Source organism: Rhinatrema bivittatum, chromosome 8 (genome assembly GCF_901001135.1).
Source record: "Rhinatrema bivittatum chromosome 8, aRhiBiv1.1, whole genome shotgun sequence".
Classification (NCBI taxonomy): Eukaryota; Metazoa; Chordata; class Amphibia; order Gymnophiona; family Rhinatrematidae; genus Rhinatrema; species Rhinatrema bivittatum.
In genome coordinates this window covers 181,269,163-181,370,808 of record NC_042622.1, presented here as the reverse complement: position 1 = coordinate 181,370,808, position 101,646 = coordinate 181,269,163, and the positions used below count along the sequence as shown (strand labels likewise).

The window sequence follows — 101,646 nt, the reverse complement described above, 5'->3', positions numbered from 1 at the left end:
CAATTGACTATGGGAATTCCTTATTAATTGGCTTACCGAAGAGTTGTTTAGGAGCAATTGAATTGCTCCAGAACACTGCAGCTCAGTTAATTATATTGACTTGAAGAGACAAACACATATCTCCTATCCTGTCTCAACTACTTTAGCTACCTGTTGAGCAGCGAATAAAATGTAAGGTTCTAGTTCTCGTTTACAAAACCTTTGCAGGTGCTGCACCATCATATTTATCCAGCCTTCTTATGCCATATCAGCCTTCCAGAACCTTATGTTCTGCAAATGATCTTTTAATGAGCCTTCTTTCCTTGCAACATAATTGACAGGTGAAAACTCAGTCATGGGCATTCAACAGTATTGGGCCAATAATATGGAATTCATGCCTAAAGATCTGTGTCACATTACAGATTTAAAAGATAAATCGGAAACAATTAAAGGTACACTTATTTCAGGAAGCTTATAAAAAATGCACTTTTTACATGATTTCTAACATTCATGGTATTATTTGGTATTTTATTTATAAATGTGAAGTTTGTTTTTATTTTATGCTATATGTACAATTGGAAACCACGAGAACCAAAACTGTGAAGGATTTCAAAGGGGCATGGGATAAACACTGTGGATGCATAAAGACTTGAGGATGTGAATGAAGAGTAGAGGCATGGGGGTGGCTGCGGGAGTGATGGCTACTACCTGGAGATTAATAACCGTATTCAATAAATATACACACAGTTAATGCGACTCCAACATTGCTCTATGCTTCAACGGCAAGAGGAAATGTGGTAAAAAGGATTTGCATTCACAAAAAAACAGGGAATAGCTTGCTTGTTGCGGCGGTTACTACCCCAAACCAAATTAGCCCGCTACTTCACTTTCAATGCATATCCAATCAGCTCTCTGCTTCAATGGTAAGGGGGATGAAGAAAAGAGGATTTATATTCAAACAAACAAAAGGACTGAATTGCACAGGCTGGAAAAACAAATAAGCGTGGGAATAGCTTGCTTGTTACGGCGGTTACTACCCTGAACCAATCAAGCCTGATACTTCACTTTGAATACATATACAGCACAGCTCACTGCTTCAACGGCAGGGGGGAATGAAGAAAGGATTTATATTCAGACAACAACCAACAAGGACTAAATTGCACAGGCTGGGTAAACAAATAAGCATGGGAGTAACTTGGTTATTGCGGCAGTTACTACCCCTAACCAATTAGGCTTGGTACTTCATTTTGATGCAGCTCCAGCACTGCTCGCTACATCAATGGCGGTGGCGGAAGGACATTAGAACCAAAAAGTTACCAATAAGGGCTCTGAACTCAGCAGTCAGAGTAACAGATAAGTATGAGAAAAATAAGTGTGAAAGTTTGCTGGGAAGACTGGATGGGCCACTTGGTCTTCTTCTGCCGACATTTCTATGTTTCTATGTGTCTATGTACAATGTATTTTATTAAGCGGTATATAAAAATTTACAAATAAAATAATATCCATTAGCCAAACTTGAATATATTGTTACAAAGAGGGCACTGGGTCAAATACTTATCTTCAAAATAACCCATTTATAGATTGGCTACCTTTGGCCCCCATTTCTGTTCCCTTGATTTGCTGGTAAGAACTACTATTAAACATTAAAAAAAAAAATTGTTTTCAAAGCCAATTTTGCCAATTCACACAAAAATGAAGTGGGAACATGGAAAGGTTCTGATCTCATAACCAAAACTTCATGCAGGATCTGAATAGCACCATCCTGGGGAATATTAGTATAAAGTGATGCCACATCAATTGTAACCATACACAGGTTCTGCAAAAGGACTGGAGCAGGACCACGTAAAACGAACACAATTAAGACTGGAAGTGAGGTAAACCTCAATCGATTTTCAGAACATTGTGTTTGGTTTCCGGTGACATCAGAACAATGTGTTCGTGAGGAGCTAATTAAACGTAAACTAGATCAGGCAATGGGGCTGGCTGGGATACTTCCGAGGGTCCTAAGGGAATTTAAGATAAGTCCTGGCAGCTCCGCTGGCTGACCTTTTCAATGCTTTATTAGAGTTGGGAATAGTTCCCGAGGACAGATGTGGTTCCTGTTCATAAAAGTGGAAGTAAGGAGGAGGCTGGGAACTACAGGCCAGTTAGTCTGACCTCTGTGGTGAGCAAACTAACGGAATCGCTGCTTAAATCAGAGGATAGCGCAGTTTCTAGAATCCAGTTGATTGCATGATCCGAGGCAGCATGGTTTAACTAGAGGTAAATCTTGTCAGACAAATCTGATCAATTTCTTTGTGTGACCAGAGAATTGAATCAAGGGAGAGTGCTAGATGTAGTGTACTTGGATTTCAGTTCCGCACAGGAGACTTTTAAATAAATTGAGCACACTTGGTTAAAAACTGGCTGAGTGGGAAACAACAAAGGATAGTAGTAAATGGAGGAGGGAGATGTTACTAGTGCTGTGCCTCAGGGATCAGTCCTGAGACCAGTTCTTTTCATGAGCAATATAGCAGATTGTCTTTTTGTCAATGATTCCAAAATCTGCAACGGGGAGGGCAGCTAGGAAGGTGTGAAAAACATGAGCGATCTAATGAAGATGGTCTAGAGACTGGCAGCTAAGATTTCATGTTAAAAAATGCAGAGTAATGCATTTAGGATGTAAAAACCCAAGGGAAAGGTACAGTATTGGAGGTGAAATTCTTCTAAGCACAAAGGAAGAGCAGGATCTGGGGGTAATTGTATCTGATGATGTTAAGGTGGCCAAATAGGTGGATAAAGCAACGGTAAAAGCCAAAAAGATGCTTGACTGCATAGGGAAAGGAAGGGTCAGCAGAAAAAGGGAGGTGATATTGCCCCTGTGTAGGTCCCTGATGAGACCTCGCTTGGGAATGCTGTGTACAATTCTGGAGATCGCACCTTCAAAAGGATAGAAACAGGATGGAGTCGGACCAGAGGGTGGCTACTAAAATGGTCAGTGGTCTTTGTTCTAAAGCATATGGGGATAGACTTAAAGATCTAATCTTGTACAACCTGGAGGAAAGACCAGATAGGGGAGATATGATAGAGACATTTAAATATTTCAAAGGTTTCCATGCACAGGAGGTGAGTCTTTTTCAATGGAAAGGAAGCTGTGGAATGAAGGATCATGAGATGAGGTTGAAAGGGGATAGACTCAGGAGCAATCCTAGGAAATATTTCTTTACAGAGAGGGTGGTGGATGTGTGGAACAGCCTCCCAGTGGAGATGGTGGAGACAAACAGTCTCTGAATTCAAGAAAACATGGGATGAAATCAGGGGATCTGTGAGGGAGGGATGGGAATTGTAAGATCTACATAAGTTGGATAGATGGGCAGACTAGATGGGCCATATGGTCTTTTTCTGCTGTCATGTTTCTAAGATTCCAACGTCACTTCTGCTGAATCTTTTACATAAGATGGTAAATAAAAAAAAAAAGAAAAGTCTCAAAAACTTATTAATAAATATTGAAATCGGTTCCAGCAAGAACCTTTCAGCAGAGATAATGGGGCAATCCAGTAGGGCTTTTCAGTGATTTATGAATGTTGGTTAGAGTCATGGGTGAATCTATTTCCAAAAAATAGATATTCCTTTTGAGTAATCCAAACCATCTCCACCGCTGCCATTAAACAAGAATCTGTCTCGTTTTCAACATCCCCTTTAGAATCCGAAGCTAAAAGAAAATAAAAAGCGTTATCTGCTAATTAACACTCAATTTCATTTTCATACTCTGTGGTGTCCATCTTGACCATGGCACCTCCTTTATCAGACAGTTTTACTACTATACTTTTATCTCATTTATTTTTTTTTTATTTATTTATTTCTTTTGTATACCGACATTCGATCGAGATATCACATCGGTTTCCAGATAACAGGTTGAATAGGGCGAGAACTGCCCTATTTTTACATTGTAACAAGATAACAATTAAATTAATTTAAACAATAAAATAAAATACCATAAGAAACATTGCAACAGTTGTATATATAAATGTGAGTATAGAGTTGTGGCATATAGCCTATTTACAAAATGTACAATATGTCTTGGGTACGGGTAGAGAGGTAGAGATCTCATCACAGATCATTCAAAGTTAATCATTCAGAACAAGAAAAATTATGAAATGTTTGTAAGGATTGTGAGCACATATTAACCAAATCCTTCTTAATTAGTTCATAAAAAGTATAGATAACAGGATCAATCAGACCCGGAAGAAGCCACTTGGAGGAATAAGAGACCAAAGTGTTGTCAAAGCTACAATTATCATGAATGTACAATAATGCAAAGTAAAGGGGAGGAGGAATAGCCTAGTGGTTAGAGCAGTGGCCTATGAAGCAGGAGACCAGCGTTTGAGTCCTGCTGTCGCTCCTTGTGACCTTGGGCAAGTCACTTTACTCTCCATTGCCTCAGGTACAAAACAGATTGTAAGCCCTCTGGGGATAGAGAAATACCTACAGTACCTGAATGTAAACTGGTGTGATATCTTGATTGAGATCAAATGTTGGTAAATATATAATACATGGTTATTGCCTAACTGCAAGCAGGGTCAGCCATAGCATGAAGGCTGTGGGGAGGAGGAGCATGCAGTTAATTGAGAGGGCCTTCTTCCCTCCACATTGCCCACTCATTACACATCCCATGTCATTTAATACTTTCACACCACCCTTACCCCTATGTGATACTCTTTCTTCCGTCCTATACTCCCCCCCCCATTCATCTCTCTCATCACACAGCCCCAGCTATGTAATACTTAACCCCAAAATGAACCTTTCACTCTCCATCCTCTCTCTTACCCCGAGCTCCTATCTCAGCACGTCTCCCCTCACATCAATGTGATACTTCACCCCTCACGTTGCCTTTCACCTCACAATTGATCTTCTAACTAATAGGCTGATACAGTACAATGCACTCCGGCAGAGCGCACTGTTAACCCGCGTTTGGACGCACTAGCTTTACCCCTTATTCAGTAAGGGGTAATAGCGCGTCAAAAACGCATGTCCAAACCCCCCCCCCCCCCCCCCGAAACTAATAGCACCTGCAACATGCAAATGCATGTTGATGGCCCTATTAGTTATTCCTGCACGATTCAGTAAGTAACGTAAAAACTGCTTTTCTGTACACCCTCCGACTTAATATCACGACGATATTAAGTCGGAGGTCCCAAAAGTTAAAAATAATTAAAAAAAAAAAAGTAACATTGGCCCATGGCTCGCGGGTTGAAAACCGGATGCTCAATTTGCCGGTGTCCGGTTTCCGAACCTGTGTCTGTCAGCGGGTTTGAGAACCGACGCCGGCAAAATTGAGCATCGGCTGTCAAACTTGCTGACAGCCGCCGCTCCTGTCAAAAAAGAGGCGCTAGGGACACGCTAGTGTCCCTAGTGCCTCTTTTTACCACAGGCCCTCATTTGCATGCGGGCCAATACTAAATTGTGCGCACAGAAGAACAGGCGCTCACCCGCTCTCCTGCGACTTTTACTGTATCGGCCCGACTGTGGTTTGAATGCTTGGTGCAAACCGCAGAGTGAAGTCGGCTGGCAGAGGAGGCAGACATGACATGATACGCCACACTCCTCTTCCCGGCAGGAGGGAGGTAGAAATATCATGTGGGAGAGGCCATGGGGTCATTACTGGGGATGGCAGAGTGTGTGGGGAAGGGAGCAATGCCCACTAATTCCTCCTTGACTGGAACTACTTGTGTCTACTTCAATGCGATGCATTGTTGGGACTAGAACCGCTAAACTGTAGGTGGGCACAGGTATCATAAGTCAATGGCAGAATCCGCCATTCACTGGGGATTGAGAGTTGGGCTCTGTGAATGCTCACCAGCACATCAGCTAAGACGCAAATTCCACCCATCTGTTCCTACTGTAGCTGGGATACCCTCCACCGCGTCTAGCAGGTGCTTTGCACTGCAGAGCTCTCTCTTTGGCACTGAGTAATCATTGGGAGAATTATTTTTTGTCTCTAGAGGAAAATAAATCAAAGCTTTAAAAAAAAACAAAACAAAACACCATGCAGTACTTTTCTGCTCTGGTGATACTGAAAATAATTACCTATAGCACAGTGGTAAAGGTCAGTGTTGCTTTTTGCATAGTACAAATACAAATTACAATATTTAACTTTAACAAGGTAAAGTAAGCCTGGATAGGGCAAGGTCTTAAAATGTTAATGATTTTACATATAGGATTCTTTACTTTGGATTTGTGATTCAGAAATAATAAACTGATGTTCTTCGTTAGGGATCCGGATATGCAAGAAATTTGTAGCTGTGTTAGTGAGGTGGGGAATATTGGCCATATTCATAGCAAGTGTAAGATATTCAGGATAGATTTTATTATAATCTGTTTGCTGATTTTAAATTTGCCGGCGCTGGAGAAGAACTAGAATAATGCTGCAAAAGGTCCCCTTCTTCCTGTTACACTCAGTGGGAGGCTGGAAGGTCTCCTAGGGGCTGTCAGTGCTGGGGACTCATGCTCCTTTTATCTGCCTGTTAGTCCAGTCCTAACTGCTGGTCCCCATGCACCCGTCTGAGCATGCGGATGTTGTAGGCTTTTCACACAAGACACTGAAGATGGCCTGCCTCGCTGGAAACCATCATTTGTATACCCTTCCAGTGACGGATTCAGGATGTTTCCATCTGTAGTCACTGTTGGTACTGTCACCCCATTTTCCAACCCCCCTGGACCAGGGACAACAGAGCAGAAGACCTAAGATACAATCTTCTTTGCTGGGCTCTGTCTGCCTCAGGCTCACCTTCTCCCCTCATGTCTCTGAAGGACAGGAGAAGGGCTGGATAAGGGAGCAGAGTGGCTTTTCTATGCTGCCTGCTCCAGCCTCACCCCTGCACAGGACAAAAAGGGAGGGGCTGGAATAGGAGTAGAGCAGTTTGTTTCTATTCTGTCTCTTCCAGCTTTCTTGGCATAACTGTACTGCTCCTATAAAATTGCTTGGTATGTGAATGGCTGGGGACCTTTTTGACCACCCAGAAAACTGTGTGTAACGTCTTGATCATGTTATTTAGAAGCAACGCTACTGCTATGCCTTATCCATTTACTGTAGGCGCTGCAACGTATGGGGGGGTCCTGCTCCTGCTGCTGTTTATGAGCCCTCAACTCATTTACCATTTTCAGGGACATATTTACATTTCATATGGCCCCTAGGTGCAGGATTTTCAACACCTTCCCAACTGGGGAAAGAATCATTCTGGGGGAAGGGAGAGGGTGAGGATCCTGTTGACATAATGTGGAAGTATAGCCCACCACACATACTCACACTCTCTCTCTCTTTTACCCCCAGGTGCCTCCCTGAGCACATCCCTGCTCTGCCTCATGGAAAATCAGGCCCTGGCTTGTTTTGTGAGTGGTTGCTAGCAGCAGGCCTGCCGCCAAACTGATCTGCCAGTGTGTCCCCCTCTAGGATTAACTTGTTAAGGATGCTGACCATGTTCTTACCATGTGCTGAACGGCCAGGCAGCAGCACATGGTACTGATGACAGTACCTTAGAATTCTGGATTCCATGTGCCATCGTCTGTTACTTTCCTACATGTCTCTCACTCCTGCTTGTGCTCTCTGGGTGAGCCACATGTGAAGGATAATCATGTTTGGACTTTTAGTCCAACTTGCCAAATGATGCTCAAGGTAGCTTACAGCACTCCCCTTTACTCTCTCTGCAAGGATTTGATCTGGAGGAAAATATCTATATATTTAACAATATCAAAAGATCAGACTCTCCTGTAAGTCATTCCACATGTGCAATTACAAATAAAGCAGATTGGTACTGGGACCAGCAAAACAGTTAAAGATGCCATCATGGTGATAAAGTGCATGTTAACAGTGATTTGGACAGACACGATAGACAGATAGTTACTGTATTGGGTCTATAGGTCCTTAACATGCCATCACATTTCAATGCTGATTTATGCATGTAGAACAGTGAGCATCATATACAGTAAGTATTTAAATAAATATTTTGTTTCTCTAATATGTCACACGCTCTCCCTCACACACACAGACAGAACAGTGGGCTCTGCATCCAGGTTAAAATCCCACTGCCGCTCCTTGAGACCTTGAGCAAGTCACTTCAACTCCATTGCCTCAGGTACAGACTTAGACTGGGAGCCCCCTGGGGATAGGGAAATACCTCCAGTACCTGAATGTGATCTGCTTTGAAGTGCCTGAAAAATGAAATACAAATCAAATAAATAAATTACATAGACAATTATAAGTTCATTGGATCACAAACTCATTATATTCATTATAAACTGATAATTGCATGCTCAGATTACTGTAAGTACAACTCAGAAAAAAACAAGTTCTCCTCCTGAGGCCTGTATTAATTGTTTTGTTTCACTGCGTTGAGGGAATGGTCCGAGAGGTCTCACCTCTCCCCTCAGATGTCCAAAGGCCCTTATGTATCTTATGTAGAATTATTTTTACCATTAAAATACCATGCAGAAAAATGACTGCTGATGAAAATAGTTCAAAAGTGGTGTTGCTAGAGGAGGATGTCTTTCTTCCCTGTGCCTGTGTCCATGCAGGGTAGAACTGGGCCAATCCAAAGAGCGTGATCTGCAGATTCCTAACCCCTGCACGACTCCCTTGCTGAAAACCTGTGGGCTAGGACTGAAGTCGGCCATCCCCGTGCTATAAGGCGGTACAAACTAGGGCCGTGCTGTCATTGGAAATGAAACGGGAGAACTCAAGGAAAGTTTCATTCATTCATTCATTCATTCATTTATTTATATTTGTATTTTTTATATTCCGCTTTTCGGCACTTCAAAGTGTACATCAAAGCGGATTACATTCGGGTACTATAGGTATCTCCCTCTCCCCACAGGGTTTCCAATCTAATTTCATTCTGAACACGAAATAAACACATTTGTGTTTTCTTTTCATTAAAAGGAAAAAAAAGGGGGGGCAGTAGCAGCCAGGCTCAGGGTTCCCTTCCCCCACTGCAAAATAAAACAAAAGTCTCCCCAGGCCTTCTCCCCATCCCATCCCCCCTCCCCCCAGCTTACTCACACTTGTAAGTGTCTCCTGTGGAAGAAAATGGTTCCGGCCTGCTAGGGATCCAGCAGTGCAGGACGGCTCCTGCCCCATGAAGATTCTGATGCTGGCGAGTAAGCTGGGGAGGGAAAGGCCTACTGGCACTTTTTTTTTTTGTGTGTAAATCGTGATTTTTGTGGCAGAGGACCTCCCGAGACTGGCTACTACTATCTTTTTAAAACACAAAACAACGAAAACCTCACACCAACAAAGCAAAACAGAAAGAGAACACACGGACAAAGCTTACCTTTGCTAACCCTAAGGATGAAATAGTCCACAGAATGGAGGCTGTGGAAGGACTTGTTGGATGACCAGGATTATGGTGGGATGGGAGGGAAAAAATCCTGAGCCACCGAGTATATATTTCAGTAGCTTTAGATTGCAAACAGATTCCTGACACTCAAATAATAACATCCCCAAGCCAGTTTGGGGCTGAGAACGCTTTGACTATAAGCAGGCTGCTCCTCAAGTTAAGGGTCAAGGCCTCAGCCTCATCTTTGGGGACCCCGCTTCCAGGCTGGGGTGCCCTGTCTAGGGGAGCTTCCTGACTGCATGGGGGGGGGGGGGTCCCTATGCCACGCAAATTCTGCAAACCACTTAACCGCTGTCTGAGACTGCAGGAGAAGAGAGGACGGAGGATGAATGAAGAAAAGAAACAAAAAAAAACCCCACCCTGGGAGAACACCTAAGAAAAGAACCACGGCTAACGTCGAGAGAATCCAAACAATAAAGCAAAGGCTGTTGAAGAAAAAAAAAAAAAAAGAATCAGCGCAACCTTTCTGCACTTATAGCTAAGCAAGACTGAACTGGCCAGTGCTGATGAATATAACATGGGCCCCTTGTACATTCATGAATATTTGTGTGTGCGGTCCAGGTTACTCATTAATTGCCCTTAACACTCAGCCCACAGTCGGTGAGAGTTTGTGGCTTTCGGTCACGATCCTACTGAAGTAAATCTTCTCCCATGAAGCATTTTGTTAGAAAATGAAACGTCAGATTGTCTTGTCCTCGGTTACAAGTCTTTCACGGCCCTGAATCGTACCTTGTTGTTTGAGGGGGAAAGATCTAGAAAGACTGGGTTTGTACTTGGTGGCTGCATTGGGTAAAGGGGGTGATTTCAAAGAGGGCCAGGTTCGGGAATAACCCGACCTTTGCCCCTGTGATTGAGCCCGGTCACAGGTCGGCCACTCTGGATGAACAGAGAGCTCATGACCGCTTTTCCCCCTCCAGGAAAAATGCATGGAATATTTTCCATTTTACTTTCACAGATGGATGTTTGAAAGAACATTAGTGTCAAAGAGCAATAATAATACAAAAAACAAAACAAAACAGGAAGCACAAGATCCTTTACAATTACAGCTGTGCAATGTGGAAACCTAGCTTTCCTATAACTATCACATACGGGCCGATACAGTAAAGTCCGCAGGAGAGCGGGCAAATGCCCACTCTCCCAACGCGTGCATAGGCCACTCTCCTGTGCACGCGATACAGTATTTAAATGAGGCCCGGCGGTAAAAACAGGTAAAAGGAGGCACTAGGGACACTAGCGCGTCCCTAGAGCCTCCTTTTGGACCGGAGCGGCGGCTGTCAGCAGGTTTGACAGCTGACGCTCAATTTTGCCAGCGTCGGTTCTCGAGCCCGCTGACAGCCATGGGTTCGGAAACCGGACGCCGGCAAAATTGAGCGTCCAGTTTTCGACCCGCGAGCCGACTTCAATTTTTTTTTTTTTTTTACTTTTGGTAACTTTCGGGACCTCCAACTTAATATCGCCATGATATTAAGTCGGAGGGTGCACAGAAAAGCAGTTTTTACTGCCTTTCTGTGCACTTTCCTGGTGCCCGAAGAAATTAGCGCCTACCTTTGGGTAGGCGCTAATTTCTGAAAATAAAATGTGCGGCTTGGTTGCACATTTTCCTTTCTGAATCGTGCGGGAATACCTAATAGGGCCATCTACATGCATTTGCATATTGCAGGCGCTATTAGGTTCGGGGGGGTTGGACGCACATTATCGGCCCCTTACTGAATAAGGGGTAACGCTAGCACGTCGAAAACGCACGTCGAAAACGCACGTCCAATCGACCCGATAGAATGCTAACGTTCATGCTGTGTTATGACTAGGGCTTCTGATTTTAGGTGTTTATGATGTGTTAATCTAGGTGTTTATTTTACAGCTAACTGGCAGTTCTTTGGGGGGTATCAAAAATCCGAGTTTGTTTTTGCAGGGCAGGTACTAGTGCTGGGTACCTTTGCCAGCTGAAGAGTCGTTAGCCTGGAAAAGGCACAAAAAACAAAGCAGAGGAGGGGTGAGAGAGCACTAGGAAAAGTGGTGTTTTTTTGTTTTTTTTAATGCATCAGGGATATTTTATCGAGCTTTATTGGTTAAAACCTAATTTCAGAAGCTCTAGTTATAACATACATCTGGGGTAGGCAGGGGATGAGGCTGCAGACACAGAGAAACATGACAGCAGAAAAAGACCATACGGCTTCTCATGTCTGCCCACCCACACCAACTGCTCAGCTCTGCAATCCCTACCGCTCCCTCAGAGAGCCCCTGTGCTGATCCCATGCTTACTTATTTATTTACAATTCTTAGAAACCGCTTATTACAGAATTACATAAATCATTTTATAGAACATTCAACAATAACAAATCAATAAATATGCAGAAAACATCCATCCATCATAAGATAGGCTTAAAAGCTTCATAAAACTGCTTTCAAAAAGACTTGATATCTGGTAATAATTGCAAACAACATGGCAGAGCATTCCACATCATAGGCCCGATAACAGAAAATGCTTTTTTCTTTTTTTTTTTTTTATTCAGATACTGGTCCTAGTCTCCAAAACCTTCACTGTTCCATGCATCCAGCACCTTTTCTATGAAGAAATACTTCCTTAGATTACTCCTCATCCCATGACCCCTCACTCCAAAGCCTCCTTTCTGTTAAAAGAAGCCTGCCTCCTGCACATTGATCCCTCGGAGGTATTTAACTGTCTCTCTCCCACCTCTCCTCTAGGATGGACATGTTCAGATCTTTCTCCGTCCCCATATGCTTTATAACAAACACCATTGACTCCCTCCATCCTGTTAATATCATTTTAAAGGTGCAGCCCCCAGAACTGCACACAGTATTCCAAGTAAGGTCTCACCTAAGGCTTATAAGGAGCAATATCACTTCCTTTTTTTCTTCCAACCATTCCTCTCCCTGTGCAGCCAAGCATCTTTCTGGTTTTTACTGTCCCTTTGTCCACCTTAAGATCATCAGATATGATCACCTCCAGATCCCGCTCTTGTTTTGTGCACAGAAGAATTTTAACCCCATCTTGTACTGTTCCTTTTGGTTTTTGAAGCCCAAATGCAAGACTTTGCATTTTTTACCATTAAATTTTGGCTGCCAGTGTTGCGATCCCCCCTGCTGCTGCGCTACAGGAGGTCTCTTACCTTCCTCCAGAGGCCGCTTTGAAGCCAGGGCCTCGCCTGCGCATCATCCAGGACTTGCTCCAGGGCCTGAGAGGCCTAGCTGCTCCTGAGGCATGCCGGTGGCTTGCAGCCTCAGTGTTTGGACTTCCTGTTGGGCGACGCCCTTCCCTAGGGGCTGGCCCGCAGCTCTCTACCCTAGTTATAGGACCAGCGGTGGGCGGTCCTGGCAAGCTCCTCCCAGGGAGTTGCCTCCTACCTCCAGTATTTAAGGACTTTCTGTTCACTGTGTCTTGGCCTTGGATCTGAGCATTACAGTCGCCTGTAACCTAGCCGATCCAGGTCCTCCATGTTTGATGGCGCCTTGTCCTGTCTCTGCTTGATGTTCCTGATGTCCAGTGTCTCTGCCTTGATGTCTGTCTCTGACCCTGCCTAGATGTTTGTTCCTGTGCCTGCCACCCGTAAGGGCTTCGGATGTGAGTTTCCCAGCATCGGAGTCCTGTTCGCCTGGGTCTTCCCCGTGCCCTCCTTCTCAGCGTGGTCCGCGACCAGCCTCCCAGGGCTGTGTAGGGTGCGTCTGGGACAGGGTGGTCCGTGACTCAGTCCCACGGGTGGGCTGAGTAGGGCGCCCTGATGGACAGTGCAATGTTCCCGTCCAGCCTTGTCTACAGTGTCTGCTTCAGCCCGTACCCTGATGTCTTCCTCTGCCAGCCGAGGGGGCTTCGGATGTGAGTATCCCAGCATCGGAGTTCCTACTCGCCTGGATCCTTCTAGTGTCTCGCTTCAGCCCTTGTCCTGATGTCTCCGTCTGCTTCAGCCTGCTTCTGCCCCGTCTGATGTCTTCAGTTTAAGGACTCTGTCTGCCCTCGCCTCTGTCCGGCCTGCTGCCCATTGCCGTTCCCTGCGGCAGGTCCGAAAGGGCCGGGAACAGTCGGAGGACCGTTCATTAGTCAACTTCCCCGTGTTGGCTACCATGGGCATGCAGGTCCGGCTGAGGGCCGGACTTCCTGCTTCTGTTCCTGCCTGCCTGGCTCACCATGCCTGCTCAGCTCACCTCCCACGGTGTGGCCTTGGGCTCCTCCTGGGGTCCTGCCGTGGCCCAAGGGCTCACCACCCGCCCGAGATGACCGTGCGTGCTCGTAACAGCCAGACTCTAGACCATTCCTTAAGCTTTGCTAGATTCCTCCTCATGATTTCTAAAACTTTCAGGTTGTCTACCCTGTTGCAGATTTTGGTTTCATCCACAAATAGACAAACCTTTCCTGCCAATACCTTCTGCAATGTTGTTTACTAAAATGTTGAAGAGAACTGGTCCAGGGACTGATCCCTGTAGACACCACTAGTAAATGTCCCTCTCCTTGGAGTGAACTCCATTTACCACTACCCTTTGTTGTCTCCCACTCAAACAATTTCTAGCTCATTCACTCACTATAGGGCCAATACCAAGAGCTGAATGAAAGGTCTTACTGAAATCCAAGTTACACTACAACATTTAGTGCTCTCCCTTTATCTAACTCTCTGGTCACCCAATCAAAGAAACTGATCAGATTCATCTGAAAAGATCTCTCTCTCTAGTAAAAACCATGCTGCTTCAGATCTTGCAAGCCATTGGATTCCAGAAACTGCACCATCTGTAATAATTTAAAACAGCCATGACACCCGAACACTGGAGGGTGGCCAATGCAATGCCAATTTTTTTAAAGGGTTCCAGGGGTGATCTAGGAAAACTATAGACTGGTGAGCCTGATGTTAGTACCAGGATAAATGGTCGAAGCTGTTCTTAAAAAGAAAACCACTGGCCAATGGCCATATAGATAACATGGCTTAATGGAGAAGAGTAAATCTGGTTTTAGAAAAGGGAACTCTTGCCTTACCTATTTTATTCATTTTTTGAAAGTGTAAATGAACATGTAGGTAAAGATGAACTGGTTGATGTAGTATATGTGTATATTCAGAAGGCATTTGACAAAGTCTCTCATGAGAAACTCCTCATAGAACAGGAAGCAGTGTACTATTGTGCTTTGGTGACTGGTTAAAGACCGGAAACAGACGGTAGAACTAAATGGTCAGTTTCATTAGTGGAGTCCCACAGACATTAGTACTGGGATCTGTGCTGTTTAACATTCATAAATGATCTGAAAAAGGGAATGATGAGCGAGGTGACCAAATTTGCACATAACACAAAATTATTCAAAGTTGGTAAAAAAAAAAAAAAAAAGCAGTGGATTGCAAGGAACTGCAGAAGGCCCTTGTGAGACCCAGAAGCTGGGCAATTGAATGACAATAGAAAAATGCCAAGTGATACACAGAGGGAAAAAATAATCCCGACTACAGGTACTCGGTGCTGGGGTCTGTATTAGGAGTCACCACCCGGGAAAAGGATCTTGGGGGCCCTAGTGGACAATGCATCGACATCCTCAACTCAGTGTGAGACGGCAGTCAAAAAAAAGCAAATAAATTGTTAGGAATGATCCGAAAAACAATGGAGAATAAATGGAAAATATCATATTGCCTCTATATTGAGCCATAGTACTGTGTGCAGCTCTGGTCACCCCATCTAAAAAAAAAAAAGTAGCAGATCGAGGAAAGGTGCAGAGGAAGGCATCAAAAATAATAAAGGGGATGGAAATACTCCCTTATAATGAGAGGCTGCACAGGTGAGGGCTCTTCAGCTTGGAAAAGAGACGGCTGAGAGGGGACAGGATAGAAGTTTTATAAAATCACGAGTAGGGTGGAACAGGTAAATAAAGGACGGCTATTTGCCCTTTCATATGACACAAAAAAAAAAAAGGAGTCGTTTCATGAAACTAATAACCAACAGATTCAAAACAGATCATAGAAAGTGATTTTTCACTCACTGCACTGTCAAGCTGTTGCCAGAGGATGTGGTCAGGGCGACCAGCATAGCAGGGATTAAGAGAGGTTTGGACGAGTTCCTGGAGGGAAATAAGTCCATAAAACATTATTTAGAGAAAGCCTTTGCATTCCCTGTGAGGAACAAGAAATCGATCTACCTTTTAGGATCTTCCAGGTACTTGTGACCCAGACTGGCCCTTGTAGTAAGATAGGACACTGGGGTCGACCCAGCACGGCAGATTCTTAGCAGCGATTCCATTAATTTACTCACCACTGAGATCAGACTAACTAGCCTGCAGTTCCCAGCCTCCTCCTTTTGTGAAAAGGAACCGCCTCCTCCCGTCTCCTGTCCTCTGGAACAACTCTAAAGAAGGACAGACAAAGATCAGCGATGGAGCTGCCAGACCTTCTCTAAGTAAACCCTCGGATGAACCCATCTGGTCCCATCACTTTATCCATTTTTGGTTTAGCAAGCTCCTCATGAACACAGGATTCTGAAGATTGTTTGAGGTTTACCTCACGTTCAGTCTTACGGGTCCATTTTCTGTGGCCCTTCCTCGGTGAACACCAAACAGTCTCTTCCTATTCCAACTTCTCATCTCAGAGCCTCACCCTGCCACTTTTGCACTTCCGATCATCATTAACATCTTAACAAGTCTTGTCTCCCCCTCTAGATTTTTCCAGAAGTGACAATCTGTTTAAACTGATATCCATTCTAATTTTAGGCTGATTAAAAAGTTGCTCTGGAGCCGCAGAGGCAGTGTTTCAAGGCTTCCAGCCATTGCTGGAAGTCAATGTGGGCCAAAATGCATGCTGAGTTTCAAGTCCCGTCTCCTCCCCCCCCCCCCCCCAGTGAACGTGCTCACCCTCCAGTGCCACCCAAGCTCCAACTCCTCATCCCTCAAGCAGCCAAAGTGCCTGCTGTCTGGTGCCACGAATGTGTTTGAAGCAGGCCCGGTCTCCCAAAAGCACATCTCAACAGGCTCCCTGGCCTGGCCCTGCACAAGGCAGACGTGCAGTGCTGCAGAACACAGGGGCCTCAGAGTAAGCTGCTGCCAAAGAAAAGAGGAGAAGCCTGGAGCGCCTCAGTAATGATGAATGCTGTTACAGTGAGGGGTTAGGGGTTTGAGAGATGGACATGCTAGGCAGGGTATGGAGAATCTGTTTTATTGTCCGGGTTTCTCTCCACCAAAATAAACAGATATTTACCCAGAAAAATAATGAATCATTTTTGTTCAACTAATTTTGTTCTTGTCATAATAAACCCTGAAATTCCCAGTAAAAACAGAGAACCATTAAAAGCAAAAATGAAGGTCCTAACATATTATCAATTCTTTTTCTTCCATTTGCATCTTTGCCCTCCTGACGACTTTCCCCGGCTTCTCTTAGCTTTTCCTGATATTGTCGCCTGCCTTCCTCTTCCACCTGTGATCTCTTATAGTTGATGAACGCTAACCTTTTTTTCCTTACCTTTTCAGCTACTTCTTTAGAAAAACCATTGCAGCCCTTTTTCATCTTATCATCTTATAACCTAACTCTCATTTAGAACCTGGGATGCCCGGCTGGATATTCTGTAAGAAAGAACTGGTGCCTCCTAAGTTCTAGAAGAATAATTATTTCTACTTCACATGCAAAATGAAGACAAAGTAGCAGCCGCAGACCTTTATAGCAGTGCTTGTGGAATACTGTTGCCCAGAATTCTTGCCTATAATAAACCTCCTATTGCCCTCCCTGGCTTGGTTAATGAGACATGCTAATGTTGATTTTGATGAATGGTATGAGCAGGTTGGGCACAACGCTGTGACCTCCTTTGCAGGCTACATTTCGTGCTTTTTCTACCAAAATGTCCTTGCCACTTATTTACACTTACTCACCTTGCAGGAAAGTCATCCTTGTACAAGAAGGGGCTTTGCATAGCAATGTAGAAGGAGACGGCCGATAAGGACTGGGAGGAGCTATCCGATCTGCTCACTCTTCTGTCCTACAGCTACATCGATGCAGACCCTTAGCAATCTCCACCTATGCTTTCTGCACATTCCACGCTCTAAAGGAATCAGAGCTATTCAGAACAAGGGATGGGAAGTGGGGGGTGGATGTGTGGTCTACTGCTTCCTGCAGGGTTGGTTAGGTTTTATTTCAAGATAACCAACTGCACAAAGCAATTACATTCTTATTTAAATGAGGGCCACTGTCTGTAAATGTGTCTCACCATGAATATTTATTGCCGATAGCTGGAAGCCTAGCCATCCTGGTGGCATCTGAGGATCAGCATCGGCTCTCCGTGTAGCAAAAAACAGGATCCAGTGGCATCTAGTCCTGGCTCTGCCACTCGCTCAAAAGCCAAGCACTACCTTTCTCACCCTTGGTCTTCGCAGCTGTACATAGACCAGAGGTGCTTACATTTCCAGGTTTTCAGGGGAGACACAGAGCAGCCATACCATGGATCAGATGTACTAAAAGCATTTTCCTGATTTTGTCTATGGGAAAACTCATGAAGTTCATCTGCCAGCAGGTGCTGGTTTCTATATACACTGATGTCCTAATTCATAAATGGTTTGTTTTTTTTGGATGGAAGAGATGACAAAATTTTGTACAGCAACCTAGAAAACAACACTATCAGCACTCATTTTATAGCCTGGAAAGGTGCAGAAATTTTGAATACTGTAATAATATGAATTATATGGTAACCAACCATAAAGTATGCTTATCCTAAAGACCTAGCTGAAAAGCTTTACTTAAAAATGCCACTTCAGCAATAAATCTTGTATAGCAACGGAAGGAACATCCGAAGCATAAATCACCATCCGTCCATTACAGTTCAGTCTTAATAAGAAACTCTCTTGTTCTGTAAACACAATTCTCTTAACTTCCAGATGCAGCATTCATGTCCCAGCTTCACCCGGACCATGGTTCGACATGGATCTACCTCGAGGGGGGTGGGGGTGGGGTCTACAACGGACTTTACTTTGACAGTCCTGAACTTCCACAGTAGGCAGAGGATGATTCATGTTTAGGATGGTCCTTCCATCGCGATGCAAGAATTATTGTTGAGGTGGCGTTTTTAAGTGACGTGTTTCAGATATGTACTATAAATGCTTTTCACACAAAGACCTATCTGTCCCTGCGTGGACTTTTTTTTTGCGATTTTATTAACCATAAGATTGCTACCATATGTTTGCATGAAGTGGTTCTTGCACACTCATCAGTGAACTTAATAAATACATGTTACTCACTGCTCCCATGGATGTTACAGAAGCACTTTGAACACGTGGAAAAGGATTAAACGATCAAACCAAAATAATTGTTTTCCCATCTTACTGGATTGTAAATCTAAAATATGAAAACACAATACTTGTGGCACAGTGTATAGATTCAGATATTTGTACTTGTGGCACAGTGATAGTGCTGCACACCGACAGTCACGAGGACGGGACGTTCCCACTCATCATGCAATGGCAACACCTGGTGGTCGGATTTAAGACCCAGGACCGCAAGGCATCATGGTCCCTAGCCAAGGACTGGGGCTGCAATGACTGGACCAGTTGAGAAGGAATATAAAAAATATGGGGAAAAAAATCCCCACACCATTGTGAATGAAGGCTCGTGGCCCCAGCGTCCAGCCCCAATTCTGATGAAGCCCCAAAATCTTAACACATTTTGCTAAATTAAATATCAGGTGTATTCATGAAGCTCTTCTTCCTGAGGGAAACCATCACCGGAGACCTCAATGGCTGCCCAGCCTGGACAGAGTGATTTTATTCTTCCATGGGCAATGACAAGGTTTATAATTCATTAAAAATATTTTTTTACTTTCAGCAAGCCCATGTCAGTAAATCAAGTGGCTGAGCTGTACTGTCTGAGCGACTGAACAAACATATGACTAATCCTCCTGCATTCAGAATTAATATTTTTTAGTCAATGGTTTTGATTTCAATTCAAAATCGCCAGCCCACAGCTGCAGCCCTTGGAAAAGGATGTGATGTGGGTGTAGACAGGTTGGAATAGAAACCAGCAGTAGCTTAGCTTTGTCATAATGATTTGATGAAAGTGAGACAAATTGGAGGGTCTAGTGTCTGGCAAGGAGGCAAAGCCCAAAGGGCTGCTCTAGCTGTCAAGCACCAGCAATGCTACTCAGCCAGCACCAGGATCAGCATGGCCTCCCATCCCATTGGGTTGCATGGGACTGGGAGTGCTATATTTCACTCTCTTGCACCTCCAGTCTCTGAAATAGGGAGCACATCTGAAAACGTGTGCCTGGGAAGGAATCTCCAAGGGAGAGGGTCATATATCTGCCCAAAAGGCCCGAATGACCTCTACGGGCTTCCTTCATGGACTCTACCATTAGTGGGGCTCAGGAATTTTACAGAATTCTAGTCTTGGCATGGAGACTTATAAGATTGCCACTCTATTCCTCTTCTTTTACATTAATTCCCCCCTCATATGGGGTCCATGGTCCTACTCACCCTCTATTATGCTATCCAGTCAAGCACAGGTCTCTTGCTTGAGGCACAGGCTTCATAATCCTGGTAAATAGTATTGATGCATGTCGTTGTTGGTCTTCCTCTGCACCTTTTTTCCTCTACGTGCAGTGCCAGTGCCTTACTGCCAATGTAACTTTCATCTCTTCTTTACCACCTCAGTCATTTTCACCCTTTTCTCAACTTCTTCACTCTTGTGTCGAATGCTCCGTAGAACAGAATTGGTCTTATTACAGGTTTGCAAATCCTTCTTTTTAACTTCTTGATAGCCAATATGTTCCATATATGACATATCTTTTCCTTCTGTGTACAGAATTAGGAAAATTTAGCACATTACCTAAAGGAAGGGTATAGCTCAAAAGAAAAAGGAACTCAAGAAAATCCAAGACTTTGTAGTTAGACTTTCAAGAAACTGAAAAGGTCAAGATTAGAGACCTATAAAAGGTAAATGAAGTATTATAATAAAAATCCATAAGGAATTCACTTTGACATATCACCACTCCCATGTCAGTTTCCAATTAGGGCCAATTTAACTATATTCTTCTCCTTGCTTAGTTTTGTGGGAGGAGTTGTAAATGCACGAAGTGGAGAACTGGTGGGCTGTGCAATTGGGTAGCAGAGGATTATAGTGAGAGGGTGGAAAACAAAACAAAAAATATATATATATATAAATTTATTTTTTTTTGCCCCAGTTTAACAAATCTGGTGAATGTTCAGCTTCCACCCAGACCTCAAAATAATGGACAATTTTAGACTAGTCCGACCCTGGAAAACCTCAGTTTTGCTTATCTAACTTCATGTTCCTATCCCAGTGCTGCAAGCTGACAAGCATGTAGATTCCATGTAGTGCAGAAGATGTGGAAGTCCGGATTAGATCAAAAGTGCATGATGACATGGACATCAGACTGACAGCAGGGATTTCCACAGTTCCCAAGAATTGTGCTTGCCCGTGTGACAACGTGCAGATTGAAGATGAGCCAAGCGAAAGAAGAGCGATTCCAAATCGCCTAACTTTTGTTCAAAGACGGCAGCAGAATACTGATGTAGGGAGTGAGGCAATTAACCTAGTGACTGCAGTAAGAGACTGAAATCTAGGCAAGCTGCCTGTGCCTAGTCACTTGTGATCTTGGGACAAGGCCTCAGGCTTTCTGCTGTCTCAGGTACCTAAATTTAGACTACAAGCTCTTTTGGAAACAGATCCATTGTTCTTGCATGTACTCAATAGCATGTCCACAATGAATTATGACATTTCAAACCCAGCTGATCTAGCCTGAACAAATAATAAGCAATTCATTGGCGGAAGCAGGTGTGCATATGACAGAACAAACAGAGAAATGTTAAAAATATATATACTCTTAGGAAAAACCCTCTTCAAGCTGTTCTGTTGCAGTGTTATTTATATTGAAAGAGTTATTCAGGATGTACGGATCCATTGTCACATTCCATTTACATTATCAGGTTACAAAGTGCAGTATAAAATTACAAGCAGAACAACATGATGTATAGAGACAAGCAGCTACCCAAAGACATGCAGAAATACAGAGCCAGTGAATCCCCTTCCAGTGAGAATTGTATACATCGAAATAAGCATTTTCCAACATTTCTTAAAAAAATGTTTTTTGTATAGACAGAGGACTACTTGTTTAAAATTAACAATATGGTTTTGTTTAGTACCTTATAGGTAAACAAGACTTGAAAGTGTGTTACAGTCCTAGCACCTAAATGCCTGCGGCCACAACTGGTAGGCATGTCACAGTGCCGCTGAATCCAAGACACTAGACAACCACTCAGGGACTACTGGACTGAGGGAAAGAGAAAAGGAACCTTTGCCATCAGTATCCAATGACAACTGTGAACAAGGAGGCAGAGGAAGTTGGAGTGAATCACCCCAGGTCATACATTAAGCAGAGCCAGGAATATACTCAAACGTATAAGTTCAAGTTTGAGATTCTGTTCTCCAGCCACTTATGTGCAGCCTAAGGATCTACCTCTAATTCAAGTTTATATCCTCGTCGATAAATCTCTCAGCAAGAAACTGTTGGCAGCAAATAATTAAAACCAGGTTTAAATAAATGCAGTGCTGGGTGCACCCACTCCAGTGACACTGTAAGCATATTCTCCCAGCGCATATCAATGTCTTGTCTGTGCATCTCATTTAGGATTGTGAGCTCCATGGGACCTGGCCAGTGTCATACAGCGCTGCATATGTCTAGCAGCACTGTGGACTACCCCATTGGTTGCAGGCTCTGCTTTAGCAGAAGGAGGGATTGTTTGAGCCTGACAAAATCACCCAGTAAACAAGCCAGAACTGTTGCAACCTACTAGAGACATTTCACTGCATTTTATGACAGCTGTGCCTTCTCTCTGGTCTGGACTGGGAGTTGGCTTCCCCTAGTGTACCTGGCTAAAACTGTGTTATGGACTATTCCTCCAGGAACTTGTCCAAATCTTTTAAAACCTGCTATGTTAATTGCCTTGACCATGCCCTCAGGCAACAGATCCCACAGCTTGATAGTGAAAGAATACAATTCTGGTGCTTGCATCTAAAAAAAGATATAGTTAAGATGGGGAAGGTACAGAGAAGGGTGACCAAAATGATAAAGGGAATGGAACAGCTCCCCTATGAGGAAAGACTAAAGAGGTTAGGGCTGTTCAGCTTGGAGAAGAGACAGCTGAGGGGGATATGATAGAGATGTTTAAAATCATGAGAGGTCTAGAACGGGTATATATGAATCTGTTATTTACTCTTTTGGATAATAGAAAGACTAGGGGGCACTCCATGAAGTTAGCATGTGGCACATTTAAAACTAATCGTAGAAAGTTCTTTTTTACTCAACGCACAATTAAACTCTGGAATTTGTTGCCAGAGGATGTGGTTAGTGCAGTTATTGTAGCTGTGTTTAAAAAAGGATTGGATAAGTTCTTGGAGGAGAAGTCCATTGCCTGCTATTAATTAAGTTGACTTAGAAAATAGCCACTGCTATTACTAGCAACAGTAACATAGAATAGACTTAGTTTTTGGGTACTTGCCAGGTTCTTATGGCCTGGATTGGCCACTGTTGGAAACAGGATGCTGGGCTTGATGGACCCTTGGTCTGACCCAGTATGGCATGTTCTTAATACTTTCTACAATTTGCTTTAAATCTGTTGATATTTTCATTATCTTAGTATTATTTGTAAGAGTAAATAACCATCACTTATTTACCTCTTCCATCCCACTCGTGAGTTTACAAACCTCACTTATGTCTCCTCTCAGCCATCTCTTTTCCAAGCTGAAGAGCCCCACTCATGTCGGAATCATTCCATCCCCTTTATTATGTTTGTTGCCTTCCTCTGCACCTTTTCTAGGTTCACTTTTTTTTTGTCTTGATTTTAAAATTTTTCATAAACGTACAAAATTAGAACTACAACTTTGAAATAAAGATACACCAAATACGTACCCCAGACCCCCCCCCCCCAATCTCCCTAATAATTGGGTTGTTCTGAACAGCCCTCAGCAATTTGTGCCCCTGAACATGTAGCAGATTATGTAGTTTGAAGGGACAGCAGTGAGCCTGCAGAAAGCTAAGTGGGAAGAATAAATCCGACCCATATAATCAGTCTTTTACATCTTAAGAGACAAGCCAGAATTGTATATTAGGACAGTCCATACCCCCTTCTCCCCAGGGAAGCTGCAACATATGTAACGCCAGGCAGGCTCATTTCTTTCCCCAAAGGAAAAACGCAGCCCCTTTTCCAGTTCCCATAGGTGGCTCCATTTGAGCCAAACAGGAAGAATTTGTAGAACATAGAGCCAAACGAGGCAGCTCCATCATTTTGAACAATTGTATTCGACCTCCCAGGGAAAGAGGTAATGTCTGCTAGCAGCCAATCTCTCTTTGGTTTTTGCCAGCAAAGGAAGTATGTTACAGTTGAACATATTGGAAATGTCTACCGGGATCTTGATACCAAGATATTTCATTTCCCTATCAATCCAACGAGGTGGAAAAGGGCCTGGCCACCCTCCTCAAAACCTCATATCTCCTGATAACCATCAATTTTCTGGAGTAAAGGGTCAAGAGAGAGTATGTATAGCAAAGGGGAGAGTGGACAACCTTGTCTAGTGCCACGTTTGAGCTTGAATTCCTGTGACATAAGCCCATTAGCCAAAATACTGGAACATGGCTCCTGGTATAATAAGGAAATGTTGCGCACAATGCCACCCTCAAAGCTGTATCTTTCTAAGACAAAGAAAAGATACTTCCAGACCACCCAGTCGAAAATCTTTTCCACATTAAACTCCACAACTAATGCAGCCATTAGTTGCAGGATATGTTTACTAGCGGTTCTACCTTTAACACAACCTACTTGATTTGGGGAAATCAAAGAGGGCAATATTACATGCAATCTATTTGCTAGTATTTTAACAAAAAGTTTTAGAGCGAAGTTTAAGCGGGAGATTGGTCGATATGCCACTGTTAAGGGATCCTTTCCCCCCCCCCCCCCCCCCCTTTTAGGGATAATGGTGATATATGCTTTTTTACACTTCCTTAGGAAAAGAGCCTTGAGTTAAAGCTTCTGAGAAAAAATCCCTGATGGTTTCCCCCACATCATTGCCCATGATTTTATAAAAGTCCGCGTTAAACCCATCTGGTCCAGGGACTTTATGGGAGGGACTGGACTTAATACCTTCTAAGATTTCCTGTATGGAAAAAGGTCTGTTTAACCAAGACAGTTGCTACTCAGATATTGTTGGTAGGGACAACCCTTGAAAGAAGAGCTGTTCGGCTGCATCAGCCTCATCAGTCTTGACAGTACTATAGAGTTTTTCATAAAAGGCCCGAAATATTTTGCAGATTTCAACCACAGAAGTCTGCTTCCCCCCCCCCCCCCCCCCAATCTTTGAGGCCTTCAATATGTTTCACCCCTCTTTGCTTTTACTAAATTGGCCATACTTTTACCCGTTTTGTCCCCATAATGCTGTAATTTGTGAGAAGTGTACAATAATTGTCTCTGTTTTCTGATGTAGATAATGATTTAGGGAGTACAGGGATTCTCTATAAAGCTTTTTAGCAGCAGCAGCAGACAGATGCCTAATCAATTTTGTCTTTGGCCTATGGAGCTCTCTTTCCAGCTCCAGAATACATTGGTTGAGCAATTTAGATTTCCTAATCTTGTAGGCCGTTATCTCCCCAAGCATCACTGCCTTCCCAGCTTCCTAAAATAACAGAGGATTCGACTTAAGCTGGAAATTAAGGACTTCATAGTCTGTCCACTTTTCTTTAAGATATGCCTGAAAATCACCATCACCCACGATGTGCATGGCAAATTTACATCTGCTATGCCCTCCACATGGCCCTCCCCATTTAACATCAACCCATAATAAAGAGTGGTCTGACAACTCTGGATTCCCTATTTCTGCCCTGGTAACAGCAGAGAAATTGGCAGTCAAGATCAAGATATAGTCTATTGTGGACATGGTCATTATGTACACGCAAGATATGGGTGAAATCCTTTTCCTCAGGATAAAGGTCCCTCCAAATATTAAGAAGCTGTAAGTGTTTACAGAGAAATTAGATGCCTTTATTCTTACCCAGAGCTGGTATTATCACTGAAGACCTATCAAGGGTAGGGTCCACCACACAATTGAAATCCCTAGCTACCATCAGAGAGCCCTGGGCATGCAATGAGAGATCTTTCATTAGATTCACAAAGAATGAATGTGAGAAGACATTGGGAGCGTATATACACTACAGAGAGTAACAAGCCAACCAAACAATCTGCCCACAATGATATAAAGACTTCATGGGGAGATATGTTACGTGGAAATAAGTTCAAAGGCTACTTGCTTCCCCAAGAGAATTGTCACTCCTTTTGTATTCACTGCTGATGAATAAAAAACCATGCCAACCCAGTCTCTTTTCAACTTAGTATGTTCCAAATCATTCAGATGGGTCTCCTGGAGACATGCAATTTGTGTCTTATGCCTGCAAATTGAAGCTAAATGTTTTGCATGCTTTACCAGTGAGCCAATACCTGCTACATTCCATGAAAGAATTCTAAGACTATCAGCCATATTTGATCCAATTTCGTGGATGCTGCCCATAATAGACCCACCATATATGGAAATCCATGTTTGAGCCCTAGGTTGGGGGGGGGGGGGAAACAAACACCCAAACTGAAATACCACTCTCTCCCTATTGAACTAGGTTTTAATAATCTACACCAGCAGAGTCCCTGAAATGCCTGTAGTCATCTCCCCCCCCCCCCCCAATCCCCCACCTGCCTTCTATCCCACCCTCCCTGTTTCCCTTCCTGATGCTATCCCCACCCCAAAAGACAAAAAGCCTCTTTAAAAAAAAAAAAAAAAAGCTTGGAGACTACATTAACAATCCGTTCCGGCACCCCCTCCATTTTTCCAAGACCACAGCAGTTATCCCACAACTGAAATCTAAACATTAATAACTCCAACATGTAAATTGTAAATTGTGGAGCAGCCCATATGCAGAGAAGAGACTAAAAAGTGAAGAAATGCAAAAAGAAAGAAATACTGCTGGTGTAAGAAAATTCAGTGCGTTAATTCACTAGTGGTGAAGACAAAACCAAGAACCTGGCGCAGTCCAACTGAAAGATGAATGTTACTGTTCAGTTAATGATTCTAAGAATTGTTGAGTACTGTTAGCTGAAACAAATTTATGCTAGGATCCCTTATGTACCACGCGAAGCTTCGCTGGATATTGTAATGTGAACTTAATGTGTCTCTTGAACATATCTGCACAAACCCCAGAATATTCTCTTCATTTCTGTGCAACCATTGTCGAGTAATCCTGAAAGATCAATATCTTGCAATTCTCATACTGCAACGCGGGCTTCTTCCTGTAAGCTTGAAGGATAGATATTTTACGTGAAAAGTTCAGAAAACGTGCAGCCACTATCCTTGGCCTTGTAGATCCCGGAAGGCGAGCACCCATACGATGGCCATGCTCCACATAGCACTGGCCCTGAAGATTCTGCAGAGCAAGCTCCTCCAGCAGCCAGCTCTCCAATATAGAATATTTCGATCTGAGAGGGACTCCGGAAAACCCACAAAGCGGAGGTTGTTCCTCCATGACCCGATCTCCAGATCCTGTACCTTAGCTTCTAACACGCGGACCTGCTGTTCCAAGGCTCCCTGTTTCTGCTGAAAGGCCTGAGTTTTTATTTCCACTCCTGCTATTTTGGTCTGCATTGTCTTCGACCTGTTGCTTGATCTCATTTAAAAGTTTAATTTCCCGCAGTTATCTGCTGGGAAATAGCTTGGAAGCAAGTGTCCAAGGCAATTACTATGGCTCAGCCCACCTCCACCAAAGCACTGCTTTTGAGCCCGTGTGATGACTGGGGCTCGGGGGGGGGGGGGGGGGGGGGGGCTGTCGGCCATCTTGGAGACTGCCAGCTTACCCAATGGTTTCTTTTCTCATTGCAGCTTGCTGGACATTTCATCGCTCCTTTGCAGGAACTCAATAAATCACTGAGAAGCCATGGAAGACTATTTTCACAGCTCAAAGCTGCGGGAAAACTGGTAAAATTTGCGATTTTGGAGGGGGTACGAGAAGCGAGTCAGGCTGACATCCTACTCGCGCATCAAATCACGTGATCTCCCACTCTGTCTTTTTCAAGGTGAGGCAATGAGAAATACTCCAGGTGCAGTCACACCATAGCTTGATACAAAGACAATGGAGAAATTACTTACCTGATAATTTTGTTTTCCTTAGTGTATAGAGATGGACTCAGGACCACTGGGTTTATGCTTCCTTGCCAGCAGATGGAGATGGAGATGGAGCAAGCTGACATCACAGTATATATAACCCTGCAGTGACCCAAGCCTGCCAGTATTCTCTTCAAAAGCAACTGTGGACAGACTAGCAAAAACTTGATTAAAAACAGATAACCAGAACTGTACTTAACCAACCATAATCACTAAACTCCCATAAGATTCTAGATACCCTAAGCTAGGGACTGGATGAACACTTACCAGTAAGCCTTTGGGACCCAGAGCCCCAAAGGAGGACTGACACCTTCATGCGGCAGCCTAGGGCGGGAAGCTGAGTTCATTTGTCTACACTAAGGAAAACAAAATTATCAGGTAAGTAGTTTCTCCATTTCCTAGCATGTAGACAGATGGACTCAAGATCAGTGGGATGTACCAAAGCTACTCCCCAATAGGGTGGGAGGCTGCCCATAGTCCAGTCAACACTGCACCCTCACGGGCCTGCACATCCAAACAAACCTAGAAAAAGTGTGTAAGGAGGACCACGTCGCAGCTCAGCAGATATCGACGGGAGACAACAGACTAACTTCCACCCATGACACTGCTTGAGCCCAAGTGGAATGAGCCCTAACCTGAGTAGGCAACGACTTTCCAGCATCCACATACGCAGCCATGACCACCTCCTTAATCCAACGAGCTATGGTAGCCTGCAAAGGCAGAGTGCCCTGCTTACTCCTGCCATGGAGAACAAACAGGTCATACATCTTTCGAAAAGACTCAGGGACCTCCAGATACTGTATAACAAGATGCTTAACATCCAAGGAGTGCAAAAGGCGAAACTCCTCCGCCTCCTTGAAATTATCCAGGGATGGCAAGGAGATGGACTGATTCAAATGAAAGCCCGAGACTACCTTAGGCAAGATGGATGGAACAGTACACAGCTGTAACGCCCCTGGAGTCACCCCAAGGAATGGCTTCAGGAAAGACAAGACTTGCAGCAGAAATCTGACACACAGAACATATAGCCACCAGGAACACAGTCTTCAAAGTCACGAACTGTAAGGAAAGACTACACAGTAGTCGGAACTTAGGGCCCACCAAAACGTCCAGCACCAAATTAAGACTCCACAAAGGAACTGGTAACCTCAAGGGAGGCCTAAGGTGCTTCACTCCCTTAAAAAAAAAAAAAAAAATGGGCCACATCAGGATGAGACAACAAGGAAACACCATTCACCAGGCCTCTGAAACAAGCAAGAGCCACAACCTGCTCCTTCAAGGAATTAAGGGCCAAGCCTTTATTCAATTCATCCTGCAAAAAATCCAGAATCAGAGGGATCTTAACTGAACGAGAACGAACACCTCGCTCCTCACACCAGACCTCAAAAACTCTCCAAACCCACACATAAGCCAAGGAAGTGGAGAACTTGCGAGTGCGAAGTAAGGTGGCATTCACTGCAATGGAATAACCATGCTTTAACAGGCAAGCCCTCTCAAGGGCAAAACCGTAATACAGAATTGAGTCTGATCCTCGTGAAGAACCGGTCCCTGATGAAGCAGATCCATGAGCAGCAGAAGACAAAGGGAGGCCTCTACCAGGAGTCGTCACAAATCCGCATACCACGGATGCCTGGGCCAGGCTGGCACCACCAGGAGTACTAGCCCCCTGTGGCCTTCGATCTTGCAAATTATCCTGCCCAGCAAGAGCCACAGAGGAAAGGCATAAAGCAATCTGTCTTCCAGCCAGATCTATATAAAAGCAACTAATCCCAGGGACCATGGAGCTCTCCTGCAACCGTAGAAGTGAGGAACATTCGCACTGAGAAGTCGCCAGCAGGTCTAGGAACGGATGGCCCCAGTGATCCACAATCAGCTGAAATGCCTCAGCTGACAACACCCACTCTCCTGGGTCCAGGCTCTCCCTGCTGAGAAAGTCCGCTGTTACGTTGTCTTTTCCGGCAATGTGAGAGGCTGAGATCAACTGCAGATAACCTTCCACCCATTCCATCAGCTGGTCTATTTCTTCTAACACTTGCTGGCTCTTGGTTCCTCCCTGGTGATTGATAAAGGCCACTGTCATCACGCTGTCAGACATCACGCGAACCGCTTGATCCCGCAGCCTGTGGCTGATCTGCAAGCATGCCAGTCATCCCACAAGGGCCTCCAGGTGATTGATGTTCCAGCGGGACTCTTTGGAATTCCAGTGCTCCTGGGCCATTAACTCCAGACAGTGAGCCCCCTAACTGTGGAGACTTGCATCTGTCATGAGTACCAACCAGGCCAGAGAGGACACGGGAACTCCCTTTCTCAGATGATCCCCCTGCAACCACCACTGAAGGTGGGAGCAGATTTCCATCGACAAGTGGAGCTGAACTGCTTAATCCTGACACTGCGGATTCCAACGAGATAGCAGAAAGCACTGAAGAGGACACACATGTGCCCTTGCCCACGGCACCACTTCCAAGGTAGCTGCCATCAAGCCGAGTACCTGTAGGTAGGACCACACCATCGGGCGTATTGTGTTCATCAACTGATGCACTTGAGACATCAATCTCTGGGTCTGAACTTCCAGTAGGAAAACTCTGTCCTGACCTGTGTCGAAACGGACTCCCAGATACCCCGATGACTGCAATGGGTGAAAATTGCTCTTGGTCAGGTTCACCACCCAACCGAACTCCTGCAATAAGGAGATCACTGTGTGTCACCAGGTGGCTCTCCTTCCTGAGACTGGGCTCGAATCAGCCAATCTTCCAAATATGGGTGCGCCAGGATTCCTTCTTTTCGCAAGGCCGCTGCTACCATCACCATAATCTTGGAAAATGTTCTGGGAGTGGTGGCTAGACCAAAAGGCAGTGACCGAAACTGATAATGGCATCCCAACACTGCAAAGCATAGAAAGCATTGGTGTTCCAATTGGATGGGAATATGAAGGTAAGCCTTTGATAGATCCAAAGAGGTCAGAAATTCCCCTGACTGCACCGCCATTATTACTGAGCGGAAGGTTTCCATTCGAAAATGAATCACCTTCAAGTGACGGTTGACCCTCTTGAAATCCAAGATGGGACAAAAGGAGCCCTCCTTCTTGGGCACAACAAAATAAATGGAAAATCACCTCATACTTTGAGATGTGGGCACTGGAAACACAGCCCTCAGTCTGAGGAGCCTTTGAAGTGTGAACTCCACTGCCTGCTTCTTCTACAGGGAGTGGGGCAAGGGGACATCATGAACACGTCCTGAGGAATACTGCAAAATTCCAGTGCATCCCCTTCACGTATCATCTCCAGGACCCACTGGTCCGATGTGATCTTGACCCACCTCCGATAAAGGAGAGAGAGATGTCCCCCTATTTCCTGTTCCGAAAGGTGGGTCGGCAAACTTTCATTGGGAAGCTCAGGAAGGTCCACTACCCAAAGCCTGCTCCTTTCTTGGGCTGCCGGGGACAAAAGGTCTGAGACCTTCCGAAAGGCCGAGTCCCTCTGTAGGGACGAAAACACCTGGAACCCCGGAAACAATCCCTCATACCAAAGGGGCACTGTAACTGTTTCTTATTCTCCAGCAACCGAGGCATCAGAGACTCACCCCACTTACGGGCCAGTTTTTCTAATTGCTCCCAAACAAGAGCGAGCCTTTAAAGGGCATCTTGGTAAGATTGGATTTGGAAGCTGTGTCAGCTGACCAATTTTGCAACCAGAGTTGACACCTGGCCGTCATCACCAAAGCCATTCCTCTGACCAAGATTGGACGAAATCACAGCCTGCATCCACTAAAAAGGCAGCAGCAGGCTCCATAACTGCTCTGGAATTCTTTCCAGACTCATCAACCCCCTGAGAGAGAAGCAGACAAGATCTCGTCACTAGGGCACAACAGGAGGCAATCTGTAAATTCATTGCCACTGCCTCAAAGGCTTGCTTAAGAATAGCCTCAATCCTATCATGTACATCCTTCAAGGCAGCATCTCCCTCTCTGGGGATAGTCGTCTGCATAGACATGGCACATATCAGAGCATCCACTTTGGGAAACCCACAAACGCTCTCTCACATCTGGATCCAGGGGGTACGGGCCTTCCGCTGTCTGACCCCTTTTAAAATTTGCCTCTGGGGCATCCCATGCCAGATCAATCAATTCCTGGATGGCATCTATCTCCTGGAAAAAACATGAGGCTTTACGTAAGGAAACCAAAACCGGATTCTTCCTTGGCTCTGACATAGCATCTGAACCAAGAACACCCAGCTGTTTCAATGTCTGGAAAATCAGGGCCAGCAGTTCATCTCTATGAAAGAACCGCAACATGGTTCAATACGGTTCCAACCCTGGAGGAATTTCCCCATCTTCCAGGGAATCAGGATCAACCTCATCATCAGTGCCATCTGGATTCCTGTCGGGAATACCCACAGGGAGACAAGGCAAGCCCTGGTGCTTAAGCATAGGACTGGAAGAGGGAGGAGCCACCAGCTGAGGGTCCAATCAGACAGAAATGGGGGAAGCGGAGGACTGTGCCTGGAGAAAGGCTTATAAGCCTTGAAAAAATTCCACCCAAGAAAAAGCAACTGGGTCCAGACCAAGCCCAGAAGGAACGGGAGTTGGTCCCATAGAACTGCCCTTGCCAGCGGAGGAGCCAGTCAAGGGAGAACCAAGATCTGGCATCCCCCAAGTCAAGGCCATGGCCAACCAATCATCAGAATGGGAAGAGCCAGACTTAGCAAAATCCGAGGAAGCAACTCTCTCTGAGCATCTGAGCAGCACTGACACAGGTTAGAAGCCAGGTCAGGCCGAGAAGCCTGACAACACAAGCAACACAAATAGGAACTCGCTTAGGCTTCTTGCTTACCAGCGCCATTGCTGCGGTAAACGTGCATCGGAATGGCTCACGCTCAAAAATGAAATGCGCCCAAAAATAAGCGCCTAGAAGCGTGGCAAGGTGCATGCACAACCTGTGCCAAGCTAAGCATGTAAAAGTTTGCGTAAAAAGGGCACCCAAAAACCGAGTGCACAACGCATGCGCAGAGCTGCCACACTGACAGCCAGCAGAACACGCACAAGAGCGCGTGAAAACAGCCACTGCAGCCTACCATGCGGTGTTCAAGAATAAAGCCTAAACTACGGGACCTAGCCCATCAGGGGCCGCTCAACCCTCCAGGCTGCCCAGTTCCTCAATGGGAGCGGGAATGAACATCAGCACAGCACTCCAAGAATGGAGACCGGAAGAAGTCCTGAAACCCCTCTGTCTCTGATTCAGGTAAAACACTTTTTTTTTTTTTTTAAACCTTACCTGAGTTCAGCGCTTACCAGCTGAGTACAGAGACACGTGTCACAGCCACGCTCGGCCTCCTGCACCTGCTGCTTTTCAGCTGAACTAGCAGCTAAGTCCATGCTGGGAAACTCAGCTACCACACCAAGGCACACCTCTGAGGGACCATGGAAATCGCCTCAGGAATTCTCAACTGGGGGAGGGACCTTTAGGTATCACTGCAGAAGAGCAGGGCTTTCTTTTCCTGAATTTAGAACTTCAAATTTCTCCTTTCAAAAAGCTCAAAGCAATGCCCATAGGGAGAAGCACAACCACCATCTGCTGGAGACGGAGAATAGTGGCAGGCTGGGTAAATGCAGGGTTATATATACTGTGACTTCAGCTTGCTCTGCTGGCAGGGGATCATAAACCTGAGTCCATCTGTCTACATGCTAGGAAATATTACATTTTTTTTGTTTTATTCTCCATTTCTTTTTGGATCATTCCTAATAGTCTGTGCTTTTTTGACTGCCAACGCACACCAAGCTGAGGATTTCAATGTTTTGTCTACAAAAACTCCAAGGTCATTTTCCTAGTTGGTGACTCCAAATACAGACCCCAGAATTGTGTACCTGTAGTTGGAATTATTTTCTCCTATGTGCACCACTTTGCATCGTTCTACATTAAATCTTATCTGTCATTCAGATGCCCAGTCTCCCATTCTCACAAAAGTCTTTCTGCAGATCCTAGCAATTTTTTTTTTTTTAACAAAAATATCATCACCACACTCAGCAGTCCCTTTTCCAATCATTTATGTTAAACAGAACAGGTCCCAGTATCAAACACTCTAGTACTCCATTAATGACCATATGGGATCAATATATAGAGGCAATATGATATTTTCCAATTTATTCTCCATTCCTTATAGTCTATTTGCCTTTTTTTTTTTTGAGTGCACACAGAGGCACAATAATCAGAGTAGGGACAAGAAAGTGGAAAAGAGGAAACACTACCTCCTGTTCTAAATTAAACAAAAATAATGCACATTCATGTAAATACATAAAAATAAACCATTTCTGGGTGCTTTATAAGTTAGTGACAAAGGAATCTATTTTTCACAAGTATTTATTGCATGGAAATTGGGTCAAGAAGCTATATAGCAAGGTAGGCACCTGTGTCAGCTAAAAATCTATATATAACAATATTCTACCTAGTAAGATAGCTGACATGTTATTACACCTGGATTTGTAGAATTTACAGATCCAACACGTCATATGCGATACTTTTTCATTGGACTAACCCATTTCTAATAAGTTTTCAAGAGAATTTTGCACTGACCTGACGAAATGGGCCCTTCTCTCTAAAGCTAGTCTTTAGACTTTTATTCCTGTTATCCTGCAAGTGGTAATGTGCCCAGCAGCTACTAAATTATTATAAAGAGTCTACAAAGTTTCACACTTGTAAGTAAACAGAACACCAGGATCAGAAACCAAGTCGGAGGGTGTCAACTTATCAAACAATCCGGTGCTCTATAATCCATTATGTCTTGTCCAAGGACATATATCAGTCCTCTAAATATATTTTAGTAGATGACACTTTTACTTTGTGTGAGCAGGTTGGTTAAGAAAGCCTTAACATAACACACACAAGTACCACCCTCTGGAAGAGTGAATAGATAGCCAAGCTCTTTCAAGGAGGAGCTGAACTTTTTCAATAGCAAACTATGGCTGCCTAGAGAACACGGCTTCCCAAGCCTGTCCCAGGGACTCCACAGTTAATTGGGTTTTCAGGATATGCATGAGGTAGATTTTCATAATCATTGTAGATGTCCTCAAAACCTGACTGGCTGTGGGGGTCACTAGGACAGGTGCGGAACACCTTGCCGTAGGGACTAAAGACAATGCTTACACATAACAGACGCCTTTCCATTTAACCTCTTCCCAAGAAACAGCACATGAAGTGGAGGCAGGCTCTTAGAATTGGGTCACTCAGCCCCAGTGCTCCTTTCCTCAGAAGAGTATATCCCACTGATTAATACACGTTAGCAATGTGCCAAGGCGGTTCCCCTCCCTAATGAAATCTACTGGCTCCAGTGTGGTCCTCTGCCAAAAAAAATACTAACACCTCCAGTGGTAAAACCCCACTGAAACGCAGCCTCTGCCAGCCCACCATGCTTCTGCCCTCTCACATGCCGGCGCCACGGGCATTTTCAGAACTGTCGGCAGGCTATGTTCATCCAGTGTACTGCGAGACTAGCACATATGGCCCACAAATTTTGAAAAGGATCATGGTATGGGGCATTTTAGGGAGAAGTAGCGTGCAGAGAGGAAATGATGGCGCTTATCCGGTGCTACCAGCTCCTGGATTGGAACGATAGTAGTATTGTGACAAAACATAACAAGAGAAATAAGTATGCAGATTAACAGGCTCTCTTACTGACTCTGCTAGTGGAGCTGCTCTTTAACTCAGTTTCTTGGTTTCTGGGCAAATGCAATTCAGCTCTTCCACTACTTCCCGGTCTGGATGCCCTTACTTTATCCCCGTCTGACATACAGAAATCACTTCTCTCTGTTAAATCTTTTCACCTTGGAATTTGCATGGCAAGCAAAAAGGGGCTAATTTTACAATTGCTCTATAAATGTTACTTTTTTTTTCAGTTTAAAAATGCAAAGATTGCAGAAGTTAAAATCCCAAGTCTATAGACTAAAAAGCAGGCTGCAATGGTGAGAATTGATCATATCAATACAAAGCTCACATGCTGAACGGTTTCACGAGAGGAAGTGGGGGGGTGGAGAAGGGCACTACATAATTTTGAAATGGTCATAAAAACTTGTTGCACCCTAGGAGAAGCCATGTTAGAAAAAGTCACAAATACTATCACATACTGTCAGTTCATGTAGAATTTGATGTCATCTAACCATTATCAACAGATGCCAACTTAAGATTGCAGCCCTTTTTGGGCCAGGCACAGACCTACTGTACCAGAATTCTATCTTGCCTTGAGCACAAGTTTGAAAGGCATGTAATTAATCCAAAATATGGAAGGTAGTTTCATATGTGTTCTTTTATCAACATAAAAAATAAGTGACATGACCACCTTAGATCCTGCTGATCTTCGGCACGGTATAAGGCAAATACAATTGCCTTTTGACAGCTATACTACGTCATTCCCGCTCTTCCTCTACCCAATGATTCCTACTGTTGAGTTCCCTCATGGTCACTTTCCAAGTCAAAGAGTTATGTCTTGCTAGAGAAACAGACAGCAATGTCCACACTGTGGATCAAGAGCAACCACAACAAACCCATTAGGACACTTATTTTCTACATTTTTGTTTATTGAGACAAAACTAATTAAAAGGCACAAACATGGGGCATGAGGTTATACATGGACATTATAACAAACATATACATTAAAAGTGTAGGAATGTGTTTGCTTTCTGCTAAACAGAAAGCTCCTAAGCTTTTATATATACAAAAGTTGTACAGTTTAATGTCCTAGAGTACAAAAGATCATTTATAAAATTAATTTTTACACTTAGCTCTACTTTTTTTTTCTTTTTAAATTTTAACTATGTAGTCCAGGCCCCTAGAATTGTTTGTATTTAATAGTACAGCTCCCTCTTGTCAATGAAGGCTGGTTGCGCCCATTGACACAGCCGCAGCAGGAATATTCCTCACAAGCCTTCATTGAGAAAACACACACACACACACTCGCTCGCACACACACACAATTTCCAACCACCTTAACTTCTGTTAGGATAAAAACCATCTGACCTAAATGTAGTGTCTTGGTTTAGGTTGCTTTAACACAATGTTTTATAAATAAAAAAAGTTAATGTGTCACATGATGGTCTAAAAGCAAATTGGTTTTCTATCTTTTGGTTTTCTACTTTACAGAGAAATGTCCTAAGAGGTAATAAAATGTGTGTAATATCACCACTTTGCTAAAATCTACGTATGTAATCTGAAACCAGCACAAAGCAGGGAGGGTGTCAGACTGTCATCCAAGCGCATGAAATGGACAGAAATGTTTTAAAAAAGGGGAAGGGGGAAAAATGAATGTTTATAAATATTTAACCATTTGAAGCAGATTGCCACACCACTTGATTAAAAATTAAGGGGGTGAAAATGAAATAAAAATAGTGAAATAAAAATGAAGGTCTTGGTTTGTCCTGAAACGGGGCACACAACCTAGTTAGTGGTTAGAATAAAAAAAAAAATGCATACAATTTAATATAAGACAAACTTTCTAGTAAACAACTATGATGCTGCCTATTGCAATAACAGGCTAAAATTTGGGAGAGAGGGTTACAGTGCTTCTGTATTCTGAGGATTTAAAGTAACAGGTTTTTGTTTTTTTTTATGAAGCACTAAATTTTTCATCCAAGGAATCCTGGCGGGCACCAACCGAAGGGGAACCTCGAATCCCTCGCAGCTCAACTCCTCCTCGTCAGCCTTTTGTTTGGTCTTTTGTCTTTACCAAACACAACATTATTATTAAAAAAATAATCAACTACAAGGTTAATACTCCCTTAGGTAATATGTCAAGTGATATTTACATAACTCTTTTCCTTCTTCAAATCTGGTCACAACCCCTAGTGTGTAAATGACATCAGAATGCTAAATTTATATGCTTTGCATATCAGAGCTGGTATTGCCTTTCCCATAGGGAATGCTGCCTGACATTAACGTATTCCCGGGGTAAAATGCACATTCTCCGAGATGCATTTCATTCCTGCCTAAATGTGTGATGTCTTCTCTCATGTAATAAAACGTGAACACAGAGATGATACGTTATGCCCTTGCCGAGGTGGCAGGTTTAGAACTGACATGCCAAAGGAGATAGCCGCCATATTAAGGATATGACAGGATTGCTAGCAGGGGGAGGAGTTCATTTTTTACTTTTTTTCCCCCCAACATAATGTCTAGTTGATTACAGGGATAAACAACAATATATATTTTTTACTTTGTTTTAATAAGTTGGCCTACTGTTCTATTTATTTGAAAAAAATAAATAAATAAAAAAAGACAGGCAACCATTTAAAATATCCACAAGGACTAAAATTAAATATCACACAAAAGATGCCCTTCAGAAATGCATCTTAAAAGAAGCAAGTTCTTGCCTAGAATCCTCCACAACTCAATCACGTGTTCAAAGCATCACACCTTATAAGCAGCGGGCAAGTGGGCTGAGCTAATGGTCCTTTGGATTCAGGCTCTGCTCTCAGCAATGCTTAGAGGAAGAGCCTAAAAACGGGGCATGCCTAGCACTGTCCATCTTGTTTAAAGGATGCGCTCAACCCAGGGCAACAGACTGAACTTCATTCAGATAACCTACAATTGTTTTAAACCTGCCACTTGACAGTTTCATTAAATTCCCAGCTTTTGTATTGGCAAAGATAGTTCCCCATTTGTTCTCTCCATATCATTCATGATTTTATATATCTCTATGGTAACTCTCTTCGGTTTCCTTTAAGCTGAAGAGTCCTAGTTTTCTAGATGCACTAAATGTCTTTGTTATTGCACATTTCCCTTCCCCACCCCAGATTCTCTCTCCACTCTCTTACTCCAGGTAGCAAAGGGAGCCACACCAACCCAAAGGCTGCTTCCACCAAGATGATCCTTGGCATCACTTGTTGGCCAGCAGAAGATACCACCAACGCAGCAGCTGCCAACTTCCTTGGGCCTCAGCAGCACACCCAAGTTTAACTGTTGCATAAGAGCACCCAGACTTCCCAGGTCTGAAACTTCCCATTAGTATTTAAGATGTGAATACACCATGGACCAGTATAATGGCATGCTGCTACTTTGTTTGCAAATACTCTCAATTCCTATCATTTTGCTAGCTTTTTGGACTACTGCTGCATGTTATCAAAACAAGGGTCCTTGTTACAAAAGCAAGTTAAGGTTTCAAGTCACTACACAATCCTTAATGGAAAAATCATTGACCCTTGTGGTCATTTTCAGGAGAACCGAAAATATTTTGAAAAAACTTCTAAGAACAGAATAATTTTGTCTTACGAATTCAAAGTTAGACTTCAATGATGGCCACTGGCTTGTGATAGTCATTTTTCCACAAAGACTGTCAAAAAGACCTGTCTTGCTCTGATACAGACTTCCTTCTGAAATGGTTACAAGGCAATGCTTGGCACGTGTATTGCTCTAGTGGAGAATAAGCTGGTTTTCCCATTTTAGGTCTGTTTGCATCTGGGAGACTTGGCAGATTTACTCAAATTGCTGTTGCAGTAGGTACAAAAATATGAGAAACAGAGGCCCCCTGAGCATGGCCTAGCAGATAAGTAGCATTGCCACCACACTGCTGTGCGGATGATTCAGGTATGATTCTTGGGCCTGGCTCTTGCTCCCTAGGCATGCTGCAGAGGCAGCATTCACTGGTGCTGATGGAAAGTGCATCTCAGCAACTGCAGAACAGGGACACAAAAGGTTGGACTGGGGGGGGAGGGGGAACAAGTGTACTAGAATCTGGTGGAAACCACAGCCTGTGGTCCCTGGCCAAATCCAGTTACTGCCAGGTCTGAGGATTTGTCTATTAACAGTGTATCCCAATCAGTGTGCCTTCAGATCTGATCAGGTGTGCCATGGAAAAGTCACCACTGATTGATATTCAGACAAAGGTCAGCACCTCGTTCTGCTCTCAGCATCAAGAGACACTAGTGATGGCTCTTAAATGTGTAGGAGCTCCTTTCTGAGAACATGTGTAAGCATGCACGGCTTCTTCCTAACCCCAGCATGAGCTCTGGTGTGTGGTGAATGGGCAGTGTGCAGGACATGAATAGCTGGGTCTCAGTGTGCTGCATACACACTGCACACAGCCCCTCCTCCTGAGCCTCTCCCTTGAGTCCTTCCAGCCTTGTCCTATCTCCAGGCTGGGAGGTAAGGACAGCATGCACAAAGTGCTAGATGTGACTTATTCTGTGTTAGAAGCAGAAGCAGAGGAGCTCTGGCAAACAAGTTAACTGAGCAGGCTGCCCACACACACACACTCCCTTCTCCTGCAACTGTATATAAAGGGAGCTGAGAAGGAGTCTGTGTGCTTTGCTGCTCCTTCTCCCCATTTTAAAATTTGGAAGAGATAGGAAAGCACGGAAAGCTCCACCAATCTCTTTTGCCCTGCATGTTTATCCCAATTAGACTGTAAGCTCTTCCGAGAAGAGTCAGTCTCATTCATCTTTGTACAACGCTTCATATGCTGAGTAGCACGACAGGGGAGATGACTGGTAGAAGTTCTTTGACTATATGAATCCTCTTCATGTCCATGTTGCCTGCCTGCTCCGTGTAGGCTGGTGTGCCACGTGGTATTTTTGTTAATATTGGTGTGCCTTGGACATGAAAAGCCTGTGAGACACTGCTCTATAAAACAGGGGTAAAACCCTGGATAGTTGTGAAGGAAGACTCATGGCACCATAGCCCAAGAGAGGCTGGTTCCAAATGAGGCTACCCAAAAAGAGCAAAACGAAGCTTGACAGACAAAATCAAAATAGAAAAAAAGTGGCTCCTTGCTGCCAGGACCCGATTTATGTTCCAAATGGGCTTAAGATTTTTTTCTAGAAGGTTTTCAAAATGTTCTCTCTCCGCCAGGCTAATTTTGGAAACACCATAATAATGGGGAATTTCAAATAGCTCAATAGGAAATGCAAGGGAGGTAAACATTTTTAAATGTCATAAATGATTGCTTCATGGAACAGACTGTCCTGGAATGCACAAAGTAGGAGGAACTACTTTAGATTTCATTCTCAGTGATTTATAGGAGCTGGTTGGTGTAAGTGGTAACTGTGTTAAGGCTACTTAACAATAGTGATTATAATGCAATCAGATTTGATATAATCACCAAGAAAGAACACTAAGGAAGTAGCAGTAGCATTCAACTTCAAAAAGCAAGCCTTGATAAAATGAAAAGACTAGGAAGAAACTAAAAGGGGCAGTTTCAAGAGCTAAAAAAGCTGTATAAGGCATGGAGATGGTATTGTTAAACAATCTTTGAAGCCCAGATCAAATGCATTCCATTCATTAAAAAAAAAAAAAAAAAGTGGTTGACTGAAGACCAAATGACTGCCAGCATGGTTAAATAGTGCTGTGAGAGGCTATTAAAGCCAAAATGGCATCTTTTAAAAAAAATAGAAAGTAAGTCCAAATGAGAATAGGAAAGAGCATAGGCACTGGCAAGGTAAGATGCAAAACATTAATAAGGCAGGGTAGGAAAGAATAATAAGTAGCTTGCCACTGATACAAAAACTAAAAAACTTGTACAAGTACATCATAAGCAAGAAACCTATAAGGGGGTATATGTTGAATCACTAGATGAGAAAGTAAAAAGGGGCACTGACAGACAAAGCCACAGCAGGAAAAATAATTTTTTGCTTTGGTCTTTACTGAAGAGGATGTTGGGGAGATACTGGTACTGGAACTGTCCTCTGAAGGTGATGAGTCAGAGGAACTGAAGCAAAATCACTGTTAAACTGGAGGACATATGAGAGGAAACTGACAGATCAAACAGTAACAAATCACTAGGATCTGATTGTATTCACCCCAAAATTCTCAAAGAACTCAAATATGAAATTTCAGATCTACTTCTGTTCATCTATAACATATCATTAAAATCTGCTACTGTACCCAAAAACTGGAGGGTGGCCAATGCAGTGCCAGTTTTTAAAAAGGGGTCCAGAGAATTCAGGAAACTACAGATTGGAAAACCTGATGACAGTGCTAGGCCACATGGTAGAAACTGTAGTTAAGAACAGAATTACTGGGCATATAGATAGGCAAAATGTAATGGGGAAAGTCAACATGGTTTTAGCAAAGGGGAGTCATGCCTTACCAATCTATTAGAATTCTTTGAAGATGTAAATAAGCATATGGATAACAGTAAATCAGTCAGTACAGTGTACCTGGATTTTCAGAAAGCATTTGATAAAGTCCCTCAGAAACTCTTCAGGAAATTGAAAAGTCATGGGATAGGAGGCAATTTCCTATTGTGGCTCAGTAACTGATTAACAGATAACAATGCCTTTGTATTGATCAATGGTGCAGACATGCTTGAGTATTGTGTGCAATTTTTTTTTGCCACTCTTCAAAAGAGGTAAAAGCAGAACTAGAAAAAGTACAAAGAGGGGTAACAAAAATGATTACGGGGATAGACCAGGTCTCTTATGAAGAAAGGCTAAACATGTTAGGGCTCTTTAGCTTAGTGAAGGTATAAATTTGTGTGGTAGGGAACCAGTTAATAGGCAACAGTTAATACTAGATTCAGGAACACTTCCTCAATCTGAAACAGGTAGAAGCCTTAAAACGAATTTAAGTAAGTATTTTTTCAGTCAACAGCACAATTACGCTATGGAACTTGCTGCCAGAAAATGTGGTTAGGGACAGTAGTATAACCAAGTTTATAAAAGGTTTGAATGCATTTCTAAAGAAGAGGTCCATAAATTATTAGATAAACTTTGGTTTCTCCACCTCTTAATTCTTGATGAGAACATGAAATAGAACATTCAGATTTTAGTTTGCCAGTAATTTTAGGAGCCCTGGACTAGCCACTGTTGGCGATACGATACTGGTTTCAATGCACTACTGGTCTGACCCAGCATGGCATTTGTTATATTCTTATGTTCTCCTGAAATGGTTCACAAAAGTTCAATGATTTTCTATTCGGCCATGTAAGGCTACCAGAAGTACCAATCTATCCTGTACTATCAGGACCAATATTTTTCCTTTTTTAATATATGAGATGTGCTACTCTGCTCACACACGACGTCACAAGGGATTCTGCATCTTTAGACTGGTTGCAAAGGGCTTTATGCTCTGTGTGCTCTACTCAACATGATTTGCTTACAATGAAGTGGTTCAGAGCGAAAGTCACAAACACTAAAATGTGAACAGTAACCATCAATTAATGAGGAAGTCACTAAAATGACCAATGCTGTTAATTAAAAGCGACAAGAGAACATATTTTCACTTTTAAACAATAGATTTCTGTCCTGTCAGAGTTGCCACGGCTTCTAACGTGCTTTGGCTTTGTCACTTAGTACATCTTCACCACTCCTGCTGCCTTGCCTGTCTCCTCATCGCATCCTGCTCTCTCTAGTCCCACCACATGGACAGTCTATAAGACAGTTACTCAATACTGCTACAACTGGAGCTCTTTTCTTTTAGTTAGGTAGGAAAGCTCACAAGAATCAAGTAGGAAAGAACCCCCGAGAGCAAATGGGGTCAGTAACTTGAGACCATCTTGAATATCCCCAAAAGTCAGGGAAAAGGAGGAAGAAGTAGGTACCTAGAGGGAGAAAGCAGGGTAAAAGCCAAATACCCTAAAAGATGAAAAAGGAGAAGGCATGTAAGAGTGGATACTTTTTTTTTTTTGCCTACCACCTTTAATTAGATGAGTCTTCATGTTTTCTAGCTTTTAACTTTTTTACGCCTCTTACCCAAAACTGCTGGTAAGTTAACTACTGATCAACTTTTATATAATACTGTTTAGAGAAGATTGCTTTACCAAGGAGGTGAGGAGGGCAAAGCCTGGGATAGAAAGGGCATGCTCTCTACAGGTCTCATTGCTATATTTAGAGGGCCAGCTAATGTCATTGGTGTTGGCAGATTCATAGGAGTTGTTATAGTAACCGGATGCGCTATATTGACTGGAGTGGTGACTGGGGTGGGCAAGTTGACAGATGATGCAAGTGATAACGGCGAGGCCATGGATATAGGAGAGGTGATAGTTACAGGATGCCCAAGATTCATGGGAGAAGTTATATTGACTGCACTCGAAACGTTGACTGGACTTCTCATGCTCATTGCGGCTGCCACGGTGACCGGGTTCGTCATTGTCCCAGACACAGCCATGGAGGAGGTGATGCTGAAGGGAGATGTCAGAGTCGCAGGTGTTGTGGCAGCAGTAGAGGTTTGGCACATATTACCAGGGTCTGGGGGTAGAAAAATAAAGAGAGATAACTTTATAAAATATCTAGCAAAATTTGTCAAGAGGACATAGTCAAAACATACAATTAAAAAAAAAAATGGAGTGGGTGGTCATAGTTCAACACAGATGCCCCATCTTTTTTAACAGACCATTATCTGCAAAAGAACCAGGCCATGCCGAACATAAAGGTCACAGTTTATTTAACCACCATGAGATTATCATTTCACTAGGGAACAGAAACTAATACAATACTAGGGAAATTAAAGCAACACTATTAACTAGAATCATAAGCATACTAATTTGTCTGTGCTTTCTTTTCTGTACCTTTGACGATAAGATGTGGCCCTGTGCTCCCCCCCCCCCTACCCCACCATTTTAGAAAAACCAGTTTGAGTCCTAGATCTGTTTCTGCCATCTTTATATTTGCATGTATCAGTGTGATGACATCCTAGGGTGCCGGTAAGGATCAACATTTAGTTATAGATCTGCAATGTACAATTATTGATGACACTGAAAATGTTTTGAATGTTGTACTATTATGTAATTGTCTGTCTTATAAATAAACATTCCAGAAACTTTAAATCTTGAAAAATAAAAAAAATTGTAATATAAAAGGGAATGTAATTATGCAGTTCTGGTACAAGATTTAAAAAACAAAACAAAACTGCAGCTTATTTTATTCAAGTATTTGGCAGGTTTGTCTTTTTTTTTGGGAAGCATGTAAAATAAAGTTAAAATGAGTGCAGGGAAATTTGCATAAGTCTTCCTTACTGAACATCAATCTCTGCCCAAGCAGGAACTTGAATTGTAGCCTGTGACTTCCACTCAAATGCCATATGAAAGAATAAATGCATAGGAGATTGGCCTGTTTCAATATAAAGAAGGCTCTTGAATGAGGGGGTCATGAGATAAATGAGAAAGGGGGTAGGCTTAAGAGTAATCTAAGGAAATATATATTTTTTTTTTTTACAGAAAAGGTGGTGGACAAGAACAGTATTAGAATTCAAAATAGCATTGGACAAGCACAGAGGATCTCTTACAGAAAGGATGGGACTATAAAAATGAATAGGACATGTAGATGGGCTGAATGGTCCTTATCTGCTTTCATGTTCTATTTCTATTTCATAGATTGAGAAATTACTACTTACCTGACAATTTCCTTTTCTTTAGGACAGTCAGATGAATCTAGAACAAGTGGGTTATGCACCTCTACCAGCAGATGGAGACAGAGCAAATTAACGTGTCAGTACATAAAGCCCTGCAGTGACTTCAGCCTCCCAGTATTCTCAACAGACTAGCAAAAATCTTGGATTAGAAACATGTAACCATTTCAATACTCAGCCAACAATGAGACCAGACAAGAACGTATAAACATTAGTCTAGGGACTGTATTAAAAAACTTACCACTAATCCCTATAACACATAGTCACACAAGAGGAGCATACTGCAAACATTTGGCAGTCATGGGAGGTAAGTCGGATTCATCTGACTGTCCTGAAGAAAAAAGGAAATTATCAGGTAAGTAGTAATTTCTAATTTCTTAGCGTCCAGTCAAATGAATCCAGAACAAGTGTGATGTACCTAAGCTACTCCCGAATAGGGCAGGAGGCTGTCCGCGGTCCAGTCAATACCACATATGTGCAAAGGCCACATCCTCCCGGGCCTGCACATCCTGGAAAGGTGTGTAAGGAGGGCCACATTGCGACTCGGCAAATGTTAACAGGGGACAACAATCTAACTTCTGCCCATTACACTGCTCAAGCCCTAGCGGCATGAGCCTTAATCTGACTAGGGAACGGCTTCCCAGCATCCCTGTATGCAGCTGTGACTACTTCCTTAACCCGGTTCTCCCTGTCTAGTACCGCCGTGAAGAACAAACAGGTGATCTGACTTCCGGAAAGGCTCAGTAACCTCTAAATACCTGACAATATGTCTCTTGACATCCAAGGGTTGCAACAGACTATACTCTTCTGCATCTCTCTGTCCAGAGACAGCAGGGAGATGGAATGATTCAAGTGAAGCTCAGTGACTACCTTCAGTAAAAAGGAAGGAACAGTATGCAGCTGTACCGCCCCCCTAGAGTCACCTGGAGAAATGGCTCACAGCAAGACAAGACTTGGAATTCGGAAACCTTGCATGCAGAGCAAATTGCCACAAAGAACACCATTTTCAAGGACAGGGTACGCAGTGGTATAAATACAGGGCCTACCAAGAAAACCAATTAAGATTCCAAAGGAGCACCAGAAACCACAAGGGAGGACAAAGATGGTTCACTCCTTTCAGAAAATAGTCACATCAGGATGAGCCGACAAGGAACCAACAGTTACCTGACCCCTGAAACAGGTGATAGCTACTACTTGCACCAAGGAAATGAGAACCAAGCCTTTATTCAAGCCATCCGGCAAAAATTTCAAAATGAACAGAATCTTGACCAAGGAAGGAAGAGTACCTCAATCCTCACACCAGGCCTCAAAACATTCTCCACACATAGGCCAAGGAAGTGGAGAACTTTCTAGCTCTCAGTAAGGTGGAAATCATTGCTGCAGAGTATCCCTGCTTCAGCAAGCGAGCCCTTTCAAGGACCATACTGTAAGATAAATTTGAGTCAGATCTTCGTGAAGGACAGGTCCCTGCTGCAACAGGGCTCTATGTGCCGGAAGTCGAAGAGGAGAGTCCACCAGGAGGAGCCTTTGCAGATCTGCATACCATGGTCTCCTGGGCTAGTCTAGAGCTATCAAGAACAACATCCCTCTATATGCTCGATCCTTCAAATTAATCTGCCCAACATGGGCCATGGAGGAAAGGCATACAGTAACTTGTCTTCCAGCCATTCCTGCACTAGGGCATCGATCCCCAAATGACGTAAGATTTCTCATGTGGTTGAAGAATCACGGAATGTTCGCACTGTGCGAAGTCGCCAGGAGGTCTAGGAACAGAAGACCCCAGAATCAGCTAAAACACCTCATCTGACAACGCCCACTCTCCTGGATCCAGACTCTTTGCTGAGCAGTCTGTCCTTACATTGTCTCTTCCTGCTATATGTAAGGCTGAAATCCTCTGGAGATGCACTTCTGCCACAATTGTTGCGTTGCCCGACATTATTTGAACCATTCAACCTTGCAGCCTGTTGCCAAACCGTAAACATGTCAACCGGACCACCCTGGCTTCCAATCTGAATGATGTTCCAAGAAGACTCTTCTGCATTCCAGGGTCCTTACGCTGTCAGCTCCTGACAATGAGCTCCCCAACCATGAAGATTCGCATTTGTCATAAGTACTAGCCAGTCCAGTAGAGCTAGGAAGATGATCTGCCTGCAACCACCACTGCAGTTGGGAGGCGACCTCCATCAGCAAGTGGAGCCAAACTGAATAGTCTTGAGACTGTGGGTTCCACCAAGACAGCAGGGAGAGATGCAGAGGACACATATGCGCCCTTGCCCATGGCACCACTTCCAGGGTTGCAGCCTTAGCCAAGTACCTGCAGGTAAGACTACACAACTGGGTGCAGAGAGTTCATCAACAGACGAAGCTGCACCAGCAACTTCTGAATTTGAGCTTCCGGCAGGAAAACCTTGCCTAGCTTCGAAACAAACCAAACCCCTAGGTATTCCAACAACTGAGCAGGCTGCAGGCTGCTTTTGGCCAGGTTCAATACTGAGCCAAGCTCCCACAGCAGGAAAATCATCTTGAGAGTCACCAGGCGCTCTCTTCCAGCGATTTGGCGTGAATCAGCCAGTCATCCAAATACAAGTGTACTAAGGTTCCATTCCTTCTCAACACTGCTGCAACAACTACCATTACCTTGGAAAAGGTTCAGGCAGCTGTGGCTAGACCAGACCAAAGGGCAGCACCCGAAACTGAAAGTGGCATCCCAGAATTGTAAAAAACACAGGAAACCTTGGTATTCTAGTCAGATGGGAATGTGGAGATATGCCACGGTCAGATCCAGAGAGATCAGAAATTCCCCCAACGGCACGGCCATTACCACCGAGCGCAGAGTTTCCATGCAAAAATGCTTCACTCGCAGAGAACGGTTGATGCCTTTGAGGTTCAGGATGGGACGAAAAGAGCCCTCCTTCTTTGGCACAATGAAATAAATGGAATGTTGCCCCAATTTCCTTGAGTCTTGGGCACTGGGACCACAGCCCTCAGACTGAGGAGCCTTGCCAATGTACCCTCCACTGCGGGAAGTGGCAGGGAAACTCCATAAACACGTCCCGAGGGACACTGCGGAACTCCATCGCATATCCTTCTCGTATCACCTCCAGGAACCACTGATGTGATTTCAACCCACCTCTGATAAGACAGAGAGGTTTGCTGACTCACCCACTATCTCCTGTTCCCATGGGTGGGTCGGGAAACTTTCATTGGGAATCTTGGGAGGTTCCACTACCCGAGCCTGCACCTCTTCTGGGTTGTCGGAGACAAAAGGACTGAGACCTACTAAAGGGTCGAGTCCTCTGAAAGATCACACCTCTATGGGGTCGAAAACACTTCGATCCACTAGCACGACCTCTCATGTTAAAGGAGTGCTGCACCTGCTTCTTATCCTCCAGTAAACAAGAAACCGGAGATTCGCTCCACTCACTGGTCAGTTTCTCCAACTTGCTCCAAGCAAAAGCGAGCCATTAAAGGGCAACTTGACGAGGCTGGCCTTGGAGGTCGTATCGGCCAACAAGTATCTCAACCATAATTGACGCCTGGCCGCTACTATCAAAGTCACCCTACTGGCTAAAGTGTGGACCAGATCACAAGAAGGCAGCAGCTAGTTCCATAACTACCCTGGAATTTACCCCAGGGACAGACGCAAACAAGAGCGAGCCACCAAGGAACAACAAGAAGTGATCTGCAAGGACACTGCCATTGCTTCAAATGCTAGCTGAAGGACAGTCTCAACCTTTTCATCACGAGCATTCTTCAAGGCTGCTCAGTCTTCCACAAGAATAATGGTCCATTTGGAAAGGATTCAGAGGGTTCAGGCCTTCCAAAACCCGACCCCCTTTGAAATTAATCTCTGGGGTGGCCCACTCAAGAGCAATCAATTCTTGCATGGCTTCAATCACATATTTCTCTTTGGCTCAGATACTGAATCTGCCCCAGGAACTCCAAGCAAGGTCTGGGAAATCAGAGTTGGCAGTTCATCTAAGGTTGGCCTCCGGGGAATCCCATTCCCGAGTGATCAACTGCAAGATCCTGTGATGAGTGGGAAGAGACTTGGCTAGAGGCCGCAGTCCTGCTAGGAGTGGGTCCCCCTTCTTGAGAGCCGGGTCAGGCCCCACCTGTTCCGGAGGGGGATCAATATCCATTTCCTGGAGGATGTAGGGAATGAGGTCATCTAACTCCGCCGCTTGGAAGATGCGGATGACCCTAGGGCCGTCGCCCTCCACCTGGGCCGCCAAGGTGGGGTCGTCCACATCAGGGTCCTGGGATTGTCCTTCCCCCGATGGAGTCTGTATTATCGATGATGTCCCGGTAGGGCCACGAGAAGTCCCCGCTCCCCCGCCTACTAAAGGGGGGCGAGTCTGAGGGAGGGTCCCACCCAGGAGGGGGGTAGGACATGGTATCTTGGGGGGAGAGGGTCCCCAGGTCCCGAAGGTCGTGTCTCTGCTCTGAAGAAAAGCCCTGTACATCAGGACTATGAATTCAGGGGAAAAGGCCTGGCATCCTGAGAGGTCACTCCCTGGGGGATCCCCCCTCTGCCTACCAGGATTAGACTCTGAGTAAGGGTCTAAAACGGGCCTAGAAGTGGGGGAACGGATTATCCGTGTCCTCCTCAGAAAGCGCGGCATCAGAATCTTGCAACAAAATGGCCGCCGTTCCCGCGTTGAGAGGGAACGGGGCCTGGCGCTTCCTTCCCACGTGGTCTGCAGCTTGAACGTCCTTGTTAGTAGCTGGAGCACATTCCCCCTCAGGGAAACCGCCTGAGCACAGACCCTCTTCAGAAAATAATCCGGCCCTGTCGGAGCCCTCACAAGGCGCCGCGGACTGCATCGCCGCAAGGAAAGAGGGGGGGGGGGAGGCTCTACAGGTGGCTCGCGCCTAAAATGAGCGCCGACCCGGCAACGGATGCTTGCCACGGTCCCCCACCGACCTGAAGAAGAACTGACGGGGAATTAACCTGCCGACAGCAGGTGGCCCCGGGGAATGGTGCTTCGCGGGGCCGCAGGTCGGGACGTCGGTCGCTCCCCAAAAGGGAGGGGGGAAAACCTGGGTCAAGAGGGAGAGGCCGGCACTACTGACTTTCACCTCAGAGAGCCGAACGGAGTCCAAAAAATTGCAGTCTTCTGCTGAAAAAGAAGATGAAACAAAAATACACTTACCCCAACTGAGCTCTCAGTGAGGAAAAAGAGAAAAGAAAGAAAGAAAAAACAGGCAATAGCCTGTCAGCAAGTCACCAGGCTAGAGAGCATTGAGCCAGCACCAGCGGAGAGCTCTCCCCCTGCTGTAAGGGGAGCCTTTGCAAAGTGACCTAAACTGTAAATTTAAAACTTCCTATTTTTTTTTTTTTTTTTAAATTGATCCCCCTGAGGAGGTAGCCCTAAGCTAACAAGCTGAGGACCACAAGTCCCCTGCTCACATCTGCTGGAGTCAGAACGTTACTGAGAGCTGTTACAGGGGAGGTGTGGTTATATGGTTCCTCCCCTGGGAATTTTGTGTTCTGACTCCATCTGCTGGACATGGAACATAACCCACAGTCTGGAATGATCCTGGTATGTACAGCGAACCAAGGATATCACCTCAGGAATTCTCAACCAAGGGAGGGACCATATGGTATCACCACAGGAGAGCGGGGCAAAATAAATTTCCTTCTTTTCTCCTTCTAAAACTTAAAGCAATCCCCAGTAGGGAGATGCACGGAGACAGAGAATACTGGCAGGCTGATTAACATCATGTCAGCTTTGCTCTGTCTCCATCTGCTGGTAGAGATGCATAAACCACTGGTTTTGGATTCACCTGTCTGTACACTAAGAAACAAACAACTGGCCAAAGGAGCCCCATGGACCTTTTAATTGTTGCACGTTGCCTTTGTGTGTGTGTTTGAGGGGGAAGGGGGTGAAGAAGGATTTAAAACACATGACTACCAAGGTATAACTTACAAAAAGGCTGTCAAACCACATTATTTATTAGGGATGCACATTTGTTGCAACGGTAAGCCCGTAACTTGCAGAATTATAGTACATGTGAAAAACGCATAGTACGTGCGTACATTTAACGAGTTACGTGCTTACCATCTGTTCTTACACATTTACTATACATCCACTAGATACGTATATACTGTCGTGATGAATGAAACAAATGGAAAAACAAATGCACACCCTACTATTTATAACACTCCTTAGTCAACAGGCCATGCCACTATAAATACCGATGTCTTCCCAGGGATAGCAGAGTTGCTTACCTGTAACAGGTGTTCTCACAGGACAGCAGGTTGTTAGTCATCACATATGGGTGACATCACAGGATGGAGCCCAATCATGGAACACTTTTGTCAAAGTTTCTAGAACTTTGACTGACACCTACTGGGCATGCCCAGCAATGCACCAACCCTGCATCCAGCAGGGGTCCCCCTTCAGTCTCGAAAAATAAAATAAGAAAACATAAGCAAACTCAACTCCGCAGGGTGGCGGGTGGGTTTCGTGAGGACTAACATCCTGCTGTCCTGTGAGAACACCTGTTCCAGGTAAGCAACTCTGCTTTCTCACAGGACAAGCAGGATGGTAGTCCTCACATATGGGTGCGTACCGAGCTGAGGATGCCCGAGCAATACACCAAATGCACCCAAAGACGTGCAACAGGCACAACAACAGGGGTGGAAATTTGGTTAGGAGGGCATCCTGAACCCTGAACAGGTCGGTGGTAGGAAGTTGGGAAGTTACACTGAAAACAAGTGGAGTAGAATAGACTGGCCAAAGATGGAATCTTGCCTGCCAGCCTTATCTAAGCAATAATGTGCTGCGAATATATGGAGAGAACTCCAGGTAGCAGCCTTACAAATATCAGCAAGCGGCACCGAATGTAGGTGCGCTACTGATGTCGCCATGGCCCTGACAGAGTGTGCTTTTACATGGTCTTGTAGTGGAATGCCTGCTTGCTGGTAGCAAAAAGAAATGCAGTCCGCTAACCAGGAAGAGAGGGTCTGCTTTCCCACAGGATTTCCCAATTTGATGGAATCGAAAGACACAAACAATTGAGTGGATTTCCTGTGGGTCGACGTGCGGTCTAGATAGAAAGCTAGAGCACGTTTGCAGTCCAAAGAATGCAGAGCCTGTTCTCCCGGGTTTGCATGGGGCTTGGGAAAAAAAAAGTAGGTAGGATAATAGATTGGTTAATATGAAATTCCGACACTACCTTCAGCAAAAATTTAGGATGAGTGCAGAGCACTACCCTGTCATGCAGGATTTTAGTGTAAGGTGGGTAGGTAACTAATGCCTGCAATTCACTAACTCTGTGAGCGGACGTGATAGCGAGAAGGAAAACTACTTTCCACATGAGATAACGGAGATCACAGGAGTGGAGAGGCTCAAACGGAGGTTTCATGAGCCGTCCCAAGCAGGGGCCAGAGGGCGCAGTGGAGGTTTTAAGTGGCGCAAGCCTCTCATAAAGCGCGTTACTAAGGGTTGTGTGGAAATAGGAATATCCCCTACGCCTTTATGAAACGTGGCTACTGCGCTGATATGCACCCTGGAGGAAGTTTTCAGGCCTGCCTCCAACAAGTGCCAGAGATAGTCCAGAAACTTCACCGTGGCACAAGTGAAGGGGTCTAAGGACATAGATGTACACCATACTGTAAACTTCTTCCATTTAGAGCGGTAAGACCTTCTCGTGGAAGGCTTTCCTGAGGATTTGTTAAAAGATCAACACTGGAAGTAGCTACATAAAGAGTAAAATAAGGAAAATACTGGGGGGAGGGGGAAGGGTACAGAAAGAAATATGAAATTAATGCTAGCCCAGCTGCAAGCACCTGCCAAGCCCATGAAGAGTCAACTGGTAAGTGAGTATTCCATAAATCTCAGCTCTCAGGATTTATCTTTGCCACCAGAAGCTTTACAAACCATCATGCACACTGTTTCTGACATAACATTCAGCACTTTGTGTTCCTGTCACTTTCTCAAAGGAAAACATTTCTTTTTTGACCCAGTTTCCTCTTGCTCCAGTGCTACGCATTCACAGCACCAGGTAGCAGGCACTGGCTGCTTGGGGGGTAAGGAGAAAGGACTTGAAACACAGCATGGACTTTGGCCCACATTGGCCTCCAGCAGTGGCTAGCAGTCTTGAAACATTGCATCTGCAGCAGCTTTTTAAAATCAGCCTAAAATTAGGGTGAATATCGGTTTAAACCAACTGTCAGCTTTGGAAAAATCTGGGTGAAAAATCAGTTTAAACTGAAAATGAAGGAGTACAATATATGCAGGAAGGCTCCTTCGTATAGTGGCACCAGGAGGGGAGGGGGGTTTATAGGTAGAAATGCCAACTTTTGCAATCATACTTAATGGACCTTTTGCTTTAATTCTTTTCCCTGTTTATAATCTTAGTCCCTGCCTCTGTTCCCTACACCATGCTAAAGATAAACTAAATGAGAAGGGCTTAAATCAGAGCCAGTGACGCATTGACAACAGTACTGCATGGTAGCCGAAGGCCACAAGCCTGCCCTTTCAGTTCCAGGAAGGCTGAAGTCATTTATATATCAGCACCACCTGCTGGCTGTTAAAGGAAAGGCATTTGGAAAGGGGCCATGCTACAATTAAACTGGTGGGGCTGGGAGAACTGCCAGGAGGACAAGTGAGGATACTAATGCTGAAGCATACTTTCTATTAAAGTCTCTTATATTCTTGGTCTTATTTGGCTCCATAGTTAAGCAGAAACAAAGATGTTTTCTTCAAACTGATCTAACAGTCATCTGTGACCAAGGCGGCTGATCTATGCAGGGGATTTTTTGCTTTAGTGAATTTTAGTCACCTTCATTTTAATAATGCACAGAATGTGGATTTCTCTTCGAGAGTCCTACACCCTTGTGAACGTTAAGACCTTCAGGCTTACGTGCTGCAGATTTTGTTCAATTCTTTGGAAGCTTTGTCAAGGATTGTTTTCTTTCTGATATGCCACAAACCGTGGAGATGTGCAGAATATAAATATTTTAAATTAAATAAGTGTAACATGCAAGCTCACTGCCAAGTCACTATTTATTTATTTATTTAAAATCTAGAATAAAATAAAGCAAATTCCCTACAATTGCCGTGATGCCCTCGAGAAAGCTGACAAAGATCTACATCACATGGAATGGCATTTGACTAGAGCAGTGAAAGACAAATAACAGCCCAAATGAATGCAAGGTAATTGGACCCTCTCTCTTGAAAATATCAATGTTCCCCAAAGTTTCAGAAGAACTGCAGAGGGGGCTAGTTAATATCCATCACACATGATCATTGAACACTACCATTTTAAACTTAACCAGCACGAGTACAGTTCTTTGCCACTCAGTGCAGAGAGATACAGCTTTTCTTTTTTCCTCCTGTTTAATATTCAAAGCGCTATTGAAGTAAGTCCCTAGCAATTCAATACTCTTTCTTCTTTTATGTCTGCAGGTGCCTAGCAATGTATCTCTACGGCTCGAGACCTTTCCCCCTTTTTTTTATTTTTTTAACGTTTGGGGTTGGGAGGGAGGGAAAACATGGGTGAACCTCAGTATTCCATGCCCTTTACATATAATCATAAAGGAGCATTCACCATTGGAAATTACGGATGTTTTATAAATACCTTGGTATTTGGTTCGACAAAAACTCGGACTTTGGAGTTCAGGTAGGTGTCCTAAAATTGAAACAAAAACTTGGCTCCTTACACAGAATAAAGTGAATGTGTATCATTTAGGGTCAAAACACATGACATTCAGGCTACTTTCCTGCCACTGTCTGATGACAGTGTATGTGACTAGCATTCTAGATGCCAGCTAAAATCAGAATGAATACAGCAGCATTAGCAACAAGCAGACAGATCATCATTGCGCTGGTATCTATATTATTATCTAGCAAAAGGATTTCAACTGGACAGGTAACTTTAAGGTTACTTTAAGGTTTAAGGGACAGTTTAATTTTAAATAATCTCTCAACATAAGAACCACACAAAACCATTTTGGTTTTTCTCCTTGATCCTACAGGAAAATTAAAAAATGATTTGCATATAGATATTTTTTTGTATTTAAACAAAAAAAAATTAGACAAATACATGAATACTTTATGTTTATGCAAATATTTAAAATAAGCAAAAGTTCGATGGTCTCATCATACTAATTCCCCAAAATTAAAGCACAGCTAAGAAGCCCTAGAGCAGAAAAACAAATCAGAACATTTACGATATGATCTTAAAACAGTTAATTAACTAATAAAACAGACACTTGAAAATTTACAGATTGCAAAGTAAGGCCAAGAAGAGAGCAGCACAAGGTAGCAATGCCATTAGTTGGATAAAGATATTCTGGATTATAATGTTGTTCTTAGTAATATATAAAGAACATTAATTATATTAAAAGTATGTATGTGGGGGGAGAGGGGCACTTAATATAAAATTAGCTTCCCTCTGGGGCTCCAAGTGCTCAACATGTCTGACTTTTTCAGTTGATTCATTATCTCCAAAGTATCCTACAGTTTCAATAATTTAAGAAAAAAGGAGCATGCGTGAGTCAGTATTATGAAAAGAAAAAGAGAAGAGCAAAACTAGCTATGACTGGCAAAGCCTGTGCTGGGAATGAGACTGTGTGAAGCTCTTAATGTAGCGGGGATCGCATAGCATGTGCTGACACACATGAACAGATGTTCAGGGTATAAAATCTAAACTCACATCAAATGATGCAGAACGTAGCAGCCAGGCTTCTGGCAGGGGCTAGACTCAGATCATATATTCCCCCCCCCCCCCCACCGTTCTCACCTCATTGGCTGTCTACACATTCCTGATCACAGTTTAAATCTTCAACTTTAAGAGTTTAAGATTTGGCGTGAAACAGACCTGGTGTACCTTATGGAGAGGTTGAGGAGATATGTACTAAGATGCTTGCCAAATTTGGGAGGGAAGAGTTTGTTGGTGGTTCCCTCTTTTAGACTGATTAGATCTTCTGTGGCTCACCAACAAGCTTTTACCTACTCAGATCCTTTTGGATGGAAAAAATTGCCACTTGAATTTGGGCAAGCAAATTATTTTTGCACTTGCAGGCATCCATTGAAAATGCACTTGTTCAGATGAAAGCATAGTTCTGCGCTCAGTCCTTTCAGTGCTCTTTTTGTTTTGTTTATACCGACTGTTGGGTGTAGTGTCTTTCAGTGTCATGGTAGTAGGTGCTCGTCATCCCAGCTGAGCTCGATTTTTTGTTTTTGTATATTTCATGCAATTGTTATATCCTGTTAGCAGGTAAGAACCAATTCTTTCCTTCCTTAGTCCCCAGATACAGTCCAGACGATTGGGATGTACCAAAGCTTCCCTAAACTGGGCAAGAACTCGAAGGACCTGCTCGCAGCACAATCTCGCAAAACACTTGGTAAAAGCATGCAAAAAAGACCAAGTAGCTGCCTTGCAGATCCCATGTGGCACTGTCGTACAGACCCCATGTGCACTGTCGTACAGACCACTTGGTAAAAGCGTGCAAAAAAGACCAAGTAGCTGCCTTGCAGATCCCATGTGGCACTGTCGTACAGACCCCATGTGCACTGTCGTACAGACCACCATGCTCACAAAACTGGACTATTGTAACTCCCTGCTAATAGGACTCCCTGCCACCACCATCAAACCCCTGCAGATTCTACAAAATTCCATGGCCAGAATCATAACAAGTACTCGTAAAAGGGACCACATCACTCCCATCCTAAAGGACCTACATTGGCTGCCCATCTCCTTCCGCTCACAATACAAAACCCTAACCATCCTTCACAGCTCTCTTCATAAACACAACCACACCTGGCTTGATGAGATGCCTCACTACCGCTCCTCTGACCGACCTACAACAGCAGCCCACACAGGCACTCTCCACACACCATCCCTCAAATCAGCACATTCATCTCATACCAGAGGGAGAGCGTTCTCCATCGCTGGCCCCACCCTCTGGAACTCCCTCCCCACCCTCCTACGCCACCCTCCTACGCCAAGAGACATCACTCCACAATTTCAAGAAAGGAGTCAAGACATGGCTCTTCCGACAGGCCTACCCTGACACAAACCAAACATAAATTCTTCCCTCCAGCCCCTCCCTGTCTCGACCATCCTCCGGCTGCTCCCCCCCTCCGTCAGACCCACCCCTACCCCTCTTCACTCCTAGTCACCTTTCCAATCCTTTGTCTCCCAGCCGCCCCCTTCCCCCTTCTACCCCCTTCCCCCCCGTACACCTTTCAATCTCCTTCAAATAACCTTTCTCCGAATGAACACCATAGCCCAAGTAATTCTGGTGGCTTTCAAGTCCTCATGAGTCCCTCCTTAAGTAAATGAAACCTGTACTTAAGTTACTGATACCTATACTCAAGTTAATGAGACCTGTGCACTCCGTCATCTGTACATAGTTTCCCTCTATTCCTATAGTTTTTATTCCTTTACTTCTCATCTCTCTATCTGCCTTTGTTCTCCTCTCTTCCCCATCCCCACATTGTTAATTGTTATTGCCAGTTATTTATTTACTATCATTATTATAAATATTGTTTTATCGTTACACTGTATTTTCCACCTGAGTTCATTGTAAACCGGCATGATGTGCTGCACGAATGTCGGTAAATAAAAGTTAATAAATAAAATAAATAAATAAATAAATAAATGTGGCGACACCAACTGACGCGGAACCTAAGATGCAGCTTGAGTCTTAGTGGAATGAGCCTGAAAGCCAACCCAGACTATAGGCGCTTAGTCTTCTCCTCCGAGATCCACACGGGAATCTGTTGAACCCAGAGTAAATTGGCATCGGCCATGAAGCCACTACCAGGATCGCCGATGCTGAAACTTTAAACATTTTCTTGAGGTGAAGTTCCATCTCCCTGTCCTGAGAATCCCTCAGGGATGCACAACCTTCTACCGGGATAGTAACAGTCAAAACTAAAGCATTCACCTTGTACAGCTTTAAAAGCTCCAAAGCATCCTCCAACAGCAGATATAAACTTAGCCATGGCCCTGCCCACCTTCAGACTGGTTTCAGGAGAATCCATTTCTTAAACACCAGGGCCTTAACTGTCCAGTAAGGGAAAAGCTTTACGGGGACCAATAAGCTCCTCCATAATGGAATCTTTCCTCTCACGTTCCATTTCTGTCACAGTCTCCTTTCCCAAAATCCCGCCCCAACCCCTTGCCAACGACGGCGCTATACAAGTTCCATAATGCTCTTTACTGAGTGGATAAAAACGACCACAGCCATACAAGCATGAACTTGAAAACAACATACACAAAGACTTTGCGCAAACTTAACATTAATCCGAGACTGGCCTACACCCACACTGGCAAAGACTTCATGCTGTTATCCCCCGCTTGCTGCTGCAATCCCGGTGAAGCATCAGCCCTCCAACCTTCTGCTCCGTGAAGATGGTACCCACTGGCATCCCTTTCTGTGAATGCCACAGTGGCCACCGCTGCTCCGAGCAGTGTGCCGCCACCCCACCAATCCTCTGGTGGTTCTTGCAGGTCAAGCCTATTTGTTTATGCCAAGCCTCCACTTGGCCAACTCCACACTAGTCACCCATTTCGGTCTGTGCTCTCCACCGCATATGTCCACAGCCCCCTGCCTATTAACAGGGCTTGACCAATTATACCCACTTCAGGCGCCCCCTACAAGCTTCCCCCATGCGTAATCTTTGGTGTCTGGACTTTTTTCCCTCCCACAAACATCAAGTATCCCCTGATGTACCGGTGAGGCCTGTCACAGTAGGGACCAGTAACCCCTTACTTGATCCCTACCCCTCACCTAACCCACTTGTGCTAGACGCCATTTAATGGATGCCCTACTGCTCGCTAGCCTCCCTCTGCCCATGCACGGACCGTGGAAGGTAAGCCCTGCTCTCGTCTTCCGTCCCCGTATTCCTTCTGAGCCCTCGCTGCTTCTCGGCTTAGTTTTAAATCAGTTGGGAGCCCTATTGGCTACTTGATCCCCACCCTTCCCCTCTCCCCCTTGGACTGGCTGCAGCACGCCTGCCCAGTTATGAGGCCCCTGCCTCAAACTGACTGGGCCTTCTTTATCCCAAGCACTGCTAGGGCTTGGGAAGTCATACCGTGCAACTGCTCTCTTCTAAAAAGAATCAGACCAGCTTCAGCTCATCCATCCCTATTTGCGTCCCTGGGATTTCCCTTTCCTCCAAGGGATCCTTGGCTCCGTCCTCGTCTCTAGGGAGTCTTCTCCACAACCTCTTCTCATGCCTTGGAAGGAATATTTATTCCAAAATATTTGCTACCTGCACTTCCTATGTTCAGGGCGGGGCACAGAAATGTTTCCACCACAGACTAACTCCAAGGGATCAGCAGTCCTCTTCCCCGATATTCCATGCACCGTGGGAGAGGACGACAAAATGGCCACGATTCCTGCGTGGCCGCAATCTCCAGGATAGACAGCCTCAGAACTCCGGGACTACTGCTTCCTGCTTGCCAATTTTTTAATTTTTTACCTCTGCCAATTTTTTCCACCTAGGGGCTCCCGAGCAACCCACCACCTATGCAGGTGGAACAATGCCCCCCTCCGCTGCCTGCAACCTAGACCCGCAGGCCGAGCATGACTTCCTGCGCTCATTGGGTGTGGTCATGTTCTCTGCAGCTATGCAGGAAATTGCAGAGCAAATTCTACCAAGCCTCAGCAAACCTTCAGCCCTCTCCCCCTTGACAGTGCACTGCTGTTCTCCGTCTGTATGCATTGCAAATAGAACTCTCGGTCAGCCTCCCCTCCGATGCAGGCTGAGGCCTTCTGCTGCTTCCTCTGATGGCATCTCAGGACCCTTGTCTTGATGCGATGGTAGCCCAAAAAATACCCCCTAACCAGCACAAAAAGAAAAAAAATTCCCTGCGTGGAGGGGCTCAAAAGATACAGCCAATCAGAGGGAAGGGAGGGCTGGGAATGAAAGAGCCGGAGCTACTGGCTGTCAAACTCCTCTCCAGGACAGGGCACTAGCTAAACGGGGACCACCAACCCTCTGCTCGCCCCTATTCTGCCAAGGCGACAGTCCCAATCCATGACCTAACATCCCTGGGAGCAATTTGGTCCAAGTCCGACTGCAGATTTTGCACCTCTACCATCTCTGCTGTAGACTGAGAAATACTGAGCGACTGCAAGTGGCACAGTACCTTAAGTACCAGCACTACAGTAAAGCTTTTCTTCTCTGTCTCGGTCTCCATCCCAATCGTCTGGACTGATCTGGGGGACGATAAGGAGTTATATCCTGTATCCCCTTCTACTTATAGTAACTTGGGAGTTTTACCAATGATTTTATTTATGTTGCGAGTCAGCCTTGGTGTTCTCAGGACAGGTATAAAATATGATTCAGTTGTAAGATGCATATGCTCCTGGTGTAGAGGCAGCCACAGAGTTGTACTGTTGATGTAGACATCCTAAATTTATCTTCCAAACAGGAAGGCCCATTCTCCAACAGTTGGTCAAACCAATGATGCTGAATGAAAGCTTCAGCACTGAAGGGGTAAGCCGCACAGGACTCCTGACTTTTCAGGCTGGTGGACACCAGCAATTCCATATTAACCGAGGGAGAGCTCGTACTGAGCACCCAAGTACTGAACGGCTGCATCTCCAGCAGTAAGGCAACATCAGCACTGAGACAGAACTTTGAGAGGGGGCATGATGGGGTAAAACAATGTCTGTAATTAAATCTTGGAGGAGAGAACTAATGTTTGCGATGATGAAAGCCTGGGAAATGTACATAGTTTATTTCAAAAGGACAAGGTGCAGACTCTCAACTGCTTTCCTCTTCAAGACCCTCAGCAGATATAATGCCACATATCTATCGCTCCAGATTACATTTCTTAATGTTAAAAAGCTAAAATCCCTCTTTTCCTATGATAGGCCTGGAGTAGAACAAACCACTTTTGTAGTCTGTCCTACTGGCTTTTTATAAACACATTAAATTGAAACAGAGTGTGACTCACTCAAATGTCTAAGTTCTGACCCACAGGATTTGAAACATTGGTCTGGATCTTAAAAACCCATTCTGTGCTGCACTTGAATTCCAACAGCACTTGGCATGAAGGCAGAGTGCCTGGAGCAGAGCTCAAAGGTCAGATCACTGATCTGAAGCGTGCTGGTACTTGCTAGATGAATATATTTGTGGTACGGTAATGGTTTGTATGCAAACATTAATTCCTGGCATATGCAGAGCCTGAAAAATCGTACAAGGATCACCACTACACTTTGGGAATGGAGTTTTCTCCGGACAGTTCACAGACATTTACATTTCTGATAAAAAGATAGTGTGAATGCAGTGTTAGTCCACCTGAATGAACAGAACCCCCCCCCCCCCCCTTATAAGGCGGTATCTTTTTTTTTTTATTGGACACACAACTTAATATATTTCTTTCACTTATAGCTGTGGGTCCTAACAGCTAGTAAAGAAATATATTATGCTAGTCCAGTTAAAAAAAAAAAAAGTACCACCTTTTATTTCCCCATATTTAAATTCTCAAGCACAACCACCAGTTGTATTTGTATTTCCATCAGTGCAACCCTAAAACTGTAGTCTATGGGTGTCGTCTGTTCACTTGGTGTCTTAGTGCATCTTGAAGGTGCAGAATGCAAGTGGACAAGTTGAACTCTGTTCCACACTTTCATCTTTACCTTCTGTACAAACTGATGGCATGTGCTTCACCACCCTGTTGACTTTTGCATCCCAAAGACAACCTAAATAAAGTGAAATGCCAGACCTTACTAACCACAATGAGCATCCCTTTAAGCAGCTAAAAGTAGCTTACTTAAAAGGCAACGCAAGGCAAAAATAACCTTCTGACCATGTGCTTACCTTGATACTTTTTACCTTGCTTACAGGTGCTGCAGTTGATGCTTTGGCTCTGCCCGTGCGTTTTTAAGTGGCTGGTAATATACGCTGCACTAAGGAGTTTCCCACAGATATTGCATGATACCTTGCCTTCGTGTCGCACCATGTGTGTCCGCAGTCTGTCTTTGGTGGCAAAGGCCGCAGTGCAGGTCTGCAAAGAGAAGGCAGGAATGGTTTACAGCACATCCATCCTGTTCTTTCTAAATATATCCTTGAGGCATTACACAGATCATAACCACATCACCAAATCTCAGCTACTCAAAATGGAACTGGTAGCATCATGCTGATGACAGCAAGGTTTATTTCAATGTTACGCAACCTAATATAGAACCTATGATGTTACAGCTGGCACCAGTCTCTTCTGTTATGACAGCACAAGAGGATCAAGTTTTAAGTATGCTGCCCTGTAAAACTGCATCACGTTTCTCAACTCCTACAGTACTCTCTTCTCTAGAAAAGGGTCTGAATTAGTATAGCCTCCTTCACTGGCTATACTCTCTCTTGCGAGCTCACTAACAAAACATAGATCCACCACAAAATCTGATCACTCTTTATTTTAATAACTAGTGCCTACCATTTTAACGGGGTAAATGTTATTTAAAAAAATAAAAACAAGTTTGCTTACCGTAAACGTTGTTTCCGTAGATAGCAGGATGAATTAGCCATGCTGTCCTGGGATCTGTCAATCAGGTCCGGGAGGCGGAGCTTGATAAAGCAGAGGATAGATCTTTGTTCCCTCTGCGGCTGCGCGTGGGTTCCCGCGCAGGAAGTACAGATTCTCCTCAGTCTGTGATTAAGCAGTGGTAGATCGAAAAATAGTTGATTGCCAGGGAGGAGGGTGGGTCAGCATGGCTAATTCATCCTGCTATCTACGGAAACAACGTTTACGGTAAGCAAACTTGTTTTTTCCCGTCGATAGCAGGGATGAATTAGCCATGCTGTCCTGGGAGTTCCAAGCTCCCAATCACGTTCAGTGTATCTTTTTTTTTTTTTTTTTTTTTTGAACGTGAAATGGTTGTGGCAATCACTTTGTCTGAGCTGTTGCGGATTGTAGGATTATCTGACCTAGCATCGTATCCGCCGAAGCTTGTTGATCCAAGCAGTAATGTGCTGTGAAAGTGTGAAGCGATGTCCAAGTCGCCGCCTTGCATATATCTATGGGCTGAATATTCCTGAGGTGAGCCCACGTGGTTGATAGGGCCCGCACCTGGTGAGCCTTAGGTTTTGGAAGTAATGGTAAGTTCTGTTTGTTATAGCAGAACTGGATGCATTGGATAATCCAGCTCGAAATGGTCCGTTTTGTGACCGGAAGTCCAGGCCCTTTAGGGTCAAAGGACAAAAATAGTTGAGATGGTCGTGAAGCAGCAGCTGTTCTATTTCTGTAATAAGCTAATGCTCTCTTACAATCTAGGGTATGCAGTAATGACTCGCGTTCATTGGCATGCGGCTTTGGAAAAAAGGTTGGTAAGTCAATAGTTTGATATGAAATTGTGACACGACCTTTGGCAGGAAGGAGGGATGCGTCCTTAGTACTACCTTCTGATGGAAAAACTGTAGGTATGGTTCATAATGAACCAATGCCTGTAGTTCGCTTACACGTCTCGTTGAAGTGACTGCGACAAGAAATACTACTTTCCAGGTTAGGTATTTTAAGTGTGCGGATTCCATGGGTTCGAATGGAGAACGCATAAGTTGTTCTAATACTATGTTGATGTTCCATGGAACTGCCGGCTTCTTGTACGGTGGTCTAATGTGGAGCATGCCTTTGAGAAATCGAGCAAGAAGAGGATGAGCCGCTATTGTTACATTATTAACTGGCCTATGGTAGGCTGCAATAGCGCTCAGATGGACTCGAATGGATGCTGTTGCTAAGCCCGCTTCGTATAGGGTGTGCAGATAATCCAGTAATTGTTGAGGCGTGCAATCCACGGGAGAAACCTGGTTCAAAAGACACCATGAGGTATATCTCTTCCACTTGTAACTATAGTTCAATCTAGTGGAGGGTTTCCTGGATTCGAGAAGTATGAGCTGAGCCCTCTGAGAAACTTCTTGTTGTGTTAGCAACCACCTGTCAGCCTCCAGGCTGTCAAATGGAGGGAGGAGTGTAGCGGATGGAGCAGCGTTCCTTGCTCCTGAAGTAGAAGGTCTGGACGATTCGGAAGTCTGATCGGATCGTCCACGGAAAGGCGAAGGAGGTAACTGTACCATGGTTGGCGTGGCCAAGCTGGGGCGATGAGTATCATTTGTGCCCTGTCTGCTATGCACTTTTGTATGGTCCTGGTGATCAGAGGGATCGGTGGAAAGGCATATAGTAGGCCTGAAGACCACGTGATCAGAAAAGCGTCCTGTGCTATCCTGAGCCTGCTGGAATGGATGGAACAGAACTTGGGAAGCTGCGTGTTGTGTTCCGTAGCAAACAGGTCTATTGTCGGAGTTCCCCACTTGTTGAATATGTGGAGAATTACTTCCCCATTGAGGGACCATTCGTGGGGATGAAATATACGACTTAACTTGTCCGCTCTTGTGTTTGCTATTCCTGGCAGATACGTAGCCTGAAGATGGATGCTCTGTTTTTGAGCTAGGTGGAAAATCTGTAGTGTTTCTCTGCACAGGATCCAGGAGCCTGAGCCCCCTTGTTTGTTTATATAGAACATTGCCACTTGATTGTCCGTATATACCATGAGTCTGCGGCCACGCAAGAATGTCTGGAATGCTTGCAACGCCAGTCGAATTGCTCGCAGCTCCAGTAAGTTGATCTGTAGGGATTGTTCTGCTAACGTCCATAATCCCTGCGTCTCGTATACCTGTAGATGTGCTCCCCAGCCCTTTCGGGAAGCGTCTGTCGTGAGGACTGTGTTGTGTATAGGCTGTCGAAAGAGAGCTCCCTTCACTAGGGTGGATGGAAGGAGCCACCAAGCTATGTCCCTGAGCATTTCCCTTGTTAAGAGGATTGACTGAGTGAGAGGCTGCGAATGCTGTTTCCACTGTCGTTTGAGTCCCCACTGTAATCTTCTCATGTGTAATTTGGTATTCGGAACAAGGAAATTGGCTGCCGCCATGTGGCCGAGTATTACTAGTACCTGGCGTGCTGATGTTCTCCGCTTCGTGTGTAACTTCAGTAAGAGCTGTCGTAACTGAAGTTGTCTGTCCTGCGGTAGATATGCTCTGGTTCGCGTAGTGTCCAGATATGCTCCTATAAATTGGAGTTGTTGCGTCGGTTGTAAGTGAGACTTCTGGAAGTTGACTACCAACCCCAATTGTTGCAAGCATTGCAGGATGAGATGTAGGTGAGAGTTGAGCAGTTCTCGGGTCGGAGCTACTACTAGCCAATCGTCCAAATAAGGGAAGATTGTCATTCCCTGTAGTCTGAGGTGAGCCACCACCACTACCATGCACTTGGTGAACACTCTGGGTGCAGCTGATAACCCAAAGGGGAGTACTCTGTACTGGTAATGATTGTGCTGGTAACGAAAGCATAGGTAACGCCAGGAAGAGGGGTGCATTGGAATGTGGGTGTATGCATCCTTCAGGTCGATTGAACACATCCAGTCGTTGGTCTGCAAGAGTGGAAGGATTGACTTCAGGGATACCATTTTGAATTTTTCCTTTACCAGAAATTTGTTGAGTTCGCGTAGATCCAAGATCGGACGTAGGCCGCCTGATTTCTTTGGGATGAGGAAGTATGGGGAATAGAAACCTTGGTTGTGAAAGTTCTTGGGAAGAAGTGCTATGGCCTTTGCTTGACAAAGGAGGGATATCTCCTGTTGAAGCTGTGGGTGAGACCGCAGCTGGTTTGGAGAGGTGAATTGTGGAAGGTGAGGCTTTGACTGAAATGTAGATGATACCCCTGACGTACAATGTCGAGAACCCATTGGTCTGATGTTATATGTTCCCACACTTGTAGACGAGCTTGGATTCGTCCCGGCGGTAGTGATGGATGTGGTGGTGGCATTAGATTCAAAAAGATTGAACCGGCTTAGCTGCCGCCGGTTGTGTCTGGGTTTGTTGACGGGGCGCCCGTTGTTTACCCCTTCGTGGAATTTGAGCTGTGTGTTGGCTAGATTGTGGTCTCTGGTATGTAGAATACGGTTGAGCACGATATCCTTGATAAGAGCGATATGGACGACGTCCATATGACGATCTGCGAGGGTATGGGTAGCCCCATCTGGAAGACTGGTAAGGTTGGTGCGATTGCAGCGACTGTACCGCTAATGCTTCTTCCTTTAGTTTTCCCACCGTCTCCTGTAGTTTGGTGCCGAAAAGGTGTTCTCCTGTGCATGGAAGGTTAGCGAGTTTTTCATGCACATCCTCTCTAATAGAACTGGAACGTAGCCACGCGGTTCTCCGCGCCGCTATGGCTGTGGCCGACGCTCTTGCTGAAGTCTCCATTCCCTCGTACATGGAACGTAGGAGATGCCTTGAGCATTCCTCCATATCATGAAGTGTTTGTGGTAATTTCTCCGCTGTTGTGGAGAGGAATCCTTTAGTGGCCTGTATGCACTCGTACATGTATTGAATCATGTAAAATTGGTGGTGGATGATACGAGTAGTGAGCATTGAATTTTGATAGATTTTCCTCCCAATTTCGTCTAGGTACTTAAGGTCCTTATTGGGGGGATATGTGGCATGAAGCTTTTGTTTTCTAAAGCGCTGCATTGCCGATTCCACCACTACGGACTCGTGAGGCAGTTGAGGGAGTGCGTACGGAGCTTCCTTCTTTATACGGAACTTAATATCTGATTTCCTAGATACGGCCTGCAGAGAGAAGGGAGTTTCCCATGACTTTAACATGAGTTTGTGCAGGAGATCATGAGGCGGAAGGGAGGTGGGTTCCCCCGGTACATCAAAAATTTTAACAGTCCTAGGGTCTCTGCTCTAGGGTCAGGTTCCTTTAGAAATTGTAAATGGAGGATGTTCGCCATCTTTTCTAAAAAGCGAGGATATGACAAGTCCTCCGGGGGAGAGTATGGTTCCGGTTGAGTGTCTGGAACATCCGAGGGATACCCCGTGGATGATGTGGGGGATTCAGTCGGTGATTGGAAGTGTTCTGGTGAGGTCCAATGATGTGGAGAGGGTTGAGGAGTATCTCGATCAGGCGAGGTTAGTGTATCATCCCTGTCAGGCGATGGGGGTGTGTCTTCCGATTCCGGTTGTGTATTCCTGGAATCCTTCCCCAACTTGAATGATGATTCCAATGTGCTATAAAATCCCGCCAAGGATTGGGATAATTGCCAGAACGCATCTTTGGTGGCTTTTGTCATCTCTGGTCTATGGTGGCTTGTACTAGGTCTAGTCGCACCCTTTGGTGTGCTGGAGGTCTTGGATGGAGAAGATGCCTGAGAGGAAGTCACATAAATAGGGGAATGTGATCTCCGTGACCTGGATCGTTTGGATGATCTGGAGGTGGACGGGCTGACCGCCCTGTCCTGTCTGCGTCGATGGTGAGCTTCTCGTCCCTGCATAGCATGTCTCGTTTTTGAGGTATTTGAGTCATGTGAAGACTGCCTCGTGTAGGCCCTAGATTCTCTGGAAGGTGATTTCCTACTACGCTTGTGGGAATGCTCCTTCTGATGTTTTGAGAGGGAGTACCATTCTGGACGTTTTTCCGTATGTTCTGTGACAAACCGTCCCTCTGTGCCTGTCAAGTTCTTCCCTGATTCTCTGTCACTTTTGTAGGAAGAGTCAGGTGAGGCAGGGAGTGGTCGCTTCTTTGGACGTGGTTTTGACCCCAACTCGGAGGTTCTCTTCTTATGTACTCCTGTCTTGTGTGAGGCCGATGGCATTGGTACCTTCTTTGGAGCTGATGTTCCTGGTGAATCAGCCCTGGAGCCTGGTTTCCGCGCCGTTGTCGGCGCCGACGTCTCTTGTGCTGGTATGGTTGCCAGTGATTCCTGTACCGTCGACGGCTCCGATATCTCCTGCGCCCTTGTCGGCGCTGGCATCTTAGACGGCGCCGAAAGAGACGGCGCGTGGTCGGATTTCCCCCGCGCCGAGTAAGTAGATGTCTTCGGCGCCGTCTGCTTCGGAGCTCTATGGTGGGCCGATTTCATCTTGGCCTGGTGGCCTGATCCCGGCGCCGTACGGTGTTTGGAGATCGGCGCCGTTGCACTCGGCGCCGCCTCATGACGTATCTTCGGCGCCGTGAGTGTCCGCGCCCTCGGACTCGGCGCCATCTTCTGCGTCGACTCACTCCGTGGAGTTTCCGGCGCCGTCTTATGTCCTTCTTTGTGCGCCATGTCTGCGCGCTTGTTTGGCGATAGGCCACACTTCGAGTCTCTGCTCGAAATACTGGGCGCTCCGTGTTTTTTGGGAAAAACAGAGCCCTGTTTTCCTACCTTCTTGTCACTGGGGCGTGTGGTGTCCGACGACGCCGTCCTTGGAGCGGAATACTTCAACTTTTTCACCGGGCCCGGTGAAGAGTGTACCTCAGAGGGGTCTGAGGTACTTAGAAGTTCTTGTAAGCGATACGCTCGCTGTCGCTTGGCTCTGGGAGACATTTTGGAGCAGAATTCGCAGTTCGGGACATCATGGCTACCGCCGAGGCATCGGTAACACCGGTCATGGCCATCCGTGACCGACATCACCTTACCACAGCGGCAGCGCTTGAAGCCCGATTTTGACATTCTGAGGAGAGTGTTGGCTCCGCGTGCGATCCCGCGCGCGGAAAGAACAGACTGAGGAGAATCTGTACTTCCTGCGCGGGAACCCACGCGCAGCCGCAGAGGGAACAAAGATCTATCCTCTGCTTTATCAAGCTCCGCCTCCCGGACCTGATTGACAGATCCCAGGACAGCATGGCTAATTCATCCCTGCTATCGACGGGAAAAAAAGCCCTTAATTTTCCAAAAAATAGAACACTTTTAGCTGACAATTTATAGTTTAAAAGACATCGCAATCTATTACTCAAAAAAAAAAAAAAAAAGCTAAGAACATAAGAATTGCCATACTGGGACAGGGTCCATCAAGCCCAGGGTCCTGTTTCCAAGAGTGGCCAATCCAGGTCACAAGTACCTGGCAAGATCCCAAACAGTAAATAGATCCGATGCTGCTATTGCAGTGATAAGCAATGGCGATTCCCCAAGTCTACTTAAGTTAATAATATATAGGCTTCTCCTCCAGGAACTTATCCAAACCTTTTTTTTTTAAACCCAGCTACACTAAATGCCTTAACCACATCCTCCGGCAATGAATTCCAAAGCTTAATTAAAACAAATTCTCTCCAATTTGTTTTAATTTTGCTACTTACCCAATTCATGGACTGTCCCTTAGTTTTTGTATTTTTGAAAGAGTAAACTGATTTACACTTGTGTTCTATTCCACTCATGATTTTATAGACCTCTATCATATCCCCCCTCAGCTGTCTTTTCTCCAAGCTGAACAGCCCTAACCTATTTAGCTTTTCCTCATAGGGGAGCTGTTCCATCATTTTTAGCATTTTGGTAGCCCTTCTCTATACCTTTTCCAATACAACTATATCTTTTTTTGAGATGCGGTTAACAGAACGGAAAATCCAGATGCAGCCTCACTATGAAGCGATACAGAGGCATTATGACATTGTCCGTTTTATTCAACTGGATCCTTTTCCTGTTTAGTAATTCCTATTATGGAACCTAACTGAAACTAAAGTGGGTGTTACTTTTCCCTGTCCACATTAAATTGCATCTGAATGCCCGTTCTTCCAATCTCACAAGGTCCTGCAATTTTTCACAATCTGCTTCTGATTTAACAACTTGGAATAATTTTGTGTCATCTGCAAATCTGATCACTTAACTCACTGTTCCCCTTTCTAGATCATATATAAATATACTAAAAAGCACCAGTCCCAGTATAGATCCCTATGGCACACCACTGTTACCCTTCTCCACTGAGAAAATGAACTATTTAGTCCTATTATGTTTCCTATATTTTAACCAGTTTGTAAGCCATAATAGGACATTGCCTCCTATCCCGTGACTTTTTAATTTTCTCAAGAGTCTCTCATGGAGGACTTCTGAAAACCCAAATATACTACATCCACCTGCTTACCATTATCTACATGTTTATTAAGCCCTTCAAAAAAATGTAGCAGATTTGTGAGGCAAGACTTCACTTGTGAAAATCCATGCTGGCTGTGTCTCATTAAACCATATATTTCTATATGTTCTATGTATTTTGTTCTTTAGAATAGTTCCATGATTTTTCCTGGCACTGAAGTCAGACTCTACAGTTTCCTGGATCACTCCTGGAGCCCTTTGTAAAGATCAGGGTTACATTGGCCACCCACCAATCTTTGGGTACAATAGACAATTTCAATGATAGGTGACAAATTACTAGTAATAGATCCTCAATTTCATTTTTTTAGTTCTTTCAGAACTTTGAGGTGTATACCATCTGGTCCAGGTGATTTGCTATTCTTTAGTTTTTCCAAATCTGCCTTATTACATCTTCCAGCTTCACTGCAATTTGTTTCAGTTCTTCTGAATGATCACCATTGAATCGAGTTTCTGGCATGGGTATCTCCCCTACAACCTCTTCAGTAAACACCAAAGCAAAGAATTCATTTAGACTCTCCACAAAAGCCTTATTTTCCATAAGTGCCCTTGAACTGCTTAATCATCTACATGGTTCAACTGACTCCCTCACATGTTTCCTGCTTCAGATGTATTTTTAAAAGTTTTTGTCATGAAGTTTTGCATCTACGGTCAGCTTCTTTTCAAATTCTCTTTTAGCCAGCCTTATCAATGCTTTACATATATCTTGTCAATGTTTATGCTTTTTCCTATTCAGCTAGATCCTTTTTCAATTTTTTTTAAAGAAGCTCTTTTGGCTAAAAATATCCTCTTTCACTCACTTTTTAACCATGCTGGCAGTGATCTGGCCTTCCTAACAATTTTTATTTAATGCCTGGAATATATTGGGTCTGGGCTTCCAAGAAGGTATTTTTAAACAATGACCACACCTGATGTAAACTCTTAACTTTTGTAACTGCACCTTTCAATTTTTTCAATTTTCTTCATTTTATCAAAGTCTCCCCTTTTGAAAGTTTAATGCTAGAGCTGTAGATTTATATAGTGTCCTTCCTCCAATCATTAAGTCAAATTTGATCATACTATGATCACGGTTACTGATCGGCCCTCCACTGTTACCCCTCACACCAAATCCTGTGTTCCACTAGAATTAGGTCTAAAATGGTTCTCTCTTTCATCGGTTCCCAGACCAACTACTCTATGACGCTGTCATTTATTTCATCTAGAAACTTTACTTCCTTTGCATATCCTGATGTTACCCCAATATTGACTGGACAATGTAATTGAAATCTCCCATTACTGTGCAGCCAAATTTCTTAGCTTCCCTAATCTCTGTTAGCAGTTCATCATCTGTCCATTTTGGCCAGATGGACAGAAGTATACCCCCACCGCTATACTCTTCACCATCACACATGGGAATTTCTATGCATAAAGATTCTACTGTCTCCTTCAGGATCTTTATCTTGTTGGACTCTGTCATCCCTAATATAAAGGACCACCCTCCACCACGTTGATCGACCCTATCACTGCGATACTTTATTTAAAATATTTTTGTCCGCTTATAAAGATAATCAATCTAAGCGGATCACACCTTAACATACAGCAGTAAATTCACATAAAATTATTTATACCCTGGTATAGCAATGTTCCATTGGTTATCCTCCTTCTACCTGGTCTCCAAGATGCCAATTATGTCTACCTCTTCAATCAGTGCTATATATTCTAAGTCTTCCATATTGCTTTTTAGACTTCTGGCATTAGCATGTAGATATTTTAAAGTATGTTTTTAGTTTGTATTCATCTACTTATCAGTTGGATAGGAGTAACATAGCTACATGGGCTACTTTTATTGGAACCTCTCTATTGGGTTGCCCTAACTCCTGTTATTTTAGTATCCTTTGAAGATACCTCCCTCTGAGCCATGCACTGCTGAGCGACTGCTGGCTTTCCCCTCATGTCCTAGTTTAAAAGCTACTCTCTCTCCTTTTTGAAGGTAAGCACCAGTAGCCTGGTTCCACCCTGTTTAAGATAGAGCCCATCCTTTCGGACTAGGTTCCTCCTTACCCAAAATGTTGCCCAGTTCCTAACAAAACTCAAGCCCTCTTTCCTGCACAATCATCTCATCCACTCAGTGAGATTCTGGAGCTCTGCGGTGGAACAGGAGCATTCTAGAGAATGCTACCTTGAAGGTTCTGGATTTCAACTTTCTACCTAAATTTGATTTCCAGAACCTTCCTATGTCTTTGGTGCCCACATGAACCACAACAGCCTGCTCCTCCCCAGAACTGTGTAAAATCCTGCTGCTGGATGCATGAGGTCCACCACCTTCACACCAGGCAGGTAAGTTACCAAGCAATCCTCATGTTCAGCAGCCACCTACCTATCTAGATTTCTAATAAATCGAATTACCAACTATGATGGTCAACCTAACCCTTCTTCTCCTGGGTATTAACTAGCCCTTGGAGACTCATCCTCTTGCGAGAAGATAATGTATCATCTGGAGGGCAAGACCTTGCTACAGGATCAATTCCTGCAACACCAGAGTAATGCTCTCCAAACAGATGATATTGCTCCTCTCCAAAGCAATACAGGAGCTGCCAGATTGGAGTTGGGACCTGCTACTATGTCCCTAAAGGTCTACTCTATATATCTGTCTGCCTCAGTTCCTCCAGGTCTGCCACTCTAGCCTCCAGATATCAAGCTCATTTTCTTAGAGCTAGGAGCTCTTTGCACTGGGCACACACATACAACCTCTAACCAGCTAGGTTGAGAGGGTAAAAGTTTAGCATATTTACATATTCATGAAAATCCATGAGCAATAATTTTCTCTGGAATTTGGAAGTGGGAGGCGTTTGTTTGCATGTGAAGGGCACCCTACTGCCCTCCAGCCCAGTATGGAGTCTTCATGCTAAGTTCCATAGCAGCAGCTTGGACCATTGCTGGGGTGGGAATAAAATGTTCTCTTGATGTGCACCCACGGCAACCAGAGTTACATGCACATCCTAGAGATGTTTTGTTCAAAACTAACATTACTTATCTATGAAGTGTGTACTGTAATTTAGATGGTTTTAGAATTCATAATTTTAGATTGTTTATTGTACTTTTACTGTTGTAATCTGCTTAGCATGGGATCCCATTATATGTGGAATATAAATTGTTTTAATAAATAATAATAAATGTAGCTAGGTTAAAGCACAAACAATCCTCAAGAAAAGCCACAAACCATATCCTTCCCTGCATTTGACTATCAGTTTTACTAATAGAGTATCATCTTTAGACCTATTTGCAAAATTTTCATCAATGCTCATTTGGGGTGGAAAACTGGCTGAGATTGTATATATTTGTAAGTTGTAACTCAGTATAAAACAGACATTCAGATCTCCTATTAGTCTCTCCCCTAACCTCCCCCCATAAAAATAAGAACAGATCCAACAAACTGGCTTCACATAGTAAGCCATGTTATAAACATGAGTACCTTTCCAGCAAATGCAATGAATCAGTTACTCAAAACATAATCCTGTTATTCCTATGGATCTTCAGCTGGTGAACTTTACACTCAGTATAAAAGAATTTATTTCATATTAAAATACATCAGTTTAATAATGCATGTTAGGTGATTGGCAAACACCAACCACAGGAACAGCTATCTTCAATTCTGCTGCTCGCTCTGCACCATGAACCTGATTTTCTAAAGATTTCCTCCAATTCTGTATCTACAGAAAAAGACCCAAAGGGCTGAAAGGTCTATTTTGCATCAGTAATGAGGTTTACCAATAATATGTTTACAGCTGAAAACATGGCTTTATTCCTGTCAGGGAGGTTAATGGTTGGTGTTCAGGATCTATGATGTGATTTATTTTTTTTGTTTTTGCAACTGTATTATGTTGCAAGATGTTGAACACCACTGATTTGTCTTTTTGGTCTGAAAGCGGTACATAAAAGTTTCTAAACAAAAAATTTTGACCATGGCTACAGCAAGTACAGTAACTAACATTTAGCCTGAGTCGTTACATGCCTAAACGTATTCATATTGTTAAACAATTTCACCGACACAGAAAGCAGACTCTTTATACCATCATCAACAGGGATCATTAAATATTACTTGTGAACAACTTGTGGGGTGAAGAGTTTGCTGTATCTTTGTGGTTCTCCAGTTTTGGCTTTTTATTCTAGAGGTTTCTCCACGCTAAAGCCATTTCAAAAACTATTTTCCCCCTTCAGTGATCGAGTGTTAGCACACTTGTCCTGGAGTGCTAGCAGCCGCAGGACTAGTCCTCATGAATAGGAACCATTATTAGCTGTAATAAATGGCCTTATCATGTTACACTGGAAGGAAAGCATTTCAGACAGATGTCATCAGCTTTAAAAAAAAAAAAAAGAAAAAGACAGTAACACTTGCAGTAGTCATATTTAGGGACAAAATGAATGGTATTCAGTTCCAATACTGAAACTTAACTGGTGCTAGTGTACTGGGCATGATCAATGTTCTCCTTACTTGGCATTTGAAGGGTCTCTCCGTAGAATGGACATGCTTCACGTGACAACTTAAGTGATCAGGTCTGTGAAGAGACAGAAAGTCGTCACCAACTTTACACCTGCAAAATCTTAAACAATTCAGAGACTGAGTCAATAATAGTGTAGTTTATTTTATTGTTATTTGTTAATTGTATTTTGTGTTTATTATGCATGTTTCTCTAGACACTGCCTTGGGTGAGTTTTTGAATCAGGGAAGCAGTTAAAGTTTAAACAAGCGTATGGTATTATCAATATTCACACTTTTATGGTACAAGATTTTGCAAACTGTGCAATCAATGGAAATCGGAAGTATAAAATATAGCAAACAATTCTACAGTACATCACAAGGTCATACCTGTAAGCACCATCCAATGTGAAACAAAAAAAATATTCTAATTGTCCCTTCTGTATATTCTAGTGCATCCCTTATTCTATCCAGAGGGTATCCCCTCCCCAGTCTCTCCCACTTCAGATATATGTCCCTTTTCACTTTCAAAGTGGGATAAGGACTAACACTTATTTGTGAGCCTCCCAGGACTCAATTTTCCTCCCATTTATACCAGCCAAAAATTATTATAAAACATCTGTTGCCTGAATGGATTCACTACACACAGAAAATATTCAAAGGTTCCTAATTGTATAAGAAAAGGACCCTTTCCAGCTCTTTAATTTTAATTAAGTTCACCTATGAAAAATATTTAGGAAGACTTAAACTATCTAAATACATTTTTTGAGTCAGGGAACTTAATTTTCTTTTGCTTTTTTTGGTTATTTTGCTATATAACTTTTTCTTTGCTTCTTTCCTTTGATTTTTTTTTTTTTTTTAATTTTTAACTTTTCTTTGCTCTCCCTTTCCTCTTCTCTCACTTCCAGGCACAGTAACCCTTATCTGGATAATTTTAGGACTACCTTATGGCACAACCAGCGTTAGATGGACAAGTTAGCCCGCTTTCCCCCTGTACCCCTCCCAAGTCTGGTGGCTTCTAGATTTTTGGGCTGGCTCCTCAATCCAAAGAAAAATTTGTCAAGGCTTGCATTCGGCAATAGGAAGAGTTTTTAAAAATGGTTTTCTTCCCCTAAGAAATCTAATTTCTTGTCAACACACTCTCTGCAAGCTGGAAAGTGATCCTCTACTCCAATGCTCCTCACGCTGCTTTCTCCACAACACACACATAAAAGCACAATGTAACCTAATAAGCAATGTCGATTCAAAACAACTATTTAGCTGTCTTTCATTTCATTAAGACTACTACTCCACTGTGCTCAAAACAGCAATCTGCACATTGCTTCCTCTGTATCGCTTACTTGGGTATACAAATATAACTAATTCAAATTTTCTTTTTTTGATTCAGTTACTTTGTGTTGTCACATTTTCTTAGAATAAAAGAGGGGCACATGCTATTATGATCGCACCTCCTTCAGATATAGATTTTTACCCGGCAGCTCCTGCTTGCTCCTTTGTACTTGCAGCTCAATCGGAACCAGGGCTGGGATCATGGTGCTGTGACCCTGAATTCACAATTACTCATGAATTTTACCCCTATGTTATATCCCCTCCCAACATACTTCATTTGGTCATTGAAGAGGAAGTCCTTGGCCAGGACCATACACCAGATCTCCTTCCAGAACTCAGCATCATGGGACCAAATATTTGGCCACTAGGTGTCACCTTTGAGCAGTGGCATCCACTCCCAGCCCTCGAGGGCCACCAACAGGTCAGGTTTTCAGGATATTTCCAATCAATATCGGGCCGATACAGTAAAGTCCACAGGAGAGCGAACGAACGCCCACTCTCCTGTGCGTGCGATTCTGTATGCTAATTAGGCCCGGCGGTAAAAACAGGCAAAAGGAGGCGCTAGGGACACTAGCGCGTCCCTAGCGCCTCCTTTTGGACCAGAGCAGCGGCTGTCAGCGGGTTTGACAGCCAACGCTCAATTTTGCCGGCGTCTGTTCTCGAGCCCGCCGACAGCCACGGGTTCGGAAACCGGATGCCAGCAAAATTGCTGGTTTGCGACCCACGAGCTGACTTCAAATTTTATTTTATTTTACTTTTTTAAACTTTTGGGACCTCCAACTTAATATCGCCATGATATTAAGTCGAAGGGTGCACAGAAAAGCAGTTTTTACTGCTTTTCTGTGCACTTTCCCGGTGCTCGAAGAAATGAGCACCTACCTTTGGGTAGGCGCTAATTTCTGAAAGTAAAATGTGCGGCTTGGCTGCACATTTTACTTTCTGAATCGCGCGGGAATACCTAATAGGGCCATCAACATGCATTAGCATGTTGCGGGCGCTATTAGGTTCGGGGGGCTTGGACGTGCGTTTTCGGCCCCTTACTGAAAAAGGGGTAACACTAGCGTGTCGAAAACGCGCGTCCAATGGAGGGTTAACAGTGCGCTCTGATGGAGCGCACTGTACTGTATCGGCCCGTATAAGATGAGAGACTGGCATGCAATGGAGGCAGTGAGCATACAAGTCTCTCATATACATATTCATTACAGATATTCTGAAAACCCAACCTGTTGATGGCCTTCGAAGGCTGGGAGTCAATATCACTGCCCTTGGGCAATGACCATGACTCCTCCCCTGCAGTGCCCCCACCCCTTGGGGGCTGTGAACACTACCTCTACAGCATCTTTGGCCGGTTGGGTAAAATCAAACAAGGGATCTTCTGCAGGCCAGTGAGTAGCATCTGCCACCAAGCAAGCCAGCACACATCACCTCAATTTTAAAATCGCTCTTTAAGCTATCTTCACGTTACTGTGTTGCTAGCCAGAGTGAAAACTTTCTAATGGCAGTCACAAAAAAAATATATTGGGCCAGCAGTTTCCACCAGTAGATATCTACATGACCACCAATCTCCAGTAGTAGTATGGAGAAATCCAGTGGCAAATAAAAATGTGTTTGCAGGACCACGTTCTGCTTAAAAATCAGATATTTCTGGAGATGAACAGCAGAGGAGCATCATCATTTACCTAGAAGTGCAACCCCGGGGATGACTGAATGGGAAACTTTAAAATATCTCATACACATTCTCCTGAAGAATGAAACAAACAAATAGATGTTTTTGTTTTAAAATCTAGTATTTAGAATGGTCTACTTTTAAATTTAAACTTTTTTGAATTTTAAAAGCAGCTGTAGTACCAGAAACACTTTGCAAAGAACTTGGGTCAGCAGTTAGAACAAAACCATTAAGATTTCCTTGCTCTAGTCTTATTTTTGTAACACTCCCAGGAAGAAGTATTTGAAACTTAAAAAAATTCTTCTGCTAGCCACTTCCAATATTATGAAGCCAATTCATTGAGCTGGCTGCTGCCATTATCAGAACCATGTGTTATCACACCTGAAGTAAGAATACAGTATAAACAGCTTAAGAGTGCCTTTGAGAAAGAAGCTTTACTAATTTTTTTTTGTATTTATTATTTTAACAAATCTCAAGCCCATTAAAAAAAAAAAAAGCAAACTCTGCAGCCACACAAAAATAAATTATAAAAAATAGAATCTCTGGATAAAGAGAAAATAAATCAACAAGACAGAAATGGGCAATGTCATCTTTAAAACTAGCAACTTGCATAAAATTTGCTCACTGTTACCTGGAGAAGCCTTTTCCACAAACACTGCAGGTATATGGTTTCGTTATTCCTCCCTCATGAGATCTGACGTGGTAGGTCATCCGATCCTTCCTCTTGAAGCGTTGGTTGCAAATGTGACATTCAAACGGCTTTTCGTCTGAGTGGGACAGCTTGTGCCGGTTGAGATGGTAGACATCGCGGAAGGCCTTCCCACACATCTCACATGGGTGATTCTTTTTCACGGGTTTGCTGGGCTTCTTCACAGTCTGTGTCACGGGCATAGCGACTGGGGTGCTTGTAATACTAGTACTGCTGCTGCTAGGGTTAGCAGCCGAAGAAGATGTAGTGACTGTTGACAGGATTCCCGCAATGGTCGAGACCAGTGAAGTTCTGCTGTTGTCCCCAGCGAGGGTTGACATAAGGGGTACCACCGTGGTAGGCGTTTTCTTTGGTCGGGACACCAATTTTATGCCCGTGTGGCAAGACTCATGGCGTCTCAAATGGTAACTGTCCCTGAACGCTTTGCTGCAATAAGTACACACAAAGGAGGTTTTGGGCTTCTCCTTTTTCACCACAACCATTTCCTTGATTGGTTCTGCTGGTGGCGGTGGTTTCTGAGTTATGGGTATGGGCAGTATGGGTTTCTGATCAATAGGCTCAACAGGAGAACCCAGGAGAGGCAGCAGGCTGTTCTGAGCCGCCTGCTGTTGGTGATGGTGATGGTGGTGGTGATGGTGAGAGGCTTCATGCGCCTAAAAAACCAAAACATTCAGACTTAAGAAAATATCCTCACAGGCAGTATATGCAAAACTCTTGCATGATGTCAAAAGTATTAGAAGACAAGACTGTACTGATAACCTTCAGGCACAAAATCAAGACAGGCAAAAAAAAAAAAAAAAAAATTATATTTGGGGGTGAAGCTGTATATTTTATATAATATATCCCATCATGTGCTAATATGCTGATCATGCGCCAGGCTATGTCTCTGGTATTCTCATGGACTGCTCGTGTTTGTAGGTGTGTGTGTGTATACACATACAAACACACACACACACACACTCTACAGGTTTGTTTGCTTTTTTTGGCCACTGGTGAAATAAACCTTCCATTTTCTGTGGAGTTGTTGGTGTTCTGATGATACTATCGGAAGAGATCAACCAAACAGCTGTACGTTCTACGTTTATTCGCGTAAATGCAGCAGCATGGAGTCTCATTTTGCTGCTTTGTTATGGCCTGTTTTTCATCATTTCTTAAAACCATGCCTGGGTGCATTTCAGAAAGAGCTCCTGCTGTTCCTCCCCTGACTCTCTGAAGTCAAAGGGCTTCAGGAGCCTGCAGGGCTGCCAACCACTCTCCACGTTTCATGGCAGCCCTGACAGCAGAATCTCGTACAATCTTACCATACTTTTTTTTTTTTTGTAAGTAATGACCTTCCCTCCCATCATTTCCAAATTGTCACCCTTTTCAAATGTCAAGTACTATAGAAGATGATAATTAATTTTACCAGTGTGGCTCCCTACTCCTGACTCATGTTTGGTTCCTACAACAAAAGTACCATGACATCCTCAACTACAAAGCACCATAGATCTTCAGGGCTCTGGGTACCTGAGAGGCTTGCTCACCTGTCACCATCTTAAAGCTCTTCCAAAGGAAGCACCAAAAAGTCATTTAAAAAAAAAAAAAAAAAAATCAACATTTTTTTTCACTTTCTTATTTCCATGCAAAAGACATGAGAAACCTACATCAAGATAGTAAGGAATTTCATGCTTTGTAGTCGACAGCATATCCTAATCTATAGCAGTCTCATTCATCCCTACTTCTCTTTTTATTTAGGTTCACCCTGACTAATATGGCTAAGAGGCTTTTACCCCTTCAGCTATGGCTAGTCAGTGACAAAGTAAAAGCTAACATCATTTTAAAATTGCTTTAGAATGGGAGTCTTAGAACACATCCTGATAGAATATGAAAATAAATAAATAAAAACACTTTTTCTTTACTCTCTTCTATGCCTACAGGCTATGATCTCAGTTAATGAGAATATTTGCTGGTTTTAAAAGGCAAAAGAACAGCGGTGTCAAAGTTACCTACTTGGGGAAGTTGCACTGCTACTGCAGCTTCACCAAGTTTCCTTAAAAAGAAGACACCCAACCTCTTTAGCAGTACACCTTACACCCATCTGCTTTGCAGCAGACTAACTTGCAAAGCCCTCCAGCCCTTCATGCAAACAGTACTTTATACTAAAACCAAATTCCTTTGCAGTTCTGTATGCAAAGGAAAACTGTCTTCGACACACTGAGAAAAGTTATAAAAAGATAAAACATGCCAAATACAAATTCCTACTAATTATGTACAATGCAAGTTTTGAACAGAAGATTACAAACCCCATTCATCCTCTAGTTAAATAAACTCCATGGCAACTGTTTTAGGCCACAAGTTTCTTCCTGCTCCTTTGGAAATGGTCCCTACTGAGCCTATATAGCACTGAGCTTTCACTTGGAACAACCCAGGGAGTTTTGCTTTCATTGTTATCCTCCTCCCAGTACAGCAACAGTCTTTTGGGCAGCTTTCTGTTCCCTCTAAAATCTAGTACACACTCAGTCTGAGCAATAGCTGGCGTTCTTCCCCCACCGGGGATTGTCAAATGATGGCATTCCCAGCCCCAGGAATAAAAGACAAGTTCAAAATATCAGGAACGGGTCTTTCCCATGACCGTGCACAGCACTAGCACTGATCCACTAAATGACTACACCTTACCTTATTATGCTATCAGCAGGCAGGGAAGAGCAGGTGGCAGAGTCTCTACCCCCATTGGTGCTCAGAAAGAGGAGACAGCAACAGCGTCTTCACTCCAGCTGGGAGGAGAACAGGAGTAGAATTCTCTGGCTCCAATGAGAGCCCAGGAAGCAATCGTAGTTTTGCTCCCTAATTGCGACCCCCGGCAAGGAGAAAAAAAAAAAAGTGTCTTTGACACCCATTCAGGATGGAAAGAGTGGGGAGAAGAAGCGTGAAAGAAGGCTGCAGATGCAACTGAAGGAGAAGAGGACTGCACCCGGTGATGGTAGGTGTCACTGGCCCCCGAGTCAGGTTTGAGAGGAGAGTGAGTGGGGGGAGAGAGGAGGGTGAAATAAGAAAGAGGGTGGTGGGGGGGGATATGGCATGGAGTAGTGAGGTGATGTATGCACCAGGAAAGAAATGCGTTCCCCCCCCCCCCATAGTATTTCTGCTGCCCCCTCCTCACTGCACCACCACAAATGACTGCAGGAGGATGGGAAGCAAGAGTAAGACCTGGAAGAATTTTAGAAAAAAACAAACAAACTGTACTTTAACTTGTATCACTGATTTCCACTTGGGGAAAAAAAAATCTAAGTAAATATTTACCGTTTACCTGGTTTCATTCATTAAGAGATTTTATTCTGCTGAGTTGATAATGACCACATAAGTATCTGGTAAATGCCCAGGTAATGACATCATGACCCTGCTATTCAGATCGCCACCAAATAACTTCTCATTTTAGAGTAATAAGCCATTCTAACTTTTGTTACTGCAGGGAGGTTGGCAATAGTGATAAAGGAAGAAGGACATATGCTAGATCAGTAGTTCTCAATTTTTTTTCAGCCGGGACACACCTGACAGATGGTTCTCACATGGGTGATACACTGAACATGTGAACATCAGAGCTAAATGTAAACATGCACTCTGCATCCACAGGAACCCTTTCGACCCCCAACAATGGGTCAGAGCAGAACCAGGGCATTACTCTGTACAACTCGCCATACAAAAAAGATATTCTGGTTCTGATGACATCTCAGTAAAAGCAAAACAAACTCCCTTTACTACCAGGTACAATAGCCTTTCTTATGAAAAGAAAGTAATTTAACACTAATGCATATCCTATTGAGAAAACACAACAAATAAGATTGAATCAAATGCCTACATGCTAGTAAAATACCTCACCTTGGTCACAGACCCAGAACTGATCTTCACCAAGTACAGAAAAAACCCAAATTATAAATATGGAAACAGAAACTGGAATGGAAAACCAAAAAAGCCAATCTGCATGCAGTGCGAACCTGGAGAAATGTAAAGAGAAATATAGCATCTAACATAGTCCCAGGATCTGCAATAATGCACACAAACTAGCCTGCACAAAGTTACACTTGTATTATGGAACACACTCAAACAGTAACAACTCTATCCAAGAAATACAAGTATTAAACCAGGCCCTAAACACTAATACATTTCCTATTGGGAAAACAGAATAAGCCAAGCTGCCATAGAGCCCCACAAGGAAATAATTGTAAAGCTATACTAAAAATGTTACAAAACAACTGATAAACAGAATAATATCCAACAATTAAAAACTCATAAAAATTATTCAAATATCAATAAAATATTTCATAACAGCAGATATCGCATAATACCCAATAATTAAAATGGCAGTAAATCAAGAAAAATAAACTTAAAAAGACACCTTTATTTACCTTCTCCAGCAACTCTCCTACTCCTTTCTCTTGCAGGTCAAACACACACACACACACACACACCCCCCCCCTTCTTTTTCACCACCATGGGGATGAGCTCCCGTGGTGGCCTTGTTTGGTCTGGGTCTACGTTCCTCTTCACCGCCACGGGGATGAGCTCTCTTAGCAGCTTTACTTCGTTGAGGTTCAACACTACCACTCCTCCCAGCCCCCCTCAAACCAACCCACTCCCGGGCTATGCGATGCCCCTTCTTCCTACCTCACCAGCCAGAGGCTTCCTCCTACTCACACTGGCGGGTAGAAGGGAGGAGGCTTCCCAATGTCCCATGGGACCAGGAAAAATGGAGAAGGGAAGCACAACCAGGGCAGTGGGACACCGGGAGTCGCGACACATCTACGGGTGCTTGGCGACACACCAGTTGAGAATCTCTGTCCTAGACAGCTTGTGTGTACTGAGCTTTGGATGAGAGTGAGGAAAGCGGTTTATTGGAATTACCTTAGGTAGTGGAAACTGGTTAAGTTGGGAGAATGTTGGACTTCCGGTGATGTCATGCAGTTATGAAGTCGTGTTTCCGAAGAGCTCCATTCGGGCTGCCACTTTTACATCTCAAATCTGCCGTTTTACTGTGAAAAAAGCTCCTACCACTGAATATAAGTGACAAGCGACAACTAATGGGGCAGATTTTTAAGAAGTACGCGCGCACGTACTTTTGTTCACGCGCATCTTTTAAAACCTGGGGTCGGCACGCACAAGGCTGCGCAAAATCGGCAGCCTGTGCGTGCCAAGTCACGCAGCCTGTCTCCGTTCCCTCTGAGGCCGCTCTGAAATCGAAGCAGCCTCAGAGGGAACTTTTTTTTGTCCCCCCCCCTTCCCCTATCTAACCCATCCCCCAGCCCTAAGTAAATCCCCCTCCCCTACCTTATTTCGTTGAGTAACTTGTGCGCGTCGCCGGCTCCCTGCCCCGGCACAGGCCGCTGTGCCGGAGCACTCGGCTCCGCCCCTGGACGGCCATCATGCCTCCAGCCCCGCCCCCGGATGCCGCACTGCGCCCCCCAAGCAAAGCCCCAGGGCTTTGCATGTGCCGGCAGCCTATGCAAAATAGACGCGCCAGCGCTCAAGTGCCCTGCGCGTGTAAATCCTGCTGGATTTACGCGCGCAGGGCTTTTAAAATCTACCCCAATGAGAGGTGTGAAGGTATGACGGCTAAACAGCAACGAGAAATGCGAGATAAGGTAAAGGCTGATCATTTGCAAATGGTGGAGTTCGATCAGTCTATGCAGGAACTTAAAGTTGACCTAATTAAAGGAATGTCAAAGAATGGGTCAGCGTCCTTGGAAGATAAGTTAATTAAATTACAATTGTCAATAGATGAAATAAAATAATCTTTTGAATCGCAGAATCGTGGGATTGAGGATCTTGACTCCCGCATGGTGATGCAGGAATCAAATACAGACCGCATGGAGACAGAATTGCAAGCCCTAAACAAAGAAAATTATGTTCTAAAAGATCGGCTTGAAGATCAAGAGAACAGAGGGAGGCAAAATAACTACGCATCATCAGCGTCCCAGAATCAGTGAGAGATCCTGACTTGCTGCCGCTAGTACAGGTGTGGCTTCCAAAATCTTTGGGCCTATCTCTGACGACGGAGCTGATGGTAGTGGAAAGAGCTCAGCGGCTGCGCACAAATAACCAAAATGCTGTTAAATAGAGGCCGGTGATAGCTAGGATATTGAACTTTGCCGACAAACAAAAACTTCTCATGGCTTATAAAAAAAAAAACCCAAACCAGGAGCAGCACAACCGCTAAAATATGAAGATTCCTGGATCCTCTTGTTCAACGATTACTCAGCAAAGGTCTCAGAGGACAGACGTGCATTCTCGGGAATATGTGCTGAACTATACAAAAAAAGGAATCAGATTCACTCTTCAATATCCAGCCAAACTTAAAATCACATAAGCTGGGAAAACGACTACAGGATTATCTAAGGATTCAACACAAAAATTTATCGCATTCCTTCATTTGGAGAACAATGACCAACAGGACTCTTAAAACCTGCTATGCCATTACGAACTTAGAAACTGGAAAGCTGTGGAATGGGACCAGATTACCATACCAGAGACCTGTTTCCTTGACATTCAGTACTAGTTAATTGGAGACTAGAAGATCCTTATGCTGCACGCACCTACCTATAAATTTCAGCATACTATGAGTGCGAGTAACAGAGAAGTGACCTATAGGAAAGGAGGATAATATAGATCAAGAACAACTAAGGACTGACTAAATCAGCAATTTATATCATTCTATTCATCTGCTCGTCAAATCATATAGCACTCCCTACTAAACAATATATACGAAAATTGGTTCTTACCTGCTAAATTTTCTTTCCTGTAGTACAATGGATCAGCCCAGACTCCTGGGTTTTACCTCCACTCCGCAGGCGGAGACAGAGAAATTTTTTGTGGACTTTGTCATGTATCCCTGAGGTGCCACCTAGAGTCTGTCAGTATTCCACTGTACCCAAACAGAATAATAATAAAATGTCAAAACTTTTCCTGACAACCTTCCCCCGAAGAGCAGAGGTAATGAAAAACATGTAACTGACGAAAACCAAAACTATGCCCTAGAATCCTTACCCTGAAAAGAGCGGCATTATGTATCTCACAGCAAACAATTGGTTAACCGGCCGAGCGGACTCTCCCTAGGTGGGACTCTGGGCTGATCCGTGGTACTATAGGTAAGAACAAATTTTCCTTTCCCTGTACGTGCCCGGATCAGTCCGGACTCCTGGGATGTACCCAAGCTTCCCTACGCAGGGTGGGACTGAGAGTGTCCCACTCGGAGGACACTAGCTCCGAATAAATCGAGCTCTGGTGCCCGGCATCAAGTCGATAATGTCTCGCGAAAGTATGTGTAGATTTCCAGGTAGCCGCTCTACAAATCTCTTGCGGCGCAACCTGTTGGCATTCAGCCCACGAAGTGGATTGTGAGCGCGTTGAATGAGCCTTAAGCCCCATCGGAATCGGACGACCCTGTACAAGGTATGCTGAAACAATAGCCTCCTTAAGCCAACGTGCGATAGTGGCCTTGGAAGCTTTATCACCCCTTCTGGGTCCACTCCATAAGACGAACAGATGGTCCACGAGACGAAAACTGTTCATATCCTCCAGGTAACGCAACACCACCTTCTTTACATCCAGCTTCCACAAATCCCGGGACTCTGGCAAGGAGTCGTCCAGACCCGCGAAGGACAGAAGCTCCACCGACTGATTCATATGAAAAGTAGAGACCCACCTTCGGGAGAAAAGAGGGAACCGTTCTTAATGAAACACCAGCTTCCGAAATCCTCAAAAAAGGCTCTCTGCAAGATAACGCCTGGAGCTCTGAAACCCGTCTCGCCGAAGCAATACCCACTAGAAACACGATCTTTAAGGTGATGTCCTTCAGAGTTGCCCGTTTCAAGACTCAAAGGAAGCCTTACAAAGGGCGCGGAGAACTAAATTAAGTTTCCAGGAAAGGCAGGGATTTCGAACCGGAGGGCGCAAGTATTTAACCACTCTCAGAAATCTAGCCGCATCGGGATGTGAGGCCAGCGCTACCCCCTGCACCTTACCTCGAAAACAACCTAACGCCGCCCCTGAACTTGCAGGGAATTAAAGGACAACCCCTTGGGCAATCCAGCCTGCAGAAATTCCAGAACCTCCGGGATTGAGGCCCTGGAAGGACTAACGTTCCGATCCAAACACCAGGATTCAAACACTCCCCAGACTCTAACGTATGCTCTGGAGGTAGAGGTTTTACAGGAGTGTAAGAGCGTGGCGATAACCGCGGGGGGGAGTAACCCCTCGTCCTTAACCTCTGCCTTTCAAAAGCCATGCCGCTAGACAGAAGTGATCTACTTCGCCGAAACAGACGGGACCCTGACGCAGGAGAGTAGAGGATGGACGAAACCTCAGCGGACCGTCGATTGCTAGTCAGGAGATCTGCAAACCACGGACACCGTGGCCATTCCGGAGCCACTAGAATCACTGTGCCTGGATGAACTTCGATGCGGTGCAGCACTTTTCCGACCAATGGCCATGGCGGAAAGACGTACAACAGAATGTCCCTTGGCCAGGATAGGACCAGAGTTTCTACTCCCTCTGCTCCCAGTTCTCGTCACTGATTGATGAACAGAGGAGCCTTGGCATTGCGGTTTGTCGCATGAGATCCATGGAAGGCATAGTCCAACGCTTGCACAGAAGACGAAAAGCCTCGGAGAGTTCCCACTCCCCTGGATCCAACTGGTGTCGACTGAGAAAAATCAGCCTGCACATTGTCTACTCCGGCAATGTGGGAGGCCGCTATCTTGTAAAAGTGTTGCTCCACCCAGGTAATCAACAGCCATGCCTCCGTTGCCACCGCTCCTGGTTCCTCCCTGACGATTGATGTAAGCCACCACCGTGGCATTGTCGGACAGTATCCTCACTGACCGGCCCTCCACTAAGGGAAGAAGGACCTGTAACGCCAACCGAACCGCCCTGGTTTCCAAACGATTGATCGACCAGGAGGGTCCTCGTCCATTGCCCTTGCGCAGCCAATCCTAGACACACGGCTCCTCATCCAGAGAGACTGGCATCGGTAGTGACCGCGACCCATGTGAGAATTTCCAAGTCCACTCCCCGACGCAAGTGGTCTGGACAAAACCACCAATGCAGACTGGAACGCGCCGAGTCCGTCAGCAGTAAACGAAGTTGAAACTGCTGAGAAAGTGGACTCCAGCAGGAGAGCAACGCTGATTGAAGAGGACGCATATGAGCAAAAGCCCACAGGACCAGCCCGAGCGTGGAAGCCATCAACCCCAGAACTTACAAGTAATCCCAGGCCCTGGGCCGAAGCATGGACCTGAAGAATTCCACCTGAGTACCAACTTGGAAAGCCTCTCTTCTGTAAGAAAAACCTTGCCCAAGACCATTTCGAACCTGGCCCCCAGAAACTCCCAAGGACTGGGAAGGAATCAGATGGCTCTTGTCGGGATTGACCACCCAGCCTAAGGAAGTCAATCTCTGTAGCACCCGCTGGACCGCAACCTTGCATAGGGCTTCCGACTTTGCGCGAATCAGCCAATCGTCCAAGTAGGGATGCACCAGAATGTCCTCGCATCGCAGGGCCGCTGCCACTGCCACCATCACCTTGGTGAACACCCTGGGTGCCGTCGCTAGACCGAAGGGAAGTGCACAAAATTGGAAATGTTGTCAGAGGATCGCAAACCGTGGGTATTTCTGGTGATCTGGATGGATGGGTATGTGAGGATAAGCCTCCGTCAGGTCCAACGACGCTAGAAACTCTCCCTTGTGTACAGATGCTATAACCGAGCAAAGAGTTTCCATCTAAAAATGAGGCACCTTCAGCGTCCGATTGACCTTTTTCAAATCGAGAATGGGGCGAAACGTGCCTTCCTTTTTCGGCACAATGAAATAGATTGAGTAACGCCTGCGCCCGAGTTCTCCGGCAGGAACCAGAACTATGGCGCCGAGATCCTTTAAGTGCTGCAGGGTGTCTTGTACCATTTGCCGCTTTTGACGGTATGAGCATGGGGAAACCATGAAGCAGTCGTGGATCGGACGTGCAAAATCTAAAGCGTAGCTGTGTTCGATTATGCTTAGGACCCATTGATCCGATGTTACAGTGGTCCACTCCTCCAGGAATAAGGACAGCCTGCCCCCAATTCTTGAACAGAGAAGTGAACCGGCCTCACTTCATTGAGAGGACTTGGGACCCCCATGAGACTGGGGGCCTCCTTCCCTGGAGGGGGGCTGGCCCCAAAAGGACTGGTTCCACGTATTTTGGCGGCTTTGCCCCTGACGAAAAGAGGAACTGGTGGACCGGGAGAAGCAAAATCGTCAATTCCCCCAAAATCTCGCCCGCTGAGGAAAAGAGCTTCTCGTCCTTGGCCTGTCCTCCAGCAGCTTATAGACCTTGTTCTTCCTCAGCGACTTTATCATATCCTCCAACTGCTGCCTGAACAGCAGTCTTCCCTTGAAGGGTAGAGAACCAAATGCGCTTTGGAAGAACATCCTCCGACCATTTCTGCAACCATAGGAGGCTTCGTGCAGAGACCGCTGAGACCATCATCCTCCCAGAGGTCCGCAAAAGATCATAAAGTGCGTCTGCACTGTAGGCCACCGCGGCCTCCAACTGTCCGGCCTGCTGTGCCTGGGTGTCTGAAAGGGCCACGGATGCCTGCAATCCCGGATCCAGCGGAGGTTGGCCCGCTGTGCGAAACTGCTGCATATGGCGGCCCGGACCCTGAGGGCGGACACCTCGAAAATCTTCTTGAGCTGGACCTCCAACTTGCGGTCCTGCAAGTCCTTCAAGGCTTTGGCTCCCGTCACCGGGATAGTTGACTTCTTCGTCACAGCTGAGACGGCAGCGTCCACCTTTGGCACGCTAAGAAGATCCAGCGTGTCCTCTGGGAGCGGGTACAATTTATCCATAGCCCGACTTACCTTCAACCCATATCAGGAGTGTCCCACTCTTTAAACAAAAGGAATAGGAAAGACCAAGCCGGACTTCGAGTCCCAGCATCACTGGATCCATAGTAGCGCCAAACCGGGAATCGTCCTGAGGGACTCAATTCCCAGCTCCTTCAGGATGACCGGGTAAGGGGTCCTTAGTCATCTTTCTGGAACAAGCGGACCACGTTGGGGTCATCACCCTCCACCGGAGGCAAGCCCATGTGCTTGGTCGGATGGGGCTGGGAATCCGGATCCCCTTCCGGATACTGATCAGGAGCCTGTGGCAGAGACTCCCCCTCATCTGACTGATCCGAAGAGTTGCTGTCCACCGGACCAAAGTGGACACTTCTCCTTCAGTGCTCTGGTGGACTTCTGCACCTGAACCCATCCCCGGGCTCTGCGGACGTGGGTGCCTTGTGAGCCACCTTGGACCCCCGAGACTTCACAGCCTTGTGAGCCTTGAACGCCTTGTGCATTAAAAGCACAAAATCAGGTGAACAACTAAGAAGACCCTTCGGAGTCGACCTCCTCGTCGTCCCCTACAGAATCCTCCGCAGCCCCATTCAAGCCGCCCCCCCCTCCCCCCGGGCACACTAGGCCGCGGAGACAACGGGGGAGGGGGGAAGCCCTTCCCCCATAGCCGCTCTCTCCTCAGTTCTGCGCTGAGCATTTGCTGAGCATTTGCTGAGCAGGAATGGATCCGGGGCCTACCGCAACAAAACTAGGACCCCCGCCCCCCCCCCCCCCCCCCACGAGATTGTGGGTCACTGCCCCTCGATTTCGTCGGTGCAGCGACTCCCAAGGACCCCTCTCCCCCTGACAAACATTCCGTGCAAATGCTGGCACAGGAGAGTCGCGTGCATGCTGCTGCACGCAGCACAGGCCGCACCACAAGCAGCGGCCTTAAATTTAGCCCGGCAGGAGACAGGAGCGGCGAAAACAAACAAGTACCTGATCGGGAGCTGTCCGCTATCTGAACCTGATCGCATGCTACACACCCGCGGAGAGAAGGTTAGGCTGGCAGAGCAGGAGAATTTAAACACAGTACCTTTTTTTTCTAACCTGTACAAGGTCTGACTGAAGGTGAGAGCCCGAGACCCCTGGGATCACCTTCAGTGGGCAGTTACAGGGTCCTCAACCCTCTGCTCCAAAGCCTCTATTATGGGGTGGGGGGGGGGGGGGGGGAGAGAATGGCCCCACCAGGACCTGGCAACCTTCTGGAAGGCTAGAAAAGGGGAAACTAGCCTAGCCAAAACCTGACCTTTGCCTAACCATAAAAACTATTAAAGGCACAAACCATATTCCTAAATCCTGACCAAAAAAACACCAGACTCAAAGAAAGCACCTCTTCCACCTGCTGGAGACAGAAGAATACTGACAGACTAAGGAGCACCTCAGGGATACACGACAGAGTCCACAAAAAATGTCTCTGTCTCCGCCTGCTGGAGGGGAGATAAAACCCAGGGGTCTGGGCTGATCTGGGTACATACAGGGAACTCCTTTGGCTTCTGAATACTAGCATCGACAAGATGGTCAGTAGATATCTTAGGGAAGTGCTCTCTTATGATGTGACTACTGTGAACAATTCAAAGCCGGAAGGCTATCTTTCTTTCACTATGAAATGCTACGATCTCCGGTCAAGATTATGTGTTTTCTTTACCTTAACTTGATTACGGTCTACTCGTCTGCTTCAAATTGTGCTATGGCTGGCAAGCCCGAAGGACATGTCTTCACCCAGTAGAAGGAACAGCAGAAGCGAATTGGGGAAGATGTGCCCATTAGGAGCAAGGTGCTTGATATCGATGTGTTGTGTGACAATTGTATGTATGGTCAGTGCTGTGAGGATGTTTGAAGGAAGGAATGAAGTGAAACAAGGAATAAGTACCTGGAGGGGTAAGTGTGGTTTTTGCTGGCTGTGATGTTTTACTCTGGGAAAAATAGTCTTAATACAACTAAGTACGTGGGACTTGCAACCCTGCCCAGCCTCGAGGTCCAAGACCTTATTACTATTATACTGGCAAGCTAACCCTGTTTACATTACTGATTATGGTTGACCTGAAATAAATATCTTTAAATGTACGGGGATTACACTCCCCTATTAAACGTAAAAAGATTTTGAATCATCTAAAGAGGGCAAGAGCACAGATAGGGTTCTTACAGGAGACCCATTTATCTGACAAGGAGCACGGAAAGTTAAAACAAGATTGGCCCACCCAATGTTACTATACATTTTATTCCACTAAATGTAGAGGAATTACCATCCTGATACATAAAGATTGCCCTTTTGTTATGGACAAGCAAATTAAAAATAAGGATGGCAGATTCCTCATATGTGGCACTACTAAATAACAAAAAATCCTATTGTGCACTGTTTATGTCCCAAATATCTATAGCCATGAGTTTTATGTGGGTCTGATCTCTGAAACAGGACAAAATCTCCAACACAAACTAATACTAGGAGGGAACTTTAATCTAACCATTGATCCGAAATTAGATACTAAACCAGTTAGAAACGCCCAGCAGGGATACAGAGAGTATCCACTTTTTGATGAAAGAGCTTCAAATAATAGATGCTTGGAAAACATTACACCCTACGGAGTTGGACTTTACATATCATTCAAATGTCTAACACTCCTATTCAAGAATCGATTTTTTCTTGATCTCCGCTGATATGTTTCCTAGATTTAGAGACGCTAGCATCGATCTTATTACGGTTTCAAATCATGCACATATATCTACAGACTTAGCCATAATTACACGCCCAAAAACTCCATACCAATGGATGCTCTCCCCTATGCTTTATTACAATGCAGAGTTTGTCACATACTTAAAAAATAAATGGGAAGAATATGCCCAATTTAATTACATGGAGGATATTTCAAGCGTTACCTACTGAAATGCTACCAAAGCTGTATTGCGGGGGCAGATAATTGCGTATGTGGCTCATAAAAATAAGCTTAGAGATCAAGAAATACTCTCGTTGCAAAATCAACAGAGCTTTAAAAAAATAAAACACAAAAAACATATTTCTAACTTGACCAGCCTGCTACCAGTCGAAATAACTTCGGTTACAAAAACCCTTAATCACTTGCTTTATCAACGTGAAATACAACATATTCTTCAATTTAAAACAATCTTTTCGCCAGGGAAATAAAGCCGGTAAACGTTTAGCAAGGCTGATTAAATATAACAAACCCAAGCACTTCATTACAAATATGGTAGACTTAATGGAAATATTCAAATCTCCCAAGGAAAAATCACTGAAATAATGCTCAAGTTCTATCAAACACTATAGTCGAAAAAAGGAAAAGATGAAAAAGCCTGAAAAATTTTTGAGAACTTACAACTACCTCAAATACCAGAAATTTGGCACCAGAGATTATCTAATCCCATCTCTACATCGGAAATATCATAAGTAATTAACCAGTTATCTTTGTCAAAAGCACCGGGGCTGGATGGCTTTGGAGCTGAATTTTATAAGCTCTTAAGAGAGAAAGTGGTAGCCCCCCCTACAAAACCTATACCAGACGTGTTCATAAAGGCAGTTGGTCTCCAGATATGACTAAAGCCCTAATAGTCATTTTTTTCCTAAACCAGGTAAAGACTTAACCCAGGCAGGTTCGTACAGGCCCATCTTGTTAAATTAATATGGATGTTAAAATACTAGCCTCAATATTAGCCAATAGTCTGAGCAGAATCATCCCTGACCTCACTGCTCCAGATCGGACTGGCTTTGTAAAGAAGAGGAATGGAGTAATTAACATACGCAAATTAATAGAAGCCCTCTGGTCTGGAAAATTAGAAAATCCCAATGGGCTCATTGCTAGTTTAGATGCTGAAAAAGTATTTGACAATATTCAAAGGGACTATATGTTCTGACTACTAGAGAAATATGGAATTCCTGCAACCTTTTATAGCATGGATTAAACTCTTGTACACGATGCAGCCGCCCGCATAAACATAAACGGGGAGTTATCTGAACCCTTTACACTTGAAAGTGGCACAAGACAGGGTTGACCCCTATCCCCCTTAATGTACAACCTGATGGTAGAACCATTGGTTATCAAAATAAAAACCACCCCGGACATTCATGGCTTTCGTTTAGGTTTGAAAGAGTATAAAAACTTTGTCTATTTGCTGATGACATGCTGTTATTTTTAAGAAATCCCCATATTGCACTACCAGCTCTAATGACTTATCGAGCAATTTGGGCGATTCACTGGCTTGAATTAATTTTTCCAAATCCAAAGCCCTACTCACACCACGTCCCCCACCAGCGACATGGCAAATTCTTCCCTTATCTTGGTCTAAAAGGTCTTCTAAATACTTAGGCTTATGGATGCCGCGTGATCTATCCAATTATATGAAATGAATATTTCAGCTCTAATAGAAAATATCTGGGAGCAAGTGACAGCATGGAAAGACCCTCCTTTTGTCACTATTTGGTAGAAGTGCCCTGTTCAAGATGGCCCGCTTGACAAAATTGCTCTGTAAGCTGCAAATGCTCCATTTGGATTAGGCGTCAAGATTTCTTGCAACTCCGTAAAGCGTTAATACATTTTCTTTGGAGGGGAAAGAGAGCAAGGTTAAGCTATAAAGTACTTCTATTGTCAAAAAAAATATGGTGGCCTAAAATTACCGCATTTTTACTTTTATAATAAGGCATGTCAAATGTGATTTTGCTGGGAATGGTATCATGCACAATATAAGTTCGAAGTTCCAGATTTAATAACATATTCTGTGCCCTCTGAAACCCACTAATGTATAACATAGTTGAACAACAGACCTCACCGCACCCATCAGGAATCATACATTAATAAAACCAGTTAGATTGGCTTGGCAATATTTTTGCTGAGAGTTCAAGGTAAAACCCTTTAATACTAAATTATTGAGCTTGACCAGCAATCCGGCATTTCTGCCTGGACTGAACAACCAGATGTTCGCCGAAGTGGGAATCAAATGGTACATCTCTGGAGAACATATATCATGCATCCCAACAAACAGTGATTTCCTTTGATCAACTGAGATTTCAATTTCAAGTCCCATCTATGTGTTTTTGCAAGTGAGACACTTTTTGTTGCAAATGTTGTCCTGTAACCCTGTAATTATCCTGTTCACTAAGGTGAAAAAGAATTACAACTCATTATCTTTCTGATATAAAACTACGATTTAGCAAAGAGTCTAAACAGCTCTGTGCACCAATAGCCAAATCATGGACGGAATTGCTGGGACACTCGATATCGCAAAAAGAAATATGTAATTTCGGATACGCCTTTTCCACAATGGTGGAAATAAAAATTCAAGAAATGCAATTTAAGCTGTTGCATAAAATATATATAATGTACATGCCTGTAAGATGCATAATTCTGCTACATATTTTTGATTAAAGTGCCATAGGGACAGAGGCACTCTTTCTGGAATACAGTTTTCCAAGGTATTGAGGGTTCTACGCAGCAGAAACCACCCCTCACTGGAGACTTTATATTGCTGGGCTCCACACATTGGTTATCTAGCAATACTAGTTCCATTGTGAAATATGTACATATTGTGACCTGCTTAGCCAAAACGTATATTCTTTTTCATTGGATTAAGCCTCTTGGCCCTATGCCTCTTATGCGGTTCCGGAAATTTGTGGATTTGATGCAAGTGGAGAGATTAGATGTCAAATTTACTAGCCAAGAGGTATCATGTGAATATATGAAGCTTTGGGAATTAACCTATGCAGGCAATCACTATTGGTTAGTGGCTCTACCAGTGACTGGTAACTTGCGAAGATCTCAGGTGCAAATTCAAAGCGGAACTCTCCATTCTATTCCACTTTGATCGTTAAGTGATTGAATGGTGGACCGTATACAATATTTGGAGAGGTCATCATGGCACAACTGGATGAATGATAGAATGATTGAAGAGTGGTTGTGTGGTTTGGGGTGTGAATGGTGTAAAACAAAAAAACTATACACAGGAATGGGATATTATAGGCATTTATTGTGAATTAACATTCCATCCATAAATAGTTTTTTTTGTTAATCCAAATGTTTTTGTATAATCAAGCACTCGCACTGTAACCCTCTTGTGTTAAAGATTAATAAAAGATGGGAGAATGTTATACACAGGAGAGGCTTTGGATGATAAGCTCTTGATGAGGGAGATAAAGAATTGTATATTGTTTTGGATTTGGTAATTATTCATATTGGAAAGAAACAAATGTTTCCCTCAAGTAAAAAACTTGAGACTAGCATTTTTTCCCTTTCAGTTTAGTTTCTGGGTGCAAATGGTACATATTCTATATTGCATTCAAAGTAAGGTAATTTTAAATTTCAACAAACTTTAATTCAAGTTTTCTTTTTGAGTAATCTGTACAAATGATCTTTCATAATGTAGTTTTATGTCTGGGTTCTCCTTGGATTTGCACTGTTATGTTATGTTTCTCTAAATGAGGAAATACAAATATTAATCACATATGACCTTTATATTGGTGATCTATTCAAAACTCTGGGTCTGCGACATACCTTTCTGGTACACATTGTATATTAACGGTGCAGTTCTTTCATCTGGTAGAATATTACTTTAGTCAAGATTTCGTTTCTAAGAATTTACATTAACTTTTTAAATCTTCAACGGTTGTTACCAGTAAAAATAAAACACCATACTACATCTGTAAAATAAAAATAGAGTGCTCTTGTATGTTTATTTTAACTAGAACCCCATGATCACATTTCTATGCAGTCTCCAAAGTCTGTCTCCAAAGCAGAAATATTAAATAAATATTTCAATCTGGTGTTCGCTAAAGAAGATGCTTTTTGACAAAAGCATGGAGGTGAGTGGAGTAGATGCAACCCCATTTATCGAAGAACTAGGAAAACTGAAAGGGGACAAGACCATGGGGCCAGATGAGATACAACCCAAGATACAAGGGAGCTCAGATGTGCTGGCAGACCTGTTCAATAGATCCCTGGAAATGGGAGTGGTGCTGCAAGATTGGAAATGAGCAGTGGCGATCCCGTTTCACAAGCATGATAGCAGAGAGAAGGCTGCAAACTACAGGCTGGTTAGCCATATCTTCTCTGAGCTGAACAGCCCTAACCTGAAGAAAGTACAGAGAAGGGCGACCTAAATGATAAAGGACATGGAACAGCTCCCCTATGAGGAAAAGCTAAAGAAGTTAGCGACTTCTCCAAGCTCAACAGTCCTAAGAGGGGGATATGATAGAAGTCTACCCATTTAAACCCTTTCATGATTTTGTAAATGTGACTCTGTTATTTACGCTTTCGGATAATACATGGACTAAGGGGCACTCCATGAAGTTAGCAAGTAGCACATTTAAAACAAATTGGAGAAAATTCTCTCTCACTCAACATACAATTAAGCTCTGGAATTCTTTGCCAGAAGATGTGGTTAAGGCAGTTAGTGTAGCTGAGTTTAAAAAAGGTTTGGATGAGTTCCCGAAGTCCATATTATTAATCAATAAGGAACAGCCACTGCTTGTTGCCAGAATTAGTAGCATGGCATCTACTTAATGTTTGGGTATTTGCCAATTATCTGGGACTCGGATTGGCCACTGTTGGAGTCAGGATACTGGGCTTGATGGACCCTTGGTCTGAACCAGTATGGCATATCTTATGTTTATCAAACCTTTCCTGTTGTAAAGAAAACTGCAAAACTAGAGTTCATGATATGAAACTAAGGATGACTATTCAAAACCAGTATTATAAAATATTTCTTCTCAGAGGGTAGTGGATGCATGGCATGACCTCTCTGAAGAGATGGTGAAGACAAGAACAGTGAAGGAATTCAAAGGGCATAGGATAAACACTGTTGATCCCGACAGGCTAGAGAATGGAAATGCAAAGAAAAAAATGTGGGTAATCTATGTTAACTTTAGGTGCTACACTTCTGCATAGGGATAATCTGCAAGGAGCTGCAGTTACTAGGCATGGGGTAACCTGCATAGAGCAGCAGGTACTACCAAAAGCAATTTTCTGGGCAGACTGGATAGACTGTTTGATCTTTATCTGCCGAAATTCGCTACATTATGATATTAAAGATACAGCTACAAACCATATAAGAAAATCAATTTTTCTGGAAGAAATCCAAATTGCAAAGATTGAAGGCACTATTTTCCAGCACTTGATGACCTTTTGGATCAGAAGGTAATAAGCAGATATTGCTCAGCTTCTCCTGTTGCACCAACATGCATTAGTCTGAAACATTAACAGTTTGCACACATGAAAAAGACCTCAAATATGGAGCCCTCTTATGTACAAAGGTCACTTTCCTTAGCTCCTAGTACTTTTGAAGCAATTATCAGTACAAGCCATAGAATTTTTGCAGTAGTGACCAAGACTGCTGGATTTCCAAGGATCACAATTTGCTACATTAAAGCTTTTTAAAGAAAAGCACATTTGAATGTTCTTCCTGCTGTCAATGGTGGGCGATTCATGGCGTATAAAAGTACCTGCCTTTTGCAAGTTATTTTTCTTTCCAATTACAGGATGAATTTTAATTGGTTTTGAAATCTACATCATATTGAAATCCAGTATTACGTGATGTACAAGCTCAGTATGAACTTTGCCTCCATGTGGTTGGCAACACGAAACAAAAATATGCTATTTCATCACCTAGAATAGTAAGATGTGGTGCTGGCAATCTTTGGTGCCAGAGGGTAAAAGATTTTGCATTGAAGTCTTAATGTCAGAGGAGAAAATTAGCATCAGTGAGTCATGAATCTTGAATGCCCTGATGGAAAGATGCTTTCTCCTAATATTTAACAGACACTTTCACTAGCAATGCCAGATGATGTTGGTAAAGCAAAATCACTGTTACAGAAAATCTAGTTAAATAAAAATGGAATTAACACTGGCAAGGATTCCAGAACCATAAGACTAGCATACAAAAGTAACCATGGAAATATACTATTGTTTTCATTTTCCTCCACTGCTTCAGCTATAAACTTAGATTGTAAGCTCTCAGAGGAAGGGGAAATGCCTACTGTACCTGAATGTAACTCACCTTAAGCAACCTATGGTGAGGCATGATCTATGTTTGGATGATTTTATTTCATTGTATGAGTTTTAATATTGTGCACTTATTTTGTACACCACCTAGAATGGATGTTCCAAAAGGAAGGTCTAAAAGAATATCTAAATAAAATACATTTTCAGAACGCACATCCAGTTCCTTCAAAAATCATTGCAATATAAAAGTGAATAAATTTACTAAATGCAATTAACCATACATTTCTATGAAACAAATCAGAGACAATGAGAAAAAACATACAGCGTGCTAAGATCCAAATTAATTCCATTTACTTTTGGACCATTTAGAAAACTGCAGTACCTTATATCTTCCTTTTCTGCGGAAAAATTGTTTCTTTGTATTGTTTTGAGGTATTTAAATGTTTGTCCTACTCTCTCCTGTTAACCCCACTCCAGTCTCTCTTCTCTTCTAAAGGAATACATATTTCAAATCAATTGTGTGTGCATTTAAAAAGTATAGTGTAGAAGAGCCATGCTTAGGGTAGTGTTTCTCAAATGGGGCCACCAACTGTAAGGGGGGGGGGGGGGGCGGTGTTTTATTTGTGGCCAATGCAGATGAATATGTCAGCTAACAAAATATTTTAAGTAAATATGACCACCAAAGTACATATTGTGAGAACCTCTGACTCAGGGTTCTAAAGATTAGTGGATGGCTTCTGCTCCCTTGTGCAGATTTTTTTTTATTTGGTGTGGGAACAACTACTCCAGAGGAGTAGAATCAGATGTAACAGAAAATATTTATTCATGAAAAAGGGGCAATGGATACATGAAACAGCCTTCCAGGGGAGGCAACTGAAGCAAAACCAGCAACAGAATTCACAAAAATCTGAAATAAGCATAGAAGATCCCTACTTGCTAAAAAAAAAAAAAAAAAAAGGGAGGGGAGGAAAAGGCAGAGATCAACCAAGGTCTACGCAACTGCACTAGAAATGACACTGGGCAGACCAGATGGGCCTTTGACAGCCTATCTGCAGTCAGATTCTATGTTTTTAGCTTGTGAAGTAAAGTAAACATGAACATGGCTATGCGACATAACACACTTAATATACTTTCTTGCATGCAACATGTAGAGTACCATATATTCAATGTTTTAGGATTGTTTTGGTGTTCATGTAGCATCCTAAACCATAAACACAAAAAGGGACTGAATTAGCACAAATTTTAAACTTCTGAGCAGTAGTGCCAATTGTCTACAAATGTGTTATTTTAGAACATCTAACTGCAGTAGCATTTATTTAATAATAAATGCTACAAGTGCTTAAGAAAAATATTGCCTGGTCCAAACATAAGGTGCTTGCTGAAAACAAATTAACACATCATAACATAACCTCTCCTGTCTCAAACTCTAAGACAATAAAAAAAAAAAAAACCTATACATTTAAAATATTTCTTAACATCTAATACCTGGAACTCAAAAGAACTATTTACCTTTATCAAAAAGTCAGTTATCCAGAAACTTAACATATTCTGGACCAACTATAATGAATTCCGTTTCAAATTATACATAGCCTAATAAAGATAAACAGACTAATAGGATTCTAAATAATGGGGTTTATAGAAGCAGCTTAAAAAGATGCCCTAATGAACAAGTTTTCATGGGACGATTACAAGGAATTTTCCTTAAGAATTCATTTTTTTTTTTAATAAATAACGCAAGTGGTTCTTTCTATATATACTTGAAAGGATAATGGCTCATTAATAAACTCAGCAATATTTAAAAAGTAAAAACTTGTTGGGGGGAAAAAAAGATTTCAAAATGTATTATGGCTCACTATAACTCGTCTAACCGTCTGATTTTGCATTTAAAATAACCTCAGAAAATCCTTCGCCTGACCGCAAATAGTGAAAGTTCAAACTTCACAGATTCTTGCGTTTAGGATTAGGGCCCATTATTCAGGAAAGTTTAAAATTAAAAAAAAAAAAAAAGTTAAACAAATTTTCCTTTTTTAAATGTATCTCAATCATACAAAATCACAATTAAAATTAAGCCAACCTCTTGATCCCAAAATTAAAACGGAAAAAAATCCGCTTTATTTTAAATCATCAGTCTATTAGTGGATTGCAGTGGTTTAATCCTCTTGTGAGCAAAAATAAATATATATATATATATATATATATATATATCACAAGAGGATATATAAATATATTTCGCCTTGTTTTCATTACCCGGCATTGATTACTTAAAATACTAACAGTATTGATAATAAAATTAGGATCATTGCCGCTAAAAGAATAATTCAGCAAATTTACACAATACAACAGAGAGAGAGAGGCAGGGACGAAAGGATGGCTGGGGCAATGCAACCAGGCACGGAAAAAGTCTTGCACAATTATAAAATCCCTTTCAATTATAGCAAACGGTATGTGAAATAAACAGAGAGAGGCAGCGTGCGAGGGAATACATTATATTTTTTTTTCGGGGAGGAGAGGGTGGTAAGGCCGCTTCCCTTGCGGCAAGTCCCCGCACAGCTGGGGGCCCGGTATTTCTACACCATTGTCGTGCAGTCTCCGCTGAGGCTTTCCCTTCGCTCCCAGAGAGAGCGGCGGAGGAGAGAGAGAAAAAGAGTTCGCTCAGCCCCCACCAAAATTCAAGTTGTTTCCTGCCTGCCCCCTCCCTCCGAGCCGGCAAAGGCCGCTACGCAAGTGCGGGCCCGCGGTGCCTCGCCGGCCCGGAGAAGCGCCTTTACCCTCGCCCCCCCTCCCTTTTTTTTCCCTCCTTCCCCCCTTACACACCCCCAGCCCCCTCCCTCCCTCCCTTCCTTCCTCCCTCCCCCCGCGCCACTCCTTTTACCTGGAACAAGAAAGCGGTCCAGTTGGCCTCCATGGCGAACTCGGGCGCGCATTAGAGGTACAGCGAAGAAAGGGAAAGAAGGAGGAAAAAAAAAAAAATAAAAGCACAGCCCTCTCCTGTGAAAGAAAATCTACATGAAGCCTACAACAAAGCAGCTCAACATGGCAGCGCCGACAACTTCCGGTAACCTCCGGGAGCTACCACCGCGGGCAGGAAAAGGAGGGGGAGCCGAGTCAGCCGCTGCAGTCGTCGAAGCTTCGCCCGTAGACCCCCAGACTCACGGAGCCAGCAGGAGAGTTGGGATTCCCTTTCATTTATTCCCCCCTCCCTCGCTCCTTTCAAGTGTGAGAGGGCCCAGCGGGTAGAGCTCGGGCTTGCCGCTTATCTCTTCCCCCCCCCCCCCCCGTAGCCTATTTACTTTCTCCCGCGTCGTCCGACTCTCCGGCAAAGGGGAGAAGATGGCCGCTGTTCGTGCGGGCTCTAATGAGCGGAATTACCTCATAGCTTACATTAATCTCGGGTCGCCGACACAAAGGAGGGCGCCCTTTTGTTTAGGGGTTTTTTTTCTTTACATTTTTCGTCATTGGTTCTTTTATTCATGTTTTCAGGCCGGAGAAGAAAAAAAAATGTCCCTGACTCAAAATAATAATAATAATAAAATAAAGCTATAGTATAACGGGCTGAGTGGAACCTGAAGGTGGCTGTAGGCTGATATATATATATATATATATATATATTTTATTTTTTTTTTTGGTGTGGGAACATCTGCAACATGCGGGTCCAGCGACTTTTTGTCCTTTTTCATTTCCCTTATATTCTTCCAGTTAAACTGGTTGCTGTGAGAAAGAAGAGAGGGAATATATAACGTTCCGGAGGCGTGTGTACAATGACAGGGTCCAGAGCTCCTAGGCCCGAGAAAACCCGGCAGGAAGCCAACAATGAGGTTTTCCCTCCGAGAGGTACTCCTCACTGGCAGCTTTCTGTATTCATCTCTCCTCACCACCATCCAAAATAAGTAAATAAATAAGACATATATATCCATATTCATTTAATGTATATATTTTTTAATTCAAACTTGTTTCTCTCCAA

General features: G+C 44.0%; 1 protein-coding gene across 2 annotated transcripts; it reads right to left on the bottom strand.

The window, feature by feature from the left end:
• Window positions 1-36,228: 36,228 nt before the first annotated feature.
• On the bottom strand, window positions 36,229-100,823 carry VEZF1 (vascular endothelial zinc finger 1). 2 transcript variants are annotated; one of them, XM_029611828.1, is made up of 6 exons: window positions 100,558-100,823; window positions 77,776-78,506; window positions 74,165-74,273; window positions 61,628-61,814; window positions 54,423-54,473; window positions 36,229-43,672 (listed from the first exon to the last, which is right to left on the bottom strand). In XM_029611828.1, exons 1-6 carry the CDS (start codon window positions 100,588-100,590, stop codon window positions 43,242-43,244), a joined length of 1,542 nt encoding a protein of 513 aa, XP_029467688.1. In that variant the 5' UTR covers window positions 100,591-100,823; the 3' UTR covers window positions 36,229-43,241. The 2 variants fall into 2 exon arrangements, with proteins under 2 accessions (XP_029467688.1, XP_029467689.1); XM_029611829.1 differs by having other exon boundaries at window positions 74,165-74,228; window positions 100,558-100,822.
• Window positions 100,824-101,646: the final 823 nt, after the last annotated feature.

Bases quoted from the DNA above. Each gene is read 5' to 3' on its own strand.
- VEZF1 (XM_029611828.1), bottom strand. From the start codon at position 100,590: ATGGAGGCCAACTGGACCGCTTTCTTGTTCCAG. The intron at 61,815-74,164 runs GTAAGGAGAACA...TTCTCTTTGCAG, and splicing joins AGAGACCCTTCAAATGCCAA to ACCTGCACTGCGGCCTTTGC. The intron at 43,673-54,422 runs GTATTTATAAAA...TTCTACCCCCAG, and splicing joins TTGTCGAACCAAATACCAAG to ACCCTGGTAATATGTGCCAA.